The sequence below is a fragment of the Pleurodeles waltl genome, chromosome 2_1 (genome assembly GCF_031143425.1).
Source record: "Pleurodeles waltl isolate 20211129_DDA chromosome 2_1, aPleWal1.hap1.20221129, whole genome shotgun sequence".
Lineage (NCBI taxonomy): Eukaryota > Metazoa > Chordata > Amphibia > Caudata > Salamandridae > Pleurodeles > Pleurodeles waltl.
In genome coordinates, this window is record NC_090438.1 from 24226841 (window position 1) to 24371019 (window position 144179).

At 48.3% G+C, this 144179-nt stretch overlaps 1 protein-coding gene across 1 annotated transcript; it reads right to left on the reverse strand.

Moving 5' to 3' along the window:
• Nucleotides 1–17986: 17986 nt before the first annotated feature.
• On the reverse strand, nucleotides 17987–117088 carry LOC138258172 (nicotinamide N-methyltransferase-like). Its single transcript, XM_069205922.1, has 3 exons — nucleotides 116906–117088; nucleotides 46937–47144; nucleotides 17987–18642 (listed from the first exon to the last, which is right to left on the reverse strand). Exons 1-3 carry the CDS (start codon nucleotides 117051–117053, stop codon nucleotides 18159–18161), a joined length of 840 nt encoding a protein of 279 aa, XP_069062023.1. The 5' UTR covers nucleotides 117054–117088; the 3' UTR covers nucleotides 17987–18158.
• Nucleotides 117089–144179: the final 27091 nt, after the last annotated feature.

Sequence of the window (144179 nt, forward strand, 5' to 3'; positions counted from 1 at the left end):
CACTCCGTCCTGCAGTGCTCAACCCGCTGAGTTGGCCTCCGACATCGTGGGACCCTCGTTTGTAACTCCGTGGACTCCAGTTCACAAATCTTCCAAGTGCCTGTTCAGGTACTTCTGGGGGTGTTGCCTGCTTCTGTGACGGCTCTCTGAGTTGCTGAGCGCCCCCTCTGTCTCCTCCTCCAAGGGGCGACATCTTGGTCCTTCCTGGTCATCAGCAGCACCCAAAAACCTCTACTGTGACCCTTGCAGCTAGCAAGGTTTGTTTGCGGTATTTCTGCGTGGGAACACTTCTGCAACCTTCATGGTAACGTGGGACATCTTCCATCCAAAGGAGAAGTTCCTAGTCCTCTTCGTTTATGCAGAATTCCAAGCTTCTTCCATCCGGAGGCAGCTTCCTGGCACCTTCCTTTTCTGGGCTCCTGCCCTCCCTGGACACTGTCGCGACTATTGGACTTGGTCCCCTTGCTTTGCAGGTCCTCAGGTCCAGGAATCCACCTTCAGTGCCTTGCTGGTGTTTGCTGTTCTTGCAGAATCCCCCTATCACGACTATTGTGCTCTTTGGGGTAGTAGTTGTACTTTACTTTACTCCTACTTTTCAGGGTCTTGGGGTGGGGTTTCTTAGACACCCTGACTGTTTTCTTACAGTCCCAGCAACCCTCTACAAGCTCCCATAGATCTGGGGTCCATTCGTGATTGGCATTTCACTTTTTGAGTATGTGGTTTGTGTTGCCCCAAGACCCATGTCTGCCTATTGCAATTTATTGTAACTCTACACTGTTTGCATTACTTTTCTGACTCTTACTTACCTGTTTTGCGTTTGTGTACATATAGCTTGTGTATATTACTTACCTTCTTACCAAGGGTACTCACTGAGATACTTGTGGCATATTGTCATAAAAATAAAGGACCTTTGTTTTTAGTAACTCTGGGCCTCATTATGACCCTGGCGGGCGGCGGAGGCCGCCCGCCAGGATCCCGCCCTCCAAATTACCGCGCCGCGGTCAAAAGACCGCGGCGGGTATTACGAGTTTTCCCCTGGGCTGGCCGGCGGTTCCAGTTAAACCGCCCGCCAGCCCAGGGGAAAACGACCTTCCCACGAGGATGCCGGCTCGTAATCGAGCCGGCGGAGTGGGAAGGTGCGACGGGTGCTACTGCACCCGTCGCGTATTTCACTGTCTGCAAGGCAGACAGTGAAATACATTTTGGGGCCCTCTTACGGGGGCCCCTGCCGTGCCCATGCCATTGGCATGGGCACGGCAGGGGCCCCCAGGGGCCCCGCGACCCCCCCTACCGCCATCCTGTTCATGGCGGCTTTCCCGCCATGAACTGGATGGCGGTAGGGGGGGTCAGAATCCTCATGGCTGCGGAGCGCGCTCCGCAGCCATGGAGGATTCCAATGAGCAGCGGAAAGTCAGCGGGAGACCGCTGACTTTCCGCTTCTGACCGCGGCTGAACCGCCGCGGTCAGAATGCTCATTGGAGCACCGCCAGCCTGTTGGCGGTGCTCCCGTGGTCGGTGGCCCTGGCGGCCACCGGCCGCCAGGGTCAGAATGACCCTCTCTGTGTATTGTGTTTTCTTATGATATTGTGCATTTGATATAAGTGGTATAGTAGGAGCTTTGCATGTCTCCTAGTTCAGTTTAAGCTGCTTTGCCATAGCTACCTTCTATCAGCCTAAGCTGCTAGAAACACCTCTATTCTACTAATAAGGGATAACTGGACCTGGCACAAGGTGTAAGTACCTTTGGTACCCACCATAAGCCAGGCCAGCCTCCTACAATACACTATAATGCAGAAATAGCTCTAAAAACAGTTAGAAAACAGTGCAAATAGTGAAAATCACAATAGTTAGAAATGGGCCTAGTGGGAGCACAAACCATGTACTAAAAACTGGAATGCGAAAGTCCGTTTCCCACCTAGGCAAGTGCAGTGTGTAGAGGGGAGCTAGAAGTATTAGAAAAAACCAAAGGTAAGTAATAGAACCCACCCCCAGAGCCCAGGAAAGCAGGAGTAAATCACAGTAACTTTCCTAGAACACACAAGAAGTTGTGATAGAAGATTATGCAAGAACCAGAAGAGACTGCAAGACACCAATGACGGATTCCAGGACCTGAAGACCTGTGGAAGAAGGGAACCAAGTCCAAGAAGCACTGAAGAGTCCACTGAGAACAGGATCTCCTGCTAACCCGGATGAAGGTGCAAAAGAGGAACCACTGTTGAGGAACAACAGTCAGTACGTCCCCCAAGAAGATGGATGCGGCTTCCTGGTTGGTGCAGATGATGTCCTACACTGGACGGATGATTGCAGTCTGGTTTGCATCGCTGGATTCCACCAACAAGCCTTGGCACACGCAAAGCACGCTGTTGGAGGAAAATGACGCTGCCCGGGCCCAGGAAGGACCAGGTCACCCCTACCCAGGAGGTGGATTTAGCGAGGGCCCTCAGCAACTCAGAGATCCCATGGAAGACCAGGCAGCATGCACAGGAGTCCCACAGCATGGGGACAAAGGAGGTGCAAAAGGCGGCCCATGCAGCACGACACAAAGGGAACCAACACCACCGGAGAACCACTCAGGAAGCTGTGCGTCGTAGGATAGAGTACTGGCGGCCAGAACTGCACGGTGCATGAAGGATTTCATGGAACAACGAAGACAGCCTTGGCAAGTCCAAAACACGCGGAGAATGGGAGTACTGTCTTGCGTGGGGAGGTCAGCTCTTACCTCCACCAAAATTGGACAGTAGGACATCGGGACCGTCGTGACCACTTCAGTCCACCACCTGTGTTGCTGGATCCATGCAGCTCAACAGGAGAGGGGATCCACACCACTGGTCATCGTCATTGTAGGTGCCTGCTGAAGCAGGGGAGTGACTCCTTCACCCCATGGGAGATTCATTCGCTCTTCTGGTGTAGGCTGAAGACGGGCTGTCCTCAGAGCATGCACAACTGGGAAACACTTGCGATTGCTGTCAGGAGCTGAAGATACAGTGTTGCAAAAGTCTTCTTGCTTCTTTATTGCAGTTGTGTTCCTGGAGGGTCCAGATGCAATTTCTTCAGTAAGAAGTTGAAGTGGAGGATGCAGAGGATTCCTGCTGGAGTCTTGCAGTATGAATCTGAAGAACCACCTAAAAGAGAGACCCTAAATAGCCCTGAAAGGGGGATTGGTCACCGAACCAGGTAAGCACCTATCAGGGGAGAGCTCTGACGTCACCTGGCCACTCAGATGCTCCCAAAGTTCCCTGACAACCTTGAATTCAAGATGGTAAAACCCAGGAACCCTCTGGAGGAGCTCTGAGCACCACCCCTGAGATGGTGATGGACTTGGGAGTGGCCACTCTCCTTTCCTTTGTCCAGTTTCAAGCCAGAGCAGGAACTGCGGGTCCCTGAACTGGTGTAGACTGAATTATGCAAGGAGGGCACCATCTGTGCCCTTCAAAGCATTTCCAGAGGCTCTGGGAGGCTACCCCTCCCATGCCTGTAACACCCATTTCCAAAGGCAGAGGGTGTAACACCCCTCTCCCAAAGGAAATGCTTTGTTCTGCCTTCCTGGGCTCGAGCTGCTTGAGCAACAGGAGGGCAGAAACCAGTCTGTGAGGTGGCAGCTGGGGCTGCCTGGAAAACCTCAGAAGGCTGGTATGGCAGTGCTGGGGGTCGACTGTGGAGCCCTGTAGGAAAGTACCATCTTGCCTGGCATGTTACCCCCATTTTTCACTGTATATATGTTGTTTTAGTTGTATGTGTCATTGGGACCCTGGTAACCCAGGGCCCCAGTGCTCATAAGTGTGCCTGAATGTGTTACCTGTGTAGTGACTAACTGTCTCACTGAGGCTCTGCTAATCAGAACCTCAGTGGTTATGCTCTCTCATTTCTTTCCAAATTGTCACTAACAGGCTAGTGACCATTTTTACCAATTTACATTGGCTTACTGGAACACCCTTATAATTCCCTAGTATATGGTACTGAGGTACCCAGGGTATTGGGGTTCCAGGAGATCCCTATGGGCTGCAGCATTTCTTTTGCCACCCATAGGGAGCTCTGACAATTCTTACACAGGCCTGCCACTGCAGCCTGAGTGAAATAACGTCCACGTTATTTCACAGCCATTTTACACTGCACTTAAGTAACTTATAAGTCACCTATATGTCTAACCTTTACCTGGTAAAGGTTAGGTGCAAAGTTACTTAGTGTGTGGGCACCCTGGCACTAGACAAGGTGCCCCCACATTGTTCAGAGCCAATTCCCTGAACTTTGTGAGTGCGGGGACACCATTACACGCGTGCACTACATATAGGTCACTACCTATATGTAGCTTCACAATGGTAACTCCGAAAATGGCCATGTAACATGTCTATGATCATGGAATTGCCCCCTCTATGCCATCCTGGCATAGGTGGCACAATCCCATGATCCCAGTGGTCTGTAGCACAGACCCTAGTACTGCCAAACTGCCCTTCCTGGGGTTTCACTGCAGCTGCTGCTGCTGCCAACCCCTCAGACAGGCATCTGCCCTCCTGGGGTCCAGCCAGGCCTGGCCCAGGATGGCAGAACAAAGAACTTCCTCTGAGAGAGGGTGTGACACCCTCTCCCTTTGGAAAATGGTGTGAAGGCAGGGGAGGAGTAGCCTCCCCCAGCCTCTGGAAATGCTTTGTTGGGCACAGAGTACACCGGTTCAGGGACCCCTTAGCCCCTGCTCTGGCGCGAAACTGGACAAAGGAAAGGGGAGTGACCACTCCCCTGACCTGCACCTCCCCTGGGAGGTGTCCAGAGCTCCTCCAGTGTGCTCCAGACCTCTGCCATCTTGGAAACAGAGGTGCTGCTGGCACACTGGACTGCTCTGAGTGGCCAGTGCCACCAGGTGACGTCAGAGACTCCTTGTGATACGCTCCTTCAGGTGTTGCTAGCCTATCCTCTCTCCTAGGTAGCCAAACCCTCTTTTCTGGCTATTTAGGGTCTCTGTCTCTGGGGAAACTTTAGATAACGAATGCAAGAGCTCATCCGAATTCCTCTGCAGCTCTCTCTTCACCTTCTGATAAGGAATCGACTGCTGACCGCGCTGGAAGCCTGCAAACCTGCAACATAGTAGCAAAGACGACTACTGCAACTCTGTAACGCTGATCCTGCTGCCTTCTCGACTGTTTTCCTGCTTGTGCATGCTGTGGGGGTAGCCTGCCTCCTCTCTGCACCAGAAGCTCCGAAGAAATCTCCCGTGGGTCGACGGAATCTTCCCCCTGCAACCGCAGGCACCAAAAAGCTGCATTACCGGTCACTTGGGTCTCCTCTCAGCACGACGAGCGAGGTCCCTCGAATCCAGCGACTCTGTCCAAGTGACCCCCACAGTCCAGTGACTCTCCAGTCCAAGTTTGGTGGAGGTAAGTCCTTGCCTCACCTCGCTGGGCTGCATTGCTGGGAACCGCGACTTTGCAGCTACTCCGGCCCCTGTGCACTTCCTGCAGAAATCCTTTGTGCACAGCCAAGCCTGGGTCCACGGCACTCTAACCTGCATTGCACGACTTTCTAAGTTGGTCTCCGGCGACGTGGGACTCCTTTGTGCAACTTCGGCGAGCACCGTTTCACGCATCCTTGTAGTGCCTGTTTCTGGCACTTCTCCGGGTGCTACCTGCTTCAGTGAGGGCTCTTTGTCTTGATCGACGTCCCCTCTCTCTTCAGGTCCAATTTGCGACCTCCTGGTCCCTCCTGGGCCCCAGCAGCGTCCAAAAACGCCAAACGCACGATTTGCAACTAGCAAGGCTTGTTAGCGTCCTTCCGGCGGGAAAACACTTCTACATGACTTTCCAAGGCGAGAGAGATCTATCCACCAAAGGGGAATTCTCTAGCCCTTTTTGTTCCTGCAGAAACCTCAGCTTCTTCTGTCCAGTAGAAGCTTCTTTGCACCCGCAGCTGGCATTTCCTGGGCATCTGCCCATCTCCGACTTGCTTGTGACTTTTGGACTTGGTCCCCTTGTTCCACAGGTACCCTAGATTGGAAATCCACAGTTGTTGCATTGCTGGTTTGTGTCTTTCCTGCATTATTCCTCTAACACGACTTCTTTGTCCTTAGGGGAACTTTAGTGCACTTTGCACTCACTTTTCAGGGTCTTGGGGAGGGTTATTTTTATAACTCTCACTATTTTCTAATAGTCCCAGCGACCCTCTACCAGGTCACATAGGTTTGGGGTCCATTCGTGGTTCGCATTCCACTTTTGGAGTATATGGTTTGTGTTGCCCCTATCCCTATGTTTCCCCATTGCATCCTATTGTAACTATACATTGTTTGCACTGTTTTCTAAGACTATACTGCATATTTTTGCTATTGTGTATATATATCTTGTGTATATTTCCTATCCTCTCACTGAGGGTACACTCTAAGATACTTTGGCATATTGTCATAAAAATAAAGTACCTTTATTTTTAGTATAACTGTGTATTGTGTTTTCTTATGATATTGTGCATATGACACTAGGTGGTACTGTAGTAGCTTCACACGTCTCCTAGTTCAGCCTAAGCTGCTCTGCTAAGCTACCATTATCTATCAGCCTAAGCTGCTAGACACCCTATACACTAATAAGGGATAACTGGGCCTGGTGCAAGGTGCAAGTACCCCTTGGTACTCACTACAAGCCAGTCCAGCCTCCTACATTGGTTGTGCAGTGGTGGGATAAGTGCTTTGAGACTACTTACCACTCTTGTCATTGTACTTTTCATAAGAGAAAAATATACAAAACAAGGTCAGTGTATATACACATAGCCAAAAAGTTTTGCATTTCCTCTTTTCACTCTTTTCTAAGTGCTGAAAAGTACTTCTAACTTTCTAAAAAGTTCTAAAAAGTTAAAAAAGTTTTTTTCTGTGTCTTTCTAAAAGCTCTGACAAACTTTTTATCTTTTACTATCACTTTAACTCTCTCTAAAAATGTCTGGCACAGGCCAAAATGTTGATCTGTCCAAACTTGCATATGACAACCTTAGCTGGAAAAGAGCAAGGAGTCTCTGTATAGAGAGAGGTTTGAGTGTAGTAAAGAATCCTTCCTTGGAACTGTTACTTAACATGCTTAGAGAACAGGATACGGCCATAGGTGCCTCATCTGTTGAAAAAGTACCTAATAGTTCTCAATCTGATTCAGGGACTCCCCCAGGAAAAGATTCAGGAAAGAAACTTCCTAGCCTGCCCATTACTAGACAGTCTAGCATAGTTGGTAATGATGATGAGCCACACCATACAAATAGTGTTGTCTCACATCATAGCAAAAGCATTTATTCTCACCATACTGGTAGTAATGTTTCTGTTAACCAAGCTGTTAGGGTGGCTTCTGTAAGGGACAGGTCTCCTTCTGTTCATTCCCATCATACCTCTGTTTCTAGGAATGTCCCTCCCACCAACCCTGATGACAGAATGTTAGAGAGGGAACTCAATAAGTTGAGGGTGGAACAAACCAGACTGATGCTTAAAAAGCAACAGCTGGATTTGGATAGACAGTCTTTTGAACTAGAGAAGGAAATACAGAAGTTGGGTTTAGAAACCCATGGTGGCAGCAGCAGTATTCCCCATAGTCATCCTGCAAAAGAGCATGATTCCAGGAATCTGCACAAGATAGTTCCCCCTTATAAGGAGGGGGATGACATTAACAAGTGGTTTGCTGCACTTGAGAGGGCCTGTGTTGTACAGGATGTCCCTCAAAGGCAGTGGGCTGCTATCCAATGGCTATCATTTAGTGGAAAAGGTAGGGATAGGCTCCTTACTGTGAAAGAAAATGATGCTAATAATTTCCAAGTTCTTAAGAATGCACTCCTGGATGGTTATGGCTTAACCACTGAACAGTACAGGATAAAGTTCAGAGAGACCAAAAAGGAGTCTTCACAAGACTGGGTTGATTTCATTGACCATTCAGTGAAGGCCTTGGAGGGGTGGTAACATGGCAGTAAAGTTACTGATTATGACAGCCTGTATAACTTAATCCTGAGAGAGCATATTCTTAATAATTGTGTGTCTGATTTGTTGCACCAGTACTTGGTGGACTCTGATCTGACCTCTCCCCAAGAATTGGGAAAGAAGGCAGACAAATGGGTCAGAACAAGAGTGAACAGAAAAGTTCATACAGGGGGTGACAAAGATGGCAACAAAAAGAAGGATGGTAAGTCTTCAGACAAGGGTGGGGACAAATCTAAAAATGAGTCTTCATCAGGCCCACAAAAACACTCTGGTGGGGGTGGTGGGTCCAAATCCTCCTTTAATCAGAACAAGGAAAAGAAACCATGGTGCTATTTATGTAAAATAAAAGGCCATTGGACAACAGATCCCAGTTGTCCAAAGAAAGGCACCACTGCTCCTACCACTACAACCCCTACTGCTACACCTAGTGTCCCTACTAATAGCAGTGGTGGTGGGAGCAAACCTACTAATAGCCAATCCAAGGGAGTAGCTGGGCTCACTTTTGGTAATTTAGTTGGGGTTGGCCTTGTTAGGGAGGCCACAGAGGCTGTGTTAGTCTCTGAGGGGGCTATTGATTTAGCCACCTTAGTTGCTTGTCCCCTTAATATGGATAAGTACAAGCAGCTACCCCTAATAAATGGTGTTGAGGTTCAGGCCTACAGGGACACTGGTGCCAGTGTGACTATGGTCATAGAGAAACTGGTCCACCCTGAACAACACCTACTTGGTCACCAGTACCAAGTAACCGATGCTCACAACAACACACTTAGCCACCCCATGGCTGTTGTTAATCTCAACTGGGGGGGGGGTTACTGGTCCAAAGAAAGTTCTGGTAGCTTCAGATTTACCTGTAGACTGTCTATTAGGGAATGATTTGGAGACATCAGCTTGGTCAGATGTGGAGTTGGAGGCCCATGCAGCAATGCTGGGCATCCCAGGGCATATTTTTGCTTTGACAAGGGCTCAGGCCAAAAAGCAAAAAGGACAGGGAAGCTTGGATCCTGGAACAATGGACCAAGTGCTCCCTAAAGCTAGGGCTAGTAGAAGCAAACCACTTCCTACTATCCCTCCCTCTACAGTGGATTCTACTTCTGAGGAAGAAGAATTCCCTCCCTGTGCAGAACCTACACCAGAGGAGCTGGAAGCAGACACTGCTGAGCTTTTGGGTGAAGGGGGGCCTGCCAGAGAGGAGCTGAGTGTGGCACAGCAAACCTGTCCCACATTAGAGGGTCTCAGACAGCAAGCTGTCAAACAGGCTAATGGGGATGTCAGTGACTCTCACAGAGTTTACTGGGAGGACAACCTCTTGTACACTGAGCATAGGGATCCTAAACCTGGAGCTGCCAGGAGATTAGTGATTCCTCAGGAGTACAGAAAGTTCCTCCTAACACTGGCACATGACATTCCCTTAGCTGGGCACCTAGGACAAATGAAAACTTGGGACAGGCTTGTTCCCCTGTTTCATTGGCCTAGGATGTCTGAGGACACAAAGGAATTTTGTAAGCCCTGTAAAACCTGTCAAGCCAGTGGCAAGACAGGTGGCACCCCAAAGGCACCCCTTATTCCACTGTCTGTGGTTGGGGTTCCCTTTGAAAGGGTAGGGGTTGACATAGTTGGCCCCCTTGACCCTCCTACTGCTTCAGGCAATAGATTTATCTTAGTGGTAGTGGACCATGCCACAAGATATCCTGAAGCTATTCCTTTAAGGACCACTACAGCACCTGCAGTGGCAAAGGCCCTCCTGGGAATATTTTCCAGGGTGGGCTTCCCAAAGGAAGTGGTATCAGACAGGGGAAGCAATTTCATGTCTGCATACTTAAAGGCCATGTGAAAGGAGTGTGGTGTAACGTACAAGTTCACAACACCCTATCATCCACAAACAAATGGACTGGTGGAGAGATTTAATAAAACTCTCAAAGGCATGATTATGGGTCTCCCTGAAAAACTCCGCAGGAGATGGGATATCCTTCTACCATGCCTCCTTTTTGCCTACAGGGAGGTACCCCAGAAAGGAGTGGGCTTCAGCCCCTTTGAACTTCTTTTTGGACACCCTGTTAGGGGTCCACTCACACTTGTAAAGGAGGGTTGGGAACAACCTTTAAAAGCTCCTAAGCAGGATATTGTGGATTATGTACTTGGCCTCAGATCAAGGATGGCTGAGTACATGAAAAAGGCCAGTAAAAACCTTCAGGCCAGCCAAGAGCTCCAGAAGCAATGGCATGATCAGAAGGCTGTTTTGGTTCAGTACCAACCAGGGCAGAAAGTGTGGGTCTTGGAGCCTGTGGCCCCAAGAGCACTCCAAGATAAATGGAGTGGTCCCCACACAATTGTTGAAAAGAAGGGAGAAGTCACCTATTTAGTTGACTTGGGCACTGCCAGGAGTCCCCTTAGGGTGCTCCATGTCAACCGCCTGAAACCCTACTATGACAGGGCTGATCTCACCCTGCTCATGGCAACTGATGAGGGACAGGAAGAAGACAGTGATCCTCTACCTGATCTCTTCTCTTCCACAGATCAAGATGCTCTTGTGGAAGGTGTAGTTTTGGCTGATTGTCTTACTGCTGAGCAGAAAGACAATTGCATAAATCTCCTAGATCAATTCTCTGAACTCTTCTCTACTGTGCCAGGTACCACTTCTTGGTGTGAGCACACTATAGATACTGGAGACAGTTTACCTGTCAAAAGTAAGATCTATAGGCAGCCTGACCATGTCAGGGACTGCATAAAGCAAGAGGTCCAGAAAATGTTAGAACTAGGAGTGGTTGACAGTCCATGGGCTTCTCCTGTGGTACTGGTACCAAAACCCCATTCCAAAGATGGAAAGAAGGAAATGCGGTTTTGTGTAGACTATAGAGGTCTGAACTTGGTAACCAAAACTGATGCTCACCCTATACCCAGGGCAGATGAGCTCATAGATACACTGGCATCTGCCAAGTATCTAAGCACTTTTGATTTGACTGCAGGGTATTGGCAGATCAAATTGTCAGAAGATGCTAAACCTAAGACTGCATTTTCTACCATTGGAGGACATTACCAGTTTACTGTAATGCCTTTTGGTTTGAAAAATGCACCTGCCACTTTTCAGAGGTTGGTGAACACAGTCCTGCAAGGGCTGGAAGCTTTCAGTGCAGCATATTTGGACGATATAGCTGTCTTTAGCTCCAGCTGGGATGATCACCTGGTCCACCTATGGAAAGTTTTGGAGGCCCTGCAAAAGGCAGGCCTCACCATCAAGGCTTCAAAGTGCCAGATAGGGCAGGGTAAGGTGGTTTATCTGGGACACCTTGTTGGTGGGGAACAGATTGCACCACTTCAGGGGAAAATCCAAACAATTATTGATTGGGTTCCCCCTACCACTCAGACTCAGGTGAGAGCCTTCCTAGGCCTCACTGGGTATTACAGGAGGTTCATTAAGAACTATGGCTCCATTGCAGCCCCTCTTAATGACCTCACATCCAAGAAAATGCCTAAAAAGGTATTATGGACAGCAAACTGTCAGAAAGCTTTTGAGGAGCTGAAGCAGGCCATGTGCTCTGCACCTGTCCTGAAAAGCCCTTGTTACTCTAAAAAATTCTATGTCCAAACTGATGCTTCTGAATTAGGAGTAGGGGCAGTCCTATCACAACTTAATTCTGAGTGCCAGGATCAACCTGTTGCTTTTATTAGTAGGAGGTTGACCCCTAGAGAAAAGCGTTGGTCTGCCATTGAGAGGGAGGATTTGCTGTGGTCTGGGCTCTGAAGAAGTTGAGGCCATACCTGTTTGGCACTCACTTCATTGTTCAGACAGACCACAAACCTCTACTTTGGCTAAAACAAATGAAAGGTGAAAATCCTAAATTGTTGAGGTGGTCCATATCCCTACAGGGAATGGACTATACAGTGGAACATAGACCTGGGAGTAGCCACTCCAATGCAGATGGACTCTCCAGATATTTCCACTTAGACAATGAAGACTCATCAGGTCATGGCTAGTCTTATTGTCCTTCGTTTGGGGGGGGGTTGTGTAGGAAAGTACCATCTTGCCTGGCATGTTACCCCCATTTTTCACTGTATATATGTTGTTTTAGTTGTATGTGTCACTGGGACCCTGGTAACCCAGGGCCCCAGTGCTCATAAGTGTGCCTGAATGTGTTACCTGTGTAGTGACTAACTGTCTCACTGAGGCTCTGCTAATCAGAACCTCAGTGGTTATGCTCTCTCATTTCTTTCCAAATTGTCACTAACAGGCTAGTGACCATTTTTACCAATTTACATTGGCTTACTGGAACACCCTTATAATTCCCTAGTATATGGTACTGAGGTACCCAGGGTATTGGGGTTCCAGGAGATCCCTATGGGCTGCAGCATTTCTTTTGCCACCCATAGGGAGCTCTGACAATTCTTACACAGGCCTGCCACTGCAGCCTGAGTGAAATAACGTCCACGTTATTTCACAGCCATTTTACACTGCACTTAAGTAACTTATAAGTCACCTATATGTCTAACCTTTACCTGGTAAAGGTTAGGTGCAAAGTTACTTAGTGTGTGGGCACCCTGGCACTAGCCAAGGTGCCCCCACATTGTTCAGAGCCAATTCCCTGAACTTTGTGAGTGCGGGGACACCATTACACGCGTGCACTACATATAGGTCACTACCTATATGTAGCTTCACAATGGTAACTCCGAAAATGGCCATGTAACATGTCTATGATCATGGAATTGCCCCCTCTATGCCATCCTGGCATAGTTGGCACAATCCCATGATCCCAGTGGTCTGTAGCACAGACCCTGGTACTGCCAAACTGCCCTTCCTGGGGTTTCACTGCAGCTGCTGTTGCTGCCAACCCCTCAGACAGGCATCTGCCCTCCTGGGGTCCAGCCAGGCCTGGTCCAGGATGGCAGAACAAAGAACTTCCTCTGAGAGAGGGTGTGACACCCTCTCCCTTTGGAAAATGGTGTGAAGGCAGGGGAGGAGTAGCCTCCCCCAGCCTCTGGAAATGCTTTGTTGGGCACAGAGGTGCCCAATTCTGCATAAGCCAGTCTACACCGGTTCAGGGACCCCTTAGCCCCTGCTCTGGCGCGAAACTGGACAAAGGAAAGGGGAGTGACCACTCCCCTGACCTGCACCTCCCCTGGGAGGTGTCCAGAGCTCCTCCAGTGTGCTCCAGACCTCTGCCATCTTGGAAACAGAGGTGCTGCTGGCACACTGGACTGCTCTGAGTGGCCAGTGCCACCAGGTGACGTCAGAGACTCCTTGTGATAGGCTCCTTCAGGTGTTGCTAGCCTATCCTCTCTCCTAGGTAGCCAAACCCTCTTTTCTGGCTATTTAGGGTCTCTGTCTCTGGGGAAACTTTAGATAACGAATGCAAGAGCTCATCCGAGTTCCTCTGCATCTCTCTCTTCACCTTCTGATAAGGAATCGACTGCTGACCGCGCTGGAAGCCTGCAAACCTGCAAACCTGCAACATAGTAGCAAAGACGACTACTGCAACTCTGTAACGCTGATCCTGCCGCCTTCTCGACTGTTTTCCTGCTTGTGCATGCTGTGGGGGTAGCCTGCCTCCTCTCTGCACCAGAAGCTCCGAAGAAATCTCCCGTGGGTCGACGGAATCTTCCCCCTGCAACCGCAGGCACCAAAAAGCTGCATTACCGGTCCCTTGGGTCTCCTCTCAGCACGACGAGCGAGGTCCCTCGAATCCAGCGACTCTGTCCAAGTGACCCCCACAGTCCAGTGACTCTCCAGTCCAAGTTTGGTGGAGGTAAGTCCTTGCCTCACCTCGCTGGGCTGCATTGCTGGGAACCGCGACTTTGCAGCTACTCCGGCCCCTGTGCACTTCCGGCGGAAATCCTTTGTGCACAGCCAAGCCTGGGTCCACGGCACTCTAACCTGCATTGCACGACTTTCTAAGTTGGTCTCCGGCGACGTGGGACTCCTTTGTGCAACTTCGGTGAGCACCGTTTCACGCATCCTTGTAGTGCCTGTTTCTGGCACTTCTCCGGGTGCTACCTGCTTCAATGAGGGCTCTTTGTCTTGCTCGACGTCCCTTCTCTCTTCAGGTCCAATTTGCTACCTCCTGGTCCCTCCTGGGCCCCAGCAGCGTCCAAAAACGCCAAACGCACGATTTGCAACTAGCAAGGCTTGTTGGCGTCCTTCCGGCGGGAAAACACTTCCCCACGACTCTCCAATGCGAGTGGGATCCGTCCACCAAAGGGGAAGTCTCTAGCCCTTTTCGTTCCTGCAGAAACCTCAGCTTCTTCTGTCCAGTAGAAGCTTCTTTGCACCCGCAGCTGGCATTTCCTGGGCATCTGCCCATCTCCGACTTGCTTGTGACTTTTGGACTTGGTCCCCTTGTTCCACAGGTACCCTAGATTGGAAATCCACAGTTGTTGCATTGCTGGTTTGTGTCTTTCCTGCATTATTCCTCTAACACAACTTCTTTGTCCTTAGGGGAACTTTAGTGCACTTTGCACTCACTTTTCAGGGTCTTGGGGAGGGTTATTTTTCTAACTCTCACTATTTTCTAATAGTCCCAGCGACCCTCTACAAGGTCACATAGGTTTGGGGTCCATTCGTGGTTCGCATTCCACTTTTGGAGTATATGGTTTGTGTTGCCCCTATCCCTATGTTTCCCCATTGCATCCTATTGTAACTATACATTGTTTGCACTGTTTTCTAAGACTATACTGCATATTTTGGCTATTGTGTATATATATCTTGTGTATATTTCCTATCCTCTCACTGAGGGTACACTCTAAGATACTTTGGCATATTGTCATAAAAATAAAGTACCTTTATTTTTAGTATAACTGTGTATTGTGTTTTCTTATGATATTGTGCATATGACACTAGGTGGTACTGTAGTAGCTTCACACGTCTCCTAGTTCAGCCTAAGCTGCTCTGCTAAGCTACCATTATCTATCAGCCTAAGCTGCTAGACACCCTATACACTAATAAGGGATAACTGGGCCTGGTGCAAGGTGCAAGTACCCCTTGGTACTCACTACAAGCCAGTCCAGCCTCCTACAAGCCCCCAGAGTGCATGGGATTGTAAAACCAATACTAGAATCAGTATTCAGGTACAATTCCCAGGTGTTAGACACCTTACATGGCCATATTCGGAGTTACCTTTGTGCAGCTGGACATAGGTATTGACCTATGTCCAGTGCATGCATAAAATGGCGTCCCCCCACTCACAAAGTCTGGGGAAATGGTCCTGGATGACGTAGGGGCACCTCTGCTAGTGCAGTTGTGTCCTCACACACAGGTACTCTCCACCTAGCCTTTAGGGTTGAAAGGCCTGACATATAGGTGACTTATAAGTGACCTGGTGCAGTGAAAATGGTTGTGAAAGGGTGCATGCACCATTTCACGCAGGCTGCAATGGCAGTCCTGCAGAAAACTTTGTATTGTGTCCCTATGGGTGGCAAAAGTAATGCTGCAGCCCATAGGGATCCCCTGGAAACTCAATTCCCTGGGTTACTGAGTATCATATAGTTGGGACTTATAAGGGATGACCAGTATGCCAATTTGGGATGTAATACTGGGTTACCAGTATGCAGTGACAAAATTAAGAGGAGAGATAGCTTAAGCAGTGGAGTCCTGGTTAGCAGGACTCCAGTGACACAGTCAAACACACTGACTAACAGGCCAAAAATGGGGGTAACCATGCTAGAAAGAGGCTACTTTCTCACACCTTCTTAGTCAATCTACTTGAACATTGGTCCTTGAAAAAGTAATGTCTTTGTTTTCCAAAAATGTTCCTTAAAAGGAGTGACTTCTTCAACATCTCTGCCAAATGTCTTTCACAGCTGTTAGCCCTCATGAATTTTATTATTTCATGAGTACCCCTAAGAAGATGCCTGGAAATCCTCTACTTTGTGGACAAATTCTTTGAGATTAGAGGTGTAAGAGGCACCATTTGGCCACTTGTTTTTGAACATTTTCGGGTTGGAGGAACAGCTCCCTTCAGCAAACCAACCACCCACCCACCTAATGGGTGTCACATTTGTGTGCCTGATTCACTTGCTCAGTGCCATTTGAAATATGGTTCAAAGAGGGAGTCATTTTATTTTTCTGGTTACTTCCATGCCAAGAACTTCCACTCCTAGAATGCATGTGGGTGGTCTGAGGGAGGATGCATAGAGGACATTTTCAATGAAACCAAAGAAATAAATAAGTCATTGCACAGCGGTCCTGGGCTCTGATGCAAGCAAAGAACATGCCCCTGAAACCAGTGAGTTGTGGGGTAAGATACCTGATAAAGATCCAAATAGGTGTTTTCTAAAGGAGGGGATCATTAAATACCATACATTAGTATAAAATCCAGTTTAAAATTAGAAAGGGATATAAGAAATTACAAAAAATCATGACATTGAAAAGGAATTGAAAAAGAAACAAAGACAACCATAATTTGTGGATTCATTCAAAATAAGTGTTATGCACTTCAAATTATTTCCTGATCGTGATCAATTACAGTTTGCGAAATTTTAAATATTGATAAAAAAGAATACATTTCAATTTTACAAATACACAACCAGGTCACAAGGACTGGTTGAAGACTATGAGTGACAGCGATGCTGTGTAATCCTAGCATTATTTGAATTATGCACCCATATTGGGGCAGGATGATTGGACAGCGTCAGTGGTAGATGGCAGCGGGCAGCAGGCTGTGATAGAGGAGGCAGCGGGATAGATTGTGCACTGCTCATGACCTCACACATTCTACAGATGACATACAATATTTTGTGATTTCAGAATCCTAACTTTCTGAAGCTTTTTTCAGGCATTTTTTTGCTGCGCGGTATGTAGTTCCTTGGCTGATGTACTTATTGCTGCATTGTGCTATGTTAAAGAAAAGGGCGGGAATGCTCCATATCTATGAGATACAGCGCATTGAAGTCCTTTTCCCCTGTGCAGGCACACAATGGGCTGCCATGTACCAACGCAGGCACGCTTGCACCATGGTACAAGGGTGTCCTTGTTGTAGGGATGATTGTTTTTTTGCAGGAAGGGACACCTTTCGGAGAAAAACAATCAATGGAGGCGATTTCCTCTTTCTATGAATGCAGAATGCAGCACACATAGGAAAAGGAAAAAACAAGAAAAATCAAGTTATTTCTCCTAGTTATGCCTCCCCTGGGGCAGCATAAGCTTTTCATGCATCCCTAGGTTTACTAATACCTTGTAAATCTGAGAATGTGTCAAATGCCATGGGTGTTACGTGGGAACACCCACCGCAACTGCCATGGAACGCCTCCCTATTGCAGTGTGAGGCGACACAGCCACTTGCACTGCATCGTCTCACTCCGTATCTACAAGGCCATGAAAAGCCATGCAAGGTGGCTTTATGTAGCCTTGTAGATATGGATCTGCATTGTTCACCCTGGACCGTCATAAAAGTGACTTTCCAGGGGAGCAGAGAGGCTTGTAAATGAGCCTGACTGCCCAGACCTCACAGGATGTGGCCTCTGGCAGAACACAGTGAGATCTGGGCAAACAATCTTGCTCAAGGTCACATCCAGTGCTTACTCCAGCTGAAGCCTAGAGCCTGTAGGATATAAGTGGTGCCAAGTGAGATTTAAGTGCAAGGTGTGGCCCCACCCACTGTGTGACCATTGGTGGCACCCCGTTCCCAGTATGAATCACTAGAACGCCACATGAGGTAGGTAAGATGGCCACCACCTTTGGCCCCTCCCCATACACCCCGATTGGTCAGGGGCTGGCGCTGCAATATTTGATTAGACTGACACAGCTGTAGAAGCAGAATGTACAAAAATGTAATCATCTCTTGGCTCAGTCTTGAAAATGTCATCATGCATTCCTTCCTAAATACTTCAAAGTTATGTTTAAAAATAACTAATTTCAATATATGTCACCCACTGCAGTAGTATAAATTAATCACATAATTTCCAAAATAATTATAGAAAGCATGAGGGTATGCTCAACCTTCCATGATGGAAATTGAGTTAATATGGAGGACACGTGGCACTAGCCCAATCTGGCCTCTGGGAGATGGCAACTAGTGCCGGTGTGGGGGTCCAGATCCTTGTCATAGTAATTAAAAGCAAAACGTAAGGAGTCAGGGGTTCTTGATAAAGGATCACATCCTTGTTTATTTCCTGGATTCATGCTCAACATTGTATATTCAACTTGATAGAACAATTTGATGTTTTGCCAACTTTTCACAATAATTTTAAAGAAATATTGAAGAGATCATAGGAACATTTTGAAAGGAAGTTGATTTGATGCTCGTCGAGCTCACTTTTCCAGCAGGTTGCCTTGCACTGTTTCCTCTTTATCTATTGGAGGATTACAATTCTCTTTCTTTGCTTTTAAAAAGACAAAATACTTATAATCTCCTCTATCGTGCAAACGCATTAGTTTTCGGGGAATCAGGTGAAATTCCTCAATGACATAACCAGCCCCGATGAGAGCATCTTTCAGAAAACACTTATCTATACAGAGAAGAGGAAACGTGACATCGCCAACCATAAAAAATGTTGCTTCGAGGGCGGCAATCATCAGCAGGTGCCCTCCGGGCTTTAGGAGGGAGGAGACATTCGTCAGAGCTTCGCAGTAGGACTTCTCGTCTGAGACAAGGTTCTCCAAACAGTGCACCAGGAGCAGACAGTCAGCCTGGGGATGGATGATGGGAGACAGCGGGTTCCTGCTCGTGACGTCAAGTTTGTAAAGGCTTTTGACTTTTCTTTTTAACGTGTGTTGCTTCTCAATCCATGTCCCACTGAAAGCAAGCAGATGTAACATGATTATTATGTTTTTAATTGTTGACTGACAAATGTCTAGTGATGTCAAAACAATTATCTTTATGGATATTAGATAGAAATGTATAGACATTTTCAAGTTGGCTGCCCGACGACCTGTGCTCTTTATTCTGTGGAGCAATCTTTGATTATGAATTCATCCTACAGATGTCATTGCATTTCTGCCTTACCATGCCTTGTGTAACTTTTGCATTTTTGGGAATCAATTGTTTGCTTGGCATGCAAGAGCATCATATGCATTTATAGACAGCAATGCCTAGTAATCAGATCAAGATACACATGTGGTGCTACCAATGCAGGAGAACCACCTCCAAACCATCCTCAGATGGCAATGGACCTCCCCTCCATGAGGTAGAGTGGCAATCATTCTCAGAACAGATGCTCATTTCAATTCTACACTCTTCACTGTCAGTCTGCACAAGTGAAGTCTGCAGACAAGGAACACCGCATTTCACATCAGCCACCCCCTCCTTAATGATAACATTCTCTTCTCAGAACAACTGGGAGAAATCAGAGCAGGAAAATCAAACTCCACCTCCTGTAACCTCTTCTTAGGGTGCTTCCACATTCACTAGAACATGGAGGTGACAAACCTGGGGCCAGATTTACAAGGCCCTTGCCACAAATGTGATGCTAACGGGCTACTACCATAGCGACATACTTACAAGGTGGTAAAACTAGGTTTGTGCCACCTTGTAAACCATTTGCGCCACATCATGCATAAAATATGCATGATGTATGCAAAATGGGCGTTCCCTCAGTAGAGGGCCTCTACAAATGGCACAATGGAATCTACAAGATTCCATTGCACCATTTCTAGCATCATTTTAACGCCTGCTTGAAGTAGGCGTTAAGATTTGTCTCCCATTCATTTCAATGGGCCTCAAAACTATGCTGGATTAGTGTAATTTTTTAATGCTAATCCAGAATAGTGTTACAATACCGTCCATAAATTAAGCTATTGCCCCTAACATGGGCCATGGTGCACCATATTGTAAATATGGCGCTACCATGGTGGAGTTAGCGGATGCAAGGGGGCCGCAAGGAAAGTGGCACATCACTAGTGATGCACCACATTCTTGTAAATATGGCCCCTGCTGTGCGATTCTTGCTCTTTCTACTCAATGATGATCTCCCTTAACCATGCTTCTCACCCATTCACACAAAAGGAGGCATATTCAGAAAGAAAGGAACCCAGAAAACATAGACTGATCCCTGTAAATTATCCAGACCAGCACTGAAGACCTTTCCCACTCCCCCTTTCCCAAACTGAAAACAATAAAACAAGCAATGTAATGGTTCAGAGACAAGAAGAAGCCCACCCTTGCTTTTTATGCCTCTTCCAACTTCAATAAGATCTCAGCTGAAATTATTAAGAAATTAATGCTGTGGTGCCCTTTCATATTCACAATTCCTACAGGCCATTAAAATTGCTCTCTGGGAACAGGTCAGTCACTGTGTTAACTAATGACTTTTTAATAGTCTAACTGTAGTTTGTTCTAACAGCGGCAAAAGTAGTGGTGACCAGGACATTTCCTTCCCAATAGTTTCTCAGTTTCTGACCATGATAAGTTGCAAGCAAATTAAACTTATCACGCCACTGTTTTTGTTTTTCCCCTAGTAAACTTGGGAATGTGGTTTAGCTAGTGTCCCTTTTTATTTTGACATGTGTCAGGGTTACTGCTTCCATGAATCAGTGTTTACAGTGGTGTACATGTAAATAAAGGGCCAAGCACTCACTCCTTTTTCACAGGCTGTTTAAGCACATCCATTTTAGGAGTGATTGCTTACTTCTTCGTGTAAAACATGTTGGCAGTTGCTGGAGTTGTCAGAAAAACTTTTGGGGATTTGTGAGAAGATGTTCACAAATAAATATACAAATATTGGCAAGACCACCATTTTAATTAACAACATACAAACCAAAACTGACAGGGATAACCTATCCAAAGTTCAATTAGCAGTGTATATCTTACACTGTTACCCAAGGGTTCTTTACATTAGGTCTGAGTGTTTCTATTGTCATATACAACAAGATATTTCACTCCCTCAGGACTTTAGCTGAGCAGATATTTTCCCTCCCATGGTGTTCGTTCATCAGATAACAGGAACACCTCAAATTTGTCAATATTATTCTGCAGTCTGGAGTACCCTTATAACCAGATGGGGGCAGTGGGTTACACCGCCATGTTGACAGTCCTAGAAGGACCGCCGAGCTGACCGCCTCCCACCCGCTGTATTACAAGTGGACCGCCATAACCACGGCGGTCTAGCTGATGGCGGTCAGGCGGCGGGGACTGCATGTTGGTATTCAATGCATTTTTTGACATATGTGTCCATACATATCTGTACATTTTGTCCAAAATTTACACATGTGCATGGACACGTGTGAAAATACATCTGAGCATGTACTGTTCCATTGCTGGACTCTGGGCATATATGCCCAGTCCAGTCAATGGAAGTACGATGCCACAGATACTTACCTGCATTAGGGAATGTTTCCGGAGGTGAGGTGGCATCTGTGATGAGGGGGACCTGGACGAAGGGGTCTTCTTAGAGAACTGCAGGGAAAAGAAGTAAATGGAGGAGCTAGCCCACCATTTCCTTTGATTCCACGCCACAGTCGGCTTGGCGGTCAGGCACCTCGTAATGTGCATGGCTGTCAGAATGCTTGTAGCGCCCTATGACACACCTTTCTGCAGACTGCCAACATGCCAACATGGTGGTTGCCACTGGGCTGGCGGTGCCGGGGGTATCCTCTCATAATACAGCAGTTGTACCGCCAATACCTCGGTAGTTGGACCACCACCACTCACATGGCGGTCCAGAGACCACGGGCCAGAGACCCCCAAACAAGTAATGAGGCCCTTGGTCCCTACGCCAAACTCGTAATGAGGCCCTGTGTCTCTAATGCTAGGCGCCATGTTTGCTGGGTATTGGATAAATAGTATAACAATATTTGTATACATTGATACCAATAGTGATGTTCTTGCTGTGATGTGAATCCCTCTACATGTGTGAAATTCCCTCAGCCAGCAAATGAGTGGCTGACACAAAACAAAAAAGGTGACAGTGGGCATCCCTGACATGTGCCCCTACTTACTGTAAATGCTGAGGATAGCATTCCATTTGTACTGACATGAGCAGTGGAATTCATACACATCAGTTTAATCAAGCTCAAGATGTACTTCCCAAGACATCTACAGCTGAGGACCTCCTGTACATATTTTGGGCCTGATTTACGAAAAGTGGCACTGCATCCAGAGGAGCGCCACTTTTCTTGAGACCCTTAGGGACCCCTAACGCCACCATGTGTGCACCGTATTTAAAATATGTCGAACAATGGCAGTAGTCAGGGGTACTAGCATCATTATTTTTTACGCTAGTCCAGCGCTTTGCAGGATTAGCATAAAAAATGTTGACGCTAATCCTGCAAAGCACCCAGAGGTCCATAGAAAACAACAGGAGCTTCCTTTTAACACCTGCTCTGAGGCGTTAAAATTGCAGATAAACATGAGTTAAAATGAGATTGAAAAAGAGATTTCTTTGTGGCATTTTTTCAGCCCCCCAAGGGCTGAAACACCCCCCTTGCATACATTATGGCCCTCATTATGAGTTTGGCAGGCGGAGGAGGCTGCCTGCCAAACTGTTTCCGCCATCAGGCCACCTGTGCGGCCTGAACCCCGCTGGCCCTATTTTGAGTTCCCCGCTGGGCCAGAAATAGTGTTCCCGTCTGCCTGCACAACGGGGAACAGGGCCTTAACATTGCAGCCGGCTGAAATGTGGCGATGCAGGGGGGTTCAGCAACACCTGTCGTACATTCCACTGCCCATAATTCGGGCAGCGGCATGTGTGACGGGGCTGTGCATAGGGGCCCTTGCACTGCCCATGCCAAGTGCATGGGCAGTGCATGGTCCCCCAGGGCCCCCAGAGTCCCCCATTCTGCCAGCCTTTCCATGGCAGTGTAAACCGCCATTGACAGGCTGGCGGATTGGGACTCATAATCCCCAGGGCGGCGCTGCTTTCACGCTGCCCTGGTGGATTACAACCGTCTGGACTGCTAGGCTGCAGGCAGGCGGCAGCCTGGGGGTGCTGGCAGTGGGACCGTGGTGGCTCCACTGCAGTCATAATGTGGCGGTCAGACAGCCACGACTGCAGCAGTCCGACCGCCAACGTGGGACTGGTGTTCTGAAGACCGCAAGACTTATAATGAGTCCCTATGTCTGGCGCAGGCATAATGTGGCGCACAGGGTTATAAAGTGGCACAATGGAAACATTGTGTCACTTTGTGAATATGACACAGCGTTTTTGGCCTTCCAACAAGACATTAGTTTTAAAAAAAAATATGCTGATGTGGCGTTGGAATGGCGCTAGGCCTTCTTAAATCTGGGCCTTCTTTTCTAATGTGTCAAAAACTTTCTCACAGTCTATCAACATGGCCATTGTCAAAACTGTAGGGTCTAGTCTACGTAGAGCAGCTATTAGCAGGCAAATATTATGTGGATAGAACCTGACTGTTCCGGAGGAACCAATACATCAAAGGTGTAACTTTAATGAAAAGGTCATAGCAAAAATAATGTTATCGACATATAATAATGTAAGCGGCTTATATGAGATGTATTTACTGAGATCATGGCCAGGCTTCGGCAGTACCACATTCACTGTCTCAAGCAAAGACAATGGTATTATACCTTAGTTACAGCCTCATTGTAAACTGACAATAGTATAGGGGCCAGTGTAGGAACGTACCATCTTGCCTGGCATGTTACCCCCATATTTCACTGTATATATGTTGTTTTAGTCTATGTGTCACTGGGACCCTGCCAGGCAGGGTCCCAGTGCTCATAAGTATGTGCCCTGTATGTGTTCCCTGTGTGATGCCTAACTGTCTCACTGAGGCTCTGCTAGCCAGAACCTCAGTGGTTATGCTCTCTCTGCTTTCCAAATTTGTCACTAACAGGCTAGTGACCAATTTCACCAATTTACATTGGCATACTGGTGCACCCATATAATTCCCTAGTATATGGTACTGAGGAACCCAGGCTATTGGGTTCCAGGAGATCCCTATGGGCTGCAGCATTTCTTTTGCCACCCATAGGGAGCTCTGACAATTCTTACACAGGCCTGCCAGTGCAGCCTGAGTGAAATAACGTCCACGTTATTTCACAGCCATTTACCACTGCACTTAAGTAACTTATAAGTCACATATATGTCCAACCTTCACTTGGTGAAGGTTGGGTGCAAAGTTACTTAGTGTGTGGGCACCCTGGCACTAGCCAAGGTGCCCCCACATCGTTCAGGGCAAATTCCCCGGACTTTGTGAGTGCGGGGACACCATTACACGCGTCCACTGTACATAGGTCACTACATATGTACAGCGTCACAATGGTAACTCCGAACATGGCCATGTAACATGTCTAAGAACATGGAATTGTCACCCCAATGCCATTCTGGCATTGGGGGGATAATTCCATGATCCCCTGGGTATCTAGCACAGAACCACAGTACTGCCAAACTGCCTTTCCAGGGTCTCCACTGCAGCTGCTGCCGCTGCCAACCCCTCAGACAGGTTTCTGCCCTCCTGGGGTCCAGGCAGCCCTGGCCCAGGAAGGCAGAACAAAGGACTTCCTCTGAGAGAGGGATGTGACACCCTCTCCCTTTGGAAATAGGTGTGAAGGCTGGGGAGGAGTAGCCTCCCCCAGCCTCTGGAAATGCTTTGATGGGCACAGATGGTGCCCATCTCTGCATAAGCCAGTCTACACCAGTTCAGGGATCCCCAAGCCCTGCCCTGGCGCGAAAATGGACAAAGGAAAGGGGAGTGACCACTCCCCTGACCTGCACCTCCCCGGGGAGGTGCCCAGAACTCCTCCAGTGTGTCCCAGACCTCTGCCATCTTCGAAACAGAGGTGTTTGTGGCACACTGGACTGCTCTGAGTGGCCAGTGCCAGCAGGTGATGTCAGAGGCTCCTTCTGATAGGCTCTTACCTCTCTTGGTAGCCAATCCTCCTTCCTAGGTAGCCAAACCTCCTTTTCTGGCTATTTAGGGTCTCTGCTTTGGGGATCTCACCAGATAACGAATGCAAGAGCTCACCAGAGTTCCTCTGCATCTCCCTCTTCACCTTCTGCCAAAGGATCGACCGCTGACTGCTCAGGATGCCTGCAAAATCACAACAAAGTAGCAAGACGACTACTAGCAACCTTGTATTGCTTCATTCTGCCGGCTTTCTCAACTGTTTGTAGGTGGTGCATGCTCTGGGGGTAGCCTGCCTCCTCTCTGCACCAGGAGCTCTGAAGAAATCTCCCGTGGGTCGACGGAATCTTCCCCCTGCAACCGCAGGCAACAAAAGACTGCATCACCAGTCCTCTGGGTCCCCTCTCAGCATGACGAGCATGGTCCCTGGAACTCAGCAACTCTGTCCAAGTGACTCCCACAGTCCAGTGACTCTTCAGTCCAAGTTTGGTGGAGGTAAGTCCTTGCCTCCCCACGCTAGACTGCATTGCTGGGAACCACGTGTTTTGCAGCTACTCCGGCTCCTGTGCACTCTTCCAGGATTTCCTTCATGCACAGCCAAGCCTGGGTCCCCGACACTCTAACCTGGAGTCCACAACCTTCTGAGTTGTCCTCCGGCGTCGTGGGACTCCCTTTTGTGACTTCGGGTGGACTCCGGTTTACTTTTCTTCTAAGTGCCTGTTCAGGTACTTCTGCGGGTGCTGCCTGCTTCCGTTAGGGCTCCTTGACTTGCTGGGCGCCCCCTCTGTCTCCTCATCCAAGTGACGACATCCTGGTCCCTCCTGGGCCACAGCAGCATCCAAAAACCCTAACCGCGACCCTTGCAGCTAGCAAGGCTTGCTTGTGGTCTTTCTGGGTGGGAACACCTCTGCAAGCTTCTTCACGATGTGGGACATCCATCTTCCAAAGGGGAAGTTCTTAGTCCTCTTCGTTCTTGCAGAACACCAAGCTTCTTCCACCTGGTGGCAGCTTCCTTGCACCTCCAGCTGGCATTTCTTGGGCTCCTGCCCACTCTCGACACTGTCGCGACTCTTGGACTTGGTCCCCTTGTCTTACAGGTACTCAGGTCTGGAAATCCACTGTTGTTGCATTGCTGGTGTTTGTTCTCCTTGCAGAATCCCCCTATCACGACTTCTGTGCTCTCTGGGGGTAGTAGGTGCAATTTACACCTACCTTTCTGGGTCTTGGGGTGGGCTACTTTTCTAACCCTCACTGTTTTCTTACAGTCCCAGCGACCCTCTACAAGCTCACATAGGTTTGGGGTCCATTCGTGGTTAGCATTCCACATTTGGAGTATATGGTTTGTGTTGCCCCTATACCTATGTGCTCCTATTGCAATCTACTGTAACTTTACATTGCTTGCATTACTTCCTTTTGCTATTATCTGCATAATTTTGGTTTGTGTACATATTTCTTGTGTATATTTCTTATCCTCATACTGAGGGTACTCACTGAGATATTTTTGGCATATTGTCATAAAAGTTAAGTACCTTTATTTTTAGTATATCTGTGTATTGTGTTTTCTTATGATATTGTGCATATGACACCAGTGGTATGGTAGGAGCTTTACATGTCCCCTAGTTCAGCCTAAGCTGCTTTGCTATAGCTACCTTCTATCAGCCTAAGCTGCTAGAAACACCTCTTCTACACTAATAAGGGATAACTGGACCTGGCACAAGGTGTAAGTACCTCTGGTACCCACTACAAGCCAGGCTAACCTCCTACAGCCAGTACATCAAATAATTCTTTATAAAATTCCACCAGGAGCCATTGCTCCTCAGAGCTTTTACATTTGCTAGTGCAGTTATTTCTAATTTCTCATGCTCATCTGTATTTCTTCGTCACCATGTCACAGTATGAATGTACATGCCTAATCATTACATTGTCCATAGAATTCTAAGGTGTCTGTCACTTTTGTTTTTCTTTTACCATCTGTCCTCCTTTTTGCAATCATCTGTATTTCCTCTTTACCCGACCTCTCACATTTGCAAAAAACCCTGGCACAGCTATGTTTCCTTGTGTACAGTACTTCTCTTCCCGTGGCCTCTCTTTGACATCCTCTTTGGTTCCTTGAATTATGGAGGACAAGGCTGAGTACTTACTGCTCTAATAATCTATTTTAAGATGATTTATTATTCGCTCTAACACACCTAATTGTGTGCATAATTACTTTTATTTTCCTGATCCTTTATGAATACAGATGCCACACATGTAAGCCTTAAATACATCCCACAAAATTCCTAATTCTGGCACCGATACCTCCTTCTCTTGAAATGTTCCTGGATGTTAGATTTTATCTCTAAACAAAACAGTGATGGTAGATTTAAGAGCCCCTTGCGCCATCTAATTACACATTAGCGTAATTGTTTTGATGCTAATGTGGCATTAGATGGCCAAAACACTGCACCAGATTTACAAAGTGGCACAATGCATGCATTGCGCCACTTTGTAACCCTTTGTGCTACATCATGCATGTGCCATGCATAATGTATACAAATGGGGCGTTTCCCCATTAGAGGGGCCGAAAAAATGGCGCTAAGAGATTTCTTTGAGTCATTTTTTTGGGCAGTTTTAACTCCTGCTCAGAGCAGGCGTTAAACGAAGGTACGCCATTATTCATAATGGGCCTCAATGGACTTTGCAGGATTAGCGTCAGAAATGTTGACACTAATCTTTCAAAGCTCCGAACTAAAGGCAACATTTTTGAAGCTTGTTCCCTAACTACTGCCATGGGGCACTGTATCTTAGATACAGCGCACAAATGGTTGCATTAGGGGGCACTAAGAGGTGCAAGAAAAGTGGCACTGCAACACCACTTTTCCTAAATCTGGCCCTGAATCTCTTAATTTACCACCCTTCATGCCCTACATGCCGTAATGCCTATGATCATGATCTAATACCACTGAGGAGTGGTCAGACAGGGTTCTCAGTAATATTTGTACCTCACAAATCAACCCCAAAAAGGGCTAAATTGACAGGCAGAAATCTATACACTAAACTATTGTTGCGCACAGACGAGTTGTAAATTTAATTCACCCCAGTGGAATTCATCTCTCTCCACATGTCTACCAAGTTCTATAATTGATTTATTTTGTGTGATGCAAACTCGACTGTGCTATTGGTCTGTGGGCTAGTTAAGATCCGTCATGCATTAGCGAGAGAACCAGATTAAAATCACTACCCAATATCATGGGTAAATCTACACATTTGTGGCACTTAACCACATATTGACCATATACATTAAGCAGTCCTATTGACAATTCTTATAAGCATATTACAACCAAGACCCAATGTCCCTGTGTCTGTGACATAGCAAAGTATATGGAAAAGGGATGGATCGAATGCTTGATAGGTTTTTTGGGTTGGATTCCCACATTGATCGATTGCCGGAGGTTAGATTTAGTTTAAGTATTACTCCCATTGCCTTTTGTGTGTTACCATGTGTCTTTGAACCGTTCTTGCAATTTGCTTTATCAATATGCCCATCATATCCCATAAAATGACTATGAGGAGAAATATCTGTGGTGCCCTCCATCTGAATGCAAACCTGAGTTGTGACCTCTGTGAAGCATGAGTTTCTTGCAAACTGCAAATTCAACCAAGTTGCAATCAAGGTACATTAATGCTTGCCCAGCTTTATGGGGATTAATAATCCCTCTACTGTTCCAGCCAATTGATATAAGAGTTAAATACTTTGGCCCAAATTGAAGAAAAGTGGCACTGTAGCGCCGCTTTTCTTGCACCCATCAGCACCCCCCTAACGCCGCCATCTGTGCGCCATATTAAACAGACAGCGCACCATGGCGCAGGTTAGGGACCCTAGCATCATAACTATTGATGCTATTGTTGTACATTGCAGGGTTAGCACAAACAACTTTGGTACTAATCCTCCAAGGTACATAGGGGCCCATTAACAATAATGGTGTGCCCCCTTTTAATGCCTGCTCTGTGCAGGTGTTAAAAATAGCTGCTAGAAATGGAACAGTGGAATCTCATAGATTCCACTGCATCATTTTGAGCTCCCCTTAGCAGGGGAACTCCCCTCTACCATACATTATGCCTTGTACAGGCATGATGTGGCGCAAGGGGTTACAAAGTGGCACAATGCATGCACATATTTGTGTACATATTTCTTGTGTATATTTCTTATCCTCATACTGAGGGTACTCACTGAGATATTTTTGGCACAATACATCTAAATATGGCAGTCAGAACACCATTGGCTTAAAGGAGTACTCAGATCTGCTGTAGAGGCGGATCAGCGGTAATACCACCAAGGTCTAAATCAGGCCCAAAGTTTTTGATCTCTACATATCTGTCTCACTTATTTCGAAAGTGGATCATCCACCCTCCAATTTGCATTGGTTCACCCTCATTTATCACTTCATATTCAGATGTCTTCTCTATAAGTATCACAATCTTTTGACCTGATTTACTCAATCATGTTTTCTCTCAGTCAAACAGTGCCCTAATTTACTACTGAATCAAGACATTCATCCCAATCTTCTGGGGCAGTGGTTTCCAACCTCTGGTCTGCGGCCCCCCAGAGATCCGTGACAAATTCCCAGGGGGACCCTGCTCCAGTTGGGGTCTCTGACAAAAAAAAGCATGTTTTTATGTTTATTACTTACATTATGAAGCAGTTTTACAAGCACTGCAGCTTACAGGCAAAAATAAAGGCATCAAGGTAACTTTGGTGATTAATATACCAGTTGGAAAGTGTAGGAGGCTGGACTGGCTTGTAGTGAGTACCAAGGGGTACTTACACCTTGCACCAGGCCCAGGAATCCCTTTTTAGTGTAGAGGGGTGTCTAGCAGCTTAGGCTGATAGAAAAGGTAGCTTAGCAGAGCAGCTTAGGCTGAACTAGGAGACGAGTGAAGCTCCTACAGTACCACTAGTGTCATATGCACAATATCACAAGAAAACACAATCCACAGATATACTAAAAATAAAGGTACTTTATTTTTATGACAATATGCCAAAGTATCTCAGTGAGTACCCTCAGTATAAGGATAGCAAATATACACAAGATATATGTACACAATACCAAAATATGCAGTAATAGCAATAGAAAACAGTGCAAACAATGTATAGTCACAATAGAATGTAATGGGGGCACATAGAGATAGGGGCAACACAAACCATATACTCTAGAAGTGGAATGCGAACCACGAATGGACCCCAAACCTATGTGACCTTATAGAGGGTCGCTGGGACTGTAAGAAAACAGTAAGGGTTAAAAAAATAGCCCACCCCAAGACCCTGAAAAGTGGGTGCAAAGTGCACCTAAGTTCCCCAGAGAGCACAGAAGTCGTGATAGGGGAATTCTGCAAGAAAGACCAACACCAGCAATGCAACAACAATGGATTTCCTGACGAGAGTACCTGTGGAATAAGGGGACCAAGTCCAAGAGTCACGATCAAGTCTGGAGTGGGCAGATGCCCAGGAAATGCCAGCTGTGGGTGCAAAGAAGCTGCCACTGGAAGGTAGAAGCTGTGGATTCTGCAAGAACGACAAGGGCTAGAAACTTCCCCTTTGGAGGATGGATGTCCCACGTCATAAAGAGTCGTGCAGAAGTATTTTCATGCAGAAAGACCGCAAACAAGCCTTGCTAGCTGCAAAGTTCGCAGTTAGGGTTTTTGGATGCTGCTGTGGCCCAGGAGGGACCAGGATGTCACCAATTGCGTGAGGAGACAGAGGGGGCATCCAGCAAGACAAAGGGCCTACTCAGAAGCAGGCAGCACCCGCAGAAGTGCCAGAACAGGCACTACAAATTAAAGTGAACTGGAGCCCACCCGAAGTTGCACAAGAGGGTCCCACGAAGCCGGAAGACAACTCAGGAGGCTGTGCAATGCAGGTTAGAGTGCCGGGGATCCAGGCTTGGCTGTGCACAAAGGAAATCCTCGAAGAGTGCACAGGAGCCGGAGTAGCTGCAAAACACGCAGTTCCGAGCAATGCAGTCTAGCGTGGGAAGGCAAGGACTTACCTCCACCAAACTTGGACTGAAGAGTCACTGGACTGTGGGAGTCCCTTCGACAGAGTTGCTGAGTTCAAGGGACCTCACTCGTCATGCTGAGAGGAGACCCAGGGGACCGGTGATGCAGTTCTTTGGTGCCTGCGGTTGCAGGGGGAAGATTCCGTCGACCCACGGGAGATTTCTTCGGAGCTTCTAGTGCAGAGAGGAGGCAGACTACCCCCACAGCATGCACCACCAGGAAAACAGTCGAGAAGGCGGCAGGATCAGCGTTACAAGGTCGCAGTAGTCGTCTTAGCTACTTTGTTGCAGTTTTGCAGGCTTCCAGCGCGGTCAGCAGTCGATTCCTTGACAGAAGGTGAATAGAGAGATGCAGAGGAACTCTGATGAGCTCTTGCATTCGTTGTCTAAGGAATTCCCCAAAGCAGAGACCCTAAATAGCCAGAAAAGGAGGTTTGGCTACCTAGGAGAGAGGATAGGCTAGCAACACCTGGAGGAGCCTATCAGAAGGAGTCTCTGACGTCACCTGCTGGCCCTGGCCACTCAGAGCAGTCCAGTGTGCCAGCAGCACCTCTGTTTTCAAGATGGCAGAGGTCTGGAGCACACTGGAGGGGCTCTGGGCACCTCCCAGGGGAGGTGCAGGTCAGGGGAGTGGTCACTCCCCTTTCCTTTGTCCAGTTTTGCGGAGTATTTCAGGGAGACCCATAATCATGCCTTTGAGAGTTTTATTAAATCTCTCCACCAGTCCATTTGTTTGTGGATGATAGGGTGTTGTGAACTTGTACGTTACACCACACTCCTTCCACATGGCCTTTAAGTATGCAGACATGAAATTGCTTCCTCTGTCTGATACTACTTCCTTTGGGAAGCCCACCCTGGAAAATATTCCCAGGAGGGCCTTTGCCACTGCAGGAGCTGTAGTGGTCCTTAAAGGAATAGCTTCAGGATATCTTGTGGCATGGTCCACTACCACCAAGATAAACCTATTGCCTGAAGCAGTAGGAGGGTCAAGGGGGCCAACTATGTCAACCCCTACCCTTTCAAAGGGAACCCCAACCACAGGCAGTGGGATAAGGGGTGCCTTTGGGGTGCCACCTGTCTTGCCACTGGCTTGACAGGTTTCACAGGACTTACAAAATTCCTTTGTGTCCTCAGACATCCTAGGCCAATGAAACAGGGGAACAAGCCTGTCCCAAGTTTTCATTTGTCCTAGATGCCCAGCTAAGGGAATGTCATGTGCCAGTGTTAGGAGGAACTTTCTGTACTCCTGAGGAATCACTAATCTCCTGGCAGCTCCAGGTTTAGGATCCCTATGCTCAGTGTACAAGAGGTTGTCCTCCCAGTAAACTCTGTGAGAGTCACTGACATCCCCATTAGCCTGTTTGACAGCTTGCTGTCTGAGACCCTCTAATGTGGGACAGGTTTGCTGTGCCACACTCAGCTCCTCTCTGGCAGGCCCCCCTTCACCCAAAAGCTCAGCAGTGTCTGCTTCCAGCTCCTCTGGTGTAGGTTCTGCACAGGGAGGGAATTCTTCTTCCTCAGAAGTCGAATCCACTGTAGAGGGAGGGATAGTAGGAAGTGGTTTGCTTCTACTAGCCCTAGCTTTAGGGAGCACTTGGTCCATTGTTCCAGGATCCAAGCTTCCCTGTCCTTTTTGCTTTTTGGCCTGAGCCCTTGTCAAAGCAAAAATATGCCCTGGGATGCCCAGCATTGCTGCATGGGCCTCCAACTCCACATCTGACCAAGCTGATGTCTCCAAATCATTCCCTAATAGACAGTCTACAGGTAAATCTGAAGCTACCACAACTTTCTTTGGACCAGTTACCCCCCCCAGTTGAGATTTACAACAGCCATGGGGTGGCTTTGTGTTATGTTGTGAGCATCGGTTACTTGGTACTGGTGTCCAAGTATGTGTTGTTCAGGGTGCACCAGTTTCTCAATCACCATTGTGACACTGGCACCTGTGTCCCTGTAGGCCTGGACCTCAACACCATTTATTAGGGTTAGTTGCTTGTACCTCTCCAAGTTATGGGGGCAAACAACCAAAGTGGCTAAATCAATAGCCCCTTCAGAGACTAAAGTAGCCTCTGTGGTCTCCCTAATCAGACCAACCCCAACTAAGTTACCAAAAGTGAGCCCAGCTACTCCCTTGGATTGGCTATTAGTAGGTTTGCTCCCACCACCACTGCTATTAGTAGGGACACTAGGTGTAGCAGTAGGGGTTGTAGTGGTAGGAGCTGTGGTGCCTTTCTTTGGACCACTGGGATCTGTTGTCCAATGGCCTTTTATTTTACATAAATAGCACCATGGTTTCTTTTCCTTGTTCTGATTAAAGGAGGATTTGGACCCACCACCCCCACCAGAGTGTTTTTGTGGGCCTGATGAAGACTAATTTTTAGATTTGTCCCCACCCTTGTCAGAAGACTTACCATCCTTCTTTTTGTTGCCATCTTTGTCACCCCCTGTATGAACTTTTCTGTTCACTCTTGTTCTGACCCATTTGTCTGCCTTCTTTCCCAATTCTTGGGGAGAGGTCAGATCAGAGTCCACCAAGTACTGGTGCAACAAATCAGACCCACAATTATTAAGAATATGCTCTCTCAGGATCAAGTTATACAGGCTGTCATAATCAGTAACTTTACTGCCATGTAACCACCCCTCCAAGGCCTTCACTGAATGGTCAATGAAATCAACCCAGTCTTGTGAAGACTCCTTTTTGGTCTCTCTGAACTTTATCCTGTACTGTTCAGTGGTTAAGCCATAACCATCCAGGAGTGCATTCTTAAGAACTTGGAAATTATTAGCATCATTTTCTTTCACAGTAAGGAGCCTATCCCTACCTTTTCCACTAAATGATAGCCATAGGATAGCAGCCCACTGCCTTTGAGGGACATCCTGTACAACACAGGCCCTCTCAAGTGCAGCAAACCACTTGTTAATGTCATCCCCCTCCTTATAAGGGGGAACCATATTATGCAGATTCCTGGAATCATGCTCTTTTGCAGGATGACTATGGGGAATACTGCTGCTGCCACCATGGGTTTCTATACCCAACTTCTGTCTTTCCTTCTCTAATTCAAAAGACTGTCTATCCAAATCCAGCTGTTGCTTTTTAAGCTTCAGTCTGGTTTGTTCCACCCTCAACTTATTGAGTTCCCTCTCTAACATTCTGTCATCAGGGTTGGTGGGAGGGACATTCCTATAAACAGAGCTATGATGGGAATGAACAGAAGGAGACCTGTCCCTTACAGAAGCCACCCTAACAGCTTGGTTAACAGAAACATTACTACCAGTATGGTGAGAATAAATGTTTTTGCTATGATGTGAGACAACACTATTTGTATGGTGTGGCTCATCATCATTCCCAACTATGCTAGACTGTCTAGTAATGGGCAGGCTAGGGAGTTTCTTTCCTGAATCTTTTCCTGGGGGAGTCCCTGAATCAGATTGGGAACTATTAGGTACTTTTTCAACAGATGAGGCACCTATGGCCTTATTCTGTTCTCTAAGCATGTTAAGTAACAGTTCCAAGGAAGGATTTTTCCCTACACTCAAACCTCTCTCTATACAGAGACTCCTTGCTCTTTTCCAGCTAAGGTTGTCATATGCAAGTTTGGACAGATCACCATTTTGGCCTGTGCCAGACATTTTTAGAGAGAGTTAAAGTGATAGAAAAAGAGAAAAAAGTTTTCAAAACTTTTTGGAAAGACAGAAAAAAACTTTTTAAACTTTTAAGAACTTTTTGAAAGTTTAGAAGTACTTTTCAGCACTTAGAAAAGAGTGAAAAGAGGAAATGCAAAACTTTTTGGCTATGTGTATATACACTGACCTTGTTTTGTATATTTTTCTCTTATGAAAAGTACAATGACAAGAGTAGTAAGTAGTCTCAAGCACTCATCCCACCACTGCACAACCAATGTAGGAGGCTGGACTGGCTTGTAGTGAGTACCAAGGGGTACTTGCACCTTGCACCAGGCCCAGTTATCCCTTATTAGTGTACAGGGTGTCTAGCAGCTTAGGCTGATAGATAATGGTAGCTTAGCAGAGCAGCTTAGGCTGAACTAGGAGACGTGTGAAGCTACTACAGTACCACTTAGTGTCATATGCACAATATCATAAGAAAACACAATACACAGTTATACTAAAAATAAAGGTACTTTATTTTTATGACAATATGCCAAAGTATCTTGAAGTGTACCCTCAGTGAGAGGATAGGAAATATACACAAGATATATATACACAATAGCAAAAATATGCAATATAGTTTTAGAAAACAGTGCAAACAATGTATAGTTACAATAGGATGCAATGGGGAAACATAGGGATAGGGGCAACACAAACCATATACTCCAAAAGTGGAATGCGAACCACGAATGGACCCCAAACCTATGTGACCTTGTAGAGGGTCGCTGGGACTATTAGAAAATAATGAGAGTTAGAAAAATAACCCTCCCCAAGACCCTGAAAAGTGAGTGCCAAGTGCACTAAAGTTCCCCTAAGGACAAAGAAGTCGTGTTAGAGGAATAATGCAGGAAAGACACAAACCAGCAATGCAACAACTGTGGATTTCCAATCTAGGGTACCTGTGGAACAAGGGGACCAAGTCCAAAAGTCACAAGCAAGTCGGAGATGGGCAGATGCCCAGGAAATGCCAGCTGTGGGTGCAAAGAAGCTTCGACTGGACAGAAGAAGCTGAGGTTTCTGCAGGAACGAAAAAGGCTAGAGACTTCCCCTTTGGTGGACATATCCCACTCGCCTTGGAGAGTCGTGCAGAAGTGTTTTCCCGCCAAAAGAACGCCAACAAGCCTTGCTAGCTGCAAATTGTGCGTTTGGCGTTTTTGGACGCTGCTGGGGCCCAAGAGGGACCAGGAGGTCGCAAATTGGACCTTAAGAGAGAGGGGACGTCGAGCAAGACAATGAGCCCTCACTGAAGCAGGTAGCTCCCAGAGAAGTGCCAGAAACAGGCACTACGAGGATGCGTGAAACGGTGCTTGCCGAAGTTGCACAAAGAAGTCCCACGTCGCCGGAGACCAACTTAGAAAGTCGTGCAATGCAGGTTAGAGTGCCGTGGACCCAGGCTTGGCTGTGCACAAAGGATTTCTGCCGGAAGTGCACAGGGGCCGGAGTAGCTGCAAAGTCGCGGTTCCCAGCAATGCAGCCCAGCGAGGTGAGGCAAGGACTTACCTCCACCAAACTTGGGCTGAAGAGTCACTGGACTGTGGGGGTCACTTGGACAGAGTCGCTGGATTCGAGGAACCTCGCTCGTTGTGCTGAGAGGAGACCCAAGGGACCGGTAATGCAGCTTTTTGGTGCCTGCGGTTGCAGGGGGAAGATTCCGTCGACCCACGGGAGATTTCTTCGGAGCTTCTGGTGCAGAGAGGTAGCAGACTACCCCCACAGCATGCACAAGCAGGAAAACAGTCGAGAAGGCGGCAGGATCAGCGTTACAGAGTTGCAGTAGTCGTCTTTGCTACTATGTTGCAGGTTTGCAGGCTTCCAGCGCGGTCAGCAGTCGATTCCTTATCAGAAGGTGAAGAGAGAGATGCAGAGGAACTCGGATGAGCTCTTGCATTCATTATCTAAAGTTTCCCCAGAGACAGAGACCCTAAATAGCCAGAAAAGAGGGTTTGGCTACCTAGGAGAGAGGATAGGCTACTAACACCTGAAGGAGCCTATCAGCAGGAGTCTCTGACGTCACCTGGTGGCACTGGCCACTCAGAGCAGTCCAGTGTGCCAGCAGCACCTCTGTTTCCAAGATGGCAGAGGTCTGGAGCACACTGGAGGAGCTCTGGACACCTCCCAGGGGAGGTGCAGGTCAGGGGAGTGGTCACTCCCCTTTCCTTTGTCCAGTTTCGCGCCAGAGCAGGGCTAAGGGGTCCCCTGAACCGGTGTAGACTGGCTTATGCAGAATTGGGCACCTCTGTGCCCAACAAAGCATTTCCAGAGGCTGGGGGAGGCTACTCCTCCCCTGCCTTCACACCATTTTCCAAAGGGAGAGGGTGTCACACCCTCTCTCAGAGGAAGTTCTTTGTTCTGCCATCCTGGGCCAGGCCTGGCTGGACCCCAGGAGGGCAGCTGCCTGTCTGAGGGGTTGGCAGCAGCAGCAGCTGCAGTGAAACCCCAGGAAGGGCAGTTTGGCAGTACCAGGGTCTGTGCTATAGACCACTGGGATCATGGGATTGTGCCAACTATGCCAGGATGGTATAGAGGGGGCAATTCCATGATCATAGACATGTTACATGGCCATATTCGGAGTTACCATGGTGAAGCTACATATAGGTAGTGACCTATATGTAGTGCACGCGTGTAATGGTGTCCCCGCACTCACAAAGTTCAGGGAATTGGCTCTGAACAATGTGGGGGCACCTTGGCTAGTGCCAGGGTGCCCTCACACTAAGTAACTTTGCACCTAACCTTTACCAGGTAAAGGTTAGACATATAGGTGACTTATAAGTTACTTAAGTGCAGTGTAAAATGGCTGTGAAATAACGTGGACGTTATTTCACTCAGGCTGCAGTGGCAGGCCTGTGTAAGAATTGTCAGAGCTCCCTATGGGTGGCAAAAGAAATGCTGAAGCCCATAGGGATCTCCTGGAACCCCAATACCCTGGGTACCTCAGTACCATATACTAGGGAATTATAAGGGTGTTCCAGTAAGCCAATGTAAATTGGTAAAAATGGTCACTAGCCTGTTAGTGACAATTTGGAAAGAAATGAGAGAGCATAACCACTGAGGTTCTGATTAGCAGAGCCTTAGTGAGACAGTTAGTCACTACACAGGTAACACATTCAGGCACACTTATGAGCACTGGGGCCCTGGGTTACCAGGGTCCCAGTGACACATACAACTAAAACAACATATATACAGTGAAAAATGGGGGTAACATGCCAGGCAAGATGGTACTTTCCTACAGGTGCCACCTGTCTTGCCACTGGCTTGACAGGTTCCACAGGACTTACAAAATTCCTTTGTGTCCTCTGACATTCTAGGCCAATGAAACAAGGGGACTACCCTGTCCCAAGTTTTCATTTGCCCCAAATGTCCAGCTAAGGGAATGTCGTGGGCAAGAATTAGGAGGAACTTTCTGTATTCCTGAGGAATCACCAATCTCCTGGCAGCTCCAGGTTTTGGATCCCTTGCTTCAGTATACAAAAGGTTGTCCTCCCAGTAAACTCTGTGAGAGTCACTGACATCCTCATGTTATGACTCAGTCGTTCCATTTCCAGGGGGCACTGTAAGCGGACTGTCAGAAGCCTGGGAATCACCTTGAACACCTATCTAGAGTCCCTTGCTGACCCCTGTTTGTTTCTCTTTTCTCTATGGTACACTTGTATAGTACTACATTTGCTTCTTGGGACTGCAAATCCCATAATGCACAGCTTGGTAGTCAGGAAAACCCGGATTCTGTTTCCCATTGTTTTCAATAGGAGAAGTCCAGTTGCTCCTTTTCACTCGATCCTCTCCTCCAGGACTTGCAAGTGTCCGAAACTACACACACCTGAAACCTGTCCTGTGCAGCCCAGCTTGGAACTGCTTATAAGCAGCCATTTCCTCAAGCTCCCTGTCGTGCATCGGACTTCAATTCCTTTGTGTTACAGACCCCTTGTCGGATGGTGTTGCAGTTTTGTTCCTGTTCTGTTCCAGCCTGATCCTGTTTCCTGTTTCTCTGCCCTGCTCCTGATTGTTCCAGCCAGAGTCTGCTCCCTACTTCTTAGTCTTGTACCTGTTTGTTTCTTCCAAAGCCTGCTCCCTGTTTCTCTGCCCTGCTCCTGCCTTGTTTCAGCCTGAACCTTCTCTCTGTTTCCCAGTCCTGTTTACTGCTCATTTCCTACTCCCTGTATTCCAGTCCTGTCCTTGCCTGTTCCAGCCAGAGCCTGTTCTCAGTTTCCCAGTCCTGTCTCTGTCTGTCCCAGCCAGAAGTTTGCGCCCTGTTTTCAAGTCCTAGACCCGCCTTTGCTTCAGCCTGAGCCTGTTCCTAGTTCTTGCCTCTGCCTCTTTGTTTGTTCCCTTCTGTTTCTGTTTCTTCTTGGTTCTTTGTGTCTGGTAAGTGTTCTATCAGTCTTCACCTGTGTATACGTGTCCTCCTGTGTACTGGGGTTGGCTCCTGGTTTCCAGGAGGCAATTCCAGCCCCCATCCTTGTCCAGTGTTATACGTTGTATTTCGTCCCTAACAGTGACAGTGTGCTATTGCTGTTTTCTCAGGAATCGCCACTGTGTTTCCAGCTGGACCCACAAGAGCGTGTCCTGTGTATGTAAGTACTATCCTTGTTTGTGCTCTAGGGTCCAGAGACAGAATCACTTCTGCTGCCTCCTTTCTATGGGGCTGGCAGGGTGACTATCTGTAAGAGCAAACTGCACAGAGGCATTGAGATTCCCTGTCACTGTGGGAGGTTCTGCGCCTTACTCTGTGTACAACCCCAGCGTGTTTGTCCACTGGTAATCCGTTTCCTGTTTGTTCACACAAGGGTTGCTCTGCTTTTACTTTCCTGTTTCCTGGGCCTATCCATAGCTGTCCTTTCTGTGTATGCCTTTAGCTGCTCCTCTGCCCCAGTGTACTACCTCTTTAGGATATTCGGTGACCTCAAGGGGTGTCCCAACCAAAGTCCTGATCAGACCCGCCCGAAACCGTGACACCCCATTTGCTTGTTTGACAGCTTGCTCTCTTAGACCCTCTAGTGTGGGACAGGTATGCTGTGCCACACTCAGCTCCTCCCTGGCAGGCCCCCCTTCACCCAAAAGCTCAGCAGTGTCTGCTTCCAGCTCCTCTGGTGTAGGTTCTGCACAGGGTGGAAATTCTTCTTTCTCAGAATTAGAATCCACTGTAGAGGGAGGGATAGTAGGTAGTGTTTTACCTTTACTAACCCTAGCTTTAGGGAGCACTTGGTCCATTCTTCCAGAATCCAAGTTACCCTGTCCTTTTTGCTTTTTGGCCTGAGCCCTGGTCAAAGCAAAAATATGCCCTGGAATGCCCAGCATTGCTGCATGAGCCTCCAACTCCACTTCTGCCCAAGCTGATGTCTCTAAATCATTCCCTAATAGACAGTCTACAGGTAAATCTGAGGCAACCACAACTTTCTTTGGGCCAGTAACCCCCCCCCCAGTTGAGATTCACAACAGCCATGGGGTGGCTAAGGGTGTTGTTATGAGCATCGGTTACTTGGTACTGGTGACCAAGTAGGTGTTGTTCAGGGTGGACCAGTTTCTCTATTACCATTGTAACACTGGCTCCTGTGTCCCTGTAGGCCTGAACCTCAACACCATTTATTAGGGGTAGTTGCTTGTACTTATCCATATTAAGGGGACAAGCAACCAAGGTGGCCAAATCAATGGCCCCCTCAGAGACTAACACAGCCTCTGTGGTCTCCCTAACAAGACCAACCCCAACTAAGTTACCAAAAGTGAGCCCAGCTACTCCCTTGGATTGGCTATTAGTAGGTTTGCTCCCACCACCACTGCTATTACTAGGGGCACTAGGTGTAGCAGCAGGGGTTGTAGTGGTAGGAGGCTTGATGCTTTTCTTTGGACAACTGGGATATGTTGTCCAATGACCTTTTATTTTACATAAATAGCACCATGGTTTCTTTTCTTTGTTTTGATTTGAAGAGGATTTGGGCCCACCACCCCCACCAGAGTGTTTTTGTGGGCCTGATGAAGACTCATTTTTAGATTTGTCCCCAACCTGGTCAGAAGACTTACCATCCTTCTTCTTGCCATCCTTGTCACCCCCTGTATGAACTTTTCTGTTCACCCTTGTTCTGACCCATTTGTCTGCCTTCTTTCACAGTTCTTGGGGAGAGGTCAGATCAGAGTCTACTAGGTACTGGTGTAACAAATCAGACACACAATTATTAAGTATATGCTCTCTCAGGATTAAGTTATACAGGCTTTCATAGTCAGAAACTTTACTGCCATGTAACCACCCCTCCAAGGCCTTCACTGAATGGTCAACAAAGTCTACTCAGTCTTGTGAAGACTCCTTTTTGGTTTCTCTGAACTTCATCCTGTACTGTTCAGTTGTTAAGCCATAACCATCTAGGAGTGCATTCTTAAGAACTGTAAAATTATTGGCATCACTTTCCTTTACAGTAAGGAGCCTATCCCTACCCTTTCCACTGAAAGATAGCCATAGGATAGCAGCCCACTGCCTTTGAGGGACCTCCTGTACAACACAGGCCCTCTCAACTGCAGCAAACCACTTGTTAATATCATCCCCCTCCTTGTAAGGGGGAACTATCTTGTGTAGATTCCTAGAATCATGCTCTTTTGCAGGATGACTATTTGGAATACTGCTGCTGCCACCATGGGGTCCTAACCCCAACCTCTGTCTTTCTTTTTCTAAATCAAAGGACTGTCTATCTGAATCCAGCTGTTGCTTCTTGAGCTTCAGCCTGGATTCCTCCACTCTCAATCTATTGAGCTCCCTTTCTAACACTCTGTCATCAGGGTGGGTGGGAGGGACATGCCTTGAAACAGAAGAATGGTGAGAATGAACAGAGGGAGACCTGTACCTAACAGATGGCACTCTAACATTCTGGCCTAAAGAAGTAACACTTCTACTATGATGAGAAGCAACACTATTACTGTGGTGTGAATTCACATTAGTACCAGCTATGCTAGGTGGCCTGCTAAGCGGCAGGTTGGCAAGATTCCCTCCCAAATCTTTTGCTAGGGGTGCCCCAGGATCAGATTGGGAACCATCAGCTAATTTCTCACCAGAAGTGCCAACTAAGGTCTTATCTTGTTCAATGAGCATATTAACCAACAGTTGTCTTGAGGGATTCTTCCCTACCCCTAAACCTCTATCTAAGCAGAGACTCCTTGCTTCCTTCCAGCTAAGGTTGTCATAAGCTATACTGGCCAGATCAAGAGTTTGGCCTGTACCAGACATGATAGAAAAGGTTTAAGGGACAGAATAAAAAAGAAAACGTTTTCAGAACTTTTTTTTTAAAGAACAGAAAAAAACTTTTTCAACTTTTTTAGAACTTTTAGAAAGTTTAGAGGTACTTTTCAGCACTTAGCAAAGAAGTGAGAGAAGAAAAGCAAAACTTGTTGGTTAGGTGTACATACACTGAACTTGTTTTGTATATTTTTCTCTTATGAAAAGTACAATATGACAAAGTGGTAAGTAGTTGCAAAGTACTTATCCCACCGCTGCACAACCAATGTAGGAGGCTGGACTGGCTTGTAGAGAGTACCAAGGGGTACTTACACCTTGCACCAGGCCCAGGTATCCCTTATTAGTGTAGAGGGGTGTCTAGCAGCTTAGGCTGATAGAAAAGGTAGCTTAGCAGAGCAGCTTAGGCTGAACTAGGAGGCGAGTGAAGCTCCTACAGTACCACTAGTGTCCCTTGCACAATATCATAAGAAAACACAATACACAGATATACTAAAAATAAAGGTACTTTATTTTTATGACAATATGCCAAAGTATCTCAGTGAGTACCCTCAGTATGAGGATAGCAAATATACACAAGATATATGTACACAATACCAAAATATGCAGTAATAGCAATAGAAAACAGTGCAAACAATGTATAGTCACAATAGAATGCAATGGGGGCACATAGAGATACGGGAAACACAAACCATATACTCTAGAAGTGGAATGCGAACCATGAATGGACCCCAAACCTATGTGACCTTGTAGAGGGTCGCTGGGACTGTAAGAAAACAGTAAGGGTTAAAAAAATAGCCCACCCCAAGACCCTGAAAAGTGGGTGCAAAGTGCACCTAAGTTCCCCAGAGAGCACAGAAGTCGTGATAGGGGAATTCTGCAAGAAAGACCAACACCAGCAATGCAACAATGATGGATTTCCTGACGAGAGTACCTCTGGAACAAGGGGACCAAGTCCAAGAGTCACAATCAAGTTGGGAGTGGGCAGATACCCAGGAAATGCCAGCTGTGGGTGCAAAGAAGCTGCCACTCGATGGTAGAAACTGTGGATTATGCAAGAACGACAAAGGCTAGAAACTTCCCCTTTGGAGGATGGATGTCCCATGTCGTGAAGAGTCGTGCAGAGGTGTTTTCGTGCAGAAAGACCGCAAACAAGCCTTGCTAGCTGCAAAGCTCGCGGTTAGGGTTTTTGGATGCTGCTGTGGCCCAGGAGGGACCAGGATGTCGCCAATTGCATGAGGAGACAGAGGTGGTATCCAGCAAGACAAAGAGCCCACTCAGAAGCAAGCAGCACCCGCAGAAGTGCCAGAACAGGCACTACGAAGTGAAGTGAACCGGAGCCCACCCGAAGTTGCACAAGAGGGTTCCACGAAGCCGGAAGACAACTCAGGGACAACTCAGGAGGTTGTGCAATGCAGGTTAGAGTGCCGGGGACCCAGGCTTGGCTGTGCACAAAGGAAATCCTCGAAGAGTGCACAGGAGCCGGAGTAGCTGCAAAACACGCGGTTCCCAGCAATGCTGTCTAGCGTGGGGAAGCAAGGACTTACCTCCACCAAACTTGGACTGAAGAGTCACTGGACTGTGGGAGTCACTTGGACAGAGTTGCTGAGTTAAAGGGACCTCGATCGTCATGCTTGTGAGAAAGTAGCCTCTTTCTAGCCTTGTTACCCCCACTTTTGGCCTGTTTGTGAGTGTATGTCAGGATGTTTGTCACTGTTTTCACTGTCTCACTGTGATCCTGATGGCTAGGCCCCAGTGCTCATAGTGAAAACACTATGTTTTCAGTATGTTTGTTATGTGTCACTGGGAGCCTGCTAGTCAGGACCCCAGTGCTCATAAGGTTGTGGCCTATATGTATGTGTCACTGGGACCCTGTCACACAGGGCCCCAGTGCTCATAGGGTGCATGTATGTCTTCCCTGTGTGGTGCCTAACTGTCTCACTGAGGCTCCGCTAACCAGAACCTCAGTGGTTATGCTCTCTCATTACTGTTAAAATTGTCACTAACAGGCTAGTGACCAATTTTACCAATTCACATTGGCTTACTGGAACACCCTTATAATTCCCTAGTATATGGTACTAAGGTACCCAGGGTATTGGGGTTCCAGGAGATTCCTATGGGCTGCAGCATTTCTTTTGCCACCCATAGGGAGCTCTGACAATTCTTACACAGGCCTGCCACTGCAGCCTGAGTGAAATAACGTCCACGTTATTTCACAGCCATTATACACTGCACTTAAATAACTTATAAGTCACCTATATGTCTAACCTTTACCTGGTAAAGGTTGGGTGCAAAGTTACTTTGTGTGAGGGCACCCTGGCACTAGCCAAGGTGCCCCCACATTGTTCAGAGCCAATTCCCTGAACTTTGTGAGTGCGGGGACACCATTACACGCGTGCACTACATATAGGTCACTACCTATATGTAGCTTCACAATGGTAACTCCGAATATGGCCATGTAACATGTCTATGATCATGGAATTGCCCCCTCTATGCCATCCTGGCATTGTTGGTACAATTCCATGATCCCAGTGGTCTGTAGCACAAACTGCCCTTCCTGGGGTTTCACTGCAGCTGCTGCTGCTGCCAACCCCTCAGACAGGCATCTGCCCTCCTGGGGTCCAGCCAGGCCTGGCCCAGGATGGCAGAACAAAGAACTTCCTCTGAGAGAGGGTGTGACACCCTCTCCCTTTGGAAAATGGTGTGAAGGCAGGGGAGGAGTAGCCTCCCCCAGCCTCTGGAAATGCTTTGTTGGGCACAGAGGTGCCCAATTCTGCATAAGCCAGTCTACACCGGTTCAGGGACCCCTTAGCCCTGCTCTGGCGCGAAACTGGACAAAGGAAAGGGGAGTGACCACTCCCCTGACCTGCACCTCCCCTGGGAGGTGTCCAGAGCTCCTCCAGTGTGCTCCAGACCTCTGCCATCTTGGAAACAGAGGTGCTGCTGGCACACTGGACTGCTCTGAGTGGCCAGTGCCACCAGGTGACGTCAGAGACTCCTGCTGATAGGCTCCTTCAGGTGTTAGTAGCCTATCCTCTCTCCTAGGTAGCCAAACCCTCTTTTCTGGCTATTTAGGGTCTCTGTCTCTGGGGAAACTTTAGATAACGAATGCAAGAGCTCAGCCGAGTTCCTCTGCATCTCTCTCTTCACCTTCTGATAAGGAATCGACTGCTGACCGCGCTGGAAGCCTTGTTTGAGATTTAATTATTTTCTATCTGCAGATTGGGTGAACGTGTGTTTATCAAAGAGTTTTTTTTTGTAATTTCAGCTCTAACGTTCGAATGGTTGTACAGGTGAGGCTCATCCCTTTCCACCAATTGTATCCATGAAGAGGCACCTTTAGCATTGAATATGGACAGAACAAAGGCCAATCTACTGCCCATCTTCAAAGTAAGCTACTTGCACATAAAATGCTCCTGCCACTGATTCCAAATGATGGCAAATTTAGCAAGGTCTCCATAAAGTCATTCTGGGGGCGCTACGGTACCGTGTGAGGGGTAATTACTTGTACCATAGGGGTTAGATGTATCCCTCCAGTAGCGCCTTGTGCTTTCAATGGAGTAGGAAGTGGACTTGGATGAATAAAAGTAGGTGGTTTAAGTTTACATTTAGGCCTGGTACCTCCAACAGTAGTTTGTTTCTTTCTATGACTAGTACAACTAAGATGTATCTGATTCTCATTTAATATTTGTGACAATTGCTGTCTTTCTTTCTGGAATTATTGCATAGTCTGGCGTAAATCTTTAGTTTCAGTCTGTAAAGCCACTGAAAGGTTAACTGTATCTTCCAATGACGGATTCATGGAATCCATCTCTCTCCGACAGGATGAATATGTGGGCCTGCTATTTTATAACTCTTAGCACTAACATATTCTTTAGTTTTATCTTCAGGTTGTGCAATCATGCGATGCATATACTAGTTCCCTGTGCCACCCACCCATGGACTCCAGCAGAGCCCTGAAGAAACAGGAGAAACAGATAAAAAGGAAATAATGTCCTCAGCTACCAGGACTCTTGGAGCGCTCAAAATAAAATAAATAATTAGTATAATGTTTGGGGAGGCAAAGTTTAACCAAATACGATTATCATCCAATGTTGCGTTTATTTTACTATGGGTTTTCCCCTTTCCTTCTAGATGTTGGTCTTTTTGACAAAATGTACCTGTGCATGGAGATTCCCTAGAAATTCAAAAGAATATGTTACTAAATGAATCTGGGAAAATGTGGTAAGAGGTATAACTTCCTTATTGAACCCTCCTATCACCTATTTTGTCACATAGGAGGAGCAGTACCACTTTAGAGACAACCAGGGAATTATAATCTCATTCTATCATAACATTCAGTGAGCAATAATTTGCTGGAATTTGCATAGGACACCAACTGTCTCGTAGTAGTCTTTTAGGGCTACAGTATTGTCAAACCATCAGATACCACTTTCCTATACTTCAATGAAGTCTTTTTATGTTTTCTGGAACTTCCGAAACCTGTATGGAGCGCCGAATGAGCGTGGAAAAAAGGAACAAGCGCCCGTGCTCCCCGTGAGGCAGGAGAGAGGCACTACAATTAACCACCTTAAACTCAGTTGTTTTGTCAGCAAATAAGAAGAACAAATAAAAGGATTTAGCAACAAAATCATAAGCAAGTTAGATATCCATGAATTCCAGGCAAATTGGGGAGGAGTGGGGAGGCACACATACATGCGCACTCACATACACCCATGCATTCACATGCAGAAACACACTCACATTCATTCACAACACTTACTCATAAATAAACATACATTCATACAGACATGCACCCACCAAACAGTTAAAGTAAAAAAAAACACTTGCCTGCCCTTAGATCAGCCAATGAGGCTTAAATATGAAGTGCTCAGGTACAGGGCTATCACTGACTCTCTCCCTTGTCAGGAGGCTGAGGGCCTAAAGGCCTTTGCTGAGTTGAGGACCTATGACCTCCTAAGCCCAGCAAAGGTCAGCTCAGGCAGGCAGGAGCCTGCACATTTAGCCCATGCCTCGCTCCTTGCTGTCTGACCTGAAAGTAAAGAGTGACCTTTGCTCAGCCTGACAGAGACTCATTATATCTGAAGGGTGTGGGACTGGTCCCTCCGCCCTTAAAGATGGGCAACTGCTGCTTACTGGCATGGGTTATATCCCTGACATGCCTGATCACTAAAGCCACAAGGACGCAGTCTTCCGGGGGTCGGTGTAAGTGCCCAGAGCACCGGATGTGGCTGAAGAAACAGTCCGCGTCCTATGTGCTTCTTCATTTCCTGGTCGCAGCACACCAATGGAGGGGTTGTAGCAGCCGTGACAGTTATACAAAGAGGGTCTGAACAGCAAAACAAGTAGGACAGTTTAATTCACAGTAGAATCCTTACCCACTGCCATGCAATTCACAAATCATCTTTGCAGCATCACTCCAGTCGAGGGCATCAGGTACACTCTTCAGCCAATTCTTTATCTCTTGGATGGATTTGTCAGTTGGACAAGCAAAGTTGATCTCATTGAAATATTCACAGAGTGGGAGAGTGTAAAAGATGACGGGGCCAAAGGAAAGTCCAAGCACTGTGTCTCCTCTAACATCACCTGTTTAGAAAAATACTCATACTTAAGTGAGATTAAACTATAAAATGTTACGTCTTCCTCATCAGCAAACAAGAATAAATAGACATGCCTAATACGGCCATCATTATCATTTTTATGTTACATGATGTGATCTCATTGTGTATGAAGAGTTTACAGTATTCTGGCCTCTTCTTTCAGCCTCATAATCTCCTAGATCTGTGTTGTGTTGGACAGTCCCTTTTTTGGGCTGCAGCTGTAGTGCCTGGAAGTATGAAGATCATCCCTTCAACGCATGCATTTCAGCTTTGCTCTTCGGTGGTGAAGGGTGGGTTTTGGTTCTTCGACCAGCCCACACCTCTCGTGTACTATAAGTATTTCTGGTGTATCCAATGAAGTTGTTTACATTTCAGTGTTTGTTTTGCTGCCTTGTAACACTGAATGAGGGATGGTGGATGTATTCTTGACAGTGGTAGCTTTAATGGGGTTAGGGCAATGAGAGGATGGCCTTATAGCAGAGAGAGTTTTTATTAGGGCAGATTTAGTGCTCATTTTTAAAAGAAGTTCACACATCTGTAGATTTTCAGGTTTGGTTTTCTTGTAGAAAAAATAGTTACTATTGGGAGAGAGAGCTAAAGCTTTTTTATATTGTATCTGAAGAAATAGGTGAGGCCGCCACAGCCTTCTTGCTCACTTGGGTGAAGGATGGAGGGCATTGTGGAGTTCTAGAAGATGTCAGACAGCTTCCTAGATTTTATTTTTAGTCGTACTGATTTCTCTTTTGAAAAAATCTCATATAACAGGGAGAAAGAAACCAGAACGTGGTCATACCAGTCTGCCTTCTGCTAATGAGGAGAGTGAGGATAGATATTTTTCTCATGGGTAGGATTACCAGAGAATTTGAGGAAAGTGTATCTGTAGTTGCAATAATCTTGCTGAAAAATGTGTTCCTCCATTGGCACAGACTATTACAGGTGAGGCCATAGTAAACCTCTGCAAATTGGTTTGGGGCTATCATTATGATGATGAAACTCATGTCATGGGGAACTTTGAAATATTTTCCATAATTCCAGATTTCCAGTGCAATGACTGCATACTAAAAGCACACTGTTGCCAACAAAGAAATAAACAGCATTAAGAGACTTGTAATTAAAAATGTAAACAATGCTTGATTTGACTACAACAAAAATAATAACCCTGGAGCAGTCCACATGTTCCTGCCCTTATTGAAATTTCTCAAGCCAAACTTACATCAGCCTGTGCATGTCAGTGTGGCCAGCATCATTACCATGAAAGAAATAATACTGCTTGAGTGAGATAGAAAACATGTGCACATTTCATACATTTAGTAAGCATTTCTCACCAAAGGGTATCTATCACTGTAGGAGGCTGGACTGGCTTGTAGTGAGTACCAAGGGGTACTTGCACCTTGCACCAGGCCCAGTTATCCCTTATTAGTGTATAGGGTGTCTAGCAGCTTAGGCTGATAGATAATGGTAGCTTAGCAGAGCAGCTTAGGCTGAACTAGGAGACGTGTGAAGCTACTACAGTACCACTTAGTGTCATATGCACAATATCATAAGAAAACACAATACACAGTTATACTAAAAATAAAGGTACTTTATTTTTATGACAATATGCCAAAGTATCTTAGAGTGTACCCTCAGTGAGAGGATAGGAAATATACACAAGATATATATACACAATAGCAAAAATATGCAGTATAGTCTTAGAAAACAGTGCAAACAATGTATAGTTACAATAGGATGCAATGGGGAAACATAGGGATAGGGGCAACACAAACCATATACTCCAGAAGTGGAATGCGAACCACGAATGGACCCCAAACCTATGTGACCTTGTAGAGGGTCGCTGGGACTATTAGAAAATAGTGAGAGTTAGGAAAATAACCCTCCCCAAGACCCTGAAAAGTGAGTGCAAAGTGCACTAAAGTTCCCCTAAGGACAAAAGAGTCGTGTTAGGGGAATAAGGCAGGAAAGACACAAACCAGCAATGCAACAACTGTGGATTTCCAATCTAGGGTACCTGTGGAACAAGGGGACCAAGTCCAAAAGTCACAAGCAAGTCGGAGATGGGCAGATGCCCAGGAAATGCCAGCTGCGGGTGCAAAGAAGCTTCGACTGGACAGAAGAAGCTGAGGTTTCTGCAGGAACGAAAAGGGCTAGAGACTTCCCCTTTGGTGGACGGACCCACTCGCCTTGGAGAGTCGTGCAGAAGTGTTTTCCCGCCGGAAGGACGCCAACAAGCCTTGCTACACGCAAATCGTGTGTTTGGCGTTTTTGGACGCTGCTGGGGCCCAGGAGGGACCAGGAGGTCGCAAATTGGACCTGAAGAGAGAGGGGACGTCGACCAAGACAAAGAGCCCTCACTAAAGCAGGTAGCTCCCGGAGAAGTGCCAGAAACAGGCACTACGAGGATGCGTGAAACAGTGCTCGCCGAAGTTGCACAAAGGAGTCCCACGTCGCCGGAGACCAACTTAGAAAGTCGTGCAATGCAGGTTAGAGTGCCGTGGACCCAGGCTTGGCTGTGCACAAAGGATTTCCGCCGGAAGTGCACAGGGGCCGGAGTAGCTTGCAAAGTCGCGGTTCCCAGCAATGCAGCCCAGCGAGGTGAGGCAAGGACTTACCTCCACCAAACTTGGGCTGAAGAGTCACTGGACTGTGGGGGTCACTTGGACAGCGTCGCTGGATTCGAGGGACCTCGCTCGTCGTGCTGAGAGGAGACCCAAGGGACCGGTAATGCAGCTTTTTGGTGCCTGCGGTTGCAGGGGGAAGATTCCGTCGACCCACGGGAGATTTCTTCGGAGCTTCTGGTGCAGAGAGGAGGCAGACTACCCCCACAGCATGCACAAACAGGAAAACAGTCGAGAAGGCGGCAGGATCAGCGTTACAGAGTTGCAGTAGTCGTCTTTGCTACTATGTTGCAGGTTTGCAGGCTTCCAGCGCGGTCAGCGGTCGATTCCTTATCAGAAGGTGAAGAGGGAGATGCAGAGGAACTCGGCTGAGCTCATGCATTCGTTATCTAAAGTTTCCCCAGAGACAGAGACCCTAAATAGCCAGAAAAGAGGGTTTGGCTACCTAGGAGAGAGGAAAGGCTTCTAACACCTGAAGGAGCCTATCAGCAGGAGTCTCTGACGTCACCTGGTGGCACTGGCCACTCAGAGCAGTCCAGTGTGCCAGCAGCACCTCTGTTTCCAAGATGGCAGAGGTCTGGAGCACACTGGAGGAGCTCTGGACACCTCCCAGGGGAGGTGCAGGTCAGGGGAGTGGTCACTCCCCTTTCCTTTGTCCAGTTTCGCGCCAGAGCAGGGGCTAAGGGGTCCCTGAACCGGTGTAGACTGGCTTATGCAGAATTGGGCACATCTGTGCCCAACAAAGCATTTCCAGAGGCTGGGGGAGGCTACTCCTCCCCTGCCTTCACACCATTTTCCAAAGGGAGAGGGTGTCACACCCTCTCTCAGAGGAAGTTCTTTGTTCTGCCATCCTGGGCCAGGCCTGGCTGGACCCCAGGAGGGCAGCTGCCTGTCTGAGGGGTTGGCAGCAGCAGCAGCTGCAGTGAAACCCCAGGAAGGGCAGTCTGGCAGTACCAGGGTCTGTGCTACAGACCACTGGGATCATGGAATTGTACCAACAATGCCAGGATGGCATAGAGGGGGCAATTCCATGATCATAGACATGTTACATGGCCATATTCGGAGTTACCATGGTGAAGCTACATATAGGTTGTGACCTATATGTAGTGCACGCGTGTAATGGTGTCCCCGCACTCACAAAGTTCAGTGAATTGGCTCTGAACAATGTGGGGGCACCTTGGCTAGTGCCAGGGTGCCCTCACACTAAGTAACTTTGCACCTAACCTTTACCAGGTAAAGGTTAGACATATAGGTGACTTATAAGTTACTTAAGTGCAGTGTAAAATGGCTGTGAAATAACGTGGACGTTATTTCACTCAGGCTGCAGTGGCAGGCCTGTGTAAGAATTGTCAGAGCTCCCTATGGGTGGCAAAAGAAATGCTGCAGCCCATAGGGATCTCCTGGAACCCCAATACCCTGGGTACCTTAGTACCATATACTAGGGAATTATAAGGGTGTTCCAGTAAGCCAATGTGAATTGGTAAAATTGGTCACTAGCCTGTTAGTGACAATTTAAAAGTAATGAGAGAGCATAACCACTGAGGTTCTGGTTAGCAGAGCCTCAGTGAGACAGTTAGGCACCACACAGGGAACATATACATGCACACCTATGAGCACTGGGGCCCTGTGTGACAGGGTCCCAGTGACACATACATATAGGCCACAAACCTATGAGCACTGGGGTCCTGACCAGCAGGATCCCAGTGACACATAACAACCATACTGAAAACATAGTGTTTTCACTATGAGCACTGAGGCCTGGCTATCAGGATCCCAGTGAGACAGTGAAAACAGTGACAAACACCCTGACATGCACTCACAAACAGGCCAAAAGTGGGGGTAACAAGGCTAGGAAGAGGCTACCTTCTCACAATCACAAAGTTCCCTTCATAGCTCTCAGCCACCATCATCAAAGTTCTCATGTCTTTGGATATACAATGCATATTGCAGATGAATAGAACATATGTGTTTCATTTGCAAGGAAAACCTGCTACTCCAAAGGAGTATGCTTCAGGTGGAGATGAAAGATATACTTTTATAACTCAAGTGTACAGCGCACGTATATCAAATGTATCCACATTATTGACATGGACAGTCCTATCATTCCCACACTGGTACTTCACATGGAAATAGAAAGCATACTTTTGTCATTCTTATATAAATGTCATATGTTTAATGGATGTCTCTCCACAACTAGTGCTTTAATCATTTTGCTCTCACTAAAAATGATAAAATGTTATTCATAAAAATTAATGTGTCAAATAAATAGCATGTACTTCAATTGCATCACGCCTATATTCTCTCAAAGGAAATTATGGCCCAGATTTATACTTTTTCATGCAAAACTGTGCTAATGCAGGTTTGCATGAAAAAGTTTACCGCTGGCTAGCACCATTCCAAGACGATGGCCGGGCGCATATTTATGTATATGACGGTAGCCGGCGGTAAGGCCTGGCTAGCATCATCAATAAGGACACTAGCTGGGTGGGGGAGGTTTAGGGGGAACAGGAGGTTGTGCCTCAAAGATGACCCTAGCATTGGCAGAGGCATGAAAATGCCTCTAACCGGACTAGTGTCATTTTTTGACGTAAAACCCCCATGGACATGTCTTAGTAAAGACAGGAGTCATGCCCACCACCCCAATGGCCATGCCCAGGGGACACATGTCCCCTGGGCATGGGGCCATTGGTCCCAGTGCCATGTAGGGGGACCCAAGTTAGGCCCCCCTATGGCACTTAAAAAAAAAACGTACCTGTACTTACCTTACTTATCTGGGATGGGGTCCCCTCTGGTGTGGGTGGGGGTGTCCCTGGGGCTAGGGAAGGGCACCTTTGGGCACTCCATGGTCTCTGACCGTGGAAATAGGCTCACAGGTCCCCTAACGCCTGCCCTGACCCAGGTGTTAAATAATGGTGCTAAGCAAGCTTAGCTCCATCCTTTAAGGCCCTCTTCCCCCGTGCTTGATTTTAGCACTAGGGGATAAATATGGTGCTAAGGCCATATTGTTATTTTTTGCCTGGGAATGCCTACCTTGCATCCCGTTGACGCTAGCAAAAAATGACTTTAACTCCAAAACTTTGGTGCTAGACGGGTCTAGCACCAAAGTATAATTTTGGAGTTCATTTTGCACTGAATTTCTCTAAAACTAATTATGCAAATTCGGCGCAAATCAAGTATAAATTTGGACCTTTGTTTCTATTCTTTGCTTTTTTTCATCATTCAACATTTAATAATGTTGTCTTGTTTGTGTATGTATGTATCTGTTCCCTTTCCATCTGATGATAATTGGGTTATGTATGTGTAATACTAAGGCTCAAGGCCAGGTCTTTTACACCTAACCTAACCACCCACTACTAAATTTCTGGCTGTGCTGCACATGCTGGCATCTGGATCCTTTCAGACAACTGAAGCACGAATGGGTGGTATCTCACAACCACCCTTCTCTGCCTTCCTGCCAACTGTACTGGCTGCTAACATCGGCCTCACTCCCCGCCACATCCTGTTCCCCAACACCCAGCCACTGCAGAAGGAGACCAAACAGGGATTCAATCAACTCACTAAATTCCTGCATGTCCTGGGTGCAATGGGCTGCACACTTGTGCAACTCGTCCCTTCTGCTGCAACAGAACATCTGTACAGGAACAGGAAGCACACGAATTCCATCAATATGGAGGCCGTTGTGGACCATCGGGGGCTATTCACCAACATCTTAGCAAAATATCCTGCCAGCGTGCATAACACCTTCATCTTCAAGCACTCTATAATTAACCAACGCTTCTAGGACGGACATTGTGGCAATGGCCTACTCGTAAGTAAACAAGCAGCAACTACATAACACATACAACAAACAAGACATATGGGGCAAACAATGCACACACCACACATGAAAAAGGAATCATGGATGACCACTGATCAACACATATGCATCTTGCATCACTCCACACATCCAATGCACATCACCATCACATACGACTACAGGTACAAGCCCCAAGCACCACCGGACTGTCACTTTTAATGATGCTCGGATAGGGCAATGCAAGCTCTGCATTTACAAGGTGGTATTCAGCTACGTTTTTGTCTCAAATCCTCCTTAGGGAGTGGTTTACAAGGAACTAGTGCAGCACTGAGCCGGAAATGGCTGTGCTGCGCTGCCTCAGTCCTGAAATGCAGGGATGTGACGTATTTACAACAATACGGTGCACCCCTGTGTTTCCCCTACTGCTGGTGCTCAATTTAGCTGCCAGCACCAATGCAGTCATCCTTGCACCAAAGTGTGAGGGTGTCTGTGTTGAAGGGAATGATTGTTTATGTGCAGGAAGGTGTCACCCTTTGCACATAACCAATCTACAATGGCAATTTGGCACTTCTATGTGTGCTACATCATAATTGAATGATGGTTTATGTGCAGGAAGGGACACCTTCCTACATATAAGCAATCATTTATGGTATTTTGCTCTTCCTATGCGTGCTCCAGAATTCAGCACACAGGGAAAAAGCAAAAACAAGAGGAAATAAAAGTATCTCTCCTTTTTGTGCCATGCTAACGCCATTCCTGGTGTGGCGTTAGTTTTTGGTGCTGCCTCGGATTTATGATTCCTTGAAAATATGGGGCAGCATCAAAAGCAATGGGTGTTGCAGTGGAAAACCCACAGCAACACTCATTGCACACCCATCTGCCACAGAAAACTGCATCAGAGGAGTCCATATTTACAAGCCGGCGTTAAGCCACAAAAAGTGAATTAGCTCCACCTTGTAAATGTGGGGCACGGCACAGGCTACGGGTGTGTCACAACAATTGGGGCTTGTAAATATGCTCCTTAGTGTGGAAGGGGCCTGCAATTTGTTTTACCATGGGCATGCCACCGCAACATATGCTGCATTTTGGAGCTGACTCACAGTTACGACACTCTGTAAACCTGAGGCAACATCAAGAAACAATGCCACCGTAGGTATGGGAATACCATGGCCCAAAGAACAAAAATAATTGATACTCTCTTTGTGTACACTTTTCCTATGTGTGCTCCATTCTGCAGCACATTTGAAAGAATAAATTGCCAAAGAAACATTCACCCTTGCAATGCAATGCAGGCATCACTGTACATTGCTGCAGGGTGCCTAATTTGCAGCCTGCCAGCTGACTTAGTGCCAGCGCACTGGTAGAGGACAGAAGTGCACCGTATCTAGTAGACATGGCACATCACTAGGCTTCACCAGTGGTGCAGGGCAGTGCAGCAAAACACTACCTGGGCTGTTCTGTGCCACAGGGGCATGTAAATTAGCCACATACATAGCTCTGAAACCATACTTACCATGATGTCTACAGACATGCATTCTAACCAGAAAATATGGATAAGAGGTCTGTGTGCAGGTGGGGTGTACCATGTACATGGGGGGCTCACATGCATGTCAGGACAGTTGTAAGCTAATCTGCAACATCACACAAATCCTGCATGGGTAAAGTGTCATGCTACAAAATCACACAATCACTATTCCCCTGAGACTGGAACCCTGACTGGAAGGTGCACCACAATACACCAATACAATCATGCATCCAAACAGGAACCCACCCAAGCCAAAATGCAAGCCTGTATGTTATTGACAAACACTATGCAACGACTCTGTCTCTCTTCCCCCATTGCATCTCTTCCCCCATTGCAGCGGACCAAAGATATGGAATCCAGTCATGGGTGATGACACTTTACGAAAACCCACATACTAATGCTGAGAAGACATACAATGAGGCACACAGAAGAACAAGGAATGTGGTTGAGAGGACATTTGGTATCCTTAAGTCATGGTTCATATGCCTCGATCTATCAGAGGCAAGAGTGTTATGTACCACCCCTTGTGCGCACGATCATACTAGTTTGTGCAATATTGCATAACATTTGTGTTAGGACCGATGTTCCCTGGGATGAAGAGGTGGAGGACCCCAGGGAGGAGGATGATGACAATGACGGTCCACATCAGGGGGGAGATGCACAAAATACTGCTGCGGGTACACTGATCCCACACTGTGCACCAATATCTAAATGAATCACTTGATCACGCATTTGTCTTGGAGCATTTGTAAGATTCAATAGCATCAGCAACTCACCCACATCTCAGAAAGCATGACTATGCAACAACAATTAGAAATAAAGTAGGAACACATTCAGGAAGTAAAAGAAAACTACACACAATGCACTGCTATATGAATGTGGGGGTGTAATGTGTGCTTTAACAATTGCACACACATTTAACATAACAACACACATTTCACACAACTCTGTCTGGTTGACATTTAACAGCATAAGAATTGTTAATACATGTGATGAAAGCTGTACATATGTCTGGCTTGGTAGTGGAAGAGTAATTAGTACCTACAACAGTAGGTCATTGTCAGTTTTGTGACAACTCAGTGTCTGAATGTCACAATCTCGGGTGATAACTTACAACATACCCCTCAGTGGCACAAACATCTATAACACACAGTGAATGAACCACAGGGGACACTGCATCTGCATGTCTAGACTTGTCGCACTCATTTTAGTCGTCACCTTGCATTTATGCCAAACAATGACAAAGCATGTCTCAAAACCTTGCCAAACTGCATGTTTCAATCAAGACACAGACATGCTAGCACATTGATGTTGTACTCATAGCTGTCAGAGAAAATCATTCAATCCACCAACACATATTGTGCATCTGACAAAATATGTTGGCTGTAGCTGTGTGTGAGTGCCCATGTCCAACACACACATGTTGAAAAAGAGCTGAGATACTTGTCTACCTACCTGGCTCAGCCACTATGTAGAGGTGACTCACAGACTACACAAGTGCTGTGACTGGAGAATGGAGATGTGTGGGTGTCAGTCACTCATCCTGCATACAGTGCTCATGATACAGCAAATAGGGCTTGGCCTATAGAAGAACAAATGTCCATTTACAAATGTCACATGAACCAAATACCAAAATGTGCATGAAGGGCTGGACAGTGATGACGAGGAAGACGAGGAGCAAGTACAAAATGCCTAAACACTGCCAGCAACGTGGCAACTGAAGCCCACAGTACACAATCTGGCTACCACATGTGGGAATGAATACATAATGTTAAACACTCACTTCAAAAAACAACATTGAAAGTATGTAAGGCCATAAACATAATCACATGCATTGTGTATGCCAATGAACATCCCAGTCACACTGTCAGTAAGTCCCCCGGTGGGCTTGGCCAGCACAAACAAGTATGAGCGATGCATGTGGGGACTTATAATAGCTGAACTCTAGGGCTGCAGACATGTCCCTGTCACACTTCCTCTCAATGAAGTACCAATGCCTAAAAGGAACACATACCATCCTAAAACACAGTTTCATGTAAGTCCAGAGTACATAATGAGGCAAGTCCAAAATAAAGGGCCTGTAAGTCCCTAGTAGATAATAGGACAAGGCTGACAAAAAGAACCTGTAAGTCGCTAGTACATAATAGGGCGAGGTTGACCTTAAGAACCTGTAAGTTCCTAGTAGATAATAGGGCAAGGTTGACATTAAAAACCTATAAGTCCCTAGTAGATAATAGGGCAAGGCTGACCTTAAGAACCTGTACATCCCTGGTAGATAATAGGGCAAGGCTGACCTTTAGAATCTGTAAGTCCCTAGTAGATAACAGGGTATAGGATTAATTTGTACAGTTGGATACCTGCATGTGACTGTGCACTGATATGTAGCGTACCGTCTCTGTCTGATGGCAGCCCTGCCATGCAAACTGTGTGCTAAAAGAAGAACTCTGAGTAGAACTATTTGGTGTGGAATTGAACAGTCAAGGTGTATGCGCAAGGAACATTGTCACAAAATGCAAACTCAATGTACCCCCTAGGTGCCCCAGGCTTTCAGTAGTCTACAACTTAGAATACGGACACATTCAAATATGCATCATAGGGCCTGGTGTTTGGGGAATCAACCCCTTAACACTTATACAGTGGAGATGTACCAAGAAAGAGTAACATACTGTTCACTGACAGGAGCAAAGATGTGGCTCTGAAGGAGTGCTATGACCCATGAATGGTTTGAAGGGTTGTTGAAGTCATCTCTCAAAACAAATCACTGCAACTGGCTGGAAATATCACACAGGAAGAAAGCATACCACTCACATGCATGTCATGTAAATAAACACATCCATGACACATGTGTGTCCACCACATCCCAACAATTACTTTTATGGGGAATTGTAAGTTACCCATGTTACATGACAGCCTAATGTATGTCGCTTGGGAAACACATCACATTGTCACACTAATGCACTGCCAAAGGGGTGGGTAATCTGCCTATATTCCAGGGAAAATCATCAGCATCCCTGGATATACACTTAGGAAGGGTATTATTGCATACACATGTTGTGCACATGGGCCAGCTATCCCAAGCTGTGTGGCTATTCAAACGTAACAAATGTTCCCTCTGCGTAGTGTGATTCCAATAATGCATATACCCTCACATCTATACACTCAAAGTACATTTCTTGTACACAGGGGAAGACATGAAGGTGGGAAATAATGAAGCTCCTATGGTGGTAGCAGTTTTTAAAGGAGACCCTAAATATCACAGCACTTGCCTGTAACACACATTGTAAAACACCCATCCCCCCGTCCCTGTTCTCTGCACTTTGGGTTGCAGCACATATTGTTTGACATGTGTGCAGACCTGCACAGTGGTGCACAGACCACATTCCATGGATAGTCCATGGTATCCCTGGGGGTAAAGTAAGCAATGCATTGAGGTGACAACACATAGTTTGCACAATGGGCAACCCTCTGGATTTGTCTTGTCCATAAAGTATATGAAATTAGGGCAAGGTATTGTCTGATCCTTGTAAGGCATGTACCATCACCCATGCATACTCACAACACATACATTGGATTCATTTCAAGGGAGGAGTATGTGCAACATAAACATTGACAGGCACGGCAACAATCCACATCTCTGTGAAAATGAATACATGTGTTACACATGACAACATACATCTTCACACCCTTTACAGACATTGTGTGAAAATATACAACTCATTATCCCAAATGTGTGCTTTTTTAAAGCATTGCGTCTGCCAAACATTATGCATACCATATCAAGCATATGAATGTCCTTATGTTGCGTTGTCAAGCAACATTAAAAAAACTACATATTAGCCCATCAGAAAAAATTACACATTGCAAAAAATGTGATGCATCCACACAGGAAGTGAGGTAATGGAGCTGCTATGCTTCACACCAGGAACTACAACGTTAGTTTTACTTTCTGTTACAGTCACAGGGGGTCATTCCAACCTTGGCGCTAAAAGCCGCTTACCACTGTCAGAAGACCGCCAACATAACGCCGTGGCCGCCGTAAACCACCACGGTCATTCTGACCCACAACAGGCAAACCGCCAAAATACAGACATCCACAAAAGTCCACCACACCAAAGGCCAGCGAGAAACTGGCGATGACCAAACCTCCACCGTCACGCCAACAGAAATACGCCCACACTATCACGACACACGAATCCACGCGGCGGTCTTTCAACCGCGGTAATCCATTGGCGGTACACACCGCTGCGCTCAAAATACACACACTTTTACAAAACACATCCACATTGGACAATTCAAAATACAGACACCTGATACACATACACACACCACTCCCACACACCCAACACAATATAAAACACACACCCACATCACCCACAAACCCCCACTTCTACAGAATCGGGACCACGCACTGAGAAAAAGAAAACTGAGCACCCAGACGTGCATTTTACTTTCACCCCGCAATATTTCCACACACTTCACACAACACACCAATACACATCACCACACAATCCACCCCACACATCACCCACACCACCCCATGGCACCGCAAAGACACCCCAGGTTCTCAGAGGATGAACTCAGGGTCATGGTGGAGGAAATTGTATGGGTAGAGCCACAGCTCTTCGGGACACAGGTGCAGCACACCACCATTGCCAGGAAGATGGAGCTATGGAGCAGAATAGTCGATAGGGTCAACGCTGTGGGACAGCACCCAAGAAATAGGGACGACATCAGGAAGCAGTGGAACTATCTACGGGGGAAGGTGCGTTCAATGGTATCCAGGCACAACATCGCGGTGCAGCAGACTGGCGGTGGAAAACCACCTCCTCCCCCAGAATTTACAACATGGGAGGAGCAAGTCTTGGCGATCCTGCATCCTGACGGCCTCGCAGGAGTAGGCGGAGGAATGGACTCTGGTAAGTCTCATCTTCACTACTTCATCCCCCCACCCCACCAGCATGCCAACTCATACCCCCACCATCACCCTCACCCCCATCACATCCTGCTCCTTGCAAATGTCTCACCATCACAGCCCACCCATCCCAACACCAAGCCCTGCATGCGACCACAAAGCATGGACACCCATCACCAAAGCATGCCCACTGCACATACCCATCCCCCACCAAATCACAGTCACAAAAGCCCCCACACGGGAATGCCAGTACTGGGGTACAAAGGCACCCAACCATTACACGCTATGGCACACACAAATGCAATAACCATACTTTTATACCCCTGCAGGACCCGAACGCCACGTCACCGCGCAGTAGGGTCCACAAATGTCCACTCCACCCCAGAAGAGGCCCACAGTGAGGACAGCACCTCTGTCAACCTGGATCTAGATGACCAGCCCGGCCCATCGGGGACCTCGGGACAGTCGGTTCCCCTCAGACAGCCACAGCCCATAGCAGACCTTCCCCCCTCTGGGAACACCAGCACAGCACCCACCCAGCGGGCCCATCCCTCAGTCCCCAGGACACGTCAATCAGCGGTGTGTCCACCACTACAGGGCACCCAGGTTAACCCCCCACCCCAACAACAACAGGGACCTGGGGGCAGTGGTAGTGGGCACACGGTCCAGGCGACAGAGGCACAGGGAAACAGGGGAACTGGGAGGGCTGCTGTGCGACAGGGGGGGGACAGGCCCAGGGAACCCACTCTCCACGAGGCACTCTCCTTCATCATGGGAGCCTACCACCACTCCCAGGAGACGATGGCGACGGTCCTGGCCAGGATTTAGGAGATCCAGCTTCTGCAGGAGGAGGAACAGTATTTGGGGTTCAGGGAGGAACTATGAAACATCAGTTCCGCCCTGGCCACCATTGTAGGGGCTCTGAATCAGGTAGTCACCACATTGCGGGACACTGTGGCAGGACAAAAGGCCCCTCACACTAGCATGGACCAAGAACTGCCTACCACCTCCGCCGGCGCTAGTGGACAGAAGGCCCCGCCACAGGACCAACAGGCCACCAGCACCCCACCCCCTGCAGAAGGAGAACCACCCCGCAAGCGGGCCCTGAGATCCAGGAAGAAGACAGAGTAAGATGCCAAGACCCCCGCCAGGAAAGGATACCTCCCTGATTGTCATCCCACTGTCCCACATTGACACCCTGTCCATTCTTATACTGCCCATGCTCCACTTTCCACAGGCATTTGGACATTGCACCTGTGATACTAATAGTTCGGACTCTGCCATGGACAATCCTCCACCATCACCCCTCACCGACTTGCAATCACCCACCAATATAGATCACTGAAATAAACAGTTATTCGACAAAACAATCAGGAGTCTGGCTGTGATTTTGTACTAATGTATTAGACATTACCGTCCCAAAATGCATATTTACATTGTGATGCCAACATACCACTGTCACACAGCTGTAGTCCATGGGGAAACAAAGCAGATGTCACGCAGTATGGCCCACATCTCTGAAATTGGAAGGGAAAGTCATAACTCAGTTACCATACACAGGGGGAAAAGGTCAGACAGTAGAGAGGTAGTAGGGGTTAAGTATATGTAATATGACGGGTTGGACTCTTACCTGTGTGTCATTGAAAATACTGCTGTATTACTGTGTTCCTGTTGTCTATGTCGTCCTCTTCGGCTTCCTCCTCTTCACTCTCCACAGGCTCCACAGCTGCTACAACACCACCATCTGGACCATCCTCCTGCAGAAAAGGCACCTGGCATTGCAAAGCCAGGTTGTGAAGCATACAGCAGGCCACGATGATCTGGCACACCTTCTTTGGTGAGTACAATAGGGATCCACCTGTCATATGGAGGCAGCAGAACCTGGCCTTCAGAAGGCCGAAGGTCCGCTCGATCACCCTCCTAGTTCTCCCATGGGCCTCATTGTACCGTTCCTCTGCCCTTGTCCGGGGATTCCTCACTGGGGTCAGTAGCCATGACAGGTTGGGGTAACCAGAGTCACCAATTAGTCACACACGGTGCCTCTGGAGTTGACCCATCACGTGAGGGATGCTGCTATTCCGCATGATGTACGCATCATGCACAGAGCCAGGGAACTTGGCATTAACATGGGAGATGTACTGGTCTGCCAAACACACCATCTGTACATTCATCGAATGATAACTCTTTCTGTTTCTGTACACTTGTTCACTCCTGCTGGGGGGTACTCAAGCCACATGGGTCCCATCAATGGCACCTATGATGTTGGGGATATGTCCAAGGGCATAGAAATCACCTTTCACTGTAGGCAAATCCTCCACCTCAGGGAAAACAATGTAGCTCCGCATGTATTTCAGAAGGGCAGACAACACTCTGGACAACACCTTGGAAAACACAAGCTGGGACATCCCTGTTGCTATGGCCACTGTTGTTTGAAATGACCCACTTGCAAAGAAATGGAGTACTGACAGCACCTGCACTAGAGGTGGGATCCCTGTGGGTTGGCGGATGGGTGACATCAGGTCTGGCTCCAGCTGGGCACACAGTTCATGAATAGTGGCTCGGTCAAGCCTGTATGTCAGTATGACATGTCTTTCCTCCATTGTCGACAGGTCTACCAGCGGTCTGTACACGGGAAGATTCCTCCATCTCCTCGCATGTCCCAGGGGACGGTGCCTATGAAGGACAACAGCGAGCACAGAGTCAATCAGCCCACAGGTACATAACCACAGTTTGCACAAAACACAATTCCCAATGCATTGAATGGTTTGTATGAGTGTTGATGCAAGGCCTAGGTCTGTGTGACGCAGTTAAAAGTAAGCCATGTGGGCCCTTGAAATGGCAGCTGCCTGACCTGTGAAGTGTGACAATGGGATGTGAGGTCAATGCGCTGGCGTGGCACACCGTGGCGGTAGGCGGTCGAAGACCGCAGCGCAAATCAGCATTGGTTAACAGTGAACCCTATGGGTCTCAGGAGCCAATGACGATGTGCGCCGGCGGTCGCGGTACGCACCGCCGCGGCCGTGACCGTCATTTTCTCTCTGCTTAATCACTCGATACCTGATCTTCGACAGGAGAGGACCTACACTGCAAGTGCTGCTGTGACCTCGGTCTGGAAGAGACAATGGCTCATGCGACTGGGGAAAGGGCCCCTGCCTTCACTGCTCAGGAATTGGAGAAACTCGTGGATGGGGTCCTCCCCCAGTATGCGCTACTCTACGGTCCTCCAGACCAACAGGTAAGTACACTGGGAACATGCTTTGTGGGCAATGCCTGTGTTGAGTCGGGTGGATGAAAGATGGTGGGGAGGGGAGCGAATGAGGCATGCATCAAACGACGGATGACAGGATGTGCCAAATGGCAAGGGTAGGGATGGGGGGCCACTCACATTGAGGGTGCAGAAGGTGATGACTCTTTTTCTCCCCCTGTACATTTCACATAGGTCAGCGCCCACCAGAAGATAGACATTTGGCGTGCCATCGCCAAGGACGTCCGGGCCCTGGGGGTCCTCCACAGACGGGGCACCCACTGCCGGAAGAGATGGGAGGACATCCGACGCTGGAGCAGGAAGACGGCGGAGGCTCAGCTGGGGATGGCCTCCCAACATGGGAGGGTGCAGGTCAGACTTTGACCCCCCTGATGTCCCGGATCCTGGCGGTGGCCTACCCCGATTTGGATGGGCGTGTGAGGACATCACAGTAGACACAAGGGGGTGAGTACAACCTCATTCTGCTGACTTTGCACGCAGTGGAGGTGTCTGGGTGGGGGAGGAGGGCTGTTGGTATCCCTAGGCCAGGGCGATTTCTGTAGGCTAGGCCACTCCGTAAGGCATGGCCCAGTGCCCCCGCCCCCCACCTCTGTAGGGTGCCAAGTACAGTTATCCATGGCCCTGTGTCATCTATGTGTGCAGTTGTCGTCCAAAGGCTTGTAGGCCATGTCCCACGGATTGAGTAGTGGACCCCAAGTGCCCGGCATAGTGCAGGGGGCTTCTGTGTCTGTCCTCTCCGCCAACGGTGTCGCCAATGCATGCACTCAACATGTCTTTATTTCCCCCCCCCTTTTTTTGTGGTCTTCCTGTTCATGTGTGCATTAGCATCATCAGGCGGAGGAGAAGTGGCATTGGAGCACGAGGGAGCTGCATCCCACATGGCCCTGGAGGGCCATGCAACGGATTCCGAATACACCAGTGGGACGGAGGGCGAGGGGAGCTCCACAGCGGGGACTCGTGCAGACATTAGTGACACGGACTCGTCCTCTGAAGGGAGCTCCCTTGTGGTGGCGGAAACATCCGTGCCCCCCGCAACAACAGGTACAGCCGCCACCCAGCGCACCAGCACCGCCCTCCCAGCAGCCCCTCAGCGTTTGGCCCGTGCCCGCTCACCCAGGAAGGTGGGCATCTCCTTCGCCCCGGGCACCTCAGGCCCTGCCCCTGTCACCCCTGCTGCCCTCAGTGAAGAGGTCATTGACCTCCTGAGGATGCTCATTGTTGGGCAGTCTACCCTTTTGAATGCCATCCAGGGTGTAGAAAGGGAGTTGCAGCAGAGTAATGCATACCTGGAGGGCATTCATTCTGGTCAGGCTGCCCATCAGCGATCGTTCCAGACTCTGGCCTCAGCACTGATGGCAGCAATTGTCCCTGTCTCTAGCCTCCCCCCTCCAACTTCCTCCACCCATACCCTATCACCTATACCTCTGCCTATCCCAGACACACCATCAGACCAGCCTGCACACACCTCAACACCCAAGGGGAGCTCATCCAGACATAAGCATCACACATCACACAAGCATTCACACAAGCAACATCCACATACAGACATACCAACACCCACTGCCTCCACTGTGTCCCCCTCCTCCTTGTCTCCCTCCTCCCTCCCTGTCACGTCTCCACTCACACTTGCATGCAAAACATCTTCAGCCACTTGGTCCATCACCAGCACACCCACCAGAACCCCTCGCACACGTGCAGTCACCACCCCCACTACCATTTACATGTCCCCTGTGTCCTCTCCCATTGTGTCTGTCTACCCCTCTTCCAAGATACACAAACGCAGGCAGCCACCCACCCAACAGCCATCCACCTCACGACAGCATCCAGCCCAAGCACCTGCACCCAAAGACACCAGACTTAAGACTCCTACAACCACAACCTCTTCCTCCACTCCCATACCCACTACACCTACCCGTCCCACTGGTCCTAAATTGCTATTCCTGTCCAAACTTAACCTCTTTCCTACAACTCCCCCACCCCGTCCATCTTATAGGACTCCAGTTAGCACCTCAGCCACCACAAAACCGGGCCCTGTGATGACAGTCTGCCATGGACTGTGGAGTCCCCCACCCTCAAGGGCAGCCAGTTCAGTAGGGAGCCAAGGCACGGGCAGCCCACCCCTGGAGAAACACCTGAAAATAGTCAGCGGCCGGCGCGAGAGGGTGAAAACCCCAGGCACTAAAATCCCTACCATGGCTCCGGCACGAAGTGTGGAGACAGGTGGCACACCGCCCAAGGTGGGGAAGGGCCACAGGCGAACAGGGAAGGCTGGGAAGGGCAGCATTCCCGAGGAGACCGCCATCAGCCCAGCTGTCCAGGAGGGCCCCGCCAGCCCCATCCCAGGTGGGCAGGAGGACACCAACAGGCCCGGTACTGCAGACCAGGAAGGCCCCGCCAGCCACCCGACAGATGGGCAGGAAGGCCCCGCCAGACACAGGACAGGTGGCAAATGACCTGCACGCCATGGCCGGATCCGTTGAACTGGGCCCTTTCACTCAAGCACCGCTGAACTGGGCCCTTTCACTCAAGCACCGCTGAACTGGGCACCGCCGTCTCAAGCACCGCTGAACTGGGCAACGCCGTCTCAAGCACTGCTGAACTGGGCATCGCCGTCTCAAGCACCGCTGAACTGGGCACAGCCGTCTCAAGCACCGCTGAACTGGGCACCGCCGTCTCAAGCACCGCTGAACTGGGCACCGCCGTCTCAAGTACCGCTGAACTGGGCACCGCCGTCTCAAGCACCGCTGAACTGGGCCCTTTTACTCAAGCACCGCTGAACTGGGCACCGCCGTCTCAAGCACCGCTGAACTAGGCACCGCTGAACTGGGCACCGCCGTCTCAAGCACCGCTGAACTGGGCACCGCCGTCTCAAGCACCGCTGAACTGGGCCCTTTCACTCAAGCACCGCTGAACTGGGCACCGCCGTCTCAAACACCGCTGAACTGGGCACCGCCGTCTCAAGCACCGCTGAACTGGGCACCGCCTTCTCAAGCACCGCTGATCTGGGCACCGCCGTCTCAAGCACCGCTGAACTGGGCCCTTTCACTCAAGCACCACTGAACTGGGCACCGCCATCTCAAGCACCGCTGAACTGGGCACCGCCGTCTCAAGCACTGCTGAACTGGGCACCGCCGTCGGAAGCACCGCTGAACTGGGCACCGCCGTCTCAAGCACCGCTGAACTGGGCCCTTTCACTCAAGCACTGCTGAACTGGTCACCGCCGTCTCAAGCACTGCTGAACTGGGCACCGCCGTCTCAAGCACCGCTGAACTGGGCCCTTTCACTCAAGCACCGTTGGACTGGGCACCGCCGTCTCAAGCACCGCTGAACTGGGTCCTTTCACTCAAGCACCGCTGAACTTGGCCCTTTCACTCAAACACCGCTGAACTGGGCACCGCCGTCTCAAGCACCGCTGAACTGGGCACCGCCGTCTCAAGCACCGCTGGCCCATTCGCGGCTGGGGCAGGCCTGCATCTGTGTCGGGCAGGGCTGCACGAAGCACTCTGGGCACCAGTCCCCCTCCAGAACCAGTGGAGACTGTCATCCACTTGAGAGACTGTGGCTTTGCACTCCCCAGGATGGAACAGTGGGCAACCCACCCACTGTAGAGACTTGAGAGACTGTGGCTTTGCACTCCCCAGGATGTAACAGTGGGCAAGCCACCCACTGTAGAGACTTGAGAGACTGTGGCTTTGCACTCCCCAGGATGGAACAGTGGGCATGGAGGCCCCTCGTGGATCTGGCGTCGTGCACTCATCTGGCTGAGGTGCCCCCCTTTCCCTTCCCCCTGAGGTGCCTGTAGTTTTCCTATCTGATGCCCCTGCAGTGTTCTCTCCGTTGGAGTCAGGTATCCTGTGTGGGCTTTACCCATGTGATTTGGGCCCAGTGGTCCACGGACAATGCCTGCTACACTGCTCGGACTTGTATATATATGTATATAACTGTTTTTGATGTGTAGAAATATATATATATATAATTCAGCCAGTATTACAATATATCCCAATGTTTAGAATCATTTTTCTTTTGACTTTGCTTTCTTCCGGGGTGTTTGGGGGGGGGGGGAACTGTGATGTATTTCTATGCATTGATGTGTGTGTTGTAGTGGGTGAGGGTGGGGGTGGGTGTGTCTCGTATGTGTGTGCCCGTAATATTTTCTCCTCCCCTGTGTCGTAGGTGCAGTACTCACCGTTGTCTTCTGCGCCGGCGTTCGTGTTCCTGGTAGAGGAGCAGGAAGACAATCGCTGGGAGGATGTGGAGTTCGGGTTCCATGCTGTCCTGATTCCTCGTGGGGTGTATGGAGGTGAGCGTTTTCCGTTTGAAATGGCTGTTTCCGCCGTGTTTTTATCGGCGGGGCTACCGCCCCGGAAAAGGTGGCGGATTGGTGTGTTGTGATAGGGTGGGCGGTACATTGTCTCCCGCCTGTCTGTTGGCGGTGACCGCCGCGCTGTTTGTTTGTCCTGCCGTGGCGGGCGGTGTGTTGATGTGGTGGTCTCTGTTGGCGGTTTCCGCCAGGGTCGGAATTCCATTTTTTTTACCGCCAGCCTGTTGGCGGTTTAGCCGCATGTTTATCACCGACCGCCAGGGTTGGAATGACCACCACAGTCTTTTTGTCTGTCTTGGAGTCAGGTTGTGTGTATTTGGATCTGTGGTTTGGAGTGCTGGTGGATTGATTTTTTGTGCTGTTTTCTGTTGCTATAGTGCCCTTTGCATCCATTTTGTCCTGTATCATTGTGTATGGTATTATTTTGTCATTGTATTGTGGGGTGTCTGTCTTTGGGGTAGTTCTGTAAATTAGGTTTGTTGGGGGTAGTTTGGGGTTATTGTTTGGGAAGGTGCCGTGGGTTGGGGTTTTGTCATGTCTGGGAGGGGAAGGGCCTGTCATCTCAGTCCAGAGAAAGTAGGAGGGTTCATCTGGCGGTGACTCATTTCCTCCCATTTATTGTGGCCATGGGGGCTGAGTGATCCAAGGTTACAACATGGAGGCACACAAGCTGCGGTGGGGCCTGTCCCACATGACTAGGATATACAAAGTGGAGCACACTGCCCGGCAACTGAAGCATCGCTGGGCAGACATCATCACACAGGAAAGGAACCTCTTAACCTACCTGGGAATCAAAGTCGGTGAAACTGTGGGTAAGTACGCAATCTCTGTGGCTGACTCCTGTTATGCAATTGCAAGTACATGTCTGTTGGACATAGGCCCTCCTTTTGAAAGTACTTACTAAGACAGGAGTCATGTCCATGGGGTTTGTGTGTCAAAGGATGACGCTAGTCTGGTTAGAGGCATTTTTATGCCACTTACCAGACTAGCGTCATCCTTTGACGCACATCCTCCTATTCTCCCTATGCCTCCCCCACTTGGCTGCCGTCCTTTTTCATGATGCTTGCCAGGCCTTACCGCCGGCTACTGTCATACCATTAATATGACACTAGGCCGGCGTCTTGGGATGACACTAGCCGGCTGTATACTTTTTCACACAAAATTGCATTAGCGCAGTTTTGCGTGACAAAGTATAAATCAGGGTCTCATTGTTACAAACATTAAGGTACTTTGTTTTGGTGACTGAAATACCAAAAATACTATGGAGGCTGTACTCCCTTAGGAGATAAGTAATACACAAGTTACATACACTACTATGCAGAAATAGGCATAAAACAGTTAGAAAAAGGTGCAATACAGTGACAATCACAATAGAGAATAATGGCCTGGGGGAGCACAAACCATATACTAAAAAAATGGAATGCGAGAGTCGATCACCCACCTAGGAAGTGGAGTGTGTAGAGGGGAGCTGGGAGTACTAGGAAAGCCTAAAGGTAGGTACCACAACACCCACCGGCGACCAGGAAAGCAAGAGTAAATCACTATAAATTCCCCAAAACACACACTTAGAAGAAAAAAAGAATGATGCAAAGCCCAGAAAAGACCGAAAAACACCAACAATGAATTTCTGGACAAGAGGACCTGTGGAAAAAGGGGACCAAGTCCAGCAAGCACCGCAGAGTCCAGGAGGGGCAGGAGCCCATACCCACCAGACTGAAGGTGTGCAAGATGAGTCAACGGTGATGAAGGAGAGCCAGCACTGCACCCCAGAAGACGGAGTCGAGTTCCTGGGGGATGCAGGTGATGTCTGAACCCGGAAGGAAGATTGCAGTCAGGTTTGTGTCTTCAGATTCCACCAACAAGCTTTGGCACACGCACAACTCGTGGTTGGTAGAAAGTGGTGTTGCCGGGGACCAGGAAGGACAAGGTGGACTCTACCCAGGAGGTGGAGTCAGAGGGGGCCCTCAGTGATACACCAAGCCCACAGAAGTATAGGCAGCACCTACAGGAGTCCCACAGGATGGGGGCACAGAAGTCGAAGAAGGAGCCCATGCAGCACTACTAAAAGGAGTTCCACTCTGCAGGAGAAAGCTGTGCATCGCAGGATGGAGTGCTGGGGGCTGGAACTTTAGGAAGTCTTAAGATCCCTTGGAGAGGATGCCAACAAGCCTTGGCAGCTGCAAATGACAAGATGCTCGGGGGTACTGTCCTGCGTGGGAAGGCAAGGGCTTACCTCCACCCAAGTTGGACAGCTGGAAGAGCGGACTGTCGGGACCACTTCAGTGTACCACCCCTTGTTGCAGGATCCACGTGGTTCAGCAGGAGAGGGGATCCATGCAGCCAGTCATCATTTCAGTTGGTGCCTGCAGATGCAGGGGAGTGACTCCTTCACTCCAAGAGAGATTCCTTCTTCTTTCCTGTGCAGGCTGAAGATGGGCTGTCCAAAGAGCATGCATGACCGGGGAAATGTTGCAGTTACTGGAAGGAGCCGTGGGTAAAATGTTGCAGGCACAGTCTTGCTTCTTTGTTGCATCTTGTCAGGCCCTGGAGCATCCAGATGCAGTTTCTTTGGTCAAAGTGGAGGCTGCAGAGGAATCCTTCTGGAGTTTTGCAAACCGAATCTGAGGAACCACCCAAGAGAGAGACCCTAAAAAGCCCTGAAAGGGGGATTGATCACCTAGCTGAGTGACCACTTATCAGGAGGGGTTTCTGACGTAACCTGCCTGCACTTGCCACTCAGATGCTCCCAGAGTTCCCTGTCAACCGTGAATCCAAGATTGCAAAACCCAGGGACCCGCTAGAGGAGCTCTGAGTACCACCCCTGGGGTGGTGATGGACAGGGGAGTGGTCACTCCCCTATCCTTTGTCCAGTTTCATACCAGAGTCGTCACTGGGGGTCCCTGAACTTATGTAGACTGGTCTATGCAAGGAGGGAACGAAATGTGCCCTTTAAAGCATTTCCAGTGGCTTGGGGTGGCTACCCCTCCCAAGCCTGTAACACCTATTTCCAAAGGGAGAGGGTGTAACACCCTTCTCCCAAAGAAAATCCTTTGTTCTGCCTTCCTGGGCTCGAGCTGCTCGAGCAACAGGAGGGCAGAAACCTGTCTGGGAGGTGGCAGCAGCTGGGGCTGCCTGGAAAACCTCAAAAGGCTGTAATGGCAATTGTGGGTGTCCTCTAAGGAGCCCCCCACAGTGCATGGAATCATACAACCAATACTTGCAAAAGTATTGGGGTATGATTCCAAAATGTTTGATACCAAACATGCTTAGGTTCGGAGTTACTATTATGTAGCTGGTCATAGGTGTCCCCGCAATCACAAAGTCCGGGAAAATTGACCTGGCGTTCGTGGCGGCATCTCTGCTAGTGCAGGGGTGCCCTCACACACAGATACTTTGCACCCTGCCCGCTGGGTTAGAACTCCTGCCATAGGGGTGACTTATAAGTGACCTGGTGCAGTGAAAAGTGGACGTGAAAGGGTGCTTGCACCTTTTCACACAGGCAGCAATGGCATTCCTGCAGAACCCTTTGCTTAGGCTTCCTCTGGGTGGCAAAATATATGCTGCAGCCCATAGGGAACTCCTGAACCCCAATGTCCTGGGTTCCTAGGTACCATATACTAGGGGCTTACATGCGGGCACCAGTATGCCAATTGTGGGATGAAATACAGACTTTTGGGAGAGAGAGCATAATCACTGGGGTCCTGGTTAGAAGGATCCCAGTGAACCCAGTCAAACACACTGACATCATGGCTGAGTGTGTCCTGTGACCCATGTATGTCCAGAGTGCCATTACAATTATCTCTGCGTGAATAGTGTTGTAGTAGGCAGTCATCTGCAAAATATGAACACTGTAGCTGTGACATGTATGTATAGTTCCAGCACATATGTGTACATGTAAATCAGTCCTTTCAATGTATTTCACATGGACATGTCAAATGGCCTATTTGAGCATTCACCAACCCAAGTCTCCTATTTGTATTAGCAAATCATGTGTAATGACCAATAGCTGTCAATAGTGCTCATTGTTCTACATTCACAGTGCTGTGTCTGATGCTATTTCTTGCATGTGGACACCAGCCTTACAACATCAGAGAGAAGGCCAGTTTTGCCGACCCTGATGCTTGTTTGTTGCAAGTATGGTGTTTGATGTGGTATGTTGTGTGCAATGCCATGTAGCAAGTGCATGTATGCCACTACAGACATCGTATGCCATACATAGTTAAGGACTGTATGTATGTGTAGCATATGCATCCCAAGGAACCAATTCACTGGTGGCAACATGTGGCATAAAAGCCTTGTAAATGTTGGACATGGTATATGAGTCCAAACATAGTGATGACAATAAGAACATGTGCCAGAAACATGTGTGCAGGTTGACAAGATGTTATTCCCTAAACATGTTACTGCCCTGTGTGCCACATGTAGCACACAGTAACTCAGGTCATGTGGGATTAATGACTATGGGGGTCATTCTGACCCTGGCGGTCCGAGACCGCCAGGGCCATTCTTACTGCAAGCACCGCCAACAGGCTTGCGGTGCTTCTTTTCCCATTCCGACCACGGCGGTAAAGCCGCGGTCGGACCGCCGGAGCCGGCGGTTTTCTGCCATTTCTGCCCCAGCGGCTATAATCCACCAGGGCAGCACTGCTTGCAGTGCTGCCCTGGGGATTATGACCCCCTTACCGCCAGCCTGTTTCTGGCGGTTTTCACCGCCAGGAAGAGGCTGGCGGTAAGGGGTGTCTTGGGGCCCCTGGGGGCCCCTGCACTGCCCATGCCATGGGCAGTGCAGGGGCCCCCTAACTGGGCCCCGGCCAGCTTTTCACTGTCTGCCTACCAGACAGTGAAAAGCACGACGGGTGCAACTGCAACCGTCGCACGGCCGCAACACTGCTTGCTCCACTAGGAGCCGGCTCCTGTGTTGCGGCCTCATTCCCGCTGGGCCGGCGGGCGCTAACTTGGTTAGCGCCCACCGGCCCAGCGGGAATGTTGGAATGGGGGCTGCCTAAATGCGGCCGCATGGCGGCCGCATGGCGGTTTCCGTCTGGCGGGCGGCAGTAGCCGCCTGCCAAGGTTGGAATCACCCCCTATGTGACTTGTTCCCTAAGATTTGCAGGACACTGGACTACATACCATACCTCACAAGTTTAACCACCATTGCGGTGTATTGTCAATACTCTGTGTCATATGTTGCTACATTGCCAACCTATGTTAACCTCACAGAACTTGACATGTGTGATTGGCCATACAACATTGTCATTCAACATACCATCACTCAGTTCGTCATTAGATAGTGGTGGTCAGGATAATGCCCATGATGTGAAGCAAACAGCTTCACACAGTGTACAGCATTAGCCATTGCCGTTCCAAAACCCCTGTGCAGATAAGGTGTAGGGTATTCATGCACCCACATATGTGATGGGGGTACTGTGTGCTAGCGAGCAACATGCTGATCAGATTTCTGGACACATATAAAGGCAATGGGCAGCATAGTGGCACACATCAAGTGACTCTGGGACTATGCATAGTGCCATGGCACAACTCACCAGGTACTAACCTGTGTGGCCATGAGAATGGTGTTGTGTGCCTCTGTGTGCCATGGTACCTGTCACATCCATTTTCCATGTTGCAATGACTTCAGACATCTGTTCTTGCAATCCCAGGCACAAACTGTTCTGAAACTAGCTTTCACTGGGAGTCCTTGCTCAGATGGCTTTGGTACAAGCCAATGGTTCTGAGGTCAATGGCGCAGACATGAGGGACATAGATAAGCAATCCAACATGATGACTGTGACCTATCATGGTCACATGGCTGGTGTGTATGATGACCTTGGTCAATGGTGACATGGTCCTTTGAAGATGGTCTGAGATATTCAAATGGTATTGCCCAACATTGGCTATCCTTGATACCTTCGACATGTGCAATATGGAGATGATGGTTGATGTACAGATGTATAGTAGCCTTGCCCTTCAAGATGTCATTGTGATTTGTGCTGCCCAACATGTGATGACTGCAGATGGTGTTTTTATTGCATGTCTGTTGTTCATTTACCCAATAGACAAATGCCTGACATGTCCTATTTTTATTGCAGCTGCCAACATGACCCCATCCCAGAAGTAGAAGTTTACGAAGTAGGCTGAACACTACCGGCACATCTGGCAAGTTAAGAAGTGCTTCAGGAGGATGGGGTGCCTCTATGAGAATGAGAAAGCATCAGGGACATGGAAGACCTTTCCACAAGGGGTCCAACTCAAACACCTATCTGCCCCCAGCAACCACACATCAGTTAAGTCTCAGGCCTCACACACGCCAGGATCTACATGGGTAGGACCATCCACTGCAGCTGCAGGGCATCAATGCCAACTGCATACCCGAGTGCCCCTAGCACATCCCAGGTAGTCCAGCAATACATAGAGCCCCCTTTTGTGCAGGGGTTCAGAATGGAGCTGGTTGACCAGAAATACAGAATATCAAGTTTGGAACACCAAATTGAGCAGATAATGCTAATGCTCCGTGAAATAAAGGTCCACATCACAAAACAATGAGCCAGGCAATGGGCCAGACAGACCATGCTTCCCTTCCCCACGTATATAGTTTGTAACATGGTTGTGGTATATAGATAGTTAGGTTTAGCTTAGTTAGCATAGCGTAAAGTAGTTTTAGGATATAGTAGTATTTCTCTTAGGTTGGGTGGGTTACTTGGTATCTCTTTTGCTTGGGTTTTGGGGGGTTGTGTGTAAAGTATCTGTTTTGAAAAAACAAAACATACCCCAAAAATGTATAACATTTTTTTTTTTAATTTATATATATATATATGTTTAGACTACATGTTTATGTAATATTTAGCTGTAGAACATGTTGTCCTTGTCTATGGATGTATTGGAAGGGGGGAGGTGATGTTTATCAAGTCTCATCTTATGTCTAGGATTAGTTCAGGTAAGATTAGTTAGTTTTATGAATATGTTAGCATAAGATAGTGTAGGTTAAGATAGTGTAGGCTAAATTAGTATAGATAGGTTAGTTAGGATGTGATTTTTTAGGGTTATAACTGTAGTTTGATTAAACTTTTTTTCCACAATGTATGGTCTCCATGATGTTTTAATGTGTAAGTGCTAGTATGTCTGCACAGGTCATGTTATACAGATGCCTTTGACGTTACAAGCAGTAGTTTGTTACATATATGACTATGTGTATCCCAATGGCCAAGTACCTGTCAGGTTGGCAATGGTGTGACATCGGAGACTCCAGACATTGATCGGCAATGGACGTGGCACTCTGGTTGTACATTGATACACATTCTAAAACAGGTATTCATACAGCATTTCTCTGTGTTGTGAAGTTATGTGACTTGCATCCTCATTATTCTGTAGTCATTACACACCAACTGAATGTAGAGGTTGATACTGAGACTTCATGAGTGCCCCTCACAGTCCTACACATGCATTCAATTATATCCTTGCTTGACCTAGGCACTAGAGTAGGGATTTGTATGAGCTATCACAATACTTGGATCCTAACTGGCACATGCCATGCTTGTGAGCCTCCAGTAATACTTGCTGGTCCACATGGCTATGTCACCTCAATAATGTTGCATTAAGTGTCAGTGGTTTCATTTCTGTCACTAATCCACACATATCCCATGGACAGGTACTCAAGGGCATACTGAAAAGCCCCTAGCACCACCAGAATGTATCACATTTTGTGAAGTCCCAGTGGTACTGTGCCCTTTCCCATGTTTAGATTCTGGCAAGAAGCAACTTTGTATGGCTAGAAGCTACATTTGGAACATTGCCCCCCCCCCCAACTCAGATGTATGCTGCAGAGGTTTGTGCAATGGGTTTTGCTGTGGGCATGCCCACAGAACAACCATAGATTTTTGCGCTGCCTCAGATTTACAAAGAAATGTACACCTGTGGCAGAGCTTAAACACTGACGCTAAGGGTGGGGGTTGGCATGGCACAACAGGGAGTAATAATATTCTTTCACCAAAATGTTGCTTTTTCTATGTGTGCGCATTCTTCAGCACACATAGAAAGAGCAAAGAGCCATTATTGGTTGTTTATGTGGGCACCTTCCTGCACATAAAGAACAATTCCCTGCAACCCAGGCAACTTTGCACTATAGCAGCAGATACAGCACCTGCCGTAGGGAATACACATGGGTGCACAGCATTCTTTTACATATGACACACCCTGCATTTTTGTGTAGACACAGAGCTCAGCACAGCTACCTGGCATGCAGCACCATGCTTCCCCATTGCTATCTCCATAGGCTCCTCAGTGTAATGATTATAGATAAAACAGGTACTGCCTTAGACACAGATTAAACATAAATTATGTCTTTAGTGATTTTACTTACATGTCCAATATTTGTAATTGTCTGACTGTACATTGCACAGGAAAATGACTCCAGTTGTGATACCAAGCCATTGGATGGGCAGACAGAGTCCACGTGGGGGTGGGGCACGTCATGAGGCATGTATATGAGAGGAGTACATCAGTGAGGATGTTATCACATTGCCATTAGATAGGATTGGCCACACTGACAGTCCACATGTGTGATAGGTCAACAGTGGGAGAGTGAAGAGGAGACGTTGCAAGTTTTTGCAACACTGACATGAGCTTAAGCACAGAGCAAAAAAGAAACTGTCCTTGTGCCACAGACTTAAGCTACCAGGTGGTTTTGCAAGTGAAAAGTGTTCTTTCACATCTTCATCCTCTGATGTGTGGGTGCCTCACGTGCCACGGGTATTACTGGTGTTGAAGTAGAGGGAGGCACACACAGATTAGGGACTGACGATGTGGATTCCAAGGTCCTGGCAGCTGTCATTTGAGGAAATAAGAAAGGCATCACTGCAGAAAGCAGGAACTGATGGTTTCTCAACACAGCAGCAACATCAAACTGGTAGGCAGCAACGTTGTTGATAAGGGATTCCTGCTTCCACTCCAAGGACTCCAGGACAGTTTGTATAGCACCCAGCCTGTTGGCAACCTCAGTGGTGCCACTTTGGCAGGGCATTTGTTCAAGCCTGAAATAGGGACATGTCAATGTAGGACTGTAGTAGCTGTACACATGAGTCATCAGATTCTCCTAACTGGAACCTTATTTACATGGCACAGGCCCACACATCACGGCCCTCATTTATGAACCCCTAGTAGCACAATGTGGCACGAGAGCATGATTTTTTTTAATGCTCCATTTGCACATTTTGCAAGTCCGTATTTTCCAGTCTGGTCAAACCCAACTTGTGCGGCTGTTCATGGGCTTCTGCATATGGACCCCTTTCATGCATTAGACTGCATGACAGTTCCATGCCATAAGGTTTGCTGGGGTTGTTCCCACGCAACACCCATGGAAGCTTTTGGAATCTGTTGCATTGCCAGATGTACATTTTTGGTTATGTGTCAGATTTCTCTGCCAGTTCACATGTGTTGTAAGAGTGATGCAAGGGGGAGTTTTGTCCACATGCATCTACCTTGTCACCTCTGTCATGTACACTTCATCCTGCACCACCCATAGTAAGATGCAAATACCTTTTGTGTATGTATGTGTACAGTATGGTCTCCCTTCCTGTAGAACATCATTCACCCCTGCAACGCAGGTCTCCTTGCAGCATGGGTGCAACGATGCCTGCGTTACAGGGCTAAGTGTTGTTGTGCAGGAAGGGAGACCTTCCTGCATGCATATATACACAAGAGATGTTTGCATCTTACTATGGATGGTGCAGGATAAGGAACACATGACAAGATGTGACAAGGAGGAAGCATTGGGAAAGATCTCCTCTGGCATCACTCCTATAACACACATGTGGTGGCATGAGGGACCTCACATATTTCCAATGTGTGGATGCATTAGGTTCCTACACCTCAGGGGTAGCATTGTAGTGGTACTACCAATTACTAACATTGTTGTTGGCCTATTTTTGCATCTTTAAATGTGTGCTGCAATCATCAACAGACATTGGAGTGCCAGACAGCAGTCCTGATTGTTAGTATTGCAAGATGTGTCCCTTCCAGCACATGGGGACAAAGACCTGCAACACAGGCACCCCTATACAATACTGAATGTATGCCTGTATTGGTGTTGGGGAGCACTTAGTGCCCATCACCAACGGTAGTACAGGGATGCATCGAATGTTATTGATGACCACAAATCCCTGCACATTTTAAATGATGCAGCACAGCAGGCTGGGCTGCTGCACTGCACTGCATCATTTCATCATATATGAGTAACTATGAGCCACATTTTACAGACACTGACCTCACACTGCCACAACAGAACATCATTTGTACATTACATTCTAGTGGTGCAGTGTGCCAGCCCATATTTACCAGGCCAAGGAAGGGCACTTTGCGTGCCTTGTAATGGTCTGTCAATTATGTGCCCCTTTCACACCTGACACTGCTTGGTTGATTCCATCTCTGTTGCTGGGGTTTTCCCACGCAACACACGTGTAACTACCCAGCTTCTAATGCCTTCCCAGATTTTCGCTTTTGGAATTTGTTGAGTTTTATGCTACAACTAATGGGTGGTATAGAAGTGACAACAGGGTGTGTGAGATCTTTGTTTGTCATGGTAATGTAATGTTTCTCTGTGTACAGCATTATGCATGACTCATTGTTAGACGGAAACACCACTTGTGGCTGATGTTATGCAGAAAGTTGTCCCTTCATTCACAACAGCAATCAACACCATAACACAAGTACCCTTACATCATGGTGCAGGTGTGCCTGTGTGGGCACATGTCTGCCAATTGTGCACCAGAGCAGATGGTAATTCCAGACCTGCCCTGTATGTTGGGTGTGCATTACGTTTGTGCCCTTTCCCAGTGGTGCAGGGAGGCATTTCCCAGCGCTTGCTGTCCCATACTGCACAACAGGCCTGGTAGATGGTACCCAATGAGAGTTACACATGGACAGATGGTACAGTTGACATAGTGAAGGGAGTTGTGTAAGAGTTGTGAAGTAGTCTGTGCATATGTTGGGGTGGTGTAGGAAAGTACCATCTTGCCTGGCATGTTACCCCCATTTTTCACTGTATATACAGGGAGTGCAGAATTATTAGGCAAGTTGTATTTTTGAGGATTAATTTTATTATTGAACAACAACCATGTTCTCAATGAACCCAAAAAACTCATTAATATCAAAGCTGAATATTTTTGGAAGTAGTTTTTAGTTTGTTTTTAGTTTTAGCTATGTTAGGGGGATATCTGTGTGTGCAGGTGACTATTACTGTGCATAATTATTAGGCAACTTAACAAAAAACAAATATATACCCATTTCAATTATTTATTATTACCAGTGAAACCAATATAACATCTCAACATTCACAAATATACATTTCTGACATTCAAAAACAAAATAAAAACAAATCAGTGACCAATATAGCCACCTTTCTTTGCAAGGACACTCAAAAGCCTGCCATCCATGGATTCTGTCAGTGTTTTGATCTGTTCACCATCAACATTGCGTGCAGCAGCAACCACAGCCTCCCAGACACTGTTCAGAGAGGTGTACTGTTTTCCCTCCTTGTAAATCTCACATTTGATGATGGACCACAGGTTCTCAATGGGGTTCAGATCAGGTGAACAAGGAGGCCATGTCATTAGATTTCCTTCTTTTATACCCTTTCTTGCCAGCCACGCTGTGGAGTACTTGGACGCGTGTGATGGAGCATTGTCCTGCATGAAAATCATGTTTTTCTTGAAGGATGCAGACTTCTTCCTGTACCACTGCTTGAAGAAGGTGTCTACCAGGAACTGGCAGTAGGACTGGGAGTTGAGCTTGACTCCATCCTCAACCCGAAAAGGCCCCACAAGCTCATCTTTGATGATACCAGCCCAAACCAGTACTCCACCTCCACCTTGCTGGCGTCTGAGTCGGACTGGAGCTCTCTGCCCTTTACCAATCCAGCCACGGGCCCATCCATCTGGCCCATCAAGACTCACTCTCATTTCATCAGTCCATAAAACCTTAGAAAATCAGTCTTGAGATATTTCTTGGCCCAGTCTTGACGTTTCAGCTTGTGTGTCTTGTTCAGTGGTGGTCGTCTTTCAGCCTTTCTTACCTTGGCCATGTCTCTGAGTATTGCACACCTTGTGCTTTTGGGCACTCCAGTGATGTTGCAGCTCTGAAATATGGCCAAACTGGTGGCAAGTGGCATCGTGGCAGCTGCACGCTTGACTTTTCTCAGTTCATGGGCAGTTATTTTGCGCCTTGGTTTTTCCACACGCTTCTTGCGACCCTGTTGACTATTTTGAATGAAACGCTTGATTGTTTGATGATCACGCTTCAGAAGCTTTGCAATTTTAAGAGTGCTGCATCCCTCTGCAAGATATCTCACTATTTTTGACTTTTCTGAGCCTGTCAAGTCCTTCTTTTGACCCATTTTGCCAAAGGAAAGGAAGTTGCCTAATAATTATGCACACCTGATATAGGGTGTTGATGTCATTAGACCACACCCCTTCTCATTACAGAGATGCACATCACCTAATATGCTTAATTGGTAGTAGGCTTTCGAGCCTATACAGCTTGGAGTAAGACAACATGCATAAAGAGGATGATGTGGTCAAAATACTCATTTGCCTAATAATTCTGCACTCCCTGTATGTTGTTTTAGTTGTATGTGTCACTGGGACCCTGACAGCCAGGGCCCCAGTGCTCATAAGTGTGCCCTGTATGTGTTACCTGTGTTATGACTAACTGTCTCACGGAGGCTCTGCTAATCAGAACCTCAGTGGTTATGCTCTCTCATTTCTTTCCAAATTGTCACTAACAGGCTAGTGACCATTTTCACCAATTTACATTGGCATACTGGAACACCCTTATAATTCCCTAGTATATGGTACTGAGGTACCCAGGGTATTGGGGTTCCAGGATATCCCTATGGGCTGCAGCATTTCTTTTGCCACCCATAGGGAGCTCTGACAATTCTTACACAGGCCTGCCACTGCAGCCTGAGTGAAATAACGTCAACGTTATTTCACAGCCATTTACCACTGCACTTAAGTAACTTATAAGTCACCTATATGCCTAACCTTTACCTGGTAAAGGTTGGGTGCTAAGTTACTTAGTGTGTGGGCACCCTGGCACTAGCCAAGGTGCCCCCACATTCTTCAGGGCAAATTCCCCGGACTTTGTGAGTGCGGGGACACCATTACACGCGTGCACTACACATAGGTCACTACCTATGTATAGCTTCACAATGGTAACTCTGAATATGGCCATGTAACATGTCAATGATCATGGAATTGCCCCCTCAATGCCATCCTGGCATTGTTGGCACAATCCCATGATCCCACGGGTCTCTAGCACAGACCCGGGTACTGCCAAACTGCCTTTTCAGGGGTTTCACTGCAGCTGCTGCTGCTGCCAACCCCTCAGACAGGTTTCTGCCCTCCTGAGGTCTAGCCAGGCTTGGCCCACGAAGGCAGAACAAAGGACTTCCTCAGAGAGAGGGTGTTACGCCCTCTCCCTTTGGAAAAAGGTGTTCAGGCAGGGGAGGAGTAGCCTCCCCCAGCCTCTGGAAATGCTTTCATGGGCACCGATGGTGCCCATTTCTGCATAAGCCAGTCTACACCGGCTCAGGGACCCCTCAGCCCTGCTCTGGTGTGAAACTGGACAAAGGAAAGGGGAGTGACCACTCCCCTGACCTGCACCTCCCCTGGGAGGTGCCCAGAGCTCCTCCAGTGTGCTCCAGACCTCTGCCATCTTGGAAACAGTGGTGCTGCTGGCACACTGGACTGCTCTGAGTGGCCAGGGCCAGCAGGTGATGTCAGAGACTCCTTCTGATAGGCTCCTTCAGGTGTTGCTAGCCTATCCTCTCTCCTAAGTAGCCAAACCCTCTTTTCTGGCAATTTAGGGTCTCTGCTTTGGGGAATTCCTTAGATAACGAATGCAAGAGCTCATCAGAGTTCCTCTGCATCTCTCTCTTCACCTTCTGCCAAGGAATCGACTGCTGACCGCGCTGGAAGCCTGCAAAACTGCAAAAAAGTAGCTAAGACGACTACTGCGACATTGTAACGCTGATCCTGCCGCCTTCTCGACTGTTTTCCTGGTGGTGCATGCTGTGGGGGTAGTCTGCCTCCTCTCTGCACTAGAAGCTCCGAAGAAATCTCCCGTGGGTTGACGGAATCTTCCCCCTGCAACCGCTTGCACCAAAGAACTGCTTCACCGGTCCTCTGGGTCTCCTCTCAGCACGACGAGCGAGGTCCCTTGAACTCAACAACTCTGTCCAAGTGACTCCACAGTCCAGTGACTCTTCAGTCCAAGTTTGGTGGAGGTAAGTCTTCGCCTCCCCACGCTAGACTGCATTGCTGGGAACCGCGTGTTTTGAAGCTACTCCGGCTCCTGTGCACTTTCTAAAGGGAATCCTTTGTGCACAGCCAAGCCTGGGTCCACGGCACTCTATCCTGCATTGCACAACCTCCTGAGTTGTCCTCCGGCGGCGTGGGACTCTCTTGTGTAACTTCGGGTGAGCACTGTTTCACTCCACTTTGTAGTGCCTTTTCAGGCACTTCTCCGGGTGCTGCTTTCTTCTGAGTGGATTCCTTGTCTTGCTGGACGTCCCCTCTGTCCCCTCACGGAATTGGTGACATCCTGGTCCCTCCTGGGCCACAGCAGCATCCAAAAACCCTAACCGCGAGCTTTGCAGCTAGCAAGGCTTGTTTGCGGTCTTTCGGCGGGAAAACACTTCTGCACGACTCTTCACGGCGTGGGACATCCATCCTCCAAAGAGGAAGTTTCTAGCCCTTGTCGTTCCTGCAGAATCCTCAGCTTCTACTGTCCAGTAGCAGCTTCTTTGCACCCACAGCTGGCATTTCCTGGGCATCTGCCCACTTGATCGTGACTTTTGGACTTGGTCCCCTTGTTCCACAGGTACCCTCGTCTGGAAATCCATCGTTGTTGCATTGCTGGTGTTGGTTTTTCCTGCAGAATTCCCCTATCACGACTTCTGTGCTCTTTGGGGAACTTCAGTGCACTTTGCACTCACTTTTCAGGGTATTGGGGTGGGCTATTTTTCTAACCCTCACTGTTTTCTTACAGTCCCAGCGACCCTCTACAAGGTCACATAGGTTTGGGGTCCATTCGTGGTTCGCATTCCACTTCTAGAGTATATGGTTTGTGTTGCCCCTATCCCTATGTGCCCCCATTGCATTCTATTGTGACTATACATTGTTTGCACTGTTTCTATTGCTATTACTGCATATTTTGGTATTGTGTACATATATCTTGTGTATATTTGCTATCCTCATACTGAGGGTACTCACTGAGATACTTTGGCATATTGTCATAAAAATAAAGTACCTTTATTTTTAGTATATCTGTGTATTGTGTTTTCTTATGATATTGTGCAAGTGACACTAGTGGTACTGTAGGAGCTTTGCATGTCTACTAGTTCAGCCTAAGCTGCTCTGCTAAGCTACCATTTCTATCAGCCTAAGCTGCTAGACACCCCTATACACTAATAAGGGATACCTGGGCCTGGTGCAAGGTGTAAGTACCCCTTGGTACTCACTACAAGCCATTCCAGCCTCCTATAGGTGGTCAGTGCACATTAGAGAGGTTTGGTGTTTGGTGATTATTGTGCCTCCATGCAAGCCTTTAGCATACATACAGTGACTACTATGTTCCTCCCCTTATGCAATTTGTTAGTTACAACATTGCCTCCCACTGCAACTTACACTGTGTTTGTTCTTGGTTGTCATGTGCTGCACTGTTGTGACCCTCATCTCCTGCCACCATCTCCTTGAGCTCATCCAGCTGCTCCTGGGGTGTGGGGCTTCCACCTCCGGTCTGCAGTGCTTCCTTTCAGTTGCTGGCCAGTTTCTCTTTTGTTCTGCACTTGCAATCGTGCCAGTGCTTTTTGCAATCGGTGACCGCCCTCTTCATCTCTGCTACACTGTTGACTTTATCAGCTATGGACTGCCATATAGCATCCTTTCTAACTAATGACGACTTAGAGGTGACAAAAAGCTGGTGTTGTTGCTGGGTCACATCTGTGAACAAGATGTTTTTCTCCTCCTCACACAACCTGCACTACCTCTTCCTTTCCCCTTCTTTCTGTCCACCCTGGCATTGGGGTCTCTCAGGTGACTCACCTGTCCTGCCATTACATTGTGACGCCTTATATCTTGTTTGTTGTTTTTTCAGGCTTTTTTTTATGCTTTTAACCCCAAAATCGTGCTAACATGACTAGCGTCAAACAACATGCAGCCAGTCAGGCTAGCACCACTTTTGCTGAATCAGTGTTACTTTTTTTGCAACATGTCACAAAATCTAGCGTAATCTTTTGGGGGCTCGCCTTTTCTTTGTGCCATGGTGCATCGTTTTGTAAATATGGTGCACGCATGGTGCTAAGAAATGACGTAGCACTGCGTTAACATTTTTGATGCACAACTGAGCTAGCGCAGTTGTCCATAATTTTTTGTAAATTTGGGCCTAAGCCTTTAATGTGCAAGTTGAAAAAATTTCGTCAATTAGATTTCAGGGCTGTATTATCAGGATTAAATGGTGCTATGATGCCATGCCTGCACGATCAAATTGCCAGCTGGTTCTACTCTCCCTGGTAACGGTTCTTATGCTCTTCCAGTAGGGATGAGCAAAGGCACATAAGGTGCTCAAGTGATTCATCACTCAGGCCACAACTCCTACATTTAGGGGGTCATTCTGACCTCGGCGGTAAAAGGCCCTTACCGCCGGTCAGAAGTACGCCATTCTACCGCCGCGGCCGCGGTAAACCGCCACGGTCATTCTGACCACCAACTGTGAAACCGCCAAAAACCCGACATCCACGGAAGCCCGCCTCATCAGCGGGCAGCGATAAACTGGAGATGACCAAACCTCCACCGCCACGCCAACACAAACACGCCCATGCCATTCTGACCCACAAATCCACGCAGCGGTCTTTTAACCGCGGTATTCTATTGGCGGTACACACCGCCGCGGTCAAAATACACACACATATAAAAAACACAGCCACATTGGACAATTTGAAATACACACACCTGATACACATACACACAACACTCCCACACAACCAATTAACTATAAAACACACACCCACATCACCCACAAACCCCTACAACCACAAATATCTGAGAGAAGGCGCAATACACTGAGAGAGAGCACAGGGAACGCAAAGCACAACACACACAGGAACACAACATCATCACCCACACCACATCTACGCACACATTACCACACATCACCACGCACATCACCACAAACACCACCCCACACCTCATCCACACCACCCCATGGCACCCCAAAGACACCCCAGGTTCTCGGACCAAGAACTCAGGGTCATGGTGGAGGAAATAATTAGGGTAGAGCCCCAGCTCTTCGGCACACAGGTGCAGCACACCACTATAGCAAGGAAGGCAGAGCTATGGCAAAGGATCGTAGACAGGGTCAACGCTGTGGGACAGCATCCCAGAAATCGGGAAGACATCCGAAAGCGATGGAACGACCTACGGGGGAAGGTGCGCTCGATGGTGTCGCGACACAACATCGCTGTGCAGAAGACTGGCGGCGGACCCCCACCCACTCCACCCCAATTCACAGCATGGGAGCAAGAGGTAGTAAACATCCTGCATCCTGATGGCCTCGCTGGAGTAGGCGGAGGAATGGACTCTGGTAAGTCGATTCTCCAATACTTCACCCCCCCCAGCCTGCCAACCCACACCTCCACCCTCACCCCCAATCTCAACCCCCCAGCACACATCCTCCCTGCCAATGTCTCACCAGCACAACCCACCCTAAACAACACCAACCCCTGAATGCCAACACAAACCATAGACATCCATCACCAATGCATGACCACTGCACATACCCATACACCCCCCCCAACCACCCTCACAACACCTCCCACAAGGGAATGCCAGCACTGGTGGACAAGGGCACTCACAAAATGCACGCCATGGCACACACAAAAACAATAACCATACTCTTTTACCCCTGCAGGGCCCGAACGCCAACACACCGCCACGGAGGGTCCAGATTTGTTCATCCCACACCCAGAACAGGCCCCCAGTGAGGACAGCAGCTCTGTCGACCTAGAACCTGATGACCAGCCCAGACCATCGGGGACCTCTGGACAGTCGGTTCCCCACACACAGACACAGGCCACAGCAGACCCAACCCACTCTGGGAACAGCAGCACAGCTCCCACCCAGCGGGCCCATGCCTCTGTCTCTAGGACGCGTCAATCAGCAGTGTGTCCGCCACTACAGGGCACCCAGGCTGACCCAACACCCCAACACCCCAACAACAACAGGGACCTGGTGGCAGTGGTAGTGGGCACACCGTCCAGGGGACAGAGGCCCGGGGAAACAGGGCAACTGGGAGGGCTGCTGTGCGACAGGGGGGGGGGGACAGGCCCAGGGAACCCACTCTCCAAGAGGCCCTCACCACCATCATGGGAGCATACCACCACTCCCAGGAGACGATGGCGACGGTACTGGCCAGGTTCACCGAGATCCAGGCACAGCAGGAGGAACGCTACATGGGGTTCAGCAATGAACTCAGGAACATCGTTGCCGCGACCATAGTCCAGGCCCTCAACCGGATAGAAACCACATTGCGGGACCATGTGGCACCACAAAGGGCCCCTGTCACTAGCCAGGACCAGGAACAGCCTACCACCTCCGCCGGCGCTAGTGGACAGGAGGCCCCACCACAACGACAGGCCACCAGAACCCCACCTCCTGCTAAAGAACAACCACCCGCAAGCGGAACCTGAGATCTCGCAGGAAGACAGAGTAGGATTCCAAGACCCCCGCCAACATAAGATACCCACTGATGTCAGACTACTGTCCCACATTGTCACCCTGTCCAACCTTGAACTGCCCCGGCTCCATCCTTCCACAGGCATATGGACAATGCACCTGTGAAACTGAGAACTTTACTCTGCCATGGACATTACTCCACCCTCACCCATCACCGTTTTAATATCATGTACCAATATCTAGCACTAAAAATAAATCACTCATTGCACTGAAATCATTCAGGAGTCAGCCTGTATTTTATACAAATGTATTACACAATACTGTTCAATAATGTTCTGTCAATTTGTGATGACAACATACCAATGTCAATAAGCTTTAGTCCATGGGCTAACCAAGCAGAAGTCACTCAGTGGGTCATACAGCACTGAAAAGGGAAGGGAAATTAAAAAATCAGTTAAAAAGAACTGTGGGGAAATACACAAAGTAGAGATGCAGGAGGCTTTAAGTAAATGTGAAATGGCGTGGGTGATTCTTACCTGTGTGCTACTGAAAATACTGTTGGATAACTGTGTCCCTGTTGTCTGTGTCCTCCCCGTCGTCTTCCTCCTCTTCACTCTCCACAGGCACCACAGCTGCTACAACACCACCATCTGGACCATCCTCCTGCAGGAAAGGCACCTGTCGTCGCAATGCTAGATTGTGCAGCATACAGCAGGCCACGATGATCTGGCACACCTTCTTTGGTGAGTACATCAGAGATCCACCTGTCATATGCAGGCACCTAAACCTGGCCTTCAGGAGCCCGAAGGTTCTTTCTATGATCCTCCTAGTTCGCCCATGGGCCTCATTGTACCGTTCCTCTGCCCTGGTCCGGGGATTCCTCACTGGGGTCAGTAGCCAGGACAGGTTGGGGTAACCAGAGTCACCTATTAGCCACACACGTTGTCTCTGTAGCTGTTCCATCACATAAGGGATGCTGCTATTTCGCATAACATACGCGTCTTGCACTGACCCAGGGAACTTGGCATTTACATGGGAGATGTACTGGTCAGCCAAACAGACCACCTGCACATTCATAGAATGGTAATTTTTTCTGTTCCTGTACACCTGCTCATCGTCTTTTGGGGGTACTAAAGCCACATGGGTCCCATCAATGGCACCAATGATATGTCCCAGGGCATAGAAATCACCCTTCACAGTGGCCAAATCATCCTCCTCAGGGAAAACAATGTAGCTCCGCATGTGTTTCATCAGGGCAGACAACACTCTTGACAAAATCTTTGAAAACATAGGCTGAGACATTCCAGATGACATGGCCACTGTTGTCTGGAATGAGCCACTTGCCAAAAAATGGAGGACTGACAGAACCTGCACCAGAGGGGGAATTCCTGTGGGTTGGCGGATGGGGGACATCAGGGCTGGCTCCAGCTGGGCACACAGTTCATGTATAGTGGCTCGGTCCTGTCGGTATCGTAGTATAATATGGCGTTCTTCCATTGTCGACAGGTCCACCAGCGGTCGGTACACGCGAGGATTCATCCTTCTCCTTGCAAGTCCCAGCGGACGGTGCCTATGAAGGACAGCATGGAGTATGGAGTCAAGCAAATCACAGGGACGTTCACCACAGCTTGCATAGCACACGATTATCTATGTATTGAAAGGCGTGTATGTGTGGCAATGCAAGGCCTAGGCCTGTGTGACGCAGTTGAAATTATGCCATGTGGGCCCTTGAAATGGCGGCTGCCTGACCTGTGAAATGGGACAATGGGATGTGAGGTCAATGCGCTGGCGTGGCACACCGTGGCGGTAGGCGGTCGAAGACCGCTGTACGAAGCCGCATTGGTTAACATTGAAGCCTATGGGTTTCTGGAGCCAATGAGGATGTGCGCCGGCGGTCGCGGTACGCACTGCCGCGGTACGCACCGCCGCGGGCTTGACAGCCATTTTCTATCAGATTAATCACTCGAGACCTGATCATCCACAGGAGAGGACCTATACTGCAAGTGCTGCTGTGACCTCGGTCTGGAAGAGACAATGGCTGCTGCGACTGGGGAAAGGGCCCCTGCCTTCACGTCTGAAGAGTTGGAGAAACTTGTGGATGGGGTCCTCCCCCAGTATGCGCTACTCTACGGTCCTCCAGACCAACTGGTAAGTACACTGGGTGCACGTTGAATGGGCTATGCCTGGGTTGTGTATGGTGGATGTAAGATGGTGGGGTGGGGAGCGAATGAGGAGTGCAACGCACGTCAGATGAGAGCATGTGCCACATGGCAAAGTTGGGTAGGGGGGGCAATCACATCTAACATGCAGATAAATGATGATATTTCCTTTCCCAACCTGTACATGTCAAATAGGTCAGCGCCCATCAGAAAGTCGACATTTGGCGTGCCATCGCCAAGGAAGTCCGGGCCCTGGGGGTCCACATCAGACGGGGCACCCACTGCCGCAAGAGGTGGGAGGACATCCGCCGCGGAACCAGGAAGACCGCCGAGTCACTGCTGGGGATGGCCTCCCAACCTAGGAGGGGTGCCAGTCGTACCCTGACCCCCCTGATGTCCCGGATCCTGGCGGTGGCCTACCCTGATTTGGATGGGCGCTTGAGAACATCACAGCAGACACAAGAGGGTGAGTATCAGCACATTCTGCTATCATTATGCGCAGTGGAGGCGTCTGGGTGGGGCAGGAGGGTTGTGGGTGACATTAGGCCAGGGCGCTTTCTGTAGTGTAGTCCTCTCCTTTAGGCATGGCCCAGTGCCCCCGCCCCCCACCTCTGTAGGGTGCCAAGTACAGCTATCCATGGTCCTGCATCATCCATGTGTGTATTTGTTGTGCATAGACCTGTAGGCCTGGTCACAAGTACTGAGTAGTATACCCCGATTGCGCAGCGTAGTGCATGAGGCTCCTGTGTCTGTCCTCTCCGCCAACGGTGTTGACATTGCATGCACTCAACCTGTTTTATTTTTTCTCCCCCCACCCTTTTTCTTCATCTTCTTGTGCATGTGTGCATTAGCATCATCAGGCGGAGGAGAATTGGCATCGGAGCACAAGGGAGCTGCAAGTCACAAGGCCCCGGTGGGCCGTGGTACAGACACCGAGGGCACCAGTGATACGGAGGGCGAGGGGAGCACCACAACGGGGACCGGTGGTGACACCAGCGACACCGACACGTCCTCGGATGGGAGCTCCCTAGCGGTGGCGGCAACATCCGGGCCCCCCGCCTCTACAGGTACAGCCGCCACCCAGCGCACCAGCCCCGCCCTCCCAGCAGCCCCTCAGCCTTCGCTCCGTGCCCGCTCGCCCAAGAAGGCGGGCATCTCCTTCGCCCCAGGCACCTCAGGCCCTGCCCCTGTTACCCCTGCTGCCCTCTGTGAGGAGGTCATTGACCTCCTTCAGACCATCATTGTTGGGCAGACTACCCTTTTGAATGCCATCCAGGGGGTAGAAAGAGAGGTGCATCGGAGCAATGCCTACCTGGAGGGCATTCATTCGGGTCAGGCTGCCCATCAACGATCGTTCAATGCTCTGGCCTCAGCACTGACGGCAGCCATGGTCCCTGTTTCCAGCCTCCCTCTTCTAACTGCCTCCACCCTGTCTCTGTCTCCTGTTCCTCTGCCTATCCCATCCACACCATCAGACCAGCCTGCACACACCTCAACACCCAAGGTCACCTCATCCAGACACAAGCACCATAGATCCCACAAACACTCACCCAAGCAACACCCAGATGCAGACATGCCAACAGTCACTACCACCTCTGTGTCCCCCTCCTCCTCGTCTCCCTCCTCCCTCCCTGTGACGTCTACACTCACACCTGCATGTACACCACCATCAGCCAGTGCTTCCATCACCAGCACACCCTCCAGTACAGTCCGCACACGTGCAGTCACCACCCCCACTGCCATTTACACGTCCCCTGTGTCCTCTCCCACTGTGTCTGTCACCCCCTCTTCCAAGACACACAAACGCAGGCAGCCACCCACCCAACAGCCATCCACCTCACGACAGCCTACGTCACAAGCACCTGCACCCAAAGACAGCACACCTGACTCTCCTACAACCACATCCTCTTCCTCCACTCCCATCACCACTACTCCCACCCTTTACCTTGGTCCTAAAATGTTTTACCTCTCCAATCTTGACCTCTTTCCCTCCCCTGACCCACCCCCTCCATCTGCTAAGAGTGCCAAGAGCACCTCAGCCACCACCAGCCCAGCTTCAAGTGTCACTGTAGTGCATGGGTTCTGGAGTCCACCCTTTGGCAGCAGTGACACATCTGTCAGCAGCAAGGGGACAGCCAGCCCCCCCCCAGGCAAGAGGACCCAGAAACTCAAGGGCTGCCGTGAGAAGACTGACACGGCTGCCCCCAAGGACCAAAGTTCGGCCACTTCACCTGCCACAACATCCAGGGGAGGCAAGGGCCAGAGAGCCTCTTCTAAGGAGCGAAAGGGCAGCAGGGCGGAGAAGTCAGCCAGCAGGAGCGCGGAGCAGGAGGGCCCCACAAGCCCCATCCCGGGTGTAAGGGAGGACACCAAAGGGCCCAGGACTCCGTCACCGAAGGGTCCAGCAACTGCACGGTCGGATGGCGACTGAGCAGGGAGACCAGGCCAGGTCTGGCTCCCTTGAATTACTGGACAAGCACCGCTGAACAGGGCCCCGCAGTGCAGAAGAGCACCGCTGAACAGGGCCAGCCGTGCAGAAGAGCACCGCTGAACAGGGCCCGCCGTGCAGAAGAGCACCGCTGAACAGGGCCCTGCCGTGCAGAAGAGCACCGCTGAACAGGGCCCGCCGTGCAGAAGAGCACCGCTGAACAGGGCCCGCCGTGCAGAAGAGCACCGCTGAACAGGGCCCCGCCGTGCAGAAGAGCACCGCTGAACAGGGCCCGCCGTGCAGAAGAGCACCGCTGAACAGGGCCCCGGTGCAGAAGAGCACCGCTGAACAGGGCCCGCGGTGCAGAAGAGCACCGCTGAACAGGGCCCCGCCGTGCAGAAGAGCACCGCTGAACAGGGCCCCGCCGTGCAGAAGAGCACCGCTGAACAGGGCCCGCCGTGCAGAAGAGCACCGCTGAACAGGGCCTGCGGTGCAGAAGAGCACCACTGAACAGGGCCCGCCGTGCAGAAGAGCACCGCTGAACAGGGCCCGCCGTGCAGAAGAGCACCGCTGAACAGGGCCCCGCCGTGCAGAAGAGCACCGCTGAACAGGGCCAGCCGTGCAGAAGAGCACCGCTGAACAGGGCCCGCCGTGCAGAAGAGCACCGCTGAACAGGGCACCGCCGTGCAGAAGAGCACCGCTGAACAGGGCCCGCCGTGCAGAAGAGCACCGCTGAACAGGGCCCGCGGTGCAGAAGAGCACCGCTGAACAGGGCCCGCCGTGCAGAAGAGCACCGCTGAACAGGGCGCGCCGTGCAGAAGAGCACCGCTGAACAGGGCCCGCCGTGCAGAAGAGCACCGCTGAACAGGGCCCCGCCGTGCAGAAGAGCACCGCTGAACAGGGCCCCGCCGCGCAGAAGAGCACCGCTGAACAGGGCCCGCGGTGCAGAAGAGCACCGCTGAACAGGGCCCTGCCGTGCAGAAGAGCACCGCTGAACAGGGCCCGCCGTGCAGAAGAGCACCGCTGAACAGGGCCCGCGGTGCAGAAGAGCACCGCTGAACAGGGCCCCGCCGTGCAGAAGAGCACCGCTGAACAGGGCCCGCCGTGCAGAAGAGCACCGCTGAACAGGGCCCGCCGTGCAGAAGAGCACCGCTGAACAGGGCCCCGCCGTCTCAAGCACCGCTCCGCTGGGCCCTTCCTCTCAAGCACCGCTCCGCTGGGCCCTTCCTGTCAAGCACCGCTCCGCTGGGCCCTTCCTGTCAAGCACTGCTCCGCTGGGCCCCGCCGTCTCAAGCACCGCTCCGCTGGGCCCTTCCTGTCAAGCACCGCTCCGCTGGGCCCCGCCGTCTCAAGCACCGCTCCGCTGGGTCCTTCCTGTCAAGCACCGCTCCGCTGGGCCCTTCCTCTCAAGCACCGCTCCGCTGGGCCACGCCGTCTCAAGCACCGCTCCGCTGGGCCCTTCCTGTCAAGCACCGCTCCGCTGGGCCCCGCCGTCTCAAGCACCGCTCCGCTGGGCCCTTCCTGTCAAGCACCGCTCCGCTGGGCCCTTCCTGTCAAGCACCGCTCCGCTGGGCCCTTCCTGTCAAGCACCGCTCCGCTGGGCCCCGCCGTCTTATCATCAGATGCCCCAGCAGTGTTCTCTCCAACGGACTCAGGTCTCCTGTGTGGGCTTTGCCCTTGTGTCGATACACTTTGGCCCACGGACACTTTGTATTTCGTTCAATGTGCAGGACTAATTGCCTCGGTTTATCGATTGCACAAAATATTTCATTTATTTTTTATTATTTTTATTGCTATTTGACCATGATTTATCAGAGGCTATTTTTTACATAAATTTTGTTTCTCAATTTAATTATGTCTTTGCATTATTCCGGGGGGTTTGGGTGGTGTCACTGTGACTTGTTGCTCTGCATTGGTGTGTAGATAGTTTGGGGGGGGTGGGGGTCGCATATGTGTGTGCCGTAACCTTTCCTCCTCCCCCCTCCCCTGTGTCGTAGGTGCAGTACTCACCGTTGTCGTCTGCGCCGGCGTTCGTACTCGTGGTAGGTGAGCAGGTAGACGAGAGCAGGTAGGATGTTTAATTCGGGTTCCATGCTGTCCTCCGTCCTCGTGGAGTGCGTAGAGTTGAGCGTTTTCCCGTTCGTAGTCTGTTTCCGCCGTGTTTTTATCGGCGGGGCTCTCGCCCCGGAAAAGGTGGCGGATTGGTGAGTTGTGATAGGGTGGGCGGTACATTGTCTGCCGCCTGTCTGTTGGCGGTGACTGCCGCGCTGTTTGTTTGTCCTGCCGTGGCGGTCGGAGTGTTAAAGTGGCGGTCTCTGTTGGCGGTTCCCGCCAGGGTCAGAATTCCATTTTTTAGACCGCCGGCCTTTTGGCGGGTTGGCCGCCGCTTTATCACCGACCGCCAGGGTTAGAATCACCCCCTTAATGTCTTGCATTGGAGGGCGCCAGCTGGCTACATGCTTCAGGAATGGCCACTTGCCCAACCTGAGGGTCATAAATCTTAATTTCAAATGGGTGGAATATGTGCAGGCCTGGTATGCGGGGGGAAAAATCAGCTGATACGAGTTGATAACCACCCATGCATGTGTGTGCTTGGCTAGAATTGCTCTCTATGCATGAAAGGACCAGAGCCGGATATGTTTTTTGATACTCGTTTTAAACACAAGTTGGCTCGTGTTCAGATGACATAGACCCCTTGCAGGCAATAATTGTAAGCCATCATTTAAGAATGAACAGTGTGACCCGGCAGTCCCACTTGTCTGAATGTTATTCATTAGGACAGCCTCAATCAATTAATCAATCACAGATTTGTAAAGTGCGGCTAATTACCCTTAGGGTCTCAAGGCCTCCAGGGAACCGGCTCTGGCCCTGTGCAGCTTGTAACAAAAATGTATAAAAGCACGTGCGCCCACAGCTCAATGGTCAAAAAGACCAAATTCTAGTTTGTAAATCCTTGTAATGAGTTTGCTCAATACGTTACTGTCCCTGCCCAGGAGTATTTCAGAGCCATGGGATAGTGTGGAAAGAACCTTGGCTCACATAACTTCCAGCATTGGGAGGAGACTCAGACCAAGTAATGATTTAGAAAGTTGTGAAAAGGTTGCTGGAAGGGCCACTGCTTTTTGCTATAGTTTCTTTCTGATGTTTGACGAAAGAGCCCTAAGCATTGATGTAAACACCCAGATACTTGAATGATTTGTCAACCGCATTCTCATGGTTATTGTAAGACCAGGCACTTTCCTGAAACCTTTTCCTAACAAGGCTTACCACCTTTGTTGTTTTCAAGTTAGCCTCCAAACCATTGGTATGTCTATAGAAATACATCCGATTAAGCAACCTCTGCAGCCCTACCCTTGTAAGACTAAAGAGGGAAAGGTCATCGGTTAGGAGAAGGTTAGATATCTGAACGCTGCCAATCTTTGGAGGGTAGCAGTTGACTGCTTCAAGAGTTCAGGGTTGATCCACAATAAGCAGATTGAAAAGTAGGGGGGCTAACACACAGCCCTGTATAACATCTTGCAACGTTGGAATCATCATGGATCAGTGCGAGCCATCCCTCAAATTGACTTGGATCCAGGAGCACCTCTCTGGGCACACAATTAAATGCCGCTTTGAAGTATACAAAACATCAGCGTAGCATTCAGTATGAGGACTTTAACTTGTCGGACAGAATTGACAAGGGCAAAAGATTGATGAGGGTGCCAGATAACACAGTCTCGGGTCGTCCAAAACGAGGCTGGCAAAGTGCTTAGCCTCATTGTCAAGAACTGAGATCAGCCTATAATTAGTAGGATCTGACCAAGAACTGCCTTTATGGATAGGATGAATTACAGCATCACGCCATGAGTCAGGAATGACTGGGCCCTGCAGGCAGTGGTTGAAAAGATTGATTAACCGGTTTGAGTCTGGCTTCCGAAATGTGGGTGCCCCTAGGGAGAAGAAATTCAATCAACACTATACCTCTGGATTCTAGGTCACCCAACCTGGGGATTTCTTAAAGAAATCTTAAGATATTGCTCTTGTTTAGAATATCATGATAGGCATGTGAATGATTTTCCGAAATGAACAGTAACATGGTATTTGTTTCATACAAATGACCTTTTTGCAGCTGCATATGTGGCATGACTAAAGCTTATTCTGCCAGTGAAGACATTGATTCAGGGCCTGGGTGTGTGACTTTAGAGCTCTAGGTGATTCAGGGTCTAAGGAAGTGATATTGGGTGACCTTGAGGTGTTGGTTTTAGTTACTTGAACCTTTTCTTTCTGGACCAGGGCTATGCTGCCAATAGCCCACTTATTGAATCGTGGTTCCATCAACAGGGCATTTGATGGTACTTGTGGATCCCACAGGATTCGGGCCAACCTTAATATTCTTTGAGGTTACTGCGTCTGTGTCTGTGCCATGGTTGCGGGGCTGTTCAGTCAGTTCAGTGTCTGCTGGAATGAGTGGCAGCTGAGTAGCAGCCCCCAAACCTCCAATTAAAGGGTCCAGACAGACGGCGTGTTGTATCTGTGGAGATTTACTCCGGTCATCACAAAGAAGTACAGTCTCTATATTTGTTTTTGGATCTGAGGTTTGCTCTATAACTGGCTGATCATGTCTGCTTCGAGCCAGCTCTATACGTTTTGATGTTAGCAAAAGAAACAATTTATCAGGGGTGGAAATTAGTTTATTTTGTTGTTTCCAAAGTCTCTTGCTCAGTCAATAAGAAGATCATGAAGCAGGAGTAGTTGGATCAGCAATAAGGGACTAGCTTCTGGCTTGGGCGGTGAGGGTGGAGCTAGGGGAGAATCAGTAATTGAGTTTTGTGGCTGATTAAAGGGGTTGCTGGTGCTACTGTTCAGTTGCCTGATTGATAGTACTGACCACGTGACAGCATTGAACATTAGCAGATGGTGGGTCAAAAGATGCTTTGATGGTTGGCTTGGGGCAATCTGCTGGCAACAGAATTGTGGGCCCCGGCACAGCACTTGCACCATCATTATTAATTGTGCTAACAGGATCCAAAGGTATTTGATCAAAGGCTGCAGGCGTGGACAGCACAACATGTCGGGAGTGAAGACAAGCTGTCTATAATTGAAGAGCAACAGCAGACATGTCGAAAAAGGTTAGTAACTGCTTGAGCTCTGACAGTGATCTCATTTAAACTGTCTAATTTGTTATCTATTCCTGCTGTGAATACTGCTAGTGTTTTTTCAAAAGATCCACTTGGACATCTAGTTTATCAGAATGATAATTTAAAGCCAATACCGTGGACTGCAATGTTTGCAGCAATTTTTACCATATCATGGTCAGAGAAGACGGAGCCTTATCAGAGCTTGCTTCTGAGTCATGATTAGGGGAATGAGCAGTATCAGTAAGGAAAAAAGAAATCTCGAAGAGAGACTGGTCAGTCCTTCCAACTTCTTGCATAGAGTCTTAAAAGGAATGATTGCAATAAGTCTAACCATGGGTAGTCACTCAGGGTATCATACCTACCCATTATTTTTTTTGCCACCACGCCATCTCAGATTAGAACAACCATATGCAAATCATTGTTTGTCCTGCTCTAATAGGAACAGTCCAGCCGAAACTGCCTAGCCACATTTTCTCCAAACCAGAACACAACCTGTTGCAGTTTATTACATTAACAATCCCATGCATCCCCGGGGCTCCAGCATGGACCCCGGGTACTGCCAAACTAGCTCTCTGGGGTTTTCTTGGCAGCTACCGCTGCTGCCAACCCTCAGACAGGTTTCTGCCCCCCCCTGGGGCCTGGCCAGCCCAGTCCCAGGAAGCAGAACAAAGGATTTCCGCTGAGAGAGGGTGTTACACCCTCTCCCTTTGGAAATAGGTGTTGAAGGCTGGGGAGGAGTAGCCTCTCCTGACCTCTGCAAATGCTTTGAAACGCACAGATGGTGCCCTCCTTGCATAGACCAGTCAATACCGATTCAGGGATCCCCCAGCCCCTGCTCTGGTGTGAATCTGGACAAAGGAAAGGGGAGTGACCACTCCCCTGTCCTTCACCACCCCAGGGGTGGTGCCCAGAGTTCCTCCAGTATGTCCCAGACCTCTGCCAGCTTGAATGCGGAGGTGTAAGGGCACAATGGAGACCTCTGAGTGGCCAGTGCCAGCAGGTGACGTCAGAGACCCCTCCTGATAGGCTCTTACCTGGTTAGGTAGCCAATCCTCCTCTGAGAGCTATTTAGGGTCTCTCCTGTGGGTTTCTTTTCAGATAACAAATGCAAGAGCTCACCAGAGTTCCTCTGCACTTCCCTCTTTGACTTCTGCCAAGGATCGACCACTGACTGCTCCAGGGTGCCTGCAAAACTGCAACAAAGTAGCAAGAAGACGACCAGCAACATTGTAGCCTCATCCTGCCGGCTTTCTCGACTGTTTCCTGGTGGTGCATGCTCTCTGGGCTGTCTGCCTTCACCCTGCACTGGAAGCCACGAAGAAATCTACTATGGGTCGACAGAATCTTCCCCCTGCCAGTGCAGGCACCAAATTTCTGCATCACCAGTCCTCTAGTTCCCCTCTCTTCTTGACGAGCATGGTCCCTGGAACACCGGAGCTGAATCCAAGTGACCCCAACAGTCCAGTGGTCCTTCTGACAAAATTTGGTGGAGGTAAGTCCTTGCCTCCCTGCCCCAGGCAGTAATCCTGAGTACTGCGTGAACTGCAGCTGCTAGGGCTTCTGTGCACTTTTGCAAAACTTCCTTTATGCACAGCACAGCCCAGGTCCCCAGCACTCCATCCAGCATTGCCCAACTCGCTGAATTGACCTCTGACTTTGTGGGACCCTCTTTTGTTGTGCTGAGATGACCGCCGTGCTCAGATCTTCTGAACACCTGTTCAAGTACTTCCGCGGGTGCTGCCTGCTTCTGCGTGGGCTCTTCATATTGCTGAGTGCCCTCTCTGTCTCCTCCTCCAAGGGGCGACCTCCTGGTCCTTCCTTGGCCCTGGCAGCACCCAAAATCCTCAACCACGACTCTTGCAGCTAGCAAGGTTTGTTTGCAGTTTTTCTGCATGGAAACAACTCTGCGTCCTCCAGCACGCTGTGTGACATCTTCTGACCAAAGAAGAAGTTCCTGGCGTCTTCCGTTGCTGCAGAATCTTTGGCTTCTTCCACCCAGAGGCAGCCCTTTTGCACCTTCATCTGGGGTTTAGTGGGCTCCTGCCTCCCTGGACACTTGCGTGACTCTTGGACTTGGTCCCCTTCCTTTGCAGGTCCTCAGGTCCAGGAATCCGTCTTCAGTGCTTTGCAGTCAGTTGTTGCCTTTGCAGAATCCCCTATCTCGACTTTACTGTCTTTCTGGGGTAGTAGAGTAACTTCACTCCTACTTTTCAGGGTCTAGAGTTGGGGTATCTTGGACACCCTTACTGTTTTCTTACACCTCCAGCGACCCTCTACACACTAAGCTAGGCCTGGGGTAAATTTGTGGTTTGCATTCCACTTTTGGAGTATATGGTTTGTGTTGCCCCTAGGCCTATTGCCTCCTATTGCATACTATTGTGTTCTACAGTGTTTGCACTACTTTCCTAACTGTTTACTTACCTGATTTTTGGTTTGTGTGTATATTTTTATTTTTAGTAACCCTGAGTATTGTGTTTCTTATGAAGGAGCTTTGCGTGTCTCCTAGTTCAGTCTAAGCTGCTCTGCTATAGCTACCTCTATCAGCCTAAGCTGCTAGAACACTTCTAATCTACTAATAAGGGATAACTGGACATGGCACAAGGTGTAAGTACCATTAGGTACCTCCTACATTGGTGGCAGCGGTGGGATAAGTACTTGTAACTGCCTTACCACTTTGTCATTGGTGCTTTTCATAAGAAAAACATATACCAAATACTTCAGAATATACACAGTAACCTAAACAGTTTAACTTTCCTTCTCTAAAACTTTCTTAAAAGTTTCTGAAAAGTTTCTGAAAACTTTCAAAGGTTTTCAAAAGTTTTTCTCTGTTCTTTTAAAAGTTCCAAAAACTTTTTTCTCTCTCTGTACTAAACCTTTTCTGTCATGTCTGCAGTAGAGCTTACTCCCACAGTTGTCCAGGCTACATATGGGTATCTAAACTTTAAAAGTTTGAGGGGTCTCTGCATTGAAAGAGGTTTAGCAATTGGTAAGAATCCTACAAAAGATCTTCTCCTTAGCCTTCTCCTAGAAAGTGACCAGAACCAGTCTGGCCCATCCCAGGATCAGGAGGTAGAGGGGGGGGGGGTACCCAGCAAGACTCAGAGGAGTCCCCTGAGGATGCTGGGGAGGCTTCTTCCAAGGACCTGTCAGCTAACAGGCCATCTAGTGATACTGGTAATGGGAGGGGGTCACACACTAGTAGGGTACCTTTCACTCCTAAAGGCCAGGGTAATAGAGTCCAGCCAGTTAGGGACAGGTCTCTTTCTGCCAATTCCCACATTTCTTCTGTGTCTCACAATTCCCAAGCATCCCACCCTGAGGATAACTTAATGGAAAGGGAACTCAGAAAGCTGAGGTTGGAAGAGGCCAGGCTGAAACTTAAGCAGCTGGTCATAGACAGGGAATCTCTGGGTGTGGAAAGGCAGCGGTTGGGGTTAGTTCCCTATTGTGGCAGCAGCAGTGTTTTTGATAGCAATCCTGTTATAGAGCAAGATTCCAGAAACCTGCATTGTTCTGTCTTCCTGGGACTGAGCTGCTCAGTCCCCAGGAGAGCAGAAACTGTCCGTGAGGTGGCAGCAGCTGGGTCTGCTGTGGAAACCTCAGAGAGGTGGTTTGCCAGAACTGGGGGTCTATGGTGGAGCCCCAAGGGTTCATGGGATTGGCCTCCCAATACCAGATTTGGAATGGGGGACAGTTCCATGATCTTAGACATCTCACATGGCCATATTTGGAGTTACCATTGTGAAGCTACATATATGTATTGAAATATATGTAGTGCACGCTTATACTGGTATCCCCGCACTTACAAAGTCCGAGGAATTGGCCCTGGACAATGTGGGGGCACCTTTGCTAGTGTAAGGGTGCCCTCTCACACAGTAACTTGCACCTAGCCTTCAGTCAATGAAGGTTAGACATATAGGTGACTTATAAGTTACTTAGGGCCAGATGTAGCAAAGGTTTGCGAGTCGCAAATCGGCCGATTCGCTATTTGCGACAGTGCAAAATCGGAAATGGGATCCAAAAAGCCCATTTCCGACTTGCAAAAAGCGATGGGACCCGTTTACGAGTCGCATCACTTGCGACCCCATTTTGCGACCCGCAAATAGCAAGTCGCAATTTGCGAGTCGCAAACCTTATGCAATTGCAACTCGCAAATTGCGACTAGTCGCAAAAAGCCCAGTTTGCACGTCCCATTTACCACTAACTCAGAGCAGGTGGTAACCATTACCAAAGTATAAAAGGAGCCCCAGAAGGCATTTGGGTTCACCAAGATGGCGGAGATATACCTGATAGCAGTGAGAAGGAGAGTCCACGCAGCCCAGCAGAGGAGGAGGAGGGGCCAAAGACAGGAGAAGATATATAGAACAAGGCAGACTCTTTTTCAGCAAACTGAGGATGAGATATACGATAAATACCGCCTTAGCAGCGCAGCCATCCTAGAATTAATTGATTTACTCAAACCACAGCTAGAACACCAGACCCTGCGTGGCTGCGCCATCCCTACGCATGTGCAAGTGCTATGCTCACTGCACCTCTTGGCCTCAGGGAGTTATCAGGGGGTCATTGCTGTGGCAGGTGGGGTATCCCAAAGTGCAGTATCAAGGTTCCTCAGGGCCTTCCTAGATGCCTTGCTCACACACATGTCTCACTTCATATACCTACCAAGGAATGAGGCAGAAATGAACAGCACCAAGCTGGACTTTTACCGCATTGCCCACTTTCCCCATGTCATAGGGTGTGTAGATGGGATACACATTCAAATATGCCCCCCTGCAAATCTGGAACACCTTTTCCGCAACAGAAAGTGTACCCACTCACTCAATATTCAGGTTGTTTGTGATGCCCATTATGTCATCACGGACATTGTAGCTAAGTTTCCAGGCAGTACCCATGACTCATACATGTTTAGGCATAGTGGGATACATCAACGCCTGGAACGTGGGGAATTCGGAGACGGTTACCTCCTAGGTAGAGCTACAGACACTTGCAGACATACACACAGGTCACTGTGCACGACAATCAGGACTTCCTAACAGTGTTCTTTTTGTGCCCAACAGGTGACAGTGCATATGCTCTTAGGCCTTGGATCATGACTCCGTTTTTATCACCCAGCAATGATTCAGAGAGGCAATACAACAATGCACATAAGAGGACCAGGAACCTCATAGAGCGCACCTTCGGACTCCTGAAAGCAAGATTCAGATGCCTCCACCGCAGTGGAGGTGCCCTCCAATATACCCCCATTACAGCATTCAAAATTGTGGTCGCATGCGCCATCCTCCACAACATAGCCACCCGACGTGGGCTACCTCTCACCCCCGCAGACCCAGATCCTGATGATGAAGAGCAAGAACAACCACATCGCCATCATGGGGATAGGAGTATAGCTAATCAAGGCAGACTGAGACGGGAACACATCGCAACACAATATTTTGGAAGGTACGTGCCAACTCCAACCATACTCACCTATTGACCAAAATCTCCATTTGTTAAGTGAAACAAAAATAACTGTTTTATTAGTGCACTAATGAAACTATTTACAAGTACTGAATGTCCATGGGCATGAAAATGCAAACCAGGCATGTGGCACATTGACGTCATGTGCCACTTCTTATGGTCCAGGGTGATCTCTAAGACCTTCTGCCCCTCCTGCCAGCCTGGCTGCTCCCTGGTGCTTCCGTGGTGCTCTGCCTGCTACTCCTGAGCACCCTGCTGTCAGTGACAGAGACACTGCTCACTGTCGAGCCCTCCTCACTGTCCTGGGGTGTTTCCCCTGTGCCCCTCGACATATTCCGTGTCTCCATCATGTCTATGATGTGGGTCAGATGTCCCAGGCCCCTTCCCACATCCCCAGCAAAATGGCCCATTTCCACCTGCAGCCCAACTGTCCTCCTCGACAGGCCTGTGGTGTTCATGGCGAGCCTGCCGATGGATGTGGCCATCCTGTCCAGTCTGTGCAGGAGCTGACGGTCCCTGCGCCGCCCACCCTCGGCCTGGGCCAGTAGTCCTCCCGCCAGTTCCCTCATGGCAAGGGCAAGGTCCCCAGTGTTATTGCAGATCATGTCCATCCTTGAGTTCAGGTGCTGCATGCTGGCATGGTTATTGCGCACGAAGTGGTGCAGCACACCACTAATCCTCCCTAAAATTCGATTTTGTAGGTGCTGACCATGCAGCAGATGTGCCTCACTGGTGCTGGGAGGAAGTAGCCCGGATGCAGACTGCAGCCCTGATGTAATGGACCTGCGACGCCTGCGCAGCGGTGGCTGCCCTGTGCTTTCACCTGTCTCATCCCTGCCTGTTGCTGGGGCAGCCTCTTGTGATATTGTTGCAGCAGGTGTGGCTACTGCAGAGATGGTGTTGACCGTGCAGGTGGGGGTGCTGGCGGGTCCTGAGGTGTCCTCATAGGGCTGGCTGCTTGGAGTAGTGGTGGTGTCTTTTTGGAGACCTGTGGGACATGGGGAACAGACTGTCAGTGTCTACTATCTATTGCACACTTCATAATAAACATTTGCCTATGAACTGCCTACTTGACTACATTTCCCATAATGCATCATTCTGGCATTTGCTACCCTGAAATGGAGCTATCTTGGTTGTGCATGCCCCTGTGTACATGGTGGGTGGGGGTATGGCATTGATAGGGGTACAGGCATATCACATGGTACTCACCGGTTGATGTGCTGGGCTCTGAGGTGTCCAGGTCCCCAAATCCAGACACTGCCTCCTGCTCCAAGGTTTCCTCCACCCTTTCTTCCAGGGGTGTGGGTGGTGGCACAGACGATGGTCCCCCTCCTGTGCCTCTCATCTCCCGGAGCCTTTCAGCCACCCTCTCCTTGGTCCGGGAGCGGAGGTCATACCACCTTTTCTTTATGTCGTCGATGGTCCTATGGCTCACCCCCAGGGAATTTATCTTGTCCTGTATGTCCTGCCACAGCTGTTTCTTGGTGGCTTCAGGAACATTGAGGGCTGATTTACCAAACAAGTCATCATAGTGCTGACAGCATTCGTCTGTCAGCACCTCCAGCTCCCTCTCAGAGAATTTTATCTTCCTCTTCCTTGGTGTTCCCTCCATGGCAGCTGCTGTTTGACCTGTGTGTAGTTCGGCAGTTATAAAAGGGTGTGGTCCTCCCTCCTCCCAGGTGTATTAGTAAACTTCCTGGCTGTGATGTCATCATCATGTGCCAGGAAGTGTTTCCAGAGTGTTCTGGAGTGGTTTCTGGAGTGTTCTGCTGCACCTGTAATCAATTTACAAGTTAATCGCAATTTGCGACATCTACTAGCTAATTGCGAGTTCGTTTTTTGCACACTCGCAAAAAGCGACCTCGCAATCGGCAGACTCGCACACTGCGTTGCGAGTCCGGGTGCGAGTCGCTATTTCGGCACGTTTTTTTTGCCTGCATTCCAATTTGCGACTCGCATTTTGCGAGTCGCATCAACTCGCAAAATGCGAGTTGCAAATTTTTTGTTTGCTACATCTGGCCCTTAGTGCAGTGTAAAATGGCTGTGAAATAGTGTGTGAACTATTTCACTCAGGCTGCAGTGGCAATCCTGCTGAAAGGTTTGTATGAGCTCCTTGTGGGTGGCAAAAGAAATGCTGCAGCCCATAAGGATCTCCTGGAATCCCAATGCCGTTGGTACCTAGGTGCCATGTACTAGGGATTTATAAGGGGGGTCCAGTGTGCCAATCAGAATTGGAATATGGAGTCACTAAAGAATAGTGACAAATTTGGTAAGTAGAGAGAGCATACGCACTGGAGTTCTGATTAGCAAAACTTCAATGACACAGTTAAGCACTACTGACAACACACACATTAGGCCACACACTATGAACACTGGGTTCCTGGCTAGCAGGATCCCAGTGAGACAGGCTAAACACACTGACAAACAGGCAGAAATTGGGGGTAACATGCCAAGAAAGATGGTACTTTCCTATACCTCCCACTTTGAAAATATTACAACCCTATCTCAGACTGCAAGGCCGGTGTTCAAATCAGCCAATCTATCAGATGTCAGCCCACACTTGCGTTTTCTGAGAATGATATAGTAGGCTTTTCATTGGCTGGTTAGAAGGTCAGATATACAGCAGACACTTGCCAACTGCTTTTGACAGCCCCTGCATGCAGTGCCCCTTTGCTCTCTCCAGGATTGTGTAAACTGCACTTGGAACGTGGTTTGTCTTGGAGAGTGCTTCACCTGTACTTTTTAGGCCATAGCAAAGAATTGTAATACATTAGCTGCCTCAGAAGTTGGCTGAGTCACAACCCTGCCACTCCAATCTCTTGGATGGGCATAACATGACACATCTGCTGGCCCTTTTGTTTTACGCTCCTTGTTGAATAAAGGTAAATACAAAAAAGAGTATAAATTTACATTTGGAGGAATTTCACCTACATTCCTGACTCTTCCCATCCTGATGATAATACAAGAAGGTGTACACTACAGCCAGAGTCCATAGTACCTTACTGAAAGGACAGTTGCTTGACCTTTAATACAAGCATAGAGTTAAAAGCACCTTTCATTGGTTATACTTTCACATGTTTCAGGATCACATTTAACTTTGGAGCATGGGCCCTTAATTGTAACTGCAGAAATCACATTGCTCCAAGTCCATTAGAGGACAGATGGTGCCACCGTCTACTGGTGTATGCTCAATAGTTTCTAGCCATGCCCAGAAAATAGTAACATAAGGAGCCTTCGGATGGTGTGTGTGCTGAAGTCTTGTCGACAACTTTATCTGGGTGAGGTCCATACCATTTCATTCTGATAGAAACTGCATTCTAAAGACTGAATCTGAGCTTTGCAACAAATAGTGCCTTGAAGCATGAAGCTACTGCAACTTTCCAAAAATCAAGCTCTCACCAGGGTAAAACAGGGAATTGGGAATACCATGAATTATTTTTTGTATCTTTTCCTGAAATATCTCAACATCTAATGACACAGAGAAAAGACTCACATAATTGGCAAAAATAGAAATACTCCTTGACATCTCCTCTAACTCCTGCTTGTAGGAGGCTGGACTGGCTTGTAGTGAGTACAAAGGGGTACTTACACCTTGCACCAGGCCCAGGTATCCCTTATTAGTGTATAGGGGTGTCTAGCAGTTTAGGCTGATAGAAAATGGTAGCTTAGCAGAGCAGCTTAGGCTGAACTAGGAGATGAGTGAAGCTCCTACAGTACCACTAGTGTCACTTGAACAGTATCATAAGAAAACACAGTACACAGATATACTAAAAATAAAGGTACTTTATTTTTATGACAATATGCCAAAGTATCTCAGTGAGTACCCTCAGTATGAGGATAGCACATATATACAAGATATATGTACACAATACCAAAGATATGCAGTATAGACTTAGAAAACAGTGCAAACAATGTATAGTTACAATAGGATGCAATGGGGGCACATAGGGATAGGGGCAACACAAACCATATACTCCAAAAGTGGAATGCGAACCACGAATGGACCCCAACCCTATGTGACCTTGTAGGGGGTCGCTGGGACTGTAAGAAAACAGTGAGGGTTAGAAAAATAGCCCACCCCAAGACCCTGAAAAGTGAGTACAAAGTGCACTAAAGTTCCCCAAAGAGCACAGAAGTCGTGATAGGGGAATTCTGCAGGAAAGACACAAACCAGCAATGCAACAACAATGTATTTCCAAACGAGGGTACCTGTGGAACAAGGGGACCAAGTCCAAAAGTCACAAGCAAGTCGGAGATGGGCAGATGCCCAGGAAATGCCAGCTGTGGGTGCAAAGAAGCTGCTACTGGACAGTAGAAGCTGAGGATTCTGCAGGAACGACAAGGGCTAGAAACTTCCCTTTTGGAGGATGGATGCCCCACGCTATGGAAAGTCGTGCAAAAGTGTTTTCCTGAAGAAAGACCACCAACAAGCCTTGCTAGCTGCAAAGTGTGCAGTTAGGGTTTTTGAATGCTGCTGTGGCCCAGGAGGGACCAGGATGTCGCCAATTGCGTCTGGGGACAGAGGGGGTGTCGAGCAAGACAAGGAGCCCTCTCTGAAGCAGGCAGCTCCCGCAGAAGTGCCAGAACAGGCACTACAAAGAGGAGTGAAACAGTGCTCACCTGAAGTTGCACAAAGGAGTCCCACGCCGCCGGAGGACAACTTAGAAAGTTGTGCAGTGCAGGTTAGAGTGCTGTGAACCCAGGCTTGGCTGTGCACAAAGGATTTCTGCCGGAAGTGCACAGAGGCCGGAGTAGCTGCAAAAGACACGGTTCCCAGCAATGCAGTCTGGCGTGGGGAGGCAAGGACTTACCTCCACCAAACTTGGACTGAAGAGTCACTGTACTGTGGAAGTCACTTGGACAGAGTTGCTGGATTCAAGGGACCTCGCTCGTCGTGCTGAGAGGAGACCCAGGGGACCAGTGATGCAGTTCTTTGTTGCCTGCGGTAGCAGGGGGAAGATTACGTCGACCCACAGGAGATTTCTTTGCAGCTTCTAGTGCAGAGAGGAGGCAGACTACCCCCACAGCATGCACCACCAGGAAAACAGTCGAGAAGGCGGCAGGATCAGCGTTACAAGGTCGCAGTAGTCGTCTTTGCTACTTTGTTGCAGTTTTGCAGGCTTCCAGCACGGTCAGCAGTCGATTCCGTGGCAGAAGGTGAAGAGAGAGATGCAGAGGAACTCTGATGAGCTCTTGCATTCGTTATCTAAGGAATTCCCCAAAGCAGAGACCCTAAATAGCCAGAAAAGAGGGTTTGGCTACTTAGGAGAGAGGATAGGCTAGCAACACCTGAAGGAGCCTATCAGAAGGAGTCTCTGACGTCACCTGCTGGCCCTGGCCACTCAGAGCAGTCCAGTGTGCCAGCAGCACCTATGTTTCCAAGATGGCAGAGGTCTGGAGCACAATGGAGGAGCTCTGGGCACCTCCCAGGGGAGGTGCAGGTCAGGGGAGTGGTCACTCCCCTTTCCTTTGTCCAGTTTCACGCCAGAGCAGGGCTGAGGGGTCCCTGAACCGGTGTAGACTGGCTCATGCAAAAATGGGCACTATCTGTGCCCATGAAAGCATTTCCAGAGGCTGGGGGAGGCTACTCCTCCCCTGCCTTAACACCTTTTTCCAAAGGGAGAGGGTGTAACACCCTCTCTCTAAGGAAGTCCTTTGTTCTGCCATCCTGGGCCAAGCCTGGCTGGACCCCAGGAGGGCAGAAACCTGTCTGAGGGGTTGGCAGCAGCAGCAGCTGCAGTGAAACCCCTGAAAAGGCAGTTTGGCAGTACCAGGGTCTGTGCTAGAGACCCGTGGGATCATGGGATTGTGCCAACAATGCCAGGATGGCATAGAAGGGGCAATTCCATGATCTTAGACATGTTACATGGCCATATTCGGAGTTACCATTGTGAAGCTACACATAGGTAGCGACCTATGTGTAGTGCACGCGTGTAATGGTGTCCCCGCACTCACAAAGTCTGGGGAATTTGCCCTGAACAATGTGGGGGCACCTTGGCTAGTGCCAGGGTGCCCACACACTAAGTAACTTAGCACCCAACCTTTACCAGGTAAAGGTTAGACATATAGGTGACTTATAAGTTACTTAAGTGCAGTGAAAATGGCTGTGAAATAATGTGTGCATTATTTCACTCAGGCTGCAGTGGCAGGCCTGTGTAAGAATTGTCAGAGCTCCCTATGTGTGGGAAAAGAAATGCTGCAGCCCATAGGGATCTCCTGGAACCCCAATACCCTGGGTACCTTAGTACCATATACTAGGGAATTATAAGGGTGTTCCAGTATGCCAATGTAAATTGGTGAAAAATGGTCACTAGCCTGTTAGTGACAATTTGGAAAGAAATGAGAGAGCATAACCACTGAGGTTCTGGTTAGCAGAGCCTCAGTGAGACAGTTAGGCATCACACAGGGAACACATACATATAGGCCACAAACTTATGAGCACTGGGGTCCTGGCTAGCAGGGTCCCAGTGACACATAACAAACATGCTGAAAACATAGGGTTTTCAGTATGAGCACTGGGCCCTGGCTAGCAGGATCCCAGTGAGACAGTGAAAATACCCTGACATACACTCACAAACAGGCCAAAAGTGGGGGTAACAAGGCTAGAAAGAGGCTACTTTCTCACACTGCTCATGGTATGTTTTATTAAAGTCAGATTTTGAAAAGACATAATAATCCTAAGTAGACAAGGGATGTTTTGGATCCTAGGAGTGGAAAGCCTTTCCCTTTGGATTGTGAGATTGTGCTGGTTCACATGTACTCATAGAGGCCCACAAGCAGATTTTTGAGAACTAGGTCAAACAAAGGCACCAATGCCATTGTTCCAGCCGCAGGTTAAATTTTATTTTTTTCTATAAGGTTGATAATTTTGGTCACAACCTGTTTTAATCATATGAAAGGTATATATTGGCCGTATTAAACTATTGGCTTGACAGTTTCATCTATGTGCAAAAGGATCATTTTACTATTGATTGACCGTAGTCCAGGTAAGAATTTTTTTGGTAACATCCTGGTGCTCTGACATGTCAATCTATGCTTTAAAAAAAATTGCACCACTAACATGCCAACCTTCAGTGCTTTGCTGAGGCATGTTGTAATGAGCTGCAACAACAAACAACTCAAGTTCATCCTGTTTATCATAAACAGATAGAAAGTTTGAATGCAACCCTTGCAGGGTTATTTCATGTGTGAGTTCCATGCAAAGATCCAGACATTGGTCGGCTGGAGTGGAAAGGTGATGAACAGTTTGCCAAGTTCAGTGTTATTATCACATTGATTGTCACTAAATTTGCCCCTCAGAAGATCTGGAGCTTTTTATCGACAACAAGAGTACCAGGAGTTGACTGAGGCATCACGCTGGGCCAGGCTGTCATCGTCGACATGAAACATGCCCCAATTAGAAGCCTTGCCTGATGACGAGCGAAAAAGCTCCAAAAAAGTGACTTATGCCTGATTTAGATCTCAACTGATGGATTACTCCATCACAAATGTGTTGGATACCCCGTCCGTTGTATTACAATGCCCATAGGTTATAATGGAATCGTAATACGGTGGAGGGGATATCCGTCATGTTTGTGACAGAATATTCCCCTCTGCCAAGATCTAAATCACTCCCTAAGTCACAAGTTAAAAATTTGACTGGGCTCTACTGCTAAGTGTTTATCTGACCTGCGCTCCATCGCGGTCAGTCTGAAACTTTGACTTTTTCACGGTAAAGCGTGACCAGATGCCCTAAAGTGGCCCTTTTGGTTTTTAGGAACTATAAAGTACTTAATCCTTAAAAATTAATATCTCTGGTTCCATAAATTGGATTTTGTTGTGTTTTGGGGTCATTTTGATCATAAAAATAGTTCCTATTTTTAGAAATTTGTGTTGGATTTTTGTTGTGTGTTGTGTCTTACTTTTTTAATGTATTGTCATTTTTAAATACTTTACACACCTGTCCCCTAAGTAAAGCCTGCCTGCTCGTTGCCAGCTAATAAGTGTTGAGCAAAGGAATCATTTATTGAGACCTTGACTGGACCTTATGTTGTGATTGTGGCCTTATTACTAGTGTAGAGTCCCTACCTATACTTAACAATAAATTACCTTCCAACATTTAGTGTTCAGCAGTGAGGACAGTACTTGTGTTTAACCACACCATACAGTAAGTAAGTGAAGATCTTTAAAAATCCAGTAAATTGACACAGAACAAAAAATGATTCTTTTAATTTTAAAATTTTGTCTAAGCTGTTTTTAATTCATTTCTATTTTTTCTAAATTGTTCTATTTTTGATTTGCAAAGTTGTATTTCTGATGTAAAATTAGGGATATCATGAAACTTGATATGAATAACCTGTCCAAACTCATAGTAGATGAGATTAGGTTAAAATGCAGATCTAGGGGGCTTCTTAATGGTAATAAGGTTAGGAAAGCAAAACTCATTAAGACCTTTAAGGCATGGGCACAAACAATTCCAGAAGGGAAGGGGAGCAGGAGAATGACCCCTCCAATGACCTCCAGCAGGGGGATGAAGACAACATGTTCACAATGTCCAGTACCAGGTTCATACTTCCAGCTAGGGGAGGGAGGGAAGGCTCCCCTAAAGAGGAATCAGAGCTGTTCCTTAAGGAGAACAAGCTTCAGGCTCCGTTAGCATCCATAGCTTTAGAGAAAGAAAAGCTGGAGCTAGCTACAAAGAAGTAGGCAAGGGAGGAATAGAGAAGATATGGCGACAAAGTAAAAAAAGGAAGATGAAGAGATATCCAAGGGCAATGGGTTTGATCTCAGACTTCTCAACGGGATAGTTCCTAAAGGGATGAAATTGACCGGTGGCTGACAGCTTTTGAAAGGGCCCTAAGGATAAGAAGGATCCATTCCAAATGCTGGGGTTCACTCCTATGGGGGTTGATCCCAGTAGTTAGGAGGAATAGGCTCCTGACCCTAGAGGAGGAAACAGCAGAACCTTACCACCACATGAGGCAGTGTCTGACCAGGAAATGTAGTCTCACCCCAGAGCAGTAAATGATGAAGTTCAGGGACACTCAGGAAGTCAGTACCAAATGCTGGATGGACTTTGTAGACATCTCAGTAGAGACACTAGAGGTCTGAGTACAGGGTAGCAAGGTAAGTACTTATGAGGGGCTTCATAATCTGTTAATGAAGAATCACATTTTGAGTAACTGTACCTCAGACAATTTATGCCATTATCTGGTGGACTCTAAGGCCCAAATTTAAGAAAAGTGGCACTGAGTTAAATGCAGTGCTACTTTTCTTGTGCCCCTTAGTGCCTCCCTAATGCCACCATGTTTGCGCCATATTGAACATACGTAAAGTACATGGAGGCCCATTATAAATAATGGTGTGCCTCCTTTAAACATCTGCTATGTTCATGCATTAAAAAATGCCACAAGAAATGGTGCAGCAGAATCTCATAGATTCCACTCCAACATTTTTCTGGTCCACCTGACGGGTGGACGCACTCCTTACATACATTATACCTGGCGCAGGCATAATGTGGCACAAGGGGTTACAAAGTGGCACAATGCATGCATTGCACCACTTGGTAAATATGACGTGGATAATTTGGCCTCGTTGAGCCACATTAGCGTCCTAAAAAATTACGCTAATGTGACACCAGGAGGCACTAGGCCCTCTTAAATTAGGGCCTAAGTTTTCTGGTCCCAGAGAACTGGGCGACACATTTTATAAATAGAAAGTCAGTACCTCAGACAAATTATGCCAGTATCTAGTGGACTCTAGATTTCTGGAACTGGGGTACACAGCTGATAGGTCGGTGCATAAAAGAGTACCCAAGAAGTTCCAGGAGGAAGACTCCAAAGGGGGTGTTTGGCCCACGAACACCTAAGGAGGGAGGTGGTAAGCCCACCACAGAGATCCTCTCAGTACCTAAAAACCCTAAAAAGGAGGAGAGCAGATCCCACCCCAATGCTGATAAGCAGAAGCAGGAGAACCAGGGCTTAAAAAGTACCTGAGCAACAGGGTGTGCTTTGACTGTGAGCAGTCAGATCACTTCAGGGGTGACCCCACCTGTTCCAAGAAGGTGGTTGGCACTGGGCTGTCCAGTGTTGCCATAGAGGAGGACTCCTCAGATGAGGAGGTCCTCATAACATAGAGATGAGAAGAGTAGGGGTAGCTGGTATAAGGTCAGTTTTGACCTCCCTTTAGATTGTATTCTAGTCAATGACCTCCCAGAGGTTGATCTGATACCAGATAGGGTGGTCACTCAGGGTGCCCCCCAACCCAAAGATCCTGGGGACCCAGTCCCTATAGTTAAGAATCTGTGGCCCCAAACGACAGAGAAAAAGAAGAGGCATGGTAACTCACTCTTTGAGAGAGATCCAGTCAACCAATGGTCTTCTGTCCCAGTAAGGGAGAATCCCAAAGTTGGTACTTGTAAGACCTCACCTGACCAGAAAGAAGTCCTAAGCAGTCTGTCATCTGGTCAGCATCATGGTGTTGTCCCTGCAATGACAGGAGGGAGAGTAGAAGAAGGGTGTGTGCCACAGAATGTGGTAGCCTCTCACTCTAAACAGCAAGAGAGGTTTAGGAACCCACAGTGGCCCCTAAAGGAGCTCACCCACCTGTCAGTGGAGAACTTCGGGTGTGGTTCTGGATTCTGACAGCTGTCAGTAGCCTCTGCTGAATGCTGGCCTTCATGGCAGCACTGCACTTGGCTTGGGAGGCTGGCCCCACAGCCAAAAGCAAAGTAGGCCCCTGACCCTGTTGGTCATGGTGGGGTTGCTTAAGTGTTGGGTAAACTCTGTGGGTAAGCTAGATGTTGCCCTAACAAAGTTAGGGATGGAAGAGTTGAACACCTCACTGCCCAAAATTAAAATGAGAGGAAGAAAATGAAGGAGTTGTGATGACATTTCAGTTTATAATGGGCCCTGGTACTGCAGAGATGGGTCAGCTTCCAGGAAAGAGTGACCTTAGCAGGAGGATGGAAGGCAGAGTAGGTCCTGCTACTGTACCTCCTACCTTCTTTACTTTCTTCCTCACCTGACAGACCACGGGGAGAATCTCCCAGGGCTGTGCTGAGACCAGATCCAGATCAGAGCACAGGCCAAAGGCCTGTGTTCTGATTAAACGTTTATGGTACTTAGGTGTAATTATAATTGCCATGGCAACTTACCTGTAAGGTTTAGAGGCCCAGCAGATTTAATGTACGTGTGCATTGCTGCGTGGCCTGAGGTCACATTTAAAGTCATCCCTGATTTTCAGAAACTAACTTTATGTGAAAAAGCAACTTTTGACTTAAAGGTAATTCCAAACTCTTAAACTACATTATTTTTACATATAGGTTACCTCAAAGGTCTCCCCTAGGTGCCCCAGGGGAAGGGTGCCTTTTGAACATAAGCAGGGACATTATAAAATATGCTTTATATGCCCTGGAAAGGGAAAACGTCCAATTTCTTTTTTCCCCAGAGTAGTGCATTAACTTCATAGGCTAACATGGGAATACTTTATTAAAGTGTAACTATTGATATGAGTGAGCTAAAAATATAATTCAAAGACTTAAAATGATAGTTAGAATGCATCCAATAACTTGCCAGTGTTAGATGTATTGTAACTATCACAGAAAAAGAGATTTAGAACTTGCTTTTCTGTAAGCCAAAATCCAGCCTCCTTCCAGCAGGTCATTCTCTGCCAGGCTGAGCCAAGCTGCCTTAATGAGGTGTGAAGTGGCCTGCATTAAGACAAAGGACCTCTGGTAGATGGAGATCTACAAGCTGTGGAGCAAAAAGCAGGAAGGGGGTTGGGTAGCCAAACTGGTCTTCAAAGAGGGAATGACAGGACATGACACAGGCTCTCCCCAACTTACTGCACCCCCAGCCAGACAGGAGCCAAAGTAATTGAGTTAGCAGAGGGGCTGGAAGGGGACTGTTGCGCAAACTTAACCAAACCAGTCAGATGGCTTAGCCAGGTCTTAACTTCCTGGAGAGGGTATCTCCATTTTGAATTTTGAAGGAAGTGCTTTAAGAGACAAGATTATGCCACACTTTGCAGGAAGTTGTCATATTTCTGGGTGTCACCTTGCACCCCATTGGTCAGTGGTGACCCCTGCTTGACACTGGATAAATATGGGAGAGCTGCATAACAACTTAGATCCCTGTCTAAAATTATAAGGAGAAGAAGCACTGCCATGCTGGAACCCTGGTCTGTACCCCAAAGGTTAGCATTCTGAATGACTTCTCCAGCTGCACTCTATGAGACTACAGCTCTAAGGACTTTGCCTCACTGGAAGCAATAGTTTTACAGTTCACCATCTCCACCAAGAAGAACCCAACTGGACAGCCTCTAGTAGACTTTAAAAGGAATTGGCCAGGTCTATACTGGAAAAGGAAGTCCCAACATCCCAAGGACCATCTCAGACCTTCTAGACCTTTGGATTTGTGTTGTAGACCCTTGAAGACCCAAAGAGGAACTTCTAGAAGAAGATCTAGAAGTTTGGAGAAGATTGGACAATTTTTTGTAAAAAGCTCAATAACGTGACCGACACGTCAACGAGAGTCAAGCCGACAACGTCGAACTGCGACGAGGCCTGAGATCCAGGTTTGCCCCGCTGAAGCTATGGAGCTCTTAAGTGATGACAGGTCTTCCAGGAGTTGACTCAGGCATCGCAATGGGCCAAGCCTTTGTCTTTGACTCAAAACCCAGCCCTACGAGAAGCCTTGCTGACAACAAGAGAAAATGCTCTAAAAAAGCAACTAAGTCAGAAGGTAGAAACTTGACCAAGCCCTACCGCTAAGTGTATCAGACCTGCGCTCCATTGCTGTTGGTGTAAATCTTTGACTTTGTCCCAGTCAAGTGCGACCAAATGCCCCAAAGTGGTGCTTTTGGATTTTGGGCATTAGAAAGTATTTAATCTTTAAAAAAAACATATCTCCATTTCTCTATATTGGATTTTTGGTATTTCAGTTTCATTTTGATCATACAAATATTTCCTTTTTTTAAAATAGGTTTTGTTTTTTTATTTTGTGTTGCGCCTTACTTATTTAATGTGTTGGTGTTTTAAATTTTTTTACCAACCTGTCTCCTAAGTTAAACCTGCCTCGTCATTGCCAACTACCAAGTGTTGAGGAAGGGAATAATTTGTTGAGGCCTTGACTGGACTTTACTTTGTGATTGTGGCCTTATTACTATTGGTGGGTGCCTACCTACACCTACTAATAAACCACCTTCCAACAATGTTAAAAGAATGTCCTCCTTGTATAAAAGAAACATAAAAATATGCTTGAGCAACTCAAAACTAAGCAAAGATTTAAAGCCAATCACCCACTCAACAATGGAGCAAAAGTCCAGCCATTAGATCAAATAACCTCATAGCTATCATTAGAAATCACTTTTGAAAGAACGAGATATGTTGAAATGATGACATTTTCAAATAAAAGAAACAAACAACAATAAAAGATTTTAAAGCCAATGTCCAACTCATCATTTGTTGATGTAAGAAAGGAATAAAGTAATCAATTACTTTATATCAGCAGCCATATCAACAACTTCTTCTTTTTGCCTTTTTAGGAGATGTTAGTGAGCCCAACGATGGTGATGATGTTGAGGGAACTAAAGAGGTTGTTGTGCTGCCTTTGACATTGTCAGCTTGAACAATTTCCCCAGGGTATCCTTCTGCATTCTGTTGGCTGATAGTAAGATGGGAGGCAGTCACCCTATTGATTGTATGTATATTTACCTTTGCCTAATGCCTTTTAAGTTTTGTCATAGATGGACAGAGTGTCCTTCTTTCTTCATGAACTATAACTGCTCATTCATAGTCTCCCTTATGGTAGGGAGCGCCTATATTGCATGTGCAGTTTGTGAATATCTTTCATACAAGGCCTGCTGCTCTGACTACATGGCACAAATGGACACCCCACATTGTGTAAGAATGATTCAACATTACCTTGTGATGGAGCATTTCTTTCTTCGTCAGATTGTTACTCCCTTCTTTGTGTTAATTACCTAGTGAAAGCAACTCCTAAAAACATCATTTATCGAACTTAGAATAGGAAGTGTGTGAAAGGGAAAGAGCCCCAAATGATAAACTGTTCTTGAAGTATACAGATTCTGTAATGCAGTTGTTTTGTGAAGTATACAGATGTTGTAATGCAGCTGTTTCTGTGAAGTATACAGATTATGTAAAGAGCTGTTTCTGTAAAGTATACAGACTGTGTTATGAATCTGTTTCTGTGAAGTATACACATTGTGCAATAAAACTGTTTCTGTGTTCTTCCTGCAAAGATCAATTATTTTTTTAATGGAGGGGGTGGCGATAATGAATTTATAAATTTAATTGAATTCAATTGTCACCTGACGGCATGGCCCATGCCTATTTTATTTTTTTTATTTCTGAGCTGCCCCATTGAGAAATGATGGTTGTTGTGCAAATTCACATTATCTATATGTCTAGTTAGCTCAATGGCTGTAAATTAAAGCTAGGCCTAAGCATACCTATTAATCGAGATAATTTATATGTGCTAATACAGTTTAGGACAAAAGATCATTTAGAGTTTATGACTTTCAAATCCAGTGTTGATAATAATGCATTTTCAAATTTTCAGCCATCAGATAGGCTTCTTTAAACAATCCCTTTGCATTTCTGAGTACCATACACTTGAAACACAGATGGGTAATCTCCTAACAGAACTCGTATGCCACAGGGGTTAATACATACAGAGGAGAGGAGCAAGAGCAGATATTCATTTAGTGTGAGAAGTCAATGTAGCTGCTTTAAACCCATAGTCCATGGGTGATCAGAGCACATCCCTTCTAATTCTAGATGTGAACTTGCATCATTATATTGATGGGAAGTATCTACTCTTTTTTGTGGTGTCCATAACACATGTATCTAAAATAGATATAGTCCAACCAATATTTTATGGTTATGTCCTATTATCCCATCACAAATTGTGCATACATTCATAATCATCCTTTTGCTTGAAAATGGTTTGGACACGATGGGCCAGTTTTACAAGAGGCTGGTGAACCATGGTGCTGCGCCAAAATTAGCAGCACTGCACTGTGCCAGTTTTGAAATGCAGAGATACTGCGTATTTACATAGAAAAAGCAAAAAACAAGGAGGAATAAAAGTATTTCTCCTCAGTGTGGCACTCTAATGCCACCCCTGGCGTGGCGTTAGATTTTGGCGCTGCCTCAGATTTACATTTTCTGGCAAATCTGGGGAGACACCAAAAGCAATGGGTTTTGCAGATGAAGGCCCCATGTGAAAACTGCGTTGGAGGGGCCCATATGTACAAGAAAGCGTAAAGCCACAAAAAGTGTAAATATGGAGAAGTGGTTAGCACCACCGGACCGTCACAAAAAGTGATCTGTAAATCTGGCCTTATATTTATGCTTATCTGCTGCAAACAGAGTTACAGAACATGCTTCTGTCTGTGGGTGAGCAGGAACATCAATAGTACATACCTGATGACAAGCATTTGATGAAATTAGAAAACACTCGAGTAACAAGATCATCAAAAAAGCTGGATTCTTGAATGAAATACGCCTCTCTGACTTTTCGTGCATCAGAATAGTTTTCATAGAATTCCCTCATGTCCATAGTAGAGGCCATTTCTGAGGTGCAGCCTTCTCCAGCTTTCTGCCTGTGTTACTTGCACTAGGACTATATAGCCAGAAATCTAACTTTTAAATGATCTTCAAATAGAGCTCAATCTGTTTACTATTCAGCTTATTCAGCTTCATTTCAATTTTACTCTTCTCTTCACAGTCAATGGCCTTAGGCTGGACTTATATTTTTAGCTTCTGGCTGCTTTTACATATTTACTCTTTCCAAGTACAACACTTTAAAACATGACAAAACACCTTACACAACATGAATACTCATGCACATGTCTCTGGAGGTATTTAAATGTGGTTGAGTAGACGCCCAGGTGAAGTCTGGATCAAAGATCAAACAAAAAAGAAAGAAAAAAGAACATACTGAACATAAAAGCCCATTCCAAGGACTATGTAGCCACACAATGATGCAATGTGGAGTTGAAAAATATTCTTAATTTCACAACTTTCTTCACATTCCTCAAATCCCATATTAAGATGATTTAACTCTCTGTTGTTGTCGATGTGTTTGATTCAGAGAGAAGATATTCATGGCTGCAAAAATCATATAAAAATTCATTATTTGCATATATTTATGACCCAATAAAATATTATAACCGCAATAAATAATAACTCAAATGAACATTTCAGATATATTGGCTGCCAATGGTGATCAAAAAATTGGTGATGTAAAATCAATGTCATTTAGAAAGTATTTCTTTAGACATAATTCACTTTTTTATCCATATCAGAACACCATTGCATATATAATAGGATGAAAAAGACTGTTTTGAGAATTTTGATAAAGAGATTTCAACTAACTACAATATCGAGGTAAGCCACCAATATCATTCATCATCTGTTTATTTCATATACATCAGGCAATTATGGGTATAAAAACATAACCTTGTGCACATTCCACTATTATAAGAAATGTAGTCAAATGACCACCCTATGTGCACAATCAATTCTTGTTTCAACTGGTAAATTGTATCACGTGGCTACGGAATGGGGCCTCCAGCACCAAACTGCACATTTTTTGTTATGTCCATGCAGATGTATTAACCTGGCCTCAGATGACGGCCTTGTCAAAGCCCTGCTCTTTGCCTAGGCTCAAACTCTAGGGTGCTCTGGGGGTGCTTGAGTTGTCCTCAGCTCCAGTACGTGCAGAGCACCAGAGGCAGGAAATCCTCATTCATTTCAACTTCAGGAGCCAGGGAAGAGCTTCCCCCAAAACTGAGGCTGTTTTTTATATTTTCTCTGAAATAACGATCAGCTCACATGGCATGCTGGCATCATTACAGAGAAAATGAAAGTTAAATGAGTCGATCAGCTCATTTCACTTTCACTGCATCGATGCTCAGAGGCATATCTCACAGAATCTCCACTATAAAATAGTACCTAAAGCAGGGATCCACTCCCTAGACCCCAGTGAGACAGAACACCCACTAGACACCAGGGTTTTTTGTAGGTCTATAAATGGATGGGGTAGCCAACCCAAGCATCGGGCCCGGAACCTACCCCTCCCAATAACTCTCAGAAAATAGGAGGTGTTTTCCTTCAACCTTAATCAAGTATAGGGGGCAGAAAGCCCACTGGACCATCATGGACTGTATTTAGAGGGAGGAGTGGTATTGGCCAAGTGTTCCCTTCCACCTCAAGCCCAAATGTTTTTCTGTCCCCTGGGGTGACTGAAACCCACTAGACATCAAGGTTTATTTTTTTATTGAAAAATGGGTGGAGGTGGCGCACTAAGGCATTGGGCCTAGCCTCCACCTCCAACATAAGCCCAACAGTCCTTCTGCCCACAAAGGCAGATAAGAGGTCTTCAATGCCAATCTGCCACACAAAGGGGGGGGAAGCCTATTACACATCAGTTTGTTCTGTACCATATGAATAAAGGGGTTGGAGGGGGTTCACCAAAATTCTGTCCTGGGGTCAGAAAAACTGTTGTACCCATTCTGGACTAGGGACAAGGTGTGATACATGGCTGAGCTACTCCACCCCTTTTGATATATTTCTCCTGGCATCTAGTAGCCTTTCTGTCCTCCAGAAGAAGATTTTGGGTAAACACCCTTAGTCTACTGCAGGGGAGGAAAAAGACTGATGCACCTATTCCAGGGTAGGTGCATGGCCTGATGCCTAGATTAACTGCCCTCACCCCCAGAACAGGTACACAAGTTCTTCTGCCCCTGCAAGTGGATTGAGGGTGTTTATCTACCCTAGAGGGACAGAAAGGCCACCGGACACTAGGGATTTCATCATGACAGCAACGCAAACAAAAAGCTATTCTGGCATCAAGCCAGCACTCCTACCCCAGAATGGGCAACAGAATCATTCTGCATTACCTGGGGACTAAAGCATCACCATTTTTATGGCAAGAAGGGACATTTTGATTTTTTGGGATTTTTGTTTTACATAAGGGTAACAGAGCTGGGCTATGGCCCAATATCATCCTACTTCTATACTGATTAGCTGCACATTTTGGTCTTGGTTCAGCTGCCTGCTGGAGAAACCTTTCAAAGCCTGGAACTCCTGAAAAGTACATAAGTGGGGCAGTCCAAGATGATGTGCCTTGTGTGGACCCCACAACATTTTCTTACCCACAGCTCTTCGGGACACAGGTGCAGCACACCACCATTGCCAGGAAGATGGAGCTATGGAGCAGAATAGTCGATAGGGTCAACGCTGTGGGACAGCACCCAAGAAATAGGGACGACATCAGGAAGCGGTGGAACGACCTACGGGGGAAGGTGCGTTCAATGGTATCCAGGCACAACATCGCGGTGCAGCGGATTGGCGGTGGACCACCACCTCCTCCCCCAGAATTTACAACATGGGAGGAGCAAGTCTTGGCGATCCTGCATCCTGACGGCCTCGCAGGAGTAGGCGGAGGAATGGACTCTGGTAAGTCTCATCTTCACTACTTCATCCCCCCCACCCCACCAGCATGCCAACTCATACCCCCACCCTCACCCTCACCCCATCACATCCTGCTCCTTGCTAATGTCTCACCATCACAGCCCACCCATCCCAACAACAAGCCCTGCATGCGACCACAAAGCATGGACACCCATCACCAAAGCATGCCCACTGCACATACCCATCCCCCACCAAATCACCGTCATAAAAGCCCCCACACGGGAATGCCAGCACTGGGGTACAAGGGCACCCACCCATTACACGCTATGGCACACACAAATGCAATAACCATACTTTTATACCCCTGCAGGACCCGAACGCCACGTCACCGCGCAGGAGGGTCCACAAATGTCCACTCCACCCCCAGAAGAGGCCCACAGTGAGGACAGTACCTCTGTCGACCTGTATCTAGATGACCAGCCCGGCCCATCGGGGACCTCGGGACAGTCGGTTCCCCTCAGACAGCCACAGCCCATAGCAGACCTTCCCCCCTCTGGGAACACCAGCACAGCACCCACCCAGCGGGCCCATCCCTCAGTCCCCAGGACACGTCAATCAGCGGTGTGTCCACCACTACAGGGCACCCAGGTTAACCCCCCACCCCAACAACAACAGGGACCTGGGGGCAGTGGTAGTGGGCACACGGTCCAGGGGACAGAGGCACAGGCAAACAGGGGAACTGGGAGGGCTGCTGTGCAACGGGGGGGGACAGGCCCAGGGAACCCACTCTCCACGAGGCCCTCTCCTCCATCATGGGAGCCTACCACCACTCCCTGGAGACGATGGCACGGTCCTGGCCAGGTTTCAGGAGATCCAGCTTCTGCAGGAGGAACAGTATTTGGGGTTCAGGGAGGAACTACGAAACATCAGTTCCGCCCTGGCCACCATTGTAGGGGCTCTGAATCAGGTAGTCACCACATTGCGGGGCACTGTGGCAGGACAAAAGGCCCCTCACACTAGCATGGACCAAGAACTGCCTACCACCTCCGCCGGCGCTAGTAGACAGGAGGCCCCGCCACAGGACCAACAGGCCACCAGCACCCCACCCCCTGCAGAAGGAGAACCACCCCGCAAGCGGGCCCTGAGATCCAGGAAGAAGACAGAGTAAGATGCCAAGACCCCCGCCAGGAAAGGATACCTCCCTGATTGTCATCCCACTGTCCCACATTGACACCCTGTCCATTCTTATACTGCCCATGCTCCACTTTCCACAGGCATTTGGACATTGCACCTGTGATACTAATAGTCCGGACTCTGCCATGGACAATCCTCCACCATCACCCCTCACCGACTTGCAACCACCCACCAATATAGATCACTGAAATAAACAGTTATTCGACAAAACAATCAGGAGTCTGGCTGTGATTTTGTACTAATGTATTAGACATTACCGTCCCAAAATGCATATTTACATTGTGATGCCAACATACCACTGTCACACAGCTGTAGTCAATGGGGAAACAAAGCAGATGTCACGCAGTATGGCCCACATCTCTGAAATAGGAAGGGAAAGTCACAACTCAGTTACCATACACAGGGGGAAAAGGTCAGACAGTAGAGAGGTAGTAGGGGTTAAGTATATGTAATATGACGGGTTGGACTCTTACCTGTGTGTCATTGAAAATACTGCTGTATTACTGTGTTCCTGTTGTCTATGTCGTCCTCTTCGGCTTCCTCTTCTTCACTCTCCACAGGCTCCACACCTGCTACAACACCACCATCTGGACCATCCTCCTGCAGAAAAGGCACCTGGCGTTGCAAAGCCAGGTTGTGAAGCATACAGCAGGCCACGATGATCTGGCACACCTTCTTTGGTGAGTACAATAGGGATCCACCTGTCATATGGAGGCAGCGGAACCTGGCCTTCAGAAGGCTGAAGGTCCGCTCGATCACCCTCCTAGTTCTCCCATGGGCCTCATTGTACCGTTCCTCTGCCCTTGTCCGGGGATTCCTCACTAGGGTCAGTAGCCATGACAGGTTGGGGTAACCAGAGTCACCAATTAGCCACACACTGTGCCTCTGGAGTTGACCCATCACGTAAGGGATGCTGCTATTCCGCATGATGTACGCGTCATGCACAGAGCCAGGGAACATGGCATTAACATTGGAGATGTACTGGTCTGCCAAACACACCATCTGTCCATTCATCGAATGATAACTCTTTCTGTTTCTGTACACTTGTTCACTCCTTCTGGGGGGTGCTAAAGCCACGTGGGTCCCATCAATGGCACCTATGATGTTGGGGATATGTCCAAGGGCATATAAATCACCTTTCACTGTAGGCAAATCCTCCACCTCAGGGAAAACAATGTAGCTCCGCATGTATTTCAGAAGGGCAGACAACACCCTGGACAACACCTTGGAAAACATAGGCTGGGACATCCCTGATGCTATGGCCACTGTTGTTTGAAATGACCCACTTGCAAAGAAATGGAGTACTGAGAGCACCTGCACTAAAGGTGGGATCCCTGTGGGTTGGCGGATGGGTGACATCAGGTCTGGCTCCAGCTGGGCACACAGTTCATGAATAGTGGCTCGGTCAAGCCTGTATGTCAGTATGACATGTCTTTCCTCCATTGTCGACAGGTCTACCAGCGGTCTGTACACGGGAAGATTCCTCCATCTCCTCGCATGTCCCAGGGGACGGTGCCTATGAAGGACAACAGCGAGCACAGAGTCAATCATCCCACAGGTACGTAACCACAGTTTGCACAAAACACAATTCCCAATGCATTGAATGGTTTGTATGAGTGTTGATGCAAGGCCTAGGTATGTGTCACGCAGTTAAAAGTAAGCCATATGGGCCCTTGAAATGGCGGCTGCCTGACCTGTGAAGTGTGACAATGGGATGTGAGGTCAGTGCGCTGGCGTGGCACACCGTGGCGGTAGGCGGTCGAAGACCGCGGCGCAAATCAGCATTGGTTAACATTGAACCCTATGGGTCTCAGGAGCCAATGACGATGTGCACCGCCACAGTACGCACCGCTGCGGCCGTGACCGCCATTTTCTCTCTGCTTAATCACTCTATAACTGATCTTCGACAGGAGAGGACCTACACTGAAAGTGCTGCTGTGACCTCGGTCTGGAAGAGACAATGGCTCATGCGACTGGGGAAAGGGCCCCTGCCTTCACTGCTCAGGAATTGAAGAAACTCGTGGATGGGGTCCTCCCCCAGTATGCGCTACTCTACGGCCCTCCAGACCAACAGGTAAGTACACTGGGACCATGCTTTGTGGGCAATGCCTGTGTTGAGTCGGGTGGATGAAAGATGGTGGGGAGGGGAGCGAATGAGGCATGCATCAAACGACGGATGACAGGATGTGTCACATAGCAAGGGTAGGGATGGGGGGCCACTCACATTGAGGGTGCAGAAGGTGATGACTCTTTTTCTCCCCCTGTACATTTCACATAGGTCAGCGCCCACCAGAAGATAGACATTTGGCATGCCATCGCCAAGGACGTCCGGGCCCTGGGGGTCCACCACAGACGGGGCACCCACTGCCGGAAGAGATGGGAGGACATCCGACGCTGGAGCAGGAAGACGGCGGAGGCTCAGCTGGGGATGGCCTCCCAACATGGGAGGGGTGCCAGTCGTACTTTGACCCCCCTGATGTCCCGGATCCTGGCTGTGGCCTACCCCGATTTGGATGGGCGCGTGAGGACATCACAGCAGACACAAGGGGGTGAGTACAACCTCATTCTGCTGACTTTGCGCGCAGTGGAGGTGTCTGGGTGGGGGAGGAGGGCTGTGGGTATCCCTAGGCCAGGGCGATTTCTGTAGGCTAGGCCCCTCCGTAAGGCATGGCCATGTGCCCCCGCACCCCACCTCTGTAGGGTGCCAAGTACAGTTATCCGTGGCCCTGTGTCATCTATGTGTGCAGTTGTCGTCCAAAGGCTTGTAGGCCATGTCCCACTGATTGAGTAGTGGACCCCAAGTGCGCGGTGTAGAGCAGGGGGCTTCTGTGTCTGTCCTTTCCACCAACGGTGTCGCCAATGCATGCACTCAACATGTCTTTATTTCCCCCCCCCTTTTTTTTGTGGTCTTCCTGTTCATGTGTGCATTAGCATCATCAGGCGGAGGAGAAGTGGCATCGGAGCACGAGGGAGATGCATCCCACATGGCTCCACAGCGGGGACTCGTGCAGACATTAGTGATACAGACTCGTCCTCTGAAGGGAGCTCCCTTGTGGTGGCGGCAACATCCGTGCAACAACAGGTACAACTGCCACCCAGGGCACCAACACCGCCCTCCCAGCAGCCCCTCAGCGTTTGGCCCGTGCCCGCTCACCCAGGAAGGTGGGCATCTCCTTCGCCCCAGGCACCTCAGGCCCTGCCCCTGTCACCCCTGCTGCCCTCAGTGAGGAGGTCATTGACCTCCTGAGGACGCTCATTGTTGGGCAGTCTACCCTTTTGAATGCCATCCAGGTGTAGAAAGGGAGGTGCACCAGAGTAATGCATACCTGGAGGGCATTCATTCTGGTCAGGCTGCCCATCAGCGATCGTTCCAGACTCTGGCCTCAGCACTGATGGCAGCAATTGTCCCTGTCTCTAGCCTCCCCCCTGCAACTTCCTCCACCCATACCCTGTACCTCTGCCTATCCCAGACACACCATCAGACCAGCCTGCACACACCTCAACACCCAAGGGAAGCTCATCCAGACATAAGCACCACACATCACACAAGCATTCACACAAGCAACATCCACATACAGACATACCAACACCCACTGCCTCCACTGTGTCCCCCTCCTCCTCGTCTCCCTCCTCCCTCCCTGTCACGTCTCCACTCACACTTGCATGCACAACATCTTCAGCCACTACGTCCATCACCAGCACACCCACCAGAACCCCCCGCACACGTGCAGTCACCACCCTCACTACCATTTATACGTCCCCTGTGTCCTCTCCCAGTGTGTCTGTCTCCCCTCTTCCAAGATACACAAACGCAGGCAGCCACCCACCCAACAGCCATCCACCTCACGACAGCCTCCAGCCCAAGCACCTGCACCCAAAGACACCAGACTTAAGACTCCTACAACCACAACCTCTTCCTCCACTCCCATACCCACTACACCTACCCTCCCACTGGTCCTAAATTGCTATTCCTGTCCAAACTTAACCTCTTTCCTACAACTCCCCCACCCCCTCCATCTCATAGGACTCCAGTTAGCACCTCAGCCACCACAAAACCGGGCCCTGTGATGACAGTCTGCCATGGACTGTGGAGTCCCCCACCCTCAAGGGCAGCCAGTTCAGTAGGGAGCCAAGGCACGGGCAGCCCACCCCTGGAGAAACACCCGAAAATAGTCAGCGGCTGGCGCGAGATGGTGAAAACCCCAGGCACTAAAATCCCTACCATGGCTCCGGCACGAAGTGTGGAGACAGGTGGCACACCGCCCAAGGTGGGGAAGGGCCACAGGCGAACAGGGAAGGCTGGAAAGGGCAGCACGCCAGAGGAGACCGCCATCAGCCCAGCTGTCCAGGAAGGCCCCGCCAGCCACCCGACAGATGGGCAGGAAGGCCCCACCAGCCACAGGACAGGTGGCAAATGACCTGCACGCCATGGCCGGATCCGTTGAACTGGGCCCATTTACTCAAGCACCGCTGAACTGGGCCCTTTTACTCATGCACCGCTGAACTGGGCACCGCCGTCTCAAGCACCGCTGAACTGGGCACCGCCGTCTCAAGCACTGCTGAACTGGGCCCTTTCACTCAAGCACCGCTGAACTGGGCACCGCCGTCTCAAGCACCGCTGAACTGGGCACCGCCGTCTCAAGCACCGCTGAACTGGGCCCTTTCACTCAAGCACCGCTGAACTGGGCACCGCAGTCTCAAGCACCGCTGAACTGGGCACCGCCATCTCAAGCACCGCTGAACTGGGCACCGCCGTCTCAAGCACCGCTGAACTGGGCCCTTTCACTCAAGCACCGCTGAACTGGGCACCGCCGTCTGAAGCACCGCTGAACTGGGCACCGCCGTCTCAAGCACCGCTGAACTGGTCCCTTTCACTTAAGCACCGCTGAACTGGGCACCGCCGTCTCAAGCACCGCTGAACTGGGCACCGCCGTCTCAAGCACTGCTGAACTGGGCACCGCCGTCTCAAGCACCGCTGAACTGGGCCCTTTCACTCAAGCACCGCTGAACTGGGCACCGCCGTCTCAAGCACCGCTGAACTGGGCACCGCCGTCTCAAGCACCGCTGAACTGGGCCCTTTCACTCAAGCACCGCTGAACTGGGCACCGCCGTCTCAAGCACCGCTGAACTGGGCACCGCCGTCTCAAGCACCGCTGAACTGGGCACCGCCGTCTCAAGCACCACTGAACTGGGCCCTTTCACTCAAGCACCGCTGAACTGGGCACCGCCGTCTCAAGCACTGCTGAACTGGGCACAGCCGTCTCAAGCACCGCTGAACTGGGCACCGCCGTCTCAAGCACCGCTGAACTGGGCACCACCATCTCAAGCACCGCTGAACTGGGCCCTTTCACTCAAGCACCGCTGAACTGGGCACCGCCGTCTCAAGCACCGCTGAACTGGGCCCTTTCACTCAAGCACAGCTGAACTGGGCACCGCCGTCTCAAGCACCGCTGAACTGGGCCCTTTCACTCAAGCACCGCCGAACTGGGCCCTTTCACTCAACCACCGCTGAACTGGGCACCGGCGTCTCAAGCACCGCTGAACTGGGCACCGCCGTCTCAAGCACCGCTGGCCCATTCTCGGCTGGGGCAGGCCCGCATCTGTGTCGGGCAGGGCTGCACGAAGCACTCTGGGCACCAGTCCCCCTCCAGAACCAGTGGAGACTGTCATCCACTTGAGAGACTGTGGCTTTGCACTCCCCAGGATGGAACAGTGGGCAACCCACCCACTGTGGAGACTTGAGAGACTGTGGCTTTGCACTCCCCAGGATGTAACAGTGGGCAAGCCACCCACTGTAGAGACTTGAGAGACTGTGGCTTTGCACTCCCCAGGATGTTACAGTGGGCAAGCCACCCACTGTAGAGACTTGAGAGACTGTGGCTTTGCACTCCCCAGGATGGAACAGTGGGCAAGCCACCCACTGTAGAGACTTGAGAGACTGTGGCTTTGCACTGCCCAGGATAGAACAGTGGGCAAGCCTCCCACTGTAGAGACTTGAGAGACTGTGGCTTTGCACTCCCCAGGATGGAACAGTGGGCAGGCCACCCACTGTAGAGACTTGAGAGACTGTGGCTTTGCACTCCCCAGGATGGAACAGTGGGCAAGGAGGCCCCTCGTGGATCTGGCGTCGTGCGCTCATCTGGCTGAGGTGCCTCCCCTTCCCTTCCCCTGAGGTGCCTGTAGTTTTCCTATCTGATGCCCCTGCAGTGTTCTCTCCGTTGGAGTCAGGTATCCTGTGTGGGCTTTGCCGATGTGATTTGGGCCCAGTGGTCCACGGACAATGCCTGCTACAATGCTCGGACTTGTACATATACGTATATAAGTGTTTTTGATGTGTAGAAATATATATATATAATTCAGCCAGTATTACAATATATTCCAATGTTTAGAATCATTTCCTTTTGTCTTTGCTGTCTTCTGGGGGGCTTGGGGGGGGAACTGTGATGTATTTCTTTGCATTGATGTGTGTGTTGTAGTGGGTGAGGGTGGGGGTGGGTGTGTCGCGTATGTGTGTGCCCGTAATATTTTCTCCTCCCCCCTCCCCTGTGTCGTAGGTGCAGTACTCACCGTTGTCTTCTGCGCCGGCGTTCGTGCTCCTGGTAGAGGAGCAGGAAGACAATCGCTGGGAGGATGTGGAGTTCGGGTTCCATGCTGTCCTGATTCCTCATGGGGTGTATGGAGGTGAGCGTTTTCTGTTTGAAATGGCTGTTTCCGCTGTGTTTTTATCGGCGGGGCTACCGTCCCGGAAAAGGTGGCGGATTGGTGTGTTGTGATAGGGTGGCGGTACATTGTCTCCTGCCTGTCTGTTGGCGGTGACTGCCGCGCTGTTTGTTTGTCCCGCCGTGGCGGGCGGTGTGTTGATGTGGCAGTCTCTGTTGGCGGTTTCCGCCAGGGTCGGAATTCCATTTTTTTTACCGCCAGCCTGTTGGCAGTTTAGCCGCATGTTTATCACTGATCGTCAGTGTTGGAATGACCACCACAGTCTTTTTGTCTGTCTTGGAGTCAGGTTGTGTGTATTTGGATCTGTGGTTTGGAGTGCTGGTGGATTGATTTTTTGTGCTGTTTTCTGTTGCTATAGTGCCCTTTGCATCCATTTTGTCCTGTATCATTGTGTATGGTATTATTTTGTCATTGTATTGTGGGGTGTCTGTCTTTGAGGTAGTTCTGTAAATTAGGTTTGTTGGGGGTAGTTTGGGGTTATTGTTTGGGAAGGTGCAGTGGTTTGGGGTTTTGTCATGTCTGGGAAGGGAAGGGCCTGTCATCTCAGTCCATAGAAAGTAGGAGGGTTCATCTGGCGGTGACTCATTTCCTCCCATTTATGGTGGCCATGGGGGCTGAGTGATCCAAGGTTACAACATGGAGGCACACAAGCTGCGGTGGTGCCTGTCCCACATGACTAGGATATACAAAGTGGAGCACACTGCCCGGCAACTGAAGCATCGCTGGGCAGACATCATCACACAGGAAAGGAATCTCTTAACCTACCTGGGAATCAAAGTCGGTGAAACTGTGGGTAAGTACGCAATCTCTGTGGCTGACTCCTGTTATGCAATTGCGAGTACATGTCTGTTGGACATAGGCCCTCCTTTTGAAAGTACTTACTAAGACAGGAGTCATGTCCATGGGGTTTGTGTGTCAAAGGATGACGCTAGTCTGGTTAGAGGCATTTTTATGCCACTTACCAGACTAGCGTCATCCTTTGACGCACATCCTCCTATTCTCCCTATGCCTCCCCCACTTGGCTGCCGTCCTTTTTCATGACGCTTGCCAGGCCTTACCGCCGGCTACTGTCATACCATTAATATGACACTAGGCCGGCGTCTTGGGATGACGCTAGCCGGCTGTATACTTTTCACACAAAATTGCATTAGCGCAGTTTTGTGCACAAAGTATAAATCAGGGCCTCATTGTTACAAACATTAAGGTACTTTGTTTTGGTGACTGAAATACCAAAAATACCATGGAAGCTGTACTCCCTTAGGAGATAAGTAATACACAAGTTATATACACTACTATGCAGAAATAGGCATAAAACAGTTAGAAAAAGGTGCAATACAGTGAAAATCACAATAGAGAATAATGGCCTGGGGGAGCACAAACCATATACTAAAAAAATGGAATGCGAGAGTCGGTCACCCACCTAGGAAGTGGAGTGTGTAGAGGGGAGCTGGGAGTACTAGGAAAGCCTAAAGATAGGTACCACAACACCCACCGGCGACCAGGAAAGCAAGAGTAAATCACTATAAATTCCCCAAAACACACACTTAGAAGAAAAAAAGAATGATGCAAAGCCCAGAAAAGACCGAAAAACACCAACTGTGGATTTCTGGACAAGAGGACCTGTGGAAAAAGGGGACCAAGTCCAGCAAGCACCGCAGAGTCCAGGAAGGGCAGGAGCCCATACCCACCAGACTGAAGGTGTGCAAGATGAGTCAACGGTGATGAAGGAGAGCCAGCACTGCACCCCAGAAGACGGAGTCGAGTTCCTGGGGGATGCAGGTGATGTCAGAACCCGGAAGGAAGATTGCAGTCAGGTTTGTGTCTTCAGATTCCACCAACAAGCTTTGGCACACGCACAACTCGTGGTTGGTAGAAAGTGGTGTTGCCGGGGACCAGGAAGGACAAGGTGGACTCTACCCAGGAGGTGGAGTCAGAGGGGGCCCTCAGTGATACACCGAGCCCACAGAAGTACAGGCAGCACCCACAGGAGTCCCACAGGACGGGGGCACAGAAGTCGAAGAAGGAGCCCATGCAGCACTACTAAAAGGAGTTCCACTCTGCAGGAGAACCACTCAGAAACTGTGCATCGCAGGATGGAGTGCTGGGGGCTGGAGCTTTAGGAAGTCTTAAGATCCCTTGGCGAGGATGCCAACAAGCCTTGGCAGCTGCAAATGACAAGGTGCACGGGGTACTGTCCTGCGTGGGAAGGCAAGGGCTTACCTCCACCCAAGTTGGACAGCTGGAAGAGCGGACTGTCGGGACCAATTCAGTGTACCACCCCTTGTTGCAGGATCCACGTGGCTCAGCAGGAGAGAGGATCCATGCAGCCAGTCATCATTTCAGTTGGTGCCTGCAGATGCAGGGGAGTGACTCCTTCACTCCAAGAGAGATTCCTTCTTCTTTCCTGTGCAGGCTGAAGATGGGCTGTCCTAAGAGGATGCATGACCGGGGAAATGTTGCAGTTACTGGGCGGAGCCGTGGGTAAAATGTTGCAGGCACAGTCTTGCTTCTTTGTTGCATCTTGTCAGGCCCTGGAGCGTCCAGATGCAGTTTCTTTGGTCAAAGTGGAGGCTGCAGAGGAATCCTTCTGGAGTTTTGCAAACCGAATCTGAGGAACCACCCAAGAGAGAGACCCTAAAAAGCCCTGAAAGGGGGATTGGTCACCTAGCTGAGTGACCACTTATCAGGAGGGGGTTCTGACGTAACCTGCCTGCACTTGCCACTCAGATGCTCCCAGAGTTCCCTGTCAACCGTGAATCCAAGATTGCAAAACCCAGGGACCCGCTAGAGGAGCTCTGAGTACCACCCCTGGGGTGGTGATGGACAGGGGATTGGTCACTACCCTATCCTTTGTCCAGTTTCGTACCAGAGTCGTCACTGGGGGTCCCTGAACTGGTGTAGACTGGTCTATGCAAGGAGGGCACCAAATGTGCCCTTTAAAGCATTTCCAGTGGCTTGGGGTGGCTACCCCTCCCAAGCCTGTAACACCTATTTCTAAAGGGAGAGGGTGTAACACCCCTCTCCCAAAGGAAATCCTTTGTTCTGCCTTCCTGGGCTCGAGCTGCTCGAGCAACAGGAGGGCAGAAACCTGTCTGGGAGGTGGCAGCAGTTGGGGCTGCCTGGAAAACCTCAGAAGGCTGTAATGGCAATTGTGGGGGTCCTCTAAGGAGCCCCCCACAGTGCAAGGAATCATACAACCAATACTTGCAAAAGTATTGGGGTATGATTCCAAAATGTTTGATACCAAACATGCTTAGGTTCGGAGTTACTATTATGTAGCTGGTCATAGGTGTCCCCGCACTCACAAAGTCCGGGAAAATTGACCTGGCGTTCGTGGGGGCATCTCTGCTAGTGCAGGGGTGCCCTCACACACAGATACTTTGCACCCTGCCCGCTGGGTTAGAAGTCCTGCCATAGGGGTGACTTATAAGTGACCTGGTGCAGTGAAAAGTGGACGTGAAAGGGTGCTTGCACCTTTTCACGCAGGCAGCAATGGCATTCCTGCAGAACCCTTTGCTTAGGCTCCCTCTGGGTGGCAAAATATATGCTGCAGCCCATAGGGAACTCCTGAACCCCAATGTCCTGGGTTCCTAGGTACCATATACTAGGGGCTTACATGCGGGCACCAGTATGCCAATTGTGGGATGAAATACAGACTTTTGGGAGAGAGAGCATAATCACTGGGGTCCTGGTTAGCAGGATCCCAGTGAACCCAGTCAAACACACTGACATCATGGCTGAGTGTGTCCTGTGACCCATGTATGTCCAGAGTGCCATTACAATTATCTCTGCGTAAATAGTGTTGTAGTAGGCAGTCATCTGCAAAATATGAACACTGTAGCTGTGACATGTATGTATAGTTCCAGCACATATGTGTACATGTAAATCAGTCATTTCAATGTATGTCACATGGACATGTCAAATGGCCTATTTGAGCATTCACCAACCCAAGTCTCCTATTTGTATTAGCAGATCATGTGTAATGACCAATAGCTGTCAATAGTGCTCATTGTTCTACATTCACAGTGCTGTGTCTGATGCTATTTCTTGCATGTGGACACCAGCCTTACAACATGAGAGAGAAGGCCAGTTTTGCCGACCCTGATGCTTTCAGTGAATGTCAATCTGTATGTGTAATGTATGTTGCAAGTATGGTGTTTGATGTGGTATGTTGTGTGCAATGCCATGTAGCAAGTGCATGTATGCCACTACAGACATCGTATGCCATACATAGTTAAGGACTGCATGTTTGCAGTTGTGTGTAGCATATGCATCCCAAGGAACCAATTCACTGGTGGCAACATGTGGCATAAAAGCCTTGTAAATGTTGGACATGGTATATGAGTCCAAACATAGTGATGACAATAAGAACATGTGCCAGAAACATGTGTGCAGGTTGACAAGATGTTATTCCCTAAACATGTTACTGCCCTGTGTGCCACATGTGGCACACAGTAACTCAGGTCATGTGGGATTAATGACTATGTGACTTGTTCCCTAAGATTTGCAGGACACTGGACTACATACCATACCTCACAAATGCCAAAGTTTAACCACCATTGCGGTGTACTGTCAATACTCTGTGTCATCTGTTGCTACATTGCCAACCCATGTTAACCTCACAGAACTTGACATGTGTGATTGGCCATACGACATTGTCATTCAACATACCATCACTCAGTTCGTCATTAGATAGTGGTGGTCAGGATAATGCCCATGATGTGAAGCAAACAGCTTCACACAGTGTACAGCATTAGCCATTGCCGTTCCAAAATCCCTGTGCAGATAAGGTGTAGGGTATTCATGCACCTACATATGTGATGGGGGTGCTGCGTGCTAGCGAGCAACATGCTGACCAGATTTCTGGACACATATAAAGGCAATGGGCAGCCTAGTGGCACACATCAAGTGACTCTGGGACTATGCATAGTGCCATGGCACAACTCACTAGGTACTAACCTGTGTGGCCATGAGAATGGTGTTGTGTGCCTCTGTGTGCCATGGTTGATTGCTGCACCCTCCATTTAAACATATGATACCTGTCACATCCATTTTCCATGTTGCAATGACTTCAGACATCTGTTCTTGCAATCCCAGGCACAAACTGTTCTGAAACTAGCTTTCACTGGGAGTCCTTGCTCAGATGGCTTTGGTACAAGCCAATGGTTCTGAGGTCAATGGCGCAGACATGAGGGACATAGATAAGCAATCCAACATGATGACTGTGACCTATCATGGTCACAGGGCTGGTGTGTATGATGACCTTGGTCAATGGTGACATGGTCCTTTGAAGATGGTCTGAGATATTCAAATTGTATTCTCCAACATTGGCTAGCTTTGATACCTTCGACATGTGCAATATGGAGATGATGGTTGATGTACAGATGTATGGTAGCCTTGCCCTTCAAGATGTCATTGTGATTTGTGCTGCCCAACATGTGATGACTGCAGATGGTGTTTTTATTGCATGTCTGTTGTTCATTTACCCAATAGACAAATGCCTGACATGTCCTATTTTTATTGCAGCTGCGAACATGACCCCATCCCAGAAGTAGAAGTTTACGAAGTAGGCTGAACACTACCGGCACATCTGGCAAGTTAAGAAGTGCTTCAGGAGGATGGGGTGCCTCTATGAGAATGAGAAAGCATCAGGGACATGGAAGACCTTTCCACAAGGGGTCCAACTCAAACACCTATCTGCCCCCAGCAACCACACATCAGTTAAGTCTCAGGCCTCACACACGCCAGGATCTACATGGGTAGGACCATCCACTGCAGCTGCAGGGCATCAATGCCAACTGCATACCGAGTGCCCCTAGCACATCCCAGGTAGTCCAGCAATACATAGAGCCCCCTTTTGTGCAGGGGTTCAGAATGGAGCTGGTTGACCAGAAATACAGAATATCAAGTTTGGAACAACAAATTGAGCAGATAATGCTAATGCTCTGTGAAATAAAGGTCCACATCACAAAACAATGAGCCAGGCAATGGGCAAGACAGACCATGCTTCCCTTCCCCACGTATATAGTTTGTAACATGGTTGTGGTATATAGATAGTTAGGTTTAGCTTAGTTAGCATAGTGTAAAGTAGTTTTAGGATATAGTAGTATTTCTCTTAGGTTGGGTGGGTTACTTGGTATCTCTTTTGCTTGGGTTTTGGGGGGTTGCGTGTAAAGTATCTGTTTTGAAAAAATAAAACATACCCCAAAAATGTATAACATTTTATTTTTAAATTTATATATATATATTTGTTTAGACTACATGTTTATGTAATATTTAGCTGTAGAACATGTTGTCCTTGTCTATGGATGTATTGGAAGGGGGGAGGTGATGTTTATCAAGTCTCATCTTATGTCTAGGATTAGTTCAGGTAAGATTAGTTAGTTTTATGAATACGTTAGCATAAGATAGTGTAGGTTAAGATAGTGTAGGCTAAATTAGTATAGGTAGGTTAGTTAGGATGTGATTTTTTAGGGTTATAACTGTAGTTTGATTAAACTTTTTTTCCACAATGTATGGTCTCCATCATGTTTTAATGTGTAAGTGCTAGTATGTCTGCACAGGTCATGTTATGCAGATGCCTTTGACGTTACAAGCAGTAGTTTGTTACATATATGACTATGTGTATCCCAATGGCCAAGTACCTGTCAGGTTGGCAATGGTGTGACATCAGAGACTCCAGACATTGATCGGCAATGGACGTGGCACTCTGGTTGTACATTGATACACATTCTAAAACAGGTATTCATACAGCATTTCTCTGTGTTGTGAAGTTATGTGACTTCCATCCTCATTATGCTGTAGTCATTACACACCAATTGAATGTAGAAGTTGATACTGAGACTTCATGAGTGCCCCTCACAGTCCTACACATGCATTCAATTATATCCTTGCTTGACCTAGGCACTAGAGTAGGGATTTGTATGAGCTATCACAATACTTGCATCCTAACTGGCACATGCCATGCTTGTGAGCCTCCAGTAATACTTGCTGGTCCACATGGCTATGTCATCTCAATAATGTTGCATTAAGTGTCAGTGGTTTCATGTCTGTCACTAATCCACGCATATCCCATGGACAGGTACTCAAGGGCATACTGAAAAGCCCCTAGCACCACCAGAATGTATCACTTTTTGTGAAGTCCCAGTGGTACTGTGCCCTTTTCCTTTCTTTTTTAGATTCTGGCAAGAAGCAACTTTGTATGACTAGTAGCTACATTTGGAACATTGCCCCCCACCCCCCAACTCAGATGTATGCTGCAGAGGTTTGTGCAATGGGTTTTGCTGTGGGCATGCCCACAGAACAACCATAGACCTTTGCGCTGCCTCAGATTTACAATGAAATGTACACCTGTGGCAGAGCTTAAACACTGATGCTAAGGGTGGGGGTTGGCATGGCACAACAGGGAGTAATAATATTCTTTCACCAAAATGTTGCTTTTTCTATGTGTGCGCATTCTTCAGCACACATAGAAAGAGCAAAGAGCCATTATTGGTTGTTTATGTGAGCACCTCCCTGCACATAAAGAACAATTCCCTGCAACCCAGGCAACTTTGCACTATAGCAGCAGATACAGCACCTGCCGTAGGGAATACACATGGGTGCACAGCATTCTTTTACATATGACACACCCTGCATTTTTGTGTAGACACAGAGCTCAGCACAGCTACCTTGCATGCAGCACCATGCTTCCCCATTGCTATCTCCATAGGCTCCTCAGTGTAATGATTATAGATAAAACAGGTACTGCCTTAGACACAGATTAAACATAAATTATGTCTTTAGTGATTTAACTTACATGTCCAATATTTGTAATTGTCTGACTGTACATTGCACAGGAAAATGACCCCAGTTGTGATCCCAAGCCATTGGATGGGCAGACAGAGTCCACGTGGGGGTGGGGCACGTCATGAGACATGTATATGAGAGAAGTACATCCGTGAGGATGTTATCACATTGCCATTAGATAGGATTGGCCACACTGACAGTCCACATGTGTGATAGGTCAACAGTGGGAGAGTGAAGAGGAGACGTTGCTAGTTTTTGCAACACTGACATGAGCTTAAGCACAGAGCAAAAGAGAAACTGTCCTTGTGCCACAGACTTAAGCTACCAGGTGGTTTTGCAAGTGAAAAGTGTTCTTTCACATCTTCATCCTCTGATGTGTGGGTGCCTCACGTGCCACGGGTATTACTGGTGTTGAAGTAGAGGGAGGCACACACAGATTAGGGACTGACGATGTGGATTCCAAGGTCCTGGCAGCTGTCATTTGAGGAAATAAGAAAGGCATCACTGCAGAAAGCAGGAACTGATGGTTTCTCAACACAGCAGCAACATCAAACTGGTAGGCAGCAACGTTGTTGATGAGGGATTCCTGCTTCCACTCCAAGGACTCCAGGACAGTTTGTATAGCACCCAGCCTGTTGGCAACCTCAGTGGTGCCACTTTGGCAGGGCATTTGTTCAAGCCTGAAATAGGGACATGTCAATGTTGGACTGTAGTAGCTGTACACATGAGTCATCAGATTCTCCTAACTGGAACCTTATTTACATGGCACAGGCCCACACATCACGGCCCTCATTTATGAACCCCTAGTAGCACAATGTGGCACGAGAGCATGAATTTTTTTAATGCTCCATTTGCACATTTTGCAAGTCCGTATTTTCCAGTCTGGTCAAACCCAACTTGTGCGGCTGTTCATGGGCTTCTGCATATGGACCCGTTTCATGCATTAGACTGCATGACAGTTGCATGCCATAAGGTTTGCTGGGGGTGTTCCCACACAACACCCATGGAAGCTTTTGGAATCTGTTGCATTGCCAGGTGTACATTTTTGGTTATGTGTCAGATTTCTCTGCCAGTCCACATGTGTTGTAAGAGTGATGCAAGGGGGAGTTTTGTCCACATGCATCTACCTTGTCACCTCTGTCATGTGCACTTCATCCTGCACCACCCATAGTAAGATGCAAATACCTTTTGTGTATGTGTGTGTACAGTATGGTCTCCCTTCCTGTAGAACATCATTCACCCCTGCAACGCACTCATAAGAAAACACAATACACAGTTATACTAAAAATAAAGGTACTTTATTTTTATGACAATATGCCAAAGTATCTCAGTGAGTACCCTCAGTATGAGGATAGCAAATATACACAAGATATATGTACACAATACCAAAATATGCAGTAATAGCAATAGAAACAGTGCAAACAATGTATAGTCACAATAGAATGCAATGGGGGCACATAGGGATAGGGGCAACACAAACCATATACTCTAGAAGTGGAATACGAACCACGAATGGACCCCAAACCTATGTGACCTTGTAGAGGGTCGCTGGGACTGTAAGAAAACAGTGAGGGTTAGAAAAATAGCCCACCCCAAGACCCTGAAAAGTGAGTGCAAAGTGCACTGAAGTTCCCCAAAGAGCACAGAAGTCGTGATAGGGGAATTCTGCAGGAAAGACCAACACCAGCAATGCAACAACGATGGATTTCCAGACGAGGGTACCTGTGGAACAAGGGGACCAAGTCCAAAAGTCACGATCAAGTGGCCAGATGCCCAGGAAATGCCAGCTGTGGGTGCAAAGAAGCTGCTACTGGACAGTAGAAGCTGAGGATTCTGCAGGAACGACAAGGGCTAGAAACGTCCCCTTTGGAGGATGGATGTCCCACGCCGTGAAGAGTCGTGCAGAAGTGTTTTCCCGCCGAAAGACCGCAAACAAGCCTTGCTAGCTGCAAAGCTTGCTGTTAGGGTTTTTGGATGCTGCTGTGGCCCAGGAGGGACCAGGATGTCACCAATTGCGTGAGGGGACAGAGGGGACGTCCAGCAAGACAAGGAGCCCACTCAGAAGAAAGCAGCACCCGGAGAAGTGCCTGAAAAGGCACTTCAAAGTGGAGTGAAACAGTGCTCACCCGAAGTTACACAAGAGAGTCCCACGCAGCCGGAGGACAACTCAGGAGATTGTGCAATGCAGGATAGAGTGCCGTGGACCCAGGCTTGGCTGTGCACAAAGGATTCCCTCAGAAAGTGCACAGGAGCCGGAGTAGCTTCAAAACACGCGGTTCCCAGCAATGCAGTCTAGCGTGGGGAGGCAAAGACTTACCTCCACCAAACTTGGACTGAAGAGTCACTGGACTGTGGGAGTCACTTGGACAGAGTTGCTGAGTTCAAGGGACCTCGCTTGTCGTGCTGAGAGGAGACCCAGAGGACTGGTGCAGCAGTTCTTTGGTGCCTGCGGTTGCAGGGGGAAGATTCCGTCGACCCACAGGAGATTTCTTCAGAGCTTCTAGTGCAGAGAGGAGGCAGACTACCCCCACAGCATGCACCACCAGGAAAACAGTCGAGAAGGCGGCAGGATCACCGTTACAATGTCGCAGTAGTCGTCTTAGCTACTTTGTTGCAGTTTTGCAGGCTTCCAGCACGGTCAGCAGTAGATTCCTTGGCAGAAGGTGAAGAGAGAGATGCAGAGGAACTCTGATGAGCTCTTGCATTCGTTATCTAAGGAATTCCCCAAAGCAGATACCCTAAATAGCCAGAAAAGAGGGTTTGGCTACTTAGGAGAGAGGATAGGCTATCAACACCTGAAGGAGCCTATCAGAAGGAGTCTCTGACGTCACCTGCTGGCCCTGGCCACTCAGAGCAGTCCAGTGTGCCAGCAGCACCTCTGTTTCCAAGATGGCAGAGGTCTGGAGCACACTGGAGGAGCTCTGGGCACCTCCCAGGGGAGGTGCAGGTCAGGGGAGTGGTCACTCCCCTTTCCTTTGTCCAGTTTCACGCCAGAGCAGGGCTGAGGGGTCCCTGAGCCGGTGTAGACTGGCTTATGCAGAAATGGGCACCATCTGTGCCCATGAAAGCATTTCCAGAGGCTGGGGGAGGCTACTCCTCCCCTGCCTTAACACCTTTTTCCAAAGGGAGAGGGTGTAACACCCTCTCTCTGAGGAAGTCCTTTGTTCTGCCTTCCTGGGCCAAGCCTGGGTAGACCCCAGGAGGGCAGAAACCTGTCTGAGGGGTTGGCAGCAGCAGCAGCTGCAGTGAAACCCCTGAAAAGGCAGTTTGGCAGTACCCGGGTCTGTGCTAGAGACCCGTGAGATCATGGGATTGTGCCAACAATGCCAGGATGGCATTGAGGGGGCAATTCCATGATCATAGACATGTTACATGGCCATATTCAGAGTTACCATTGTGAAGCTATACATAGGTAGTGACCTATGTATAGTGCACGCGTGTAATGGTGTCCCCGCACTCACAAAGTCCGGGGAATTTGCCCTGAACAATGTGGGGGCACCTTGGCTAGTGCCAGGGTGCCCACACACTAAGTAACTTAGCACCCAACCTTTTCCAGGTAAAGGTTAGACATATAGGTGACTTATAAGTTACTTAAGTGCAGTGGTAAATGGCTGTGAAATAACGTGGACGTTATTTCACTCAGGCTGCAGTGGCAGGCCTGTGTAAAAATTGTCAGAGCTCCCTATGGGTGGCAAAAGAAATGCTGCAGCCCATAGGGATCTCCTGGAACCCCAATACCCTGGGTACCTTAGTACCATATACTAGGGAATTATAAGGGTGTTCCAGTATGCCAATGTAAATTGGTGAAAAATGGTCACTAGCCTGTTAGTGACAATTTGGAAAGAAATGAGAGAGCATAACCACTGAGGTTCTGGTTTGCAGAGCCTTAGTGAGACAGTTAGGCATCACACAGGGAACACATACATATAGGCCACAAACTTATGAGCACTGGGGTCCTGGCTAGCAGGGTCCCAGTGACACATAACAAAAATGCTGAAAACATAGGGTTTTCACTATGAGCACTGGGCCCTGGCTAGCAGGATCCTAGTGAGACAGTGAAAATACCCTGACATACACTCACAAACAGGCCAAAAGTGGGGGTAACAATGCTAGAAAGAGGCTACTTTCTCACACTGCTCATGGTATGTTTTATTAAAGTCAGATTTTGAAAAGACATAATAATCCTAAGTAGACAAGGGATGTTTTGGATCCTAGGAGTGGAAAGCGTTTCCCTTTGGATTGTGAGATTGTGCTGGTGCACATGTACTCAGAGAGGCCCACAAGCAGATTTTTGAGAACTAGGTCAAACAAAGGCACCAATGCCATTGTTCCAGCCGCAGGTTAAATTTTATTTTTTTCTATAAGGTTGATAATTTTGGTCACAACCTGTTTTAATCATATGAAAGGTATATATTGGCCGTATTAAACTATTGGCTTGACAGTTTCATCTATGTGCAAAAGGAACATTTTACCATTGATTGACCGTAGTCCAGGTAAGAATTTTTTTGGTAACATCATGGTGCTCTGACATGTCAATCTATGCTTTTAAAAAAATTGCACCACTAACATGCCAACCTTCAGTGCTTTGCTGAGGCATAGGATTCACCCATGTTGTAATGAGCTGCAACAACAAACAACTCAAGTTCATCCTGTTTATCATAAACAGATAAAAAGTTTGAATGCAACCCTTGCAGGGTTATGGCATGTGTGAGTTCCATGCAAAGATCCAGACATTGGTCGGCTGGAGTGGAAAGGTGATGAACAGTTTGCCAAGTTCAGTGTTATTATCACATTGATTGTCACTAAATTTGCCCCTCTGAAGATCTGGAGCTTTTTATCGACAACAAGAGTACCAGGAGTTGACTGAGGCATCACGCTGGGCCAGGCTGTCATCGTCGACATGAAACATGCCCCAATTAGAAGCCTTGCCTGATGACGAGCGAAAAAGCTCCAAAAAAGTGACTTATGCCTGATTTAGATCTCAACTGATGGATTACTCCATCACAAATGTGTTGGATACCACGTCCGTTGTATTACAATGCCCATAGGTTATAATGGAATCTTAATACGGTGGAGGGGATATCCGTCATGTTTGTGACAGAATATTCCCCTCTGCCAAGATCTAAATCACTCCCTAAGTCACAAGTTAAAAATTTGACTGGGCTCTACTGCTAAGTGTTTATCTGACCTGCGCTCCATCGCGGTCAGTCTGAAACTTTGACTTTTTCCCAGTAAAGCGTGACCAGATGCCCTAAAGTGGCCCTTTTGGTGTTTAGGAACTAGAAAGTACTTAATCCTTAAAAATTAATATCTCTGGTTCCATAAATTGGATTTTGTTGTGTTTTGGGGTCATTTTGATCATAAAAATAGTTCCTATTTTTAGAAATTTATGTTGGATTTTTGTTGTGTGTTGTGTCTTACTTTTTTAATGTATTGTCATTTTTAAATACTTTACACACCTGTCCCCTAAGTAAAGCCTGCCTGCTCGTTGCCAGCTAACAAGTGTTGAGCAAAGGAATCATTTATTGAGACCTTGACTGGACCTTATGTTGTGATTGTGGCCTTATTACTAGTGTAGAGTCCCTACCTATACTTAACAATAAATTACCTTCCAACATTTAGTGTTCAGCAGTGAGGACAGTACTTGTGTTTAACCACACCATACAGTAAGTAAGTGAAGATCTTTAAAAATCCAGTAAATTGACACAGAACAAAAAATGATTCTTTTAATTTTAAAATTTTGTCTAAGCTGTTTTTAATTCATTTCTGTTTTTTCTAAATTGTTCTATTTTTGATTTGCAAAGTTGTATTTGTGATGTAAAATTAGGGATATCATGAAACTTGATATGAATAACCTGTCCAAACTCATAGTAGATGAGATTAGGTTAAAATGCAGATCTAGGGGGCTTCTTAATTCTAATAAGGTTAGGAAAGCAGAACTCATTAAGACCTTTAAGGCCTGGGCACAAACAGTTCCAGAAGGGAAGGGGAGCAGGAGAATGACCCCTCAAATGACCTCCAGCAGGGGGATGAAGACAACATGTTCATAATGTCCAGTATCAGGTTCATACTTCCAGCTAGGGGAGGGAGGGAAGGCTCCCCTAAAGAGGAATCAGAGCTGTTCCTTAAGGAGAACAAGCTTCACGCTCCGTTAGCATCCATAGCTTTAGAGAAAGAAAAGCTGGAGCTAGCTACAAAGAAGTAGGCAAGGGAGGAATAGAGAAGATATGGCGACAAAGTAAAAAAAGGAAGATGAAGAGATGTCCAAGGGCAATGGGTTTGATCTCAGACTTCTCAATGGGATAGTTCCTAAAGGGATGAAATTGACCGGTGGCTGACAGCTTTTGAAAGGGCCCTAAGGATGAGAAGGATCCATTCCAAATGCTGGGGTTCACTCCTATGGGGGTTGATCCCAGTAGCTAGGAGGAATAGGCTTCTGACCCTAGAGGGGGAAACAGCAGAACCTTACCACCACATGAGGCAGTGTCTGACCAGGAAATGTAGTCTCACCCCAGAGCAGTAAATGATGAAGTTCAGGGACACCCAGGAAGTCAGTACCAAATGCTGGATGGACTTTGTAGACATCTCAGTAGAGACACTAGAGGTCTGAGTACAGGGTAGCAAGGTAAGTACTTATGAGGGGCTTCATAATCTGTTAATGAAGAATCACATTTTGAGTAACTGTACCTCAGACAATTTATGCCATTATCTGGTGGACTCTAAGGCCCAAATTTAAGAAAAGTGGCACTGAGTTAAATGCAGTGCTACTTTTCTTGTGCCCCTTAGTGCCTCCCTAATGCCACCACGTTTGTGCCATATTGAACATACGTAAAGTACATGGAGGCTCATTATAAATAATGGTGTGCCTCCTTTTAACGTCTGCTATGTTCATGCATTAAAAAATGCCACAAGAAATGGTGCAGCAGAATCTCATAGATTCCACTCCAACATTTTTCTGGTCCACCTGACGGGGGGACGCACTCCTTACATACATTATACCTGGCGCAGGCATAATGTGGCACAAGGGGTTACAAAGTGGCACAATGCATGCATTGCACCACTTGGTAAATATGACGTGGATAATTTGGCCTCGTTGAGCCACATTAGCGTCATAAAAAATTACGCTAATGTGACACAAGGAGGCACTAGGCCCTCTTAAATTTGGGCCTAAGTTTTCTGGTCCCAGAGAACTGGGCGACACATTTTATAAATAGAAAGTTAGTACCTCAGACAAATTATGCCAGTATCTAGTGGACTCTGGATTTCTGGAACTGGGGTACACAGCTGATAGGTCGGTGCATAAAAGAGTACCCAAGAAGTCCCAGGAGGAAGACTCCAAAGGGGGTGTTAGGCCCACAAACACCTAAGGAGGGAGGTGGTAAGCCCACCACAGAGATGCTCTCAGTACCTAAAAACCCTAAAAAGGAGGAGAGCAGATCCCACCCCAATGCTGATAAGCAGAAGCAGGAGAACCAGGGCTTAAAAAGTACCTGAGCAACAGGGTGTGCTTTGACTGTGAGCAGTCAGATCACTTCAGGGGTGACCCCACCTGTTCCAAGAAGGTGGTTGGCACTGGGCTGTCCAGTGTAGCCATAGAGGAGGACTCCTCAGATGAGGAGGTCCTCATAACATAGAGATGAGAAGAGTAGGGGTAGCTGGTATAAGGTCAGTTTTGACCTCCCTTTAGATTGTATTCTAGTCAATGACCTCCCAGAGGTTGATCTGATACCAGATAGGGTGGTCACTCAGGGTGCCCCCCAACCCAAAGATCCTGGGGACCCAGTCCCTATAGTTAAGAATCTGTGGCCCCAAAAGACAGAGAAAAAGAAGAAGCAAGGTAACTCACTCTTTGAGAGAGATCCAGTCAGCCAATGGTCTTCTGTCCCAGTAAGGGAGAATCCCAAAGTTGGCACTTGTAAGACCTCACCTGACCAGAAAGAAGTCCTAAGCAGTCTGTCAGCTGGTCAGCAGCATGGTGTTGTCCCTGCAATGACAGGAGGGAGAGTAGAAAAAGGGTGTGTGCCACAGAATGTTGTAGCCTCTCACTCTAAACAGCAAGATAGGTTTAGGAACCCACAGTGCCCCCTAAAGGAGCTCACCCACCTGTCAGTGGAGAACTTAGGGTGTGGTTCTGGATTCTGACAGCTGTCAGTAGCCTCTGCTGAATGCTGGCCTTCATGGCAGCACTGCAGTTGGCTTGGGAGGCTGGCCCCACAGCCAAAAGCAAAGTAGGTCCCTGACCCTGTTGGTCATGGTGGGGTTGCTTAAGTGTTGGGTAAACTCTGTGGGTAAGCTAGATGTTGCCCTAACAAAGTTAGGGATAGAAGAGTTGAGCAAAATTAAAATGAGAGGAAGAAAATGAAGGAGTTGTGATGACATTTCAGTTTATAATGGGCCCTGGTACTGCAGAGATGGGTCAGCTTCCAGGAAAGAGTGACCTTAGCAGGAGGATGGAAGGCAGAGTAGGTCCTGCTACTGTACCTCCTACCTTCTTTACTTTCTTCCTCACCTGACAGACCACAGGGAGAATCTCCCAGGGCTGTGCTGAGACCAGATCCAGATCAGAGCACAGGCCAAA

What these genes read in the sequence shown, in the direction of transcription:
- LOC138258172 (XM_069205922.1), bottom strand. Translation starts at nt 117,053, where the DNA reads ATGGCCTCTACTATGGACATGAGGGAATTCTATGAAAACTATTCTGAT. An exon ending in CATCAAATGCTTGTCATCAG is followed by an intron (nt 47,145 to 116,905) that starts GTATGTACTATT and finishes TTTTCTAAACAG; the next exon opens with GTGATGTTAGAGGAGACACA. An exon ending in TGTGAATTGCATGGCAGTGG is followed by an intron (nt 18,643 to 46,936) that starts GTAAGGATTCTA and finishes GCTTGCTTTCAG; the next exon opens with TGGGACATGGATTGAGAAGC.